The sequence below is a fragment of the Cavia porcellus genome, unplaced genomic scaffold (assembly GCF_034190915.1).
Source record: "Cavia porcellus strain 051 isolate PalLab524CR breed Dunkin Hartley unplaced genomic scaffold, mCavPor4.1 scaffold_8, whole genome shotgun sequence".
Taxonomy (NCBI): Eukaryota; Metazoa; Chordata; class Mammalia; order Rodentia; family Caviidae; genus Cavia; species Cavia porcellus.
This window is the reverse complement of record NW_026947491.1, coordinates 68,106,668-68,250,846: the sequence shown is the minus strand read 5'-3', so window position 1 is coordinate 68,250,846 and position 144,179 is coordinate 68,106,668. Positions and strand designations below refer to the sequence as shown.

General features: G+C 39.4%; 2 protein-coding genes, 1 non-coding gene and 3 pseudogenes across 6 annotated transcripts; 3 read left to right on the top strand and 3 right to left on the bottom strand.

The window, feature by feature from the left end:
* Positions 1–10,769: 10,769 nt before the first annotated feature.
* Positions 10,770–11,056, bottom strand: LOC100716945 (small ubiquitin-related modifier 2-like; annotated as a pseudogene).
* Positions 11,057–60,962: 49,906 nt separating this feature from the next.
* LOC111758601 (chromodomain Y-like protein) lies at positions 60,963–62,949 on the bottom strand (annotated as a pseudogene).
* Positions 61,460–62,465, bottom strand: LOC100715539 (large ribosomal subunit protein eL6-like; annotated as a pseudogene).
* Positions 62,950–75,420: 12,471 nt separating the features above from the next.
* On the top strand, positions 75,421–113,882 carry Nap1l1 (nucleosome assembly protein 1 like 1). 4 transcript variants are annotated; one of them, XM_063255172.1, is made up of 16 exons: positions 75,422–75,586; positions 92,482–92,522; positions 96,008–96,093; positions 97,411–97,513; positions 103,783–103,924; positions 104,158–104,238; positions 105,444–105,572; positions 106,601–106,672; positions 107,924–108,063; positions 108,412–108,557; positions 108,660–108,679; positions 110,664–110,786; positions 111,513–111,542; positions 112,045–112,095; positions 113,086–113,157; positions 113,764–113,882. In XM_063255172.1, exons 2-15 carry the CDS (start codon positions 92,506–92,508, stop codon positions 113,119–113,121), a joined length of 1,176 nt encoding a protein of 391 aa, XP_063111242.1. In that variant the 5' UTR covers positions 75,422–75,586; positions 92,482–92,505; the 3' UTR covers positions 113,122–113,157; positions 113,764–113,882. The 4 variants fall into 4 exon arrangements, with proteins under 4 accessions (XP_063111243.1, XP_063111242.1, XP_063111239.1 ...); XM_063255169.1 differs by lacking the exon at positions 75,422–75,586 and adding an exon at positions 90,399–90,542; XM_063255173.1 differs by lacking the exons at positions 96,008–96,093; positions 97,411–97,513 and having other exon boundaries at positions 75,421–75,586.
* Positions 113,883–127,357: 13,475 nt separating this feature from the next.
* Phlda1 (pleckstrin homology like domain family A member 1) lies at positions 127,358–133,189 on the top strand. The gene is made up of 2 exons (XM_005006361.3): positions 127,358–128,719; positions 129,063–133,189. Exon 1 carries the CDS (start codon positions 127,494–127,496, stop codon positions 128,691–128,693), a length of 1,200 nt encoding a protein of 399 aa, XP_005006418.1. The 5' UTR covers positions 127,358–127,493; the 3' UTR covers positions 128,694–128,719; positions 129,063–133,189.
* A 9,456-nt stretch (positions 133,190–142,645) lies between these two features.
* On the top strand, positions 142,646–142,782 carry LOC111753321 (small nucleolar RNA SNORA2/SNORA34 family). Its single transcript, XR_002788139.1, has one exon. It is a non-coding gene; the product is annotated as a small nucleolar RNA SNORA2/SNORA34 family (small nucleolar RNA).
* The last annotated feature ends 1,397 nt before the right edge of the window (positions 142,783–144,179 follow it).

The window sequence follows — 144,179 nt, the reverse complement described above, 5'->3', positions numbered from 1 at the left end:
CTTCTTAGCATAATTAAATACTCGCTTTATAGCAAGTTTTGAAGAGGGACGCTAGTTTCAGGTTTTGTGATTCACCAAGCATTTCTCTTGTTGATGATTAAAATTTGCCCAAATAAAGTTGGAATATAAGTCAGACTACTTGATCTACCCATCAAGAAATCAACATGTCTCTTCTCTTCAAAGTTCTGTGGCATGACAATGAATTATTATAGCATTCATTGTCACATCACGAATGGTGGATCAAGGCATGAAGGGTGGCGTAGGTGGGGAAACAGGCCCATTATGGCTGGGAATAAAGTTCAATTAATAGAAAGAAAGATGAGGAGACAAAAATATAAAAAGGACTACTTAAAAAAAAAAAAAAGAAAGAAATGAACCTGGGCAAGCTGGCACATACCTGTAGTCCCAGCACTGAGCAGGATCATGACAAGTTTGAGGCCTGCCTCAAACTGAGGCTACATACTGAGTTCAAGGCCAGACTGAACCACACAGCTAGACTGTCTCAAAAAAAAGAAGGAGGAGGAGGAGAAGGAAGAGAAGGAAAAGAAAGAGGAGGCGGAAGGGGAGGAAAAGAATAAAGAAATGAGAAAATTGATACAAGGAATTTTTTAAAAAGAGGTCAAAAATAATGCATCTAGTGGTATAAAATTTTTAGAAATGTATTATTTATTCCAAACCTACTTGCAAATTTAACTTATGCAATAGGCAAAAATAGCTTCTACATGTAACTGCTATGTGACTGTGCCTATGTATGCATATATGTATGAATGCGTTCATATGTGAGTGAGTGTGTGTGTGTGTGTGTGTGTGTGTGTGTGTGTGTGTGTCTATATGTGTGTGTTCTTTAAAACATCCTGGTACCTAGACAGGAACCCAGACCAACAAATCAATCTCTCAAAGGTAGAACACGGCAATTTTAAAATGCTCCAAGTGATTCCGAATATACCACAGAGGTTGAGATCTATATTTCCTGATCAAAACTCACCTTCATCATCACTTCTGTCAGGATCATCCCCTCCCTTGCACTGAAAGAAAAGCACACAGCAAATTTATCACTGCAATTTATGTCTGCGTTTCACTGTTTTGAACCCTGAGTTCCGACAGCTGCTCCATAATGACTCAGTGTATTGTATGGTCACATATAGTTCTGACCACAGCTACGGAGACGGGCTCTCTCTGTTTTAAAGCCAGCAAATTCATACAGCACACACATGCACACGCACACAGCCACAAGATGATGTGGCTCATTTAATTGCCTTACACAGCTCTGAGTCACCTGGCACTTTGCCAGTCAAAAAGTTCCAGAACCTGCTGTTTTCAGAGCCTCATCCAACAGACATTTTTATCCTGGGAGCCGGCAGCTGACAGAATTAGCACGGGGCTTCTCTTAGGGAAGTCGCTCCTGCTCGATGCTTATGTAACCATATGTTGTACAAGCATGACCCTCAGAATGGGAGCCAAACATTATTTTCATCTCTTTCCATCACTTTAAATTCTGTTCAGTGGGGGAAACCTCCTGTCCATAAAGAAGGTCTAGGGCTGCTCTTAATCACTTGTAGCTGTAAAACTGTTTGATTTTAGAAATAATACACAGCAGTTTGTCAGGTAATAATCAGAAACCCAAGCCTGCAATCAGAGCCCACCCTTCTCAAGCACTGGCCTGCTTCATAAGCCTCCATGGGAAGGAATCTGTGGACCTTCTCCTTGTTCTCTTCTCCTTAGCTCACCTGCTACCTGTGATTTCCCTCTGGCTGGGGTCACAGTAGGGAGAGGGAGAGAAAGGCAGAGGATGTGATGCTGTTACTTGGATGAATTTAGCAGTGGTTACAGAGTGAAAGCCTGACTGGGGCCCAGAGGTGATCATGGTCAATTATTTTTCCCTTGCAGGGCCTTGGGAGGGCGGGGAAAGGGGGGGGACCCTCAGCATTTTTTGCGCAATCCTTGCTCTTGCAGCTCCCTTGATTTGGGACACTTCAGTCTTCTTTGGAAAGATATGAAGAAGCAAAAATCCCTCCTTTTCCCCTTCTAGGTTTTGTGGCTGATCTAGGAATCAAATTGTTATAAGCCAGAACCATAGGATAAAAACAGTATATATTGTCTATGTACACAAAATATGAGGCTCCAGGAAGGAAACAGACGAAACTCATTCATCATCCTGAGTTTGGAGCTCTGACGTGGCTGCACACTACGGGAGGTGGAGGGGAGAAAATGTGTAGTTGATAAAGGTTGACTGTCTATGCAGGTAAGAGTCTCCTGGGTGATAACAACTATCCAAGAGTAGCTCTTTCTGGGGCAGATACTTTTATTTAAGAAAATTTTTTTCTTAATTTTGAGACAGGGTCTCATTAAATCATTAAGCTGCCTAAGCTGGGCTCAGACTTGCCTCAGCCTAGCAGGGCACGTTAGCACTCAAGCTCAAGCATGGAGTCCAAGTTATTTCTTCCTGTTAATTAGCCTGAGGTTTTCTGGCCAAGACTATATAGCAAAAGGCATGCCTCTGGGGGGTCGGAGGGAAGGAGACAAAATTGTGGGGATGGAGGTGCCTGAGGGGCTCCTTTGGAGCATTAACAATATCTACTCACCTTTCCCACCTCTCACTAAAGATATTTTCATTTTCATTTCATCTTGGTCACTCAGAGCAGTTAAAGGATTGTAAACTACATTTTTTTTGAAAATGTATTTTTACTTTTTGTATATCAGAGATTGAACTCAGGGCCTTGTGCATGCTAGACAAGCAGTCTATTATGGAACTAAACCCTGAGCCAACCACATCCTCCTGGCATCTCCTTTCACGTGTACTGGCTGAGACGGGGGATATTTGTGTCACTCACTTTGGTATCCGATATCTATTATATCATGTACATTCCAGACATGTACAGTGGACCCCTGAAATTTGGAAGGGTAATGTTCCTAGAGCATCCCTGAATTTCAGGTATGGTCAGAAAAATGCCTATAAGTGTCTATTTCTATTGTTTAAACTCTAAATATACTATACTAAGTATACTCTCGCAGTTATTTAAGTTAATAAAATACTGTATTAATAAAGCCTTAGAAGATACAGGGCATTTGGGTGGAATCTTAGGGCTTTCAGAAGAACAAAACCTGAGAACATTAGAGATAGCTACAGGCAACACAGCAACCTGTTAGGATGCAGGAATGCTGGTGCATTTGCCCAGGGCCGAAGCCAATCAGCAGTAAGAAGAGCTGAATAATGCTCTCTGATTGGCTCCTTGCAAATCTCCCACCCCCACCAAAAAATGTGAAAGATACATGCAGTTTCTGTGAAATTGCAAGGGTTGCCACAAATAAGTATTTGGTTCTAAGGAAAAATCCACTGACGGAGCCCGCAAACTGTGAACTTTGACTTGGGGTACACTGTATACACAGTCCAGAATGGTGAGTGAATGCAAAACCATGTTAGCGGCTGCTTTGGCAGCCATAATAAATTTTTCCTGTTCCTTCTTTTTCGGCAGATAGTACTGGAGAGCTAGCTGATGAGAGAAACGTGCATATTCTGCACATGAACAAGAACATGGTCAACTGCCAGTAGAAAAGAAATAGGTTGTGCAGAGTGAGTGTGGACCAATTAATTAAAGACAGGAAAAGAAGTATACTTTGCAGAGAGGGAGTGGGTCATGAGGAAGCTTGCCATGGCCTGGAGAATAATGGTGGCCGTCTTTTATATCCCACACTTTTCAGGCTGCTATGAGATCTAGGACATCCTGTCCAAAACATGTTGAGTTCTCTTGAGAAGAACCAAAGATAGTACTTTCTGATTGGTCCCTGGTGCTTCTATACATATCTTGGATCTCTGTGACTGACAGGTCACAATCACTTTGTCCATCAGCTGGTTATGCCCTAATCTACTGTCTGAGAAGCTGACAGAATCTGCTGGCTTCCCATATCCCTTTTCTACTCTTTTTTCCTCCCATGTTAAAAAAAATCCTACTTCATACTTTAAGATAGTGAATTCTGCACAAACCAAGCTTGTGCCATCACCATGTCAAAGAATGAAGTTATTAACCAAAAAGAGGAGGTTAGGAGAGCTCTTCCTGGAAATCTAAAAGAAAAAAGCTCCTGTTTTCTCCAGAAGAGAGTCAGAAAAGTGGAATTTTCTACATGGCCCCTCAGTCCAAAACTTTTTATGGATGAACAGAGCAAGGGACTTGCTCAATTGTTTAGTGGCCACCTATCACAGATGGTTCTATGGATTTAAAATTACCAATAAGAACTCAGGATCTCTAACCCAGTTACTCAGGGTGTAGGGCTTAAAGGACACTGGGATTTTAGAGAAAGACTAGTTGTTTTGCATTTCAAGCCTAGAATTCAGAAACTTAGTAGGAAGGAGCTGAAATGCCCTTTAGTAGGGACAAGGCTGCATTCCATGTTGCCTAAGGAAGTCACTTCTTTTTTTTTGGTCTTTTTTTTTTTTTTTTTTTTTATCGGTACCAGGGATCGAACTCACGACTGCCTGCTTGCAAGGCAGGCGTTTATGCCACTGAGCTAAATCCCCAGCCCCAGGAAGTCACTTCTTGGGCCAAAGTCCTAGTTCATTGCCTTTTATTATTTTAATTCTTACCAATATGGCAGATCAGCTAGCTCGGCAGTGGGCCCCTTCCCCAGCTAGCTGCCTTATTCATAAGCTACCTAAATAAGCTACTTTTTAGAATAGGAAATGGTCCATGATTCATTCCTCCCCAAACTCTCTCTTCACTGAATAATAAGGATGCTGCAGTGGGAAGGAGCCCCAGGCTTTATGTAGAAAAGCATCCTCCTTTCACAGATGATGAATTGTGGCACAGAATTTTAGTGAAACAGTTGCAGACTGGCAACTCACGGCCAAACCTTTAGTGTGAAGATTTGACTGGTGTCTTAGCTTTCTGTTACTATAACACCGAAAATGATTCACTTATAAAGGGAAAAGGTTTCTTTTGGCTCACAGCTGTAGAGAGTTCAGCCATTATCAGTTGGCCCCATTGTTTTACGTGTATGACAGAGAAGAAGCACTCACCTCATGGCCAGGAAGCAAAAGAGAGAAAGAGGCAGGAGGTGATTTACACAGCAAAGTAACAATGTGGGTACAATGTGGGTCAAACCATAATCAATCAATAAGATTACAAGCATAGCTGCTTAGCTGATATTGATCCAATAGGGAAACGGGGCACACAGCAAGGATACAAGGCTGACATTATTAACTGTGGCTTACCTGTGATTTCTAGAACTGGAACATTTTGGGAAAGGGTGGGTCCAAGCCGGGCGTGGCGGCTCACGCCTGTAATCCCAGCACTGGAGAGGTTGAGGCAGGAGGATCGTTGCGAGTTCAAGACCTGCCTGGGCTACAAAGTGAGCTCAAGGCCAGCCTGAACTGCGCAACAAGATCCTGTCTCAAAAAGACAAAAAAAGAAAAGAAAAAAAGAAAAAGAAAGAAAGAAAGGAAGGAAGAATGGGTTTAGACATTCTCTGTACTTAATGGGCTGGGTGGTACCAATTACAGTATAATCTCAAGTTTCTCTTCTTCCTTAGGGAAGCATCAAGTCTGGCCATTGAGATTTTATTTTGAGGTCTTGTCCCCTTTAGATGAGCGTCTCACCACAGTTTTGTACTGTAGTCTCATCTTTTGCCCTGGACTTCCTCAAAAGCCTGTCTCTGTCTGACTGCCCATTAATTTCTACCTAATTTAGCTGCCTACAGTGGCATGACAGTAACCATCTAGGGCTGCATGATTATAAAAATCCAGTTTCCTATGTGTCCTCTATCCAGCTAGTTTGACAGACTTATCTCGCCTGCCTGATCTCTACAGGTAATTTGGTTTGTAGCGTATCAGTCATGGTAGTTGTCCAGAGTCACATAGCTAGTGATAGACTTGAGTAAAGGACCGTGTCAAAAACTGAAATTTGGTAGGCACTGACAAGAAAACTTTAAAGGGGTCAGGAGCTACATGTACTTCTGGTCTAAAATTCAGAATAGATGCAGGAAGTAGTCGACTTATGGCAGTCACCTGGGGTCTGGAGGTTCTTTCCTGCCAAGGTCCTGAGAGTTTGGGGCGAGGCCTGAGGGATCAGATACCCCAGAGCTTAGTTACAGACAGAGCGAGCTGTGTCTCAGCCAGTGAAGATGTTCTTTGCCAGGTGTGCTACCCGCTTTTTCTTTTACCTGTGAACTCAGCCCTCATGCAATTTAAAAAATCGACTTTTCAGTCTTCACTGTGTCTATGCTCACATTTATAAATACCAAAGCTGGAACAGAACAAAGGGAGAATTCTGATCATCCTTTAGCTTGGCAGCAGGTGAAAAGCTGAGCCCACAATGCTGTCAAGCACTGTGTGAAACAATAATGGCGCTTGTCACCCGCTACTTTTAGTGGGCACTAAGTTTGATGCAACAGCCCAATTGTACAAAAAGTGGGGAGGACAGAGTGACAGCTCTGGAAACAGCTCTGGTAAGAGACTTGTGTCTGCCACCTACAGATAACAAAGTTTCATTGAAATATCTTTCAAGGTGACCTTCTTAGGTAACTGCCTCATTGTGAAGTGTTAGTTTCTACGGCATGTTCCTTTTTGTTCAATTGTGAGAGGGATAAATCAGTTAATCTGGGGGGAAAATAAACACCAAAAACTTCAGCTAGGCTAAATGTATAATAATTATGAACATTTTCTGGACCCCTGCTAAGGACCAGGTGCCATGCTCGCTGCTTATGTCTCATTTAATTCTCGTGACAACCCTAAAAGCTAAGTACTATTATTATGTTTATTTGCTTTTGAGGGAACTGAGGCTTTGCAAGTGAGATAATTTACAGGAGCACATAGCACTGGTAAGAAGCAACCTGACTTAAAGAAGCTCTGGCTATTCCAGAGGCAAAAAAATGCCCTCACCAGGGCATCATTCCTAATGTGGTGCTATTCCTAGCGCAAGGTCCGATCCCCATCTTCTCTGTCCCCCTGAGCCAGAGAATCCCAAGTGTGTTCAGGGTAGCAATATTAAAGACTTCCAAGTGGTCAGTGTGTTGCTACACTGCAGTAAGTCCCTATTCAGTGAGTGCCCCTTGCCTATGCCCACTATGTTTGCCAAGTGTAGTGTCAATCAACACTTACTTTGCATTAGGTATATTCTAAACCCTTTGCATGGATTCTGATTATCCAGTTGTTTCAGATGTTTACTTAAAAACTGATTTTATAGCCAGGGATTTATCTCAGTGACATAAGCGTCTGTTGGCAAGTACAAGGTCATGAGTTCGATCCTTGATAGCAAAATATATACAGATGTTGGTTTTATAGACTTGTTTTTCCAAATTATTGTAGCCCAATGTGGGAAGCCCTGTAATTGGCTGCCACCTTATATCTGGAGGCCGTACTACCTTAACCCGCTCTAGGAGTTAAGTTTGGTAGTTAAGCAGCTCCTTGCCTAGCCTGTTTGGCTCATTAAGGAATTATGCTAATCAGCCTGCCTTGAAAATTTGAATTAACCTATAACCCTTAGTCTTGCCACTGTTGCTAAGTTACCTGCTGACGTCTCAGAACCCAACTCCCTCCTCCCTCAATATCCTATATATTTGTTACTCATTCCTTGAATAAACGAGACTTCTGTCTTGTCTCCATTCTTTGAGTCTCTTGTCCCCTTTAATCCCCACTCCCCCTCTAAGGCCTTCGTGGATTTACCTGCAGGCCAGGACAGCCCAAAATCGAGTTCAGTCACCCAAGTATTGTAATCCTCTTTCTAGTTTTCCTCACAATCCAAAAGGTTATATTTATAATCCCACTGAGACGTCATTGGAATCCTAGCAAGTTAATTCCAATCTACTGCCACCAATGCAACCCACAAGGAGAATAAAAACACCAAGACATATTCCATGTTAAGGGCAGTCACGGGGTCCTAAGTACAATCCTTGTGAGGATGTGCAAACAAAGGCCTCGATCCTAGTCTTCTCCCAGCATTTATTATCTTGTAAAGAAAGAGGGGTGGCTCAGGGATGAGTGATAGGGAGGATGGCAGGATTACTGAGTAACTTGAGCTGGCTGGCCAGGTGCAAAAAAGGCATCTCTGTAATTTGCAGAGATAAAGATATGTAGAAGGATCAATTTACATAACCCAATTAAGGTAGCAGTGGAAATGTTTTGGGGGTCTATTGCTTCTGTTTCTGATATGCAAACTCTTGTGCCCTGGGGAGTCATAGCCTCTTATCTTGAGGCTCCCTTGCACCCAGTTGACATTCCTGGAGCTATTTGCTCTAATGTCTCGCCAGCTCAATCCTGTACTGTGGAGAGTACCATGTGAGGAAACAGGACTGTCTGATGGCTATAGACCTTGCACATTAGCACCTCGGCTAGCCTTGTTTGCAATGCTCAGAACCAATTGAAGAGAGAAGGAAATACTCTAGCCAGCTTTTTATATAAGGAAATGAGTCTCCAAGTAATCAAAGTCACAGCAATTATTTTGATTCAAAGGGAGTCCCTGGAGTTGCCTACACAAGTAAAGTGAAATACATATATAATACATAAATATATGTAAATCTCAATTATGTATAAAAAAGAGTAAATGGTTAAAGTTTTAAATATTTATTATAGTAAGGGTGAGGGATATAGCTCAGTGGCACGGCATTTGTCTAGCAAGCACAAGGTTCTGAGTTTGAATCCTGTATCTCCCCAAAAAGCATTGCCATTAATCTCCCTTAAAATACTCCTCCTCACTTGCAACACACTCCATTGTTCTTTTTCTCTTATATTTTTATTGTAATATTGTATTTTGATTATATATTTTAATTCATTTGTGCTATCTTTTTTTTTCTGTGACAGGTTTTCACTACCTTTCCAGGCTAATCTCAGACTCAAGGAATCCTCCTACCTGAGCCTGCCAAGTAGCTTGGACCACAGACATAAGCACCTGGCAGAGTGCAGTCAGTTTTAATGGGTGTGCATTATTTCAGGAACACTATTTTAAATCAATACCAATTTGAAAGGTGTTCTGGAAACTATATATGATAGCATAAGTTTGTAAACTTGCTACTCAGAGGCTGAGACAAGGGATAAAAATTTCAAGGCTAGCCTGGGCAATTTAGGAAGAAATTATTTCAAAATGTGAAAGAAGGATTGCCAGGCATGGCGGTGCATGCTTGTATAATTCTAGCACTTGGCAGACTGAGGCAGGAGGAACACTACAAGTCTGAGGCCAGCCTGGACTGCATGGAGAGACCCTGTCTCAATACCATCACCCCACACACACCAAAAAGAAAAGAGCTGGCCAGAGCATTGCCTACCATGGGCATAGGCAGGGGAGTGGGTTCAATCATCTGTTTAGCAAAAAACCAAACTACAACCAAAAGGATGCAGGCAGGCTGGCACCAAGGGAAATCTTGGTGTTGAGGATGAAATTCAATGGCAGGGTGCTTACCAAGCACGTAGGGAGGCTCTAGGTTTGATCTCCAGCACCACAAGAGAAGAAAGACAAGAAGGAAACAGAAGGGAAGGGTTGATTCCGCTAATGTTGAAAAACACTAGCAATAAGGGAGGAAGAGAAAGTGGTTTCAAAAGCTAAGGGAAGTTACTGACAATTTTAAGTATATATAAAAGTTACTGGACTTGGCAACTAAGTAATAATCAATGACTTCACTAAACAGTTTTTTTTTTCTTTTTCTTTTTTTTTTTTTTTTTTTTTGTCTTTTTATCGGTACCAGGGATCGAACTCACGACTGCCTGCTTACAAGGCAGGTGCTTATGCCGCTGAGCTAAATCCCCAGCCCCTTTATTTCATTTTAAATAAGTAGTTTATTTAAACAAGACACTTGACTCAGTGAGTAATTGATTCCTAAAGACAGATTGCTCTACATGTAACAGCTATGTACAAACAAGTTATAACATTGACTTTGGTTTTTACAATAATAAATGAAAAATAATAAAATTATCTAATCAAACAAAGTATGGCCAGGTATTTAGCTCATGGCCTAAGTGCCTGCCTTGCTTGCAAGTGCATGGTCATGAATTCGATCCCCACTACCAAAAAAAAAAAAAAGCCAAACAAAGTATGCAAGGATTTTTATGTTGTCCTTTCTGTTAAAAGAGAGCAAAATAACTTACTAGAAGATAAAGGTAACAGCTGATGAGCATGATACTAATGGAAAAAGCGAATTATTTTCACAGAACCCATCTCCATTTGATGTCAATCAAAACATATTGTTGGTCATTTAGTAAAAGAAAATGCAATATGCTTGTGCACATACACTAGATTCTTTATATACAATAAAGAAATGAGAAAGGTGTAAATGAAAGAATAGAGATGTTTTGATTATTTTCTTGTTGCTGAGACAAAATACCTGACACCCAAAATGAAGAAAGGAAAGGTTTACTTAGCTCACAGTTTGCAGAGGTTTCAGTCCATAATCAGCTGGCTCCAAGGGAGGGTGGCGTGGAACCGGGGCAACGCTTCAAGGTGACAGAAGACAGCAAAGGAACAAGAGCAAAAGAAGGGGAGAGCAAGCCTCTTTTCCTCCCTTGTATTCAGTGCGGGCCACCACCACCCTCCTCCCCGGGGCAGGTGGAGCACTCACAAAATCTCCCTGCCCTCCTCTTGCACAGGATGAGGATATTTACAAAGAAAAGACACTGGCCTCCTGCTGAGTCACTTAAACTTCTCAAGTTGACACAGTGCATCAACCATAACAAGAGAAAATTATACTATGATAGTCAGGATATGGTGGAAGCAAACTGCAATTTTCTGATTGAGAATATATTCTCGGTCTGGAAGAACAGCTCTGGAATAGGGTTGTTGCAGGTTCCCTTTTTAGTAGACACCTCCTGTCTACTGCTGGAACACCTCAACTCTATCTTCATTCTCCATTTCCAAATGTGCAGGTGTGTCGGTTTCATTGATTGGCTGTCCACCCAACTGGAGTCTCAGCTGCCTCATTGATGAACTCTGTTGTTCACAATAGGCTTTCTTTAGTTTACTAAGTGATGCGTGCCTTTTAATCTTAAATGCATCGCAGAACCATCCTACCTCGCCGCCTTCGAGTTAATATGATCGTCGCTGTCAATCTTGACTCTTTCCTTGGGATTTTCATCAGCCATGGCAAGCACAGCTTCTTCTCAGCTGCCACTTCACAAAAGAGGCACCAGTTCTGCACCAAAGGAGACGCAAGCAGCTCCAGGAGTGGCAGAAGGAGGCAGCAGTGGTGGCCCAGGGAGCCACTAAACCATTCCATGACTGATCTTTCAAAGCTTTTGTTTTTGTTTTTTAAGACAGGGTCTCGCCCTGTAGTTCAGGCCAGACCTGAACTCACCGTGTGGTCCCACCTGGCCCTCTCCCATTGTTCTCACCCTTTTTTGAAGAAGTCCTGAGTCCTCTTTTTTGAGAGTCTTTAGTTGCATTGTCTTGCCTGCCTTGATGTTCTGAATTAATTCAAAATCTTTACCTTTCACCGTCACTGTGACTTTCAGGAAGAGCCGGAAGTCACATATTGCCAGATCTGGTGAATGAAGTGTTCAGGACATGCCGTAATGTGTCTGTGAGCCTGCCTTTCCACTGGGCGGCACTTGCAGCAGCACGCAATGTGTGTTTGTTTTCTTAAATGCATCTGTGAAGACACTGACAGGAACCTTCCAGGGGTATATCAGAAAGCAGCAAGCGGGATGCGCTGAGTGTGCTCCAAGCAAGGCTGAGTATTTTGAGGGATATCAATGGCAATGAATCTTTTACTGTTACAATTTTGTAATTTATAAGCAATGTGTATTTTGATACATAGTCATGTGTCACTTAAAGACAGGGCCACAGGGCTAAGCACATGCCTGTATACCCAGCACTCAGGAGGCAGAGACAGAAGGATTGCTGCTAGGTCAAGGCCAACCTGGGCTACATAATTTCAAGGCCAGCCTGGGCTATATAGTGAGACCCTGTCTCAAAAAACAAAACAAAATAAATCAGGTAGGGCCACATTCTGAAATTTGTGTTGGTAGGTGAATCTTCATTGTGTGAGTACTGTAGAGTGCGCCTACATAAACTAAGGTGGCCGATGACGTCTCTAGGCTGTATAACCTCATGGGGCCACCATCACACATGCAATCCATCACTAAACAAAACCATCATCCTGCAATGCATGACTGTCTGCTGAAGTTCACAGGAAAGCACATTTAGTCCATGAGGAGTCTGAGGCCTTGTGAGTAGAGAGTTATCTGATAAAGCAAGAATGAGACAGAGAGCACTTTTACTCTGGGAGACCTTGAAATAAGTGAATTGGGTTTCTGACAGCCTCTTGTCCGCCTTTGTGGTCTAGTCTTCCCCCAAGCAGTCCTCAGTACTCAAATCCTTCCTTGTGACACCCCATAGGTTTTGTTCTGCTCCTCTCATGCTACTAACGAGTCAAACCCCAATTTCAAACAAAACCCGCTGGGCTTTTTGTAGACATTTCAGATGGTTGTTCTAAGGAAGGCGACCTGTAATTAGGAATTTGCCAAGAGCCTCAGAAGAGGCCAGGCAGCTGGGGATGAGGGGCGTGGGTGAGCCAGAGATAGCACAGCTCCTGCAGGCTCCCTGGGTCCCTCCTGCTGACCACAGATCCTCCCAGACAACTTCCAAATTCAGAAACTCTAAATGTAGTCATTTAGAAACCAAAAACAAAGCACAGCTCCTAGGGTGGCTTTAGTGGAAACTTTTAAGATAGGAAGTAGTGATTATTCTTCAGTTTAAAAAGTCAGTCTGACATGTGATAAAAGCCTGAAGAGTTTTTTTAAATGTGCACACTTTGACCCAGCATTTACCACTCAGGGGTTCATTATTAAGAAATAAGTGAATAAGTCTGTAAGAATGTTTGTCAAAGTGCTTTTTAAAATAAGGGTCATTGGAGATTTTCCATTACTTCTCAAAGGGTGTCATTTTTGAAAAACAATTTCTGGAAATCATTCATAGAGTATAGAAGGGTTGTTGGGGGAACCCCTATAACATTTTTGAATGGACTTTATTGTTGATGTGTTTATAATCTTTGGGAATAAAGGATGCCAAAGGTCAGTCGTTAAACAATCCTCCTTAGGTTCAAGCAGTAAAAGAACACATTTCCTCTAAGAGAATTTCTTTTTTTTTTTTTTTTTTTTTTTTTTTGAGATAGATCTCAGTATGCTGTTCAAGGTTCAGGGTGGCCTTGACCTCACTTTGTAGCCTAGGCTGGTGTCCTCCTGACTCAGGCTCTTGAGTGCTGAGATTACAGGTGTGCGTCATGACACCTGGCTTTAACAGGATTTCATGAGAAAAACAATTTGATGAATGAATTCAGAATACTGGTTTGAGTTTTGATTTTGCCAGCAATTCCAGTGTGAGTGATAAAATGCTTTCCCCTCAAAAACATTTTGTGAGTTTAAATTTGTGATAATTGTTGCAGTTGCTATGGAGTTTAGATAAATTATGTCAATTTAAAATCAGTCTCTTTTATCTTTTAACAAACAATGTATTTTACCTGGAGGTTAATTTGAAGAACTCAGTGCACAGTTACACAGGCTACCACTCTCCCTTCTGCGTCCTTTCCATCTGTCCCCTCTTACCCCTGCAGATGTAGCTACAAAAGTCTTGAGAGAACATCTTTCTAAAGGTTCCAAACCACTTGAGTTCACTTCAGGTGTAGTCTGAGTCTCCAACCACTGGGGTTTTACATATTTCTTCATGTAAACAAATAGCTTTGGAAGAAACAATCATGGCATATTGTCTAAAAACAATGAAACCACATTTGACATACTTCAAGTCTAACAATCTCTGGGACTGGTCTAATTTTTTTAAATTTGTATTTCAATTTAAGACAATGATAACAAATGGGAAATGCAAAATGTGGTATTTTTGTTTGGTAAGTGCAAATTTTAGTAATGCATCACATAGCTTACTACATTTAACATAACATCTTTTAAACTGATTTTTTTCCTCATTTTGCATTATTAATTTTAAAACCAAGACAAGCTTAAGAGAAGAATTAAAATTTCTAATTACTGCATGACTATTACTAAGTATAACTGTCTTACACAACATTAAAGTATTAAAAACTGATACGCTTCAGCAGTCAAATACACTGCATGTGGCATTGCTTGAAGAGAAAACTTCATAAGCCAGGTATCTTAGATACTTTTCTCTTGTTGCTGAGACAAAATACCTGATGTCCCAAATTAAGAGAGGAAAAATTTATTTAGCTCATAGTTTGTGGAGGTTCAGTCTCTAACCTACTGGGTCCAAGGCAGGGAGGCAACATGGCAGTTCATGGTGGCGGAAGACAGCAAAAGCAACAAGAGTAAAAAGAAGCAAAAAGAGAGGAGCAAACCTCTCTCCCTCCCTTATAATGTGCGCAGGCCACCTGTCCCAGGGCAGCTATAGCAGCTGCCAGTTCCAGCACTAGACAACAAACCAGTCATAAACTCTGGATTCAGCTGCCTGCAGAAAGCCCACCCTGATGACTGCATGAGGCTTTGGGGGGACATCCAGACACAAACTGCAACACCAAGTGTTACAAAGATTTTTCTGGGACTTATGTGTTAGTTCTTCAAGAAAAGAATGCTAGGGCACATAAATATACACCCATAAACCTCTGTTCCACCTAAATAATTTGTCATTAATAACCAGAAGTGACATTCAGCTATTATCATGGCAGGCAATTTTCAAAATTTCCACATGTAACCAGTGCTTTAGAAGCTGTGTTGTTTTGTAAAGGATTGTAAAAGTCAGAGAGAGACATCTAACGTCTACCATTTTCATGAGCAGCTTGGACTCAAAGCTAACTATTGATGAAATCATTTGGCACCCTAGGAAAAGCACAAGTTGTGCTTGGACATGGATCATAATCATTCCAAAATTACTTGCTATTAATTCAGTTTAAATGTTCACTGATTCTCCATTGTGTTGATACTAGAAATATAATGATATTCAAGACAGATACAGTCCTTGCCCCAAAGGAACCACCCGCTCCCTAAAAAGTGATCAGGCAAGTAGATAAAACACTGTATTGTTGTTTTAAGTCCCACAAAGGGCTTTGTGTTGCCACAGCAAATGCCTGGGACTTCATGGGTGAAGAGGTTTAATCTGCCTCCTGGATTTTGTGGTTAGAAGTCCAAACACATAGCATTGAGCAGGGGCCTCCTTGCCTACATCACAAAGCATGGCAGCTCAGTCACCTAAGAACTCACTTCTGCAGTTCACTCCTGTGAGACCCAATTTACTCCTCCAAATTAGAATTCATCCATTCACAGTCCTCCGTGGCCGAATTACCTTCTTCTGGGCTCCTAAAGATTTCGTCACCTCACTGGGGTTCTAGCACATGAACCTTTGGGGGACAAAAACTATCCAAACCACCTTCTCCCACCACATCTTATGCTTCTGCATTGCCAGTGCTATCTGCTCCAGCCACAGTCTTTTCTAGTTCCTCTATTGCCAAAGCCTTCCTGTTTCAGGACCTTGGGTGCCTCCATTTTAACTTTCCTCAGCTGATTTCTAACATGCTCTTCCATTCTCAGTAAAAATATGTTCACAGAGGCTGCCCTAACACTCACCTACCTGCATATCCGCCTGGCAGACCAACGTATATGCAATCAATGACTAGGTTAGCGATGACTGTTGCACACGAGGGTTTTTCTTCTTCATAACTCTCACCACTGTTTGATTAAAGATTTAACTGTGAAATCATTTGTTTAATGTCTGTTTTCTTCCTCTGTTACTCGACCTAAGCTTCCACAGGCAGAGTCCTCTTTTTGACTGAAATCACTGAATTGTCAGGTCTTGTCAAAAGAAATATTTGTAGAGTGAATGAATGGAGTCATGCATAAACAAACACATAACATAACCAACTAAGAAACCCACCACAGGGGTGTGTGTCAGGAGGACTTCTGAATGAAAAAAGCCTGGCTCTTCAAAGAACTTCCTTCCTCGTTCCCAGTTTTGTTTGCTTGGCTTGGCTAGTCAGACTGTTGCTGTTAGGTTGGATTTTTGTTTTTACAATTCTCTCTCACCCCACTTTTTAAAACTTTCTCTACCTCTAAAGTACATTTACCTTAATTTTTATTACTTGAGTTTAGCTTAATTGTCTAGTTTTCATTCCAACACTTTGTCTTTTATTTCACTAGTCTTTGTTTTTCCCTATTATTTTACTCAGTCTTTTTAAAAAATAATAAATATTTTATGCTGCCTTTACCAGCTGCTAACCTTAATTAGAACTATTTAGTTCTAGTCAATTCTTTTTGTCAGGTCGAGGACAAGCACACTGGCCCAGCAGCAGCCTGGCAAGCATGAGGTCCTGAATTCAACTCCTGCTACCAAAGGAAGAAGGATAATAAATCTTCTGTCTTGCTGACTTCAGTCTTTCTATATCCCTTTTCAGATCTAATTACTTTTTTGAGACAGGGTTTCACTGTCTAGTTCAAGCTGAGCTTGAACTCACTAGGTAGCCCAGGCTGGCCTCAAACTCACACTGATCCTCCTGTCTCGGCCTCCCAAATGCTGGGATTATAGGAGAGTGCCACCATGCTTCCAATTTTTAAGTAGGCACCATTTATCTAACTTTATTTTTATTAGGTTGACTTATCTTTAGTAATAGATTCAAGCACTTTGGAGCTATTAAACTATCTTTTATTTTCAGTTTTGCTGTATGTTTCTGATTTCCCTCTCTCACTCTTTCCCTCCCGGCCTCTCCCCTCTTCTTTCCTAACCACATTTGCAGTGACCGAGGATGCGGCAGGATTATAAACCAGGGAGAGAGTATGTTTATGAACACAGAAGGACAAAACTGGTCTTTCCATACCAGTCCTCCCTGCATCACCTTTCATGAGATTATTTCTGACTTATTAAGGTGGTTCTCCAGAGCCCTCATTGGGGATTTGTTGAACTCTATTCCTTCCAGGGAAACAAGCCCCATTTTGCAGCTGGAATAATATTTGATTTGCGGAAACAGTGTTGCCTACGATTAGCTCTTACCATCTAGTCCTTATATGTGTAAATTGGGAGACACTATGTTGATTGCACGGCCAGGAAAAGTCAAATCAAATAGGCTTCTCCAAGTAAATAATCTGCAAGCCTGATCCTGGCGAGGTGCTGGTCAGCCTCTCAAGAGATACTTACAGGATGTTCCAGAATAGAGAGTCTTCAGCCAGTGTGTTAGCTTTTATCCTTTTAATTACAAAAAGCTTTTTGTGGATTGAACCCAGGGCCTCACGCATATGAGGTGAGCATTCTATCACCGAGCTGCACCCTCAGTCCTACTGGGGCCCTTGACACCCGTGTGCCTTCGTCATCCTCCCAAGGGTGCCCTCCTTCCCATCACTACAGGCTGAAAGCAGAGAGCTCCTGGCCATGGCTGTCCTGAGGGCCGGTAGACACTAAAGGGTGCAAAGTAAGGACAATCTCACTGCTGTTTTGTTTTGCCTTGCTTTGCTTGTTTTGTTTGTGGCTCTAGGAACTTACCAAATCATAAAAAGAGAATCATTCTTATAGGGTAAGACCTGCTTAAAGGAGCAGATTTCTGGGAGTTAATAAAGAACTCTTTTGCTATCTGTTTACAGGACATGAGTCTCTTTAGCATGCCAAGGAAAGTCCTGCCTATAAGTTTTGGTTGAGCTGAGTCCTTACCCCAGAGAGGAGCTGAATGCCACTACAAGCAGTGAGGCTACCTACAGGATACTCTATCAGTCAGACTCTGTCTTTTCTCCTCTACTCTAGCATTTGGTTCCTTTACAGGATCCTACTGACATAGATCTGATCTACTCTAAATTACAAAGTCGGATTAAATCCCTTCTCACCGACTTTCAGGGAGAAAACCTCTCACATGGACTGGCCCCTTGACTTCCTGCTCTATGTCTGGTGAGACTTACAAGCCTTTCTTTTTGAACTCTGCTTTGGCCAGTTCACCAGATGGCTGCTGTCCGGTTCTGTGCAGTATGCTCCCCGTCTGTAGATTATCCTTTTCTTCTTCAACTGTGAAATAGCGTTAAGAGTGACCTTTTTGGAGACTCCCAAGGACTGCATGCTACATTTATAAAAAGCACTCAGTGTAAACATATCAGTGTATGGTGCATATGGGGAGCAGGTAATAGAAGTCACCTCTTTTTTTACTTGATTAATCTTCATGATTCTTTTTTTTTTTTTTTTATCAGTACCAGGGATCGAACTCACAAGGCAGGCGCTTATGCCACTGAGCTAAGTCCCCAGCCCCTATCTTCATGATTCTTTTCCAAAGTAGATCTGATTCATAAGATCCATAGACCTGTGTAATTCTTTTTTGTCTTTTTCGTTTTTTATCGGTACCAGGGGTCGAACTCACAACCACCTGCTTGCAAGGCAGGTGCTTATGCCGCTGAGCTAAAAATCCCCAGCCCCGACCTGTGTAATTCTTAGCACAGGAAAATGTATTTAACTCACCCAGATCTGGATTCTCACCAGAAGGCTGTGCCTTCTCTCATGGTTAAAGTAATACAATTGAGTTAGTCCTGTTTTTTGTTTGTTTGATTGTTTTGTTTTGTTTTTATAGGGTCTTGCTATGTAGTGCAGGCTGGCTCTCTTTGTCTCCCCCATGTCTTTTATTTAACCCCCGTTCCCCCTCCAGGAGTTCTCCATAGATTGATCTGCAGGCCGGATCATACCTCAGCAACGTAGATTAATCTCATAAACTTAACCACTGAGCAAATGAAGCACATCACATAAAAGAGCACATACTGAATGATTTCATTTGCTCAGTGTTGCAAAACAAGCAAAAATACACTCTAGTGATAGAAGTATACATAATGATTACCTTCAGGGGTGAGGTAATATCTGGGGTAGTACTCAAGTGTTGCTTCTAGGACACCAGAAAATACTTTTTGTTTTTAAATCTAGTGACCAGTTACGTAGATATGCTCCTTTTGTAAAAACTCACCAAACTGTAACTAAGCATGTGTGTGTGAACTTTTCTCTAGGTACGCTGTACTTAAGTCAACACTCTACTAAAAATAGACAAGAACCAAAGAGCTCTGGCAAGGAGCATCACTGTCCTGCGACCTTGGGAAGGAGAGAACCAGAGTATATAAACACATACATTGAAACAAAAATAAAGCAAAGATATTCACTAAGCATCAGTAGAGTTTGTCACTACAAAATTGAATCAAATTTTTTTCTCCTTTCTAACTTGTTCCAAATACTCTTCAGGAAATCTGGTACGAGTCTTGCCATCTGGCCATTGGAGGAAAACAGAATCCTGGAGGATTCTGTTTTATCCCCAAAGCACCGTATCAAATTGTTTATACTCAATTCTTCCTTCCATATGGCAAGGACGAATTTCATCAACGGCCCTACATGCCTTCTAGGGTTATCAGGTAATTTATGGTTCACTTTATTTGTAAAATTGTGAGACATAAATACTAAGTTCCAAGGAAGCAATGTGGGAAAATCAGGAAAGAGTTTCTGAGAGAGATAACAACTGATCTGGGGGTCAAGGGACAACCAGACATGTGAAGTGGAATAGGTGGAGGAGGGACAGAGGGCAGGAGGACCCCTTGCAGACCAAGGAGCTCACACATGCAAGACATGAAACAGAATGGTGAGTTCCTTGGCCAGAAGCGAGTGTGGCATCAGTGGGGAATTTGGAGACTAGAAAGGTGGCAAAGCCCCAGCCTTTGTGACTTCATAGCTGTCCTGGCCACCGTGTTCCTAACACTGTGTTCCTAACGGTGTCATTGTCTCATCAGTCCACAAAAATGTGTTAAGTCTTGAAATTTTTAAACAGTCCCTTAAAAACCTTGTATACATGGAGTTCAATTTAAAATATCATAGCATGTACATTAGCATACTAGAAGCCCTGAAGTACTCATCTTGAAATAAAATCATAGAATATTCTCAAACTTTAAATTATTTTCTTGTAAGTGGATCAAAGCCTAAGCATGAAAATAACACTTGCTGTTCTTCTTGTAGAATAACTATGTACTGACCTGAGCATCCTCACATAAATTTTCGAAGAGGTAAAATTACTTTCAGGTTTACCAATATTATGAGGACGCCCATCATTCTGATGAGGAGAAGCAGACACAGTGTCTGTCGGATGTCATAAAACAGCTTTCTGGTTTGCCAGAGAACCACTTACAATGCCTAAAAGCACTCTTGGTGCTAATGGAACCAATCTCCTTCGCAGTTTCATAGGAGAAGGCAAAAGGCACACATCCGAGGGAGAGCAGCTCTAGCGCCACACCCCATGACTCCTGCCCCGAGATTCCCAGGAAGGGCTGCTTGCTCTCCGGGGAGAGAAGACTCAGCACATCATCCACTCTTCTCACTTCTAAGTCACACTGTGGAAAGTGGAGGAAATGAAGCATGTCCTCAAATAAACAAACTAGCAATTGGCTCGGGGTTGAATTTAGCAGGAGAGACAATGGCTGTGTCCAGTGGGTTACCGCACTCCCCCAAGTGACCACGAGCAGGTTTAAATGTTGAGTCAACCCAAGACACTGTTGTTGAATAGGCAGCTGCTGATTTTAGATTCAGTTCCTGCCAAGGAAGTGGCAGGATGAATCACCTTGGGGCGGATTTGGGATTGCACCAGAGCTATAAATTGAACGATATAGCACTCTGCTGCTTTCACAGGCTCTGACATTAGCAGAAAGAGCTGAGTAGTCAGACAAAAGGCAGTGGAAGAGGAAAAACGAAGGGAACTGATGTTGAACATTTGCTCTGTTCCAGGCATAGGCTAAAAGTGCTCCTGTGTGTTAGGGAGGCCGGGTGCTGCTCTGCATCTGCAGTACGGATTCTGCATCTGCAACTTGGACAAGCTCCTGAGCCTCTGGCAACCTCAGTCTCTTCCTGTCTCCCTCCTAAAGTTTATGGAAAGGAAATGAAAATCGATGTTCACATGGCACACAGCACATGCTCTGAAAAAGTAGGTATTGTTAGTTGTTGTCACTACTATCTGGGCCATCTAATCTTGCAAGGAGCATCCCTACTTGTATCAGCCAGTGCTTACTAGAAAAAACAGATTCAATACAAGATATGTCAGAATTTACAAGATTGGCTCAGGAGGCTGCCCACAGAGTTGGATGGAAGGGTGCAAAGGGGCTGTCTGTGCACTGGGGATCTGAAGGGTCCAGTCCAAGGCCTGGAGCTCGCTGCAGTGTTCCATGCAAGTCTGCAGCAGGAGTCTCTCAGGTCTGCGCCAGAAGACTGAAGGATGGTGCTGGAAGCCAGGAGGTGATGCCCAAGGCGAAGGAAGGGGAGAAAGAAAGCTTTTCTTCTCCATTTCCCTTTACACTGCTCTGGTGACAGTCCTCCCTGGAGTGGGTCCTCCACACCCAGAACAATGCCGAGCCAATTCATTTGAGTATTTCTCAAGTTGACACAATCAGTCAATCACCACACAATCCATTTTACAGAAATGGATACTAAGACTCAGAAAGGTAAACATTTGGCTAAGGAACACAAGAACAATCTGGATAAGATTGTTTAGGGTGCTGTGCTTGTGAGTCTAGAAGTGACCTGGAAGAGAATTCCCCACTTCTTTGGGTAAATTCTGATCTTTTTCTTGCAACGGACTGGGTGAGGTCTACTGATATTATGAAGGGGTACTCTGCTTTGCTCAGAGATTACTGATTTAAATGTAGCATTTTTTTTTTTTAAAGCACAATAGCAGTAGCTGGGAGCGGTATTTAATCAAATTCCTGGGAACTCATGATTCAAATTAACATTGTTATGTGGGAGTAGAAATCGGTAGCAAATATGAAACAGAAATTTTGAAGTAAAGCACTATCTTTCATGGACTCCAATTATCAAACTGTTTAGATTGCGATTTTGTCATGGTTTCTGTTTGCTGGTTTGTTTGAGATAGGGTCTCATTACATATTCCAGGCTGGCCTCAGACCTATAGCAATCCTCCTGCCTCAGCCTCCTGAGTGCTGTGATTTCAGGCATGCGCCTCCATGTTTGGTTTTGTTTTTAAAAATTCAAGTACCTTTAAGTAGTTTTGACCACTCAGATGAAAAAAGTTTTTTTTTTAATCAAAACAACAAAAAATATAGCCTTCCTGAGTCCTTTTACGTAGTCCAATTTCCAGGATTAGCTATTGTTTCATTCTATTTATTTATTTATTGGCACTAGGAATCAACTCAGGACCTTGTGCTTGCCAGGCTGTCATTGTGCTGCTGAGCTATACCCCAGCCTTTTTTTTTTTTTTTTTTTTTTTTTTTTTAGCTATTCTTTTAAAAATAAAGAAAAAACTCTGCTGGTCTCCCTTTTGTTCCCTGCTGTTAAGCTGTGCAGTCTTGTGCTTGCTGCAGCAGCACATATGTTAAAATAATCTCTGCAACTTATGCACTGTAAAACAAAGACATTAAAAATGTGTTGGGTAATTTTTCTTGAAATATAATCATTAGTTTATTGCCTAGGCAAAACTGAAAAATGACTTCATTGCAGAAGTTCCAAATCCGTTTCTCTTCAGTGGCATCTGGGGTAGAATGAACGTGCTGGGGTCACCTGTGATGATGGCCTCAGGCAGCCTCTGCCACCACCCCCATGCTCCTCTCCTGACTTCTAGCTGCTGGGAAGCAGAGGGACTTGTTTTGATCCACTTAACCTCACTCACCGCTGCTCATCCGGGGGCAGGGACTGCACAGCTGGAGAAGCAGCCTTCAACCCAGAAATCCAGCCAAGACGACTGACAGTGACAGAGCCTGTGGGCTGGCCACCTGCCGTCTGGCTCTCTTCATCAGTGTGCCTATAAAGTACATTCCCTAGGCAAGGGAGGGCCACTCTCTTTCTTCTTGTTACTGGGATACAGGTGTAAAGACTGGCATCCTAGCAGTCATGTCTATGAGGAGGAGTCCGTGAGTTTAGGAGCCAAATGCGAGGGAGCGTCTTCGGAGAGTTTCTCTAGAGAACCACAGGACTATTTTCCTACTTTCGTAATTCTTTTATGTCCAACAAGCAATGCTTATGCGTTCAAACCATAACTGTCAGATCTGTTTCTTGCAGCACATTTTAGTCCTAAGTTGCCAGCCCTGGTAGCAATCAAAGCACTGAGCCTTCTTGATGTATTTTATCTTAGGGTAGTAGACCCCTGACTCAATTTTACATTCTGCTGGTATATGGGAGACATGAGGCAATCCAAATAACCCAATTAACAAGGAAAGTTTTTCATTCTTACTACTTCAAGCCACAAAATAGCAAGCTGTTAGAACTGGAAAAGTACTTTAGAAATTCTTTCACTTTCTGCCCCACCATCCATTTCACAGATTAGAAAACAGAGGCTCAACCTGCGCCATGCAGGACCTGGAGCGCTGGGAAACCAAGCGACCCTTCCACCCCTGGTGAGGGGCTGTGAGCATGGCAAGCTCTGGCCACCTAGGACGGGAACCACCAGGTTTACTGAGACCTGCACCATGCTGAGACCTGGAGCGCTGGGAAACCAAGCAACCCCTCCCCGCCCACTGTTTTGTTTTGTTGAACTTCAATATACATGAAAGTATGGACAGCTATTTTGAAGAGAACGAGAGACTCAACGGCAGCCATTTGTGACTTCCCTATTGTCTGGTTCTGAAGACCTAAATTGCCTTCCTCATTCTGTTCAGATCAGCTTTATACTATGTTGTTTTGTATGAATTTTTTGTATGCAAAGACATAGACAACTATTTGCAGGAAAACAAGACACAATATGATAGACAGTGAAGATCTCAGGTCGTCTAGCTTTGAAATTTATATCTCTTTCTTTGCTTTCTTATATCCTATTTTGTTCTGTTTTGCTGTGTTTAATTTTACCCCCTTTAAAATAAAAAAAAGAAAACAGAGGCTCAGTGTTTAATTCAAAAAAGATAGTAACTGAGCCAGGGATCTGAACTCAAATCCCTAGGAATCAGTCCTTTATGCATGATTATTTTTTCTTTCTGGTCTACAAATGGAGACATCATCTGGGTGTTACACATAATCATCAAAGAAACTAACACCTGTGGCACACACTCGAGAGCCTTTATCTGACCCTAATGGCCCACGTGGTAACACAGAACCATCCAACTTTCAGTTGCCCCATTTATACCTAGAATAATCTGAGCTCACACCACTGTGTCCACTCCACCCTTGAGCATTGTACAAATAGTTCTCACCCAAAGTCCAAAGCCCCTCATTGTCTCACTTTTGGCTGTCAGTGCCAGTTTTTATTAACTGGAGGCTAATTACCTGCAAGCCTAGTACAGAAAGGGGTCCCTTTGGCAACTCTTCATCTTGTCAGATTTGGAGCTGTTCTGTGAAGGCCTTCTAATTAAGTGCTGGGGGAGGCTGCCACCATTAGAAGCAGCTCCTAAATGGGAAGCAGGACATTTCAAACTGAAGTTCTCAGTGTTTGTGTTTCTTTACCATTTAAAAGACTGCAGTGAATTCTCTAGTACCTCATTAGTGCTGCAGGCTTTGTAACATTAAAAATGGCCCAACGATTTCTTAAGACTCATTTCTTTGTTTGTATCGCACCTCCGAGTTCATGGTTTGCAGACAGAACACAGGTCCTTTGATGACTGTCTACTTAACTCAAGCTATGTCGCATACAAATGGTTACTGTTTTGATTATTACTTTAATTTTTTCAAAGTTGTTAAGAGACAACTCATCAGTGAAGGGCTTTAAATTCATGAATATTGAGAAAAATCAGTGTCTCCCAAGAATTGCTGGGACTTGGGGAACCAATCAAGAAATCAACTCGCCAGCTTTTCTGGTAAGCCGCACAAGCTGGCCAGATTCTAGGGAGAGAGAAATCAGTGAGTCCTGTGAGCCTACCGGTGTGCTGGCTGAGAATGTGTGTTTCCCTCCACCCCTCAGCTCCAGTCCCCAACTGGACTGTAACCCAACTGTATGGTTCAGAGGACAGGCTGAGTTGATAGCAACTTAGGAACATAAAGCAACTAAATGCTTGTATTGTTTGGCTGATTATACAGGCCTGGGGCCAGCCGTCTGAGCATCTCTTGGGATGATGACTCTATGCAGTATAGCAAATATGGGGGATTCATTTCTACCTTGTCTTTGAAGTCAAATATGGTTTTCACTGTTTTGCTCTGTTCTGATTGTTTTTGCTTTATTCAACATTCTGTTTGGATTGGCCTTATTGTGTTTTGGTTTTGCTTTGATTTTGCTATACCTGATGGAATGGACAACTATTGTGAAGATAACAAGATACACTATAATGAAAAAATAATAAATAAATTTATGAATATTAAATGGTTTCTTATGCAAAGTATTAAATAAACAATCAGTGTGATTTTCTACATTTGCTATCTGTTTGCTTATAAAAAAAGTAGTAGCTCGGGGCTGGGGATTTAGCTCAGCGGCATAAGCTCCTGCCTTGCAAGCAAGCAGTCGTGAGTTCGATCCCTGGTACGGATAAAAAGGAAAAAGGCAAAAAAAAAAAAACCCAAAAAACAAAAAAGTAGTAGCTCAGTTATGCTTCTTCTTCTTTTTTCCTATTTGATAGTGAAGAAATGGTAACAGAAAGAAGACCATCATCCAGCTTGTGAAACACAGTGGAAACTGCAAGGCAGAACCCAGATCACGTTGTAGCAGTTGTTCATGAGAAATAACAGCTTTTATCTTCTGTTCTAATTTGTGTCACACATTTTGGCAATTATTTACAGTTTCTTGTGAGTGAACATCTATTGAAAAGAAGTTGCCCAGCATAGAAACTGGGAAGTAGAAGATGGCTTGCCAAAGAATATTGGATTAGAAATTGAGACCTGAATTTTGTTCTCAGCTCCACAACTGACCGCTACCCTGACCTTGAGCTACTCACTCATCTCTGGGCCTCTAGTTCCACATCTACAGAATGATATATCAGCACTAGAAATCTTGCATCAAAAGAAACATTCTTTTTGTGGCGGGGGAGTGGTGGTACGGGGGATTGAACTCACGACCTTGCGCTTGCCAGGCAGTCACTTTGCCACTGAGCTATATTCCTGCCCCCCCCCCAATTCTTTGAACACTGAGTGTATAAATCTCATAAGACAGGGTTCTGTCTTGCAGAAGGGCTGAGGGACCAAGTGCCTAACCTCTGGGTCTTACTGCTCTCCTGCAGAACACTGCAGCTCAGAGCCGCTGTGTAAGCCCTGATCCTTGTACGCTGCCCTCTAAAGTTGTATTGTGTCGTTTTCCTTTCTCTTGAGAATTTTCAAAGTGAAAGAAGAACTGAAGTATATGGGAAATTCCTGTTAATTGCCATCATTCAAATCTCGCTTTGGCTGGGAAGACTCCATGCAAAGAGGCAGTGTATTTATTGCTTCTCAAAAAGGAGAGTATTTCTTCAGTGTCTTTCTAGAAGACTTTACCAACGGTGATTGACAGCTGACAGCTTATGTCTATTTTTACTTTATTAACTTTTAGCATAAGAAAACTCATGAGCAGACTATTTGAGGAAGCAGGGGGTATTATCTAAGTACCACAATCCATGGAACCTACGCAAGAATAAGGAAGATAGAGTGAGGTAAAGAAAGAAAAGGAAAAAAAAATCACAACTCATTATAAGCAAAAAAGTAAAATATAGTCATATTGTATTGATGTCCAAGCTTATTGGAATTCCTGCCTTCCTCAGAATGATTTTCAGACATTATTACCTAATTTTAAAAACTTCAAAGGAAACAAAAACAAATTGTAACCCAAGTTTTCATTCACCTGCTGTTCTGATCTGCACCATGGCTCTGTTCATTTCATGCAGGGCCTCATTCAAAAAACACTGATGCCCTGCAACATGAGAGTATCAACAAATTCTTGTTTAGAGAGAATCCAGGCTCCTTGGAGGAGGCAGGGACATTATTGCTTACACAGAAACAGCATTAAGGCTTGATATGAGGCAGGAGCAAAGCTGTTTGGGGCCAGGTATATGCTAGAGTTAGCTGCAGGAGGCTTCAGAAAGTAACAGAGCACACAAGTGTGTGCATTTCAGGAATTTCCTTATTTTTAATGTTGGCTAAGCAGTATCTTCAACTCCAAGAGTATACCTTTTTAGGATTTGGTCAAGATGAAAGCATAGATATAGCACTTATATGCAAAATCAGCAATTTCCTAAAGATTAAATTTTTCCAGCAACCTGGGTGCTATATAATTTATAGCAGGGCAAACTTAGTTTTGCTGAGATTAAAATATATTAGTCATTTAAAATATTTCACCAGGTGTGATGGCTCACACCTGTAATCCTAGCATTTAGGAGGCTGAGACAGGAGGATCGCTGTGAGTTTGTGGCCAGCCTGGGCTACACAGCAAATTTAAGGCCAGATTGAACTATATATGAGATCCTGTCTCGGAAAAAAAAAAATCTGGCATGTGCGAGGTCCTGAGTTTGATTTCTGTGGGAGACATCTCCAGTGACTCCCTTTGAATCCAAAACAATTGCTATGATTTTGATTACTTGGAGACTCTTTCCTTATGCTGAGGTGTAAGAGGCTGGCTAGGGTATTTATTTCTCTCTTCAACTGGCTCTAAGCATTGCGAATAAGGCTAGCCGAGGTGCTAATGTGCAAAGTCTAGCCATCAGACAGTCCTGTTTCCTCTCATGGTGCTCTCCACAGTATAGGATTGAGCTCTTGAGATGTTAGAGCAAATAGCTCCGGGAATGTCAACTGGGTATGAGCGCTATGACTCCCCAGGGCACAAGAGTTTGTATATCAGAAACCCAAGTGATAGACCCCCAAAACAATTCCACTGCTACCATAATTGGGTTATGTAAATTGATCCTTCTGCATATTTTTATCTCTGCAAATTACAGAGATGCCATTCTTGCATCTGGCCAGCCAGCTCAAGTTACTCAGTAATTCATGACATCCTCACTATCACTCATCCCTGAGCCATCCCCCTTTCTTCACAAGAGAATAAATGCTGGGAGAGGCCGAGGATCAAGGCCTTTGTCTGCATGTCCTCACGGGGATTGGACTTAGGACCCCTTGGCTGCCCTTAATTTGGAACACGTCTTGGTGTCTTTACTCTCGCTGTGGGTTGGATTGGTGATGGTAGACTGGAATTAACCTGTTGGGATTCCAATAACATCTCAATGGAATTATGCATATAACTTTTTGGATTGTGAGAAAAACTAGAAAGAAGATTACAATACTTGGATGACTGAACTCGATATTTGGATTTACAATAATTTCCAGTACAAAAAAAAAAAACCCAAAGGTAATAAAATCTTATGAAATAAACCAATATTTTTATTCATCTTGATAACTATAATTTTTTAAAAAATATTTCCGTGGCTGTGGTGGTGCACATCTGTAAGTAACCCCTATATCAGTTAAGCTTTACTTTAAAAGCAGATATAATACAATATATACAAATATATAAGAATTTACAGGGCCAGGGATTTAGCTCAGCAGCACAAGTGCGTGCCTAGCAAGTGCAAGCTCGTAAGTTTCATCCCCAGCACCAAAAACAAAGCGGGGGGGCAAAAAATTAAAAGGCATAAGACATATAAATCAATGGAAAGGACTTTGCCTAGTATGGGTTCAATCCCAAGTACTGTAAGAAGAACAAATTGTCCTCCCTTCCATCAGATTTGAGTGTTAAATGTTCCTCTACACAGTCTGTACTTGTGAGTCCAAAACTCTTTAATCATCAGTTTTTAAGGCATTTTTCTAAAATATGAAGAAATTGGCCTTACTCATGGATATTCTTTTTTTTTTTTAATTTTTTTTTTTGTCTTTTTCGTTTTTATCGGTACCAGGGATCGAACTCACAACTGCCTGCTTGCAAGGCAGGCGCTTATGCCGCTGAGCTAAATCCCCAGCCCCACTCATGGATATTCTATCACCAGTGGAAAGTAGGAATCAGTATTTTTAAAAAAGTGAGATCATTATTTTCATTATTTCTATTTTAAAGATAAGTGTCTTACTTATGGGGCAACTGTACAGTTCTTACCCAACATCATTTGAGCCATGAGGGTAACCTTGAGTCCTGCACGTGGTTCTGTCGGTTTTAAGTAGTGTATTTGAATTAACTGCTGCAAAAATAGTTACCAGAATGTCAGTCCATCCAGCCCTTCTCCATGTAGAAAAGACAAGTGTCAGAGTTGCCCGGCCCACTTGAGTCCGCCTTCTATGACAAATATAGCTTTTGACCTCACTGAGGGTGGCAGAGGGTGCTGGACCTCCCAAACACAATATGGGTCAAATGAAGGGATGAAACCACAAGTACAATTAGCATGTAGAACCTGGTAATTTAGATCAAGAATCTACCTGAGACTTTTCATTCCTTGGCCAGGTTATGATATCAACTGTTCCCATTGTTCTGTGGACTATTTTGTACATCTGTGTGTGTAAACTCTTATAGGACAAAGTACAGGGCAGAAGTAGTTCACACAGAGGAGGATATGTGTTGGTAAACATGTTTTAATTCAACAGGACAAAGTTATTTATTCTGAACTTTCCTTTCATTATACTATTTCTATTGACTGATTACTAATAATAATAAAATTTAAATAAAAGCAAAAAATAAAATATATATAAATGACTTCAGAAAGCTGTAGATGGACTTCAGTTAACAATATTGCAAAAGGCCAAATTGCCCTTCCCATGAGCTGGCACAAGCGATAGGGGACCCAGGAGGAGAAACAAGGCAATACACCTTTGCCATGAGTTGGTGGAACCATGCTGGGCCAGGGAAGAGTAACCACAAGAGCAAGAAGCCAATTCACCCTTCCCATGAGTCGGCAGAAATCATGCTGGGTCTGAGAGGAGTAACAAGAAGCTGATTTTCCCTTCTCATAAGTCAACAAATGCATAGGCTGTGAGACAGGAATACTGCATCACACCCCCCCCCACACACACACACACACAAGCAACTGGCTGGTCCAGAGGACAGTGAGTTGATAGCATCTGAGGTACCAAGACAATTTAATGGTTGTATTGTTTGATTGACTTTGCAGGCCTAAGGCCCGTAGTCTCAGCATCTATCAAAAGGATAAAAATATGCAATATAGCAAATATGGGGGATTTTCTTCTCTCTTGTTTTTGAAATCTAATATTGTTCTCACTGTTTTGTTTTGTTGTTTTATTCAATATTCTCTTTTGATTGGTTTCATTCTGTTCTGTTTTGTTTGATTTTATTAGGTCTGATGGTATGGGCAGCAATTTTGAAGAGGCCTTATGGTATCCATCATTGATTTCCTATTATCCTGTTTGAAGTCTTGTATCACTTTAACTGTTTTATTTTGATTGGCTTTATTGTGGTTTATTTTGTTTGGTTTGGTTTTATTCTCTTTAAAATACATTTTCATTGTTCTGTTTTGATTGGTTTTATTTTATTTAGTTTTGTTTGATTTTATTATGTGTGATGGTATGGACAGGTATTTTGAAGAAAACCAGAGACATTATGGTAGCCATTGTGAATTTTCAATTATCTTGTCTTGTAGCATTTTCATTGTTCTGTTCTGATTAGCTTTATTGTTTTGTTTTGTTTGATTTTATTCTCTCTAAAATAAAAACATAACAATATTGCAAAGGCAAGCAGAAACTCTAAAATGACACCCAGGATTTTGAGGCAGATTTATTTATATCAATGGGTACTGATTGGAATCATTCCCAGAATATCAGGCCCTGATCTCTGGTAGTCTAGGGCTTTTATATAATGCACAAGCAGGAGGTACAAAGGCAAGACAGAACAGCCCAGCAGTTCTGATTCACTAGCAGAGTGAGCTCATCGGTTACAAGGGTAGTTAACAATCATCAGTTTATGAAGCTTGACACAATGGTACAATCAGGCATCCTGTGTGTTCAGTTACACTCTGGTGGTTATGTTGCAGAATCACTACTGAACCAAATGGAAGATGCTCTGCACCAAGGAGTTGGAAAGCAACTGCATATTATGCCTGCAGGCTGATGAGAATCAGTTGCAAATCACTAGCCTACAGGCAGCTTTTTGGCTTAGTTTATATAGAGTTGCAAGAAGGAAATACAAAAGTTTGAGAGCATGGTCAACTTTCATTGGGTTAGGTTAGTCATCGTCTGTTGCTGGGCAGGAAGTCCTTGAAATATGTTAGAAAAAGCAAAACCTATCTTTAGATGGAAAAACAAAGACATTGTAGCGCTGGGCACAGTCAGGGTCAGGCTATCTATGAAAAGCAGCTGAGTGACTGACTACATTTAGCGGTCTAGCTATGTGATGGGCAGAATGAGCATATCTTATCCCAATATGGTGTTAGTTAATTTTAAAACTTCAAAATTTCTGTTACAGTTACAGGGGTCATGACAGTAACTATAAAGCCATGAAGCAGTTACAGAGCTAGGCAATTTCAAAAGAACAAAGTTTTAAAAAGAATAATTTCTCTTGAATAGTTTTTCTCTTTCATTATTCCAATATTAATGAAATAACTGCAACAAATATGTAATATCAATGTTAAGTTATAGTAATAGAGGAAACCATATGTAGAATATAATGGATGCTATCAGTCCTATTTTTGCAATTTTTCCAAAAATTTAAAACTTCTCTCAAGTTTCCTTAAAAGATAAAATACATGTTTCTGAATTCATGGGGTTGATAAGTAAAAATAACAAAACTTGTACTTTGACTACATCTGCATTCACTCGCTTCTACACCTGGCAGAGAACAGGGGTAAGAAGCCTGTACAAGAAGACCTCAGTTGGAATCACTGCCAGTTACTTAAACTCGGAGCTTCAGCTTCCTCATCTGTGAAAAGACCACTGCCCAACGAGTAGGACGGTTAAATGAGTAACAATAATATCCACCATGATTATTAAAATAACAGCGCCCAGAATAATAACAGTGTCTGAACAGTGCTTGGCACAGCCTCAGTTCTGCTCTCCAGCACCATTTTGATTTAGGGCAAGAGTCAGCGGTGTAGTGCACCCCAGGTGATGGATGGTCTAGGACTGACTCCTTAGTGAAGTGCAGCCTCAGCCACCTCACCGCAGCTGTCAGAAGTAGGCTCACTGATGCCGATTTCAAAGCTCCAAAAAGACAAAAAAAAAAAAAGAAAAGAAAAACTTCGAACTCCCAGAGGTCCCTTCCCAATTCTTCGGCTGGCTCCTTATCTGACACTATTGCTTCCACAACAGAGGTAGGAGTTCAGGAAAAGAGCTCATGGGCTCAGGTCATTTCCTTACTCTCCTCTCTTTTTTTCTCTTTCATACGAATTTCTGAAGAATTCCAAAAAGAAAGGAAGCTTTTCACAGTGTGTGTATATATATATATATATATATAATTTTTAATATTATAACCTTAGAATGAGTAATTCCTTACAAAAGCATAGAGAATGATGCTATCACAGAGGAAAGTAACAGACATTCCAAACACGCCAATGTTATCGTATCTTAAATTCTACTGGCATCATGTGACTGTCTCCAAATCTAATATGCTTAAGAGTCTAACTTCATAGAGTCTTCAGCCATGACAATGATTATCTTTTCTCAGTAACTACTTTTTTTTTGGGGACAGAATATTCCTTTATTTTTACACATCGGACAGGTTTTCAGTAAATAATCCTCCCAGTGGAAAACAGCATGAGTATCAACCTCCAGCCATGGCAGCTGCCCTACTCAGGGCCTAGGCTCCCCTTGCCCAGGTGGTGAGGTGGAGGGGTGTACCTCCTTTCCTTCATCAGTTTACCCCACTGGTATTTGATGGTATTCATGTGTTTTATCTTCTGCAGAGGCAAACATTCCATCAAATCTTCACATTCTATTTTGTATTTTCTGCGGTCAAGGTATTCTTAACTCCATGTGCATATTCTAGCCTTGCTTTTTCAAAAGCATGGCTTTGAGAAGCAATTTTGTATGGCTCTTCTGCACTTTGATCATCATGTGATGATATAAACTAAAGCCCACTCTTATTTGCAAGTCAAAGAAAGGCATGACAATCCACAGAAGAGCCCTTGTCTCCTTCCCGGGCCACCCTTCATAACCACCCAGTTGTTGCTTTTTTTTTGGTACCAGGGATGGAACTCATGACCTCACACTTGCCAGGCAGGCACTTATGCTGCTGGGCTAAACCTCCAGCCCAGTAGTTGCTTTCTTACCACACACTGAGTATGAGTTTTGAAAAAGTAAGTGGAGATATAAGAGTGTAGGCTAGCAGAGGTAAGGTGATACGGGGCGGGGCGAGAGGGGAGGGAAATCTATACGTTAAACTGAGAAAATTCTTTTAGCTTCCTCTAAAAATATTTATCTTTCATCTCCCTGCTAGGATAACATCAGTAAAAACAAACACAAAAGTAAGAAAACAAGTGCTAAGAAACTTAGAAAAGTATTTACTAATGGTTGTATAAATTGGCCTTGTATTGCTGTTATATTAATATACCTTCTTTTTAAGACTGACTATAAAAGATATGTTGCTAGGAAATGCCACAATGAAGTGCCTTTTTCAACAAATATTTGGTACATTTCGAACCAAATCCTATTGTTTATGTGCTGTGACACATAATGTCTCGGAAATCAATGTCGTTCTTGTCCTCTAACACCAGTGCCACTCAAGGTTTTTGTAGATATTTGCATTTTGGCTTTCTCATCATCTATTCTCCATTTTTCTGGCAATATTGTTCTAATTTCTCTAAGGTACACTCTCCTTTCCACTCTCCTTCCGGACGTTATGGGTGAGTCACCTCATTTTAGCTCCAGCATTCCCGCATCATAACAGGCTGCTGTACGGCATGTAACTATCGTCAGTGTTCTCAGTTTTGTTCTTCTTAATAACATCCTTAACATGCCAGCCAAACACCCTGCACCTTCTAAGGCTTATTAATATAGTACTGTATTTAATTAAATTATATGACTGTGAGAGATGTAGCATAGAGTTTATACTTTAAAAAAAAGATTTGTGGTCATTTTTCTGACCATTCATAGTTTTTCACAATTTGCCCATGTTTTAGGAATATAATACCTGTAAATTTGGGGACCCACTATAGTGAATTTAAAGTCTCTTCTTTTGCCCATAGGTAAGGAAATTGAGGCTGGAGCCGGAATTTGAACTTAGATCTGCCTCAGTGCAGAAAACATGACTTCAATGACTTTTTTGGATCTACTGGGATCTGTACTGGAATCAAGTATTGTACCATAAAAAAAAAAAGAAATATATATGGTGTCAGTTTAACAGGAACCTTTTAAGAATTCAGGTCATTCATTCTATGCACAAGGAGAAGTATTTAAAAGAGTTCATGGCCTTACAGGAAAGGACTACTAACTGTACATTCAACAAATATTTAATGAGGTCATCCTGTGTGTTAGTCCTGAAAGAATACAGCCTAGAATAAAATATGAAAATATTTCTGTCCCCATGGTGGTTATATATATGGTTACCAGATCACTTCTACTAGGCCCAGCGTTCTGATCCTTAATATGTAAGTGTAAGCTAATGATCAGGCTTACTTATAAAATTAATTTATAGATGTTTCAAGACTGCTACATATGATTATTCATTCATTCTTACCTGATCCTGTGTTGATAATAATGTAAATAGAGTTTCCAATGCTGCTCTTCGAACGGACGATATAGTGTGATGTAAAAAAGGCCAGACACGCGGAACTAAAACTGTAAGTGACTGTTGAATACTAATAAAGGAGACACAAATTAATCTTAAAAAAAAGAAAAAAAAGAGTTCATGGCCTTGTAAATTGTTATGGCTTGTGTCTAGATGTCTCCCCAAAGCCTCATGAAGTCATGGGGGAGGGTTTTAAAGGTCGCTTATTACTTGTCACTTGTATACTGCTGCTGGTGGTGCTTTGGCTTTGTGAGGCCCCTCTGTTATGCCACTCTGCCTTGGAGCCAGCCAACTATGTACTGAAACCTCTACAAACTGTTATCTAAATAAATCTTTCCTCCTTTAACTTTGGGGGACAGGTATTTAGTCTCAGCAACAAGAAAAGTAACTAAAAAGAATTTGCTACCAGAGAAGTGCACACTGCCCTCTCAGGGGCCCATTCTCTGACCTCCCAGACCTTCTTCTGAAATCTCAGTAGAAGCCTTCCTCACTCAACTGTTGCATGCACCTAAACCAGCACCATGTGGCTGGTGCCAACCTCTGCTGCCAGCCGGAGAGGTTGCTTTGATTATACCTGATCATGTGGTTCAGGAGCCTTTGTAACTTGTTTGCGGGAAGAGTTGGAAAGATTCAGAAATGCTGACTGTAAGAGCAGCTCTGGAATTCCTGCAGTGGTATTTGATGGAAGATTCTTGTCAAAGTTTAGAAGACCAGAAGCTGATTGGAATGCTCAGGAGCTGGTAAAGACCAGGCTCAGGAGAATTCTTCTGGGAAGAATCACTGCACTGGCTGTTGAACTCCAGGCAATGTTGGTTATACCTTGATAGAAAATTTGTCTGCATTTTGCTCTTATCCAGAGGCTTTGCCTGAGACTGATACTAAGAACAGCAGACTAATTAATTTGGCAAAAGAAATTTCAAAGCAATCTAATGTTGATGTGGTGGCATGGCTACAATTAGGGACTTTTAGTCAGATTTATGTTGAGAATCAAGAGAAGAGAGCCCTGTAGAATGATTTAAAATGTTGTGAGTTTGTCCAGAAAGGAAGCATCAGTAAAGCTGTGTGATACAAAGATAGAGCAGAGATCCTGACTGCTGAGAAGGAACCAAGTATAAAAGATGGCCTGAGGATATCACAAAAACCAGCAAGACTCCATTCTTTATTTTTTTTTAATCGATACCGGGGATCGAACTCACAACCATGCACTTGCAAGGCAGGCGCTTATGCCACTGAACTAAATCCCCAGCCCCTAAGACTCCATTCTTTGCAACCTCAAAATTGCAAAGGTGAAAGGCTTTGCTTTGAGAAGACAGCCCCAGAGCACCATGTTGTAGAATACCCTGACCTAAGCAAGTCGTTCCTAGACGTTCGGTTCATAGGCACTGGACTCCTTCAGCCAAAAGAGAAAAAAGTTTAGCTATTGCTCCAGCTGGCAGCAGACCTCTGGATCATCCACATGGTGCTGGTTTAGGTGCATGCAACACTTGAGTTAGGAAGACTTCCACTCAGATTTCAGCACAAGGCCTTGGAAGTCAGGGAATGTGCCCCTAAGAGGGCATTGTACAAAGCTATGAATAGGAAGCCAAAAAAAGTACAGTTCAGGCCCCAGAGGTTTGGAGAAACCATGAATGTGGATTGTCTGCAGAAAACTGCAAGGAGGAGGCAGAGCTGGCCCAAAAAGAAGCTATAGGAGCTACAGCCACAGGCAGTGCCATAGGGGCAGATCCACCCAAGCCCTTAGGACTTGCCACAGATTTTCACAGATCACCTCTGATGGTGACCTGGCAACTACAGAACGTAATGTTTGCCCTGCTGGATTTTGGAATTGCTTTGATCCAATTCCTTTGTATCCCCATTTGTAAGTTTTGGAATGGAAATGTCTGTCATGTCATTGAATGCTGTGAAGTGTTCAGTTTTCTTTTCATTTGTACAAGGGGCTCGCAGCTAAGAGTTTGCCTTAAATCTCAGAGGAGATTTTGCAGTTGGACTTTTCAGCAATGCTGAAACTGTTAAGACTTTAGCAACTGTTAGAGATGGATGAATGCCATTTGCATAAAGGTTGTGTATGAGTCTTTGGAGGGGAGCAAGGGGAAAATGCTATGGCTTGAATCTAGATGTCCCCCCAAAGCTGAAGGGGGTGCTTTTCAGGGGTGGAATGTCACTTGTCACTTGTGTATTGCTACAGCTGCATGTCTTCTGCTTTGAGCTGCCCTTCTTCCACGCCACCCTGCCTTGGAGCCAGCCAACTATGAACTGAAACCTCTACAAACTGTGAGCTAAATAAACCTTTTCTCTAACTTTGGATGTCAGGTACTTTGTCTCAGAAATGACAAAAGTAACTAAGACATAAATATTAATGTTAAACAAGCTCCATACCCAAGCTTCTTCTCCTGTTTCTGTCTGTAGCTGCTGCCTTCCCATGACTGCCTCACCCAGGATGGATACAGTTCCCTCCATCAAGCATGATGTTCCATACACAGTCTGTTAAAGAGCAGGATATTACAGCATGTGGATTTTAGCTACCACAGTTTTTTAATTTCCTTAGGCATCCCTACTGCCTGAAAAGTTCCTGGGGAAAAACAGTACACACCAGCATTCTGGCACTTTCTTTCATCTCTTGACGTTCCTAGACAAGCCTCCTAACCCTCAAGCTATCTGAAAAAAATTAAAAATTCCCAAAATTTTAGTATGTAGTGCAGTTTAGTCTTCCTATTTTAGTCTTCCCTGTTGAGAGTAACTCAGGCTTTTAGAAGAGAAAAATTCATAACATCTTCTCAAACAAAATAATCCTTTTAGGGATTTCTATTCTTAAAAATACCAAAAAAAAAAGAAAGAAAGAAAGAAAAAAATCAGCCAGGCATGGTGACACATGCCTGTAATCCAAGCACATGTAAGGCTGAGGCAGGAGGATTATGAGAAATCAAGGTCAGCCTGAGCTTCAAAGTGAGTTCAAGGCCAACCTGAACTTCATAACAAAACCCCCTCTCAGACACACACACACACACACACACACACACACACACACACACATCAAGAAGAATCTTGAAATGTTTTTTTATCATCTTATTTTATAATTATAGTTATCAAAAAACAGTTAAAGTTTTGAGGATTTCCCTTCATTTTTAACAGTACCAATTAAGAATGTAATATTGTAAATGATTGTTAATGGGTTGTCTACCAAACAAGCATCTTTTTTTTTTTTTCTGATACTGTTATACACACCTAATGTCTTTGTCTTTCAAACAAATGTCTTTAGGGGTTGGGGATTTAGCTCAGTGACATAAGCGCCTGTCTTGCAAACATGCTGTGATGAGTTTGATCCCAGTACTGATTTAAAAAAAAGCAACTGTCTTTGTTTAGGTATGTGATTTAGAGATAACTGCTGAGCTCCAAGCTGTAGCATATTTAAAGTTCCAAGATCGAGGCTTGTGTCTCAAGAACACTGAGCACCTGAGGCAATCCAAACACGATAAACCACGCACACCAAAGAGCAAGCTCAATCCTGTCTCTCCAGACAGGTGTGGATCTTCGTTTCCATCACATCTGAACACAAAGTCAGATGATAGATAATGTTCAGGCATCCAAATTTGTCAGGTTTTTTCTGAAAATATCCTGATAATCACTGATTTTTTTCCTAGCTCCATCAGTGAATTTTTGAGTAGCATTTAGGTAACATTTAGACACTATTTTTTCAGATCGTAACAGAGAAAGTCATGTTCAAGTGCCTTTAATTCTTTAAATAAGAAATGCATCTGCTCTCTAGCTATTGAGACTGGGTAGTCTAAAGAGAACCAGAATTTGATTGCTTAGTGATTTGGCTTCCTGGGTGAAAAATATTTTTAGATATCATCATTAATAATTTATGAATGAGAAAATGTTACCAGAATAAAGAAATTTAGTATTCTTATAATTTATCTTTACACTGACTCAATGCCCTGAAAAGGTAGGCTCACCAAGGACTCCCTTTGGGCTATTATTGAAATGATTCATGAGATCTTAGTGCCCCCAAAACAAAGGTTGATGGCTACACCCGGGCCTCTCCAGAGCCTTACAATCAATACATCAGAGCCCTTTTAACAGACCATATCAAGAGATTGCTTGGGGTTGCATGCAATTACATTCAACATTTTTAAAAATTTATTTTTTCTGGTGATGAAGGAAAAATAAAAGAATTTGGCCTACATCTTCTCTGTGATGCTGATGGAAATTTAGGATGAGCAGAATGTTGTCTCTGTGTTGATACACAGGCACCCTTCCTCCACATCAGAAGGCAGAAGAGATGAAAGACTTCTCTTTCCCAGGAGGGTTTTCAAATTAGAAGTGACATTTTTTTCCTGGAGCGTGATGTGTCTGTAAATATGATTTTATTCTTTCTGAAAACTATGACTCCTTGACCCTGCGGTATATTAGGGGAAGGTCAGAATCATCGGGGGAAATTTTTCAATACACATGTACTCACACACTTCTTGTTCCCTTGGTAGGATGGCAAGTCACACTGCGCAGACATTCGCAGATGAAAAATGTTATCTGAGCTGATGAGATGCTGGGGGCAATCGCTGCTCTATTTTATAAAGGGCAGTGCTGCCCAAGAGGGGACAGGTGGCCCCACCGAGAACCAAATCTTTAGGAAGATGCTGTAGGACCAGGCTTCACTCAGCTTTGTCAGTGCCTCTGGGCTTTCACACAGAAACAACCTCGCTAGTTTATTGTCCAGTTTATTCAACCAGTAACAGAAGAGCTCTGTTTCATTCCTGGTCATGGAAAAGAAGGAAAGAGCAATTTAGAGATGGAGTATTTTATAGGGCCGATGATGACAATGACATCCTACAGCCAAGGATTTTCCTCATGGCTTTTTGTTATCGTTGGCTTTTTGAATCCTAAGTTAAACCATTTGGGCAAATAGCTTAATCACTATGTGTCCTGGTTTCCTTTTCTATAAATGGAGATGACACTGTAAGTGACATTATATTGATGATGCTGTAGAAAAAAAAATACTACAATAAAAACAAAATGGAGCTGGCTATGGTGGCACACACCTGTAATCTCAGCATTTGGGAGGCTGAGGCAAGAGGATTGCCATGAGGTCAAAATCAGCCTGTGCTACAGTGGGATCCTGTCTTAAAAAAGAAAAAAAAAAAAGTGGAAATTGCCAGATGAAATTTTCTGAGCAATTACTATGGACCAGGCATGGTTTTGAGCAACTGGCACCTGAGTTGATTTAACTCTAATAACATAAAATGAGTGCAAACACATAAGATGTGCAGAGCGGGGCAGGGCATATGGTAAGCGCTCTTCGGCGGTTAGCTAGGCTTCTGAGGAACTGCTGAGTGATAGTCTATAATTGACCCATTCTTCATTCTGAGGGGCAGCCATGTTGTTTCTCCATTTTCATGTAAAAAATTTCTTCAGTGGGAGAATGGGGTGAGGTCAGTGTCATGCATTTAGACTACTTCCTTCTTTCTTTAAAAAAAAATCAGTAGGATATATTCCTTTGCCTCTCTACAGAAGCTTTAAAAATAAATAAAAGGTTACTTTTCTTTCTTTAAATATTGATGTGTAGCCAGTATGTGGAGTGTAGTGTACTACATTTATCCTTCACCTCCAGGCAAAATGTGACAGCAAGAAACTAAAAGCCCTTCACATCTTAACTTGTCAGTAAGGAGTGTACGTGTGAGAAAAGGTGTATGATAAAATATTGGTCAAGTAGATAAAATTAATTTGAGGTGTTCATGAAAAGTGGTGATTTCCAGTTTTTGGTTTCCGTTTATTTTTGGTTTCTGTTTGTTCTTAAATTTTTATTGTTTTTCTCTGCTTGTTTCTGCAGATTGACATTAATTGCTGACCTTCTGACCAGATACTGTTTTTTGGCTTAAGATACTTCAGATTTTGTGACAGATCCTGATGAGCTATGCCAATTACTACCCCACCACTCTTGCTCTGTGTTCGAAGGACACAAGTTGGAGAATTAAGCAGGGCAGCTCCTGGCAACCCTGAACGTCAGTGAGACTTAAGCTTTAGGCCGTGTCTCTGATAGCCCAGGCCTCTATATTGTCTCTTTTTGTTTTAGAACTTGTTGTCCAAGGAGCCAGCACTGGTGATAACATGCTTCAGAAATTTCACTATTTTAATAATGACAACAGGACCAGTTATAGAAACCCCTCCCTAAACATTCAATGCCACCCAGGTGAATCAAAGTGTGGCCATTGTTTGGGGGAACCCTCCACCCCAGTGTAATTGGTATCAGAAATAAAGAATCCTATCAATTGTACTATGATTCCTTTAAAGAAAGCATGTAATTGTTTATTTTCTTTTGTGTTCCCATGCATTAGTGAAGTGGAAAATCTCTTTATATTGTTTGCTTGTTTTCCTCCTCTTTATTGAAAATTCCAGCCTTTTGCCATTTTTAAGACTGGGATGGATAGTTTGACATTGATTTCTAGGAACTTTCTGTGTACTATGGATGTTTGCTAAATATTTTTCAAATTACTTTTACCCTACTCTTTTACCTCTCTATTTACTGATAGTCTCTTTTAAATTTTATTTATTTATTGAAGTCCTGTAAGGTCTCCAGTGTAGGTTTTATTGGTCTTGTTCTGTACTGTTTTGATCAATTCTATTATACCTGATGATACAGGCAACTCAATTTAAAAATAGCAAGAGGCACAATGGTAACCACTTTTGATCACCTGGTATTCTATTTTCGCATCATATACTATGCCCACCCTTCTGTTCTGACTCTATTTTGCTTAGTCACATTTGGTTTTATTCTCTCCAAAAAAAAAAAAGTAATAAGAACTGTGGGAGTAATAAAACCCAAAAAGTGTAATTGTTATTGTAAAAAAGAGAGGAAAGGAAGGTGGACTAAGGGATATAACCACATGTATGTTTGAGTGTGTAGGATGGAAAACCGTATTAGTGAGCTTTTGTTGGATCATTGAATGGAACTGTCTCCAATTTCACTGTATGAATGTCCACTTTATATGCTTTAATTTTATAATTTGGACAACTGTTTCTAAGCAGACAATATGTATGTAACCTATTAATTAGTGATTTCTTACTGTATATTTTTTCTTGAAATTCTGTATTACTTGTACCCTTTTACTGCTTTGTTTTTTTATGTCCTTTCTTTTTTCTCTTTAAATAAAAAAAACTTATTTATTTATTAGCTAAAGGCTCACTGTACTGCCCAAGCTGATCTTGATCCTCTAATTTCATATGATCTTCCTGCTTCATGGTGGTAAGTAGCTGGTACTACAGATATGAGCCACACACCTGGCTAGGTTATTGAATTTTATCAAGCATCTATTGAATGTATTATTATGAAGTTTTTGTTAATATACTTATGTAATGAATTATAGTAATAAATGTTGTTAGTGATGAACAAATTCAGTTGAACTCTAATGACAATGTTTTATATTTTAACACATGGCTGAGTCAAACTTATAAATATTTTATTAGAATGCCTGGGTGTATAATCACAATTAAGACAGCCTAAATGTTGGATTGCTTGTCTCTGTATCTTTTTATCTTTCTTCTTATTTATTTGGATGCCATAATTGGTCTGCTTTTGATATTAAAGTTATGTTATTTCATAGGGACTATTACTATATTTCTTTGTTTATATCTTAGTATATTTAATTAGCATAAAAATAATTGATTTCTTAAACTTGGAAAAAGTTTATTAAGGCTCTATCAGGTCAGTTCCTTTTTTACAGGTAATCTCTATATTGTTTAGCTATTGCTGTGTAAGAAATTGTCCCCAAACTGAAATGAATAAAACAACAATGACTTGCCAGGTGTGGTGGTGCTCTCCTGCAACCTCAGCACTTGGGATGCTGAGGAAAGAGGATCACTGTGAGTTCAAGGCCATCCTAAACAGCATAGTGAGATCTTGTCTAAAAAAGAAAAAAGACAGGAAAAAAAAAAAAAACAGCCAATAATGATCATTCTCTCATGGTCTCTGAGGGTGAGGAATATGGGAGTAGGTTAACTAGGAAATTTTTCTTTGTAATGTCTCATGAGACTCAGGTCACATGTACTGAATGTTTTCATATAATCTGAGTGTACAATGTTATGGCTCAGTAAGTACATGTTTGGTCTCTGTCACCCTCATTTCCTGGCATGAAGCTCCTTTGTAGTCACTGACATGTCTTTTGTGCTAATGTCTGGTGCAGGGCGTACCTTGATAGCTTCAGGATAGTGGCTGGTTGCCTGTTGCAACCTGTGATAGGAAACAACCAATACCTCTGACATCCAGGGAGAAGGGAAGGATTAGAGACCTACTTAATCACCAATAGCCAACAATTCAGTCATCCATGTCTACCTAATGAGCATTTATACAATTTTTTTTTGGAAACAGGATTTCACTATGCAGTTCAGGCTGGTCTTGATATCACTTTATAACCCAGGCTCGCCTCAAATTTGCAGCAATCCTCCTGCCTTAGCCTCCCAAGTCCTGGGATTACAGGTGTGCACCACCACACCCCCCAAATGGTTCAGTGAGATTTTGGTTTGTGCTGGGAGGGTGGCATGGACACTCCACACTCCTTGAGCTATCCCTTAACCTATGTACATTTTCCATATAGCTGATCCTGAACTGTACCCTTTGTAATAAACTGGTAATCTAGTAAGTAAACTGGATTCTGTCTGTAAGCCATTCTAACAAGTTACTAATACTGGAAGAAAAGCTGTAGGAACTTCATGTCCATAGCTGGGTGGTCAGAGCACAGGTGAAAACCTGCACTTGTAAATCTGTGTCTGAAGTGGAGGCAGATAAGATTGAGCCCTTGATCTGTGAGGTCTAGGCTAACTCGAAGCAGATAGGGGCAGAAGTGAACCCAGTTTTAGGATATCTAATTAGTGCAAAAAACAATGTAATTGGTTGGTGTAAGAATATCCCCTAACACAGGCATCTAGTGTCAAAACTAAAGCAGAGTGAGTACTAAGAATCAAACACAGAAGTTTTCCTTTCAGACAGGAAAAAATACTACAGGGCATGGGAAACATGGTGTTCCAGAGTTCAGGGACTGCCCATACCTTTGCTGACACCTGTCAAGTTATCACAACGCTAATCTAGGAAGGCAGAGTGAATCAGGCTCTGCTAATGTGAATTTTAAGGTTAAGAATAAAACAGTATTATAACAAACAACCAATGGAAATTTCCTATGTTTCCAAGGAAAATGATGACAATTATTACTTTAACTAAAACTATTCTTGGCGACAGTTGGTAACCTGCCTACATGGCTTACTGTATTATAGAAGTTAAAACCAGCCACAGAAATTAGCATGAATCATAGACAAGACAAAGAAGGAGACAGGATTGCCTTCCCAAAGGCAAGAATTTGACTAAAAGCAAAAAATACCACCGTCCAATTAACTTCATTCTCACTCTGCTACTGTGGAATAACTACTTGATGATGCATGTTATTATTAATACAGTCATTCTTTTTAAAACCATCATTGAAAGTATGTTTGCTTTAGCAATTAAAAAGTTAAGAAAAGCATCTGCATTAGAGAAGGTAAGAAATGCATGTAAAGCCTGGCAAGTTATTTTAACATTGCTTAATCTTTCCTTTATATTTTTAGCCTAGGTAATAGATCATGATGCTAGAAGCACATGTTTAAAAACTTAACTGATTAATTTGTAGCTTAAAAAACTATCTTAAAATTAAGCATAATCATAATTTTTAAACTTGTAAGTTTTGGTGAAGCTGTATTATGATTACACGCTCCATAGAAAATATTGCTTCAGGATCCAATGAGTAAAATTTATGATATGCAACTAATTGTTTCATTTGAAATTTTAAATTATTGTGATTGCAGAAACCTAAGGAAACGTCATCTAGTAACATAAAAACTATATGTATTTTGAGGCAAACGTGGGTTCCATAGTGAGTTCAAATCTAGCCTGAACTACACAGTGAGATCCTGTCTAAAAAAAAACAAGACAAAAACAAACAAACAACAACAAAGACAACCTATATGACAATAATTTTAAGTACTATGTAAGAAACCTGACAAATCTATCTGAATTGGAGGAGTTAAGTGAATAGGTCAGAGGGGAAAAGGTATCACTATTAAATAACATCATCTACTAAATTCCAAAAATTGAAATTTTGATCAAGTTTTCACTGACTTCACTGCTTGTAAGAATTACACAATTAAGGTTCCGATCCTTACTGATCTGAATCCTTACTGATTGTTACTGAGATCTGTACTGATCTCTGAATCCCATCTAAGGAATGTCATATGTCAGTGACTGTAAGCCCAGGAACATTACAAGAGCACTAACTTTTGGGGCCTGGGGAATCAGCTCAGTGGTATAAAGGCCTCTCTGGCAAGCACAAGCTTATGAGTTTGATCCCTGGTGCAAAAAAAAAAAAAAACCAAAAAACTAATTTTTGCCACAGATCCACTAAATTAAAAATATTATATATGTGTATATTATTTCTATTCACAGATGAAATAAATGTGGCTCACAAATATAATCGCAATATACTTTACTTAAACTTCTTCTAGTAGTCTTTTATAGTTTAGCCCAACCCCACTCTATGCTTTTGATTTTCTCCTTTGTGCATTTTATTCAGTTTCTTTTATGCCATTATAACATGTTCATCATGCTTCAACAGTTATTTTTGTCCTGAATATTCTTTTTTTTTTTTCTTGGTACCAGGATCGAACTCACGACTGCCTGCTTGCAAGGCAGGCGCTTATGCCACTGAGCTAAATCCCAGCCCCTTGTCCTGAATATTCTGCCCTTCTCAATGTGATAAACTGTTTTTCCTCCTTCGAGGCATCATTTGGCTGTATGACATTTGAGTGCCTCTTTATATGACAAAGATTTCTCATCTCATAGCTCAAAATTTAATATATACAAGTAGCCTGCTTGACCCCCAATTAATCAACTCCCACTTTTTTCTTCCTATACTCAGCAATTAATTGTATGTCTTTCCCGTGAGATCATGAATCTTTCCCAGTAGACCATGAGTTCATGAAAGCAATAGCAACCTTTTATTCATCTTACATAGCTGCCTTTGTTACTGTTCCTTCATAGTACTGCCTATTACAATGTCTGGCATAATAAATCTTTAATGGATAAGTGAATGCTAAGTCAGTATGATCCCTAGGTATTTCAAAGGGCAATCTAAAGATGAAGGTATTAGGATGGCTAAGCACACACCCAAAAATCCCCTACATGATGTATACAAAAGATGACACACAATTTAAACCAAAATTTGATTTAGAGGGTAAAACTAGAAGCTAAGTCTTCATGGTAGATACAAAAGTCAAATGTAAATCACTGAAAATTTGCACAGAGAGCAACGTTTGCAGATGAATGGAACATCTGAATCTTGTTTTCATAGATACAGAGTCCTAAGGGCGTGAACTACTATGACCAAATAGCACATTTTGAAATGCACTGTGGCTTTTTTCTATGAATAGGTTTTTTTTTTTACGTATCAAGGGTTGTTTCAATGATTTTTTTTGTCATATACAATCATGACAATGTACTTGAACAAACAAAACAATGTTCATACCAATTGGGGTTGGTAAGGAATTATAATTTTTAAATTGTGACCAATATCACAAGTATCACAAAACCAAGACAAATAGCATCATATTACTTGACATGCTTCTGTAATTCTTTTTTGCCTGTGCTTTTGGATGTATGCTTATTTGAGTGCCTCTTAACGTGATGACAATTTTTAATATGTTAGTTACTGAATGAAAATTAAAAACATAACTCAGTCTTGCCTCCAGAATGTTTTTCCTGTTCTACCTACATCCTCTCAGTATGGGTCACTTAGAGACTCTTTAATGTTGCGAAAGATCTCTGACTTTGTGCCTCTGTTATGATGTCATTAGCATAATGAGCAGAGAATTTCCAAATATCATTCCTATAACCTACTGACATCAGTCCAGAAATGATGAGACTCACAGAAGCATCCCAAACAGCATATGACTCTACTCTCTTGATCCATCTCTGAAACGTCTATTTCCCAGATGTGAAGGCTAACAATTTAGAAGCAAAGCGAGACAGGGAGTGTGTAAGAAAGAACAGTGTTTTGTGCAAAATCATGACTTCTAGGACTTACAGATGCTGGAGGAAAAGATAATATATGAATTAGACAATGTTTATAAAAATATTTTCTCCTTAAAGATTTTCATGGGCCGGGGATATAGCTCAATAGCACCAGTGCATGCCTGGCAAGCAGGTGGTAGTGAGTTGATTCCTAGTACAAGAAAAAGAAAGATTTTTATGGCTTTAGTCTAGGAGTCACAAAGCAGCAACGTTTCAAAATAGGTTTATCTAATCTGTAAAGTGTCTTTAATTTTTAAAAAATGAACACAAACAAACATGACTTTGAAATACAGCGTTCTGGGTACGCTGATTATATTCTCTCTATGGCGACATTCAGCTGGGCCAGGTAGTAATTGCCCCTTTAGATATGGTACACAAGCCCTAGATTACTGTGGCCTTCAACACTTACACAATTATATAAAAGCATGCAATTAAGCCTACTTTTCAAAAATGTCTGGTTCTTGAATAGGTCTGACTATTGCCTTCAGGATTTTGTATTTGATCCATGTTTGTGAAGAGACCATGGAGGGACCAATTTTATCTGGAGAGGCCAAGTATATTGGAGATGCCATCACAAAATGTGCAGAGACTGCTACCCGAGGGAGACAGCAGTGGAGCACACTGATACACAGGTACTGAGCTGCCTCCAAGAACGTTATCTCAGACTGAGAGCACCAGAGCTGGGAAAACTGCAGTGGAAAAAGGTTGTGTGATGCTATTGGGAAGGGAATGTGTGTTGCCAATAACTGGGTTCAGAATGTGGGGCTTTTCTTTTAAAGGTAAAGGGAGATTCACACAGATGAGACTAGAAAAAGAGAGAGCTTTGGAGAAAAAGATGTGAATCTGAATTAAAAATATACAAATAAAAAAGCCTTAGGAGCAGTGAGGAATCCAAAGGAATCACCATGTGACCATTTTACACAATCAGATCATGTGGAAGGGATCCTGGCCATAACTGCTAGATGTGAGCAGCTGAGAGGTGAGTACTACCTTTAACAAAGCAAACACCCTGAGTATTAAGGGCAACGCAAGATTCTGTCAAGTTCACTGCAAGTATGCCACAGTGAAAGGCTTTTAAATCCCATTCCTAGTATAGTTATTGATAGGATTATTTCCAAAAGATGAAAAATATTTCCAAAAGATGAGAAGTATAAAACAAAAAGTGGCCTTTATTCTGAGAACACGGAGAGAGATGACCCGCAACCCCCACCGCTGGCGTTCAGCGATCTCTCCGGCGGACATGTGGCCTGGGGGTATGTAAGTAGCCTCGGTTTGGGGTGGAACCTAAGGAGGGCATTAGGGATGCACAGGTAGCCCATTGGTCCTAGGTTTGGCGCCATAGGTAAATTCCCAGGGGCGGGAAGATGGCGTCACAGGTAAATTCCCAGGGGCGGGGGAGATAGGAGCTTCCTGCTTCCGGTTGAGGCTTTCCTGGCTACAGTGTCCTGTCTGGGCCAAAACCCTTTCAGTTATCCTTGTCTCTCTTTTTTGGGGGAGGAGGGAGTACTGGGGATTGAACTCACAACCTCACACTTGCCAGGCAGGCTCTTATGCCGTTGAGCTACATCTCCCAGCCCTGTCTCTTCATTTTTGTTTTTTTCTTTCTTTTTTTGGTGGTACAGGGGATCAAATTCTGTGGAAGGGATAGGAAAAGTTACACTGAGACCTGATTGTGATGTTTTTTAAAGAGAAGAGAGAGTAGAGGGCTTGAGAAAAAACAGTACTTGAAATGTAACCAGCAGAGCAAAATGGAACTTTGCAAGTTAGAATTTTTCCTTTAGAAACAAGTCACTTCTCCAAACTTCCTCATGCCAAGGATGTAACTACCATCCCCTCCTTTCTTCAGGCGCTGATCTAGGAGGTCAGAGTCCAGTTCCCTGTCTACAAGGAAGAGGAGGGAAAGATGGCCTGGAGGGATGACGCAAGCTTGGCTTGTCTTTGGTTTCACAGCACTGGCCTCTGCTCTCCCTATTTTAAATCTCTTTTTTATTATAAAAGTCCCCTAGTACTACAAAATAAAATAAAATGAAAAATGCTCTTCTACACTGGGCCCTGGAAAGTGAGGATTTGTGGCCATATTATTACAGGCAACTGAGTTACACTGAAATAAGTAATCAGACGGGGCTGGGCCCTCGAAGGAGCCAGTCAAAAGACCAGATACCTTGCAGCCCTGGGAGAGACAGACACCTCTGCTGTGGGCCAGACCTCAAGACAAAAGATAAATCAGGCACACCCACATACTTCCTAAGGATAAGCAGCAGGAATTGATATTCTAAATAGTTCTCTATCACCCTGAGGAAGTCAGGAGTCACTTTCCCAACCACCTACAGGAAGAGTCACTACTCTTTAGGACTGCCCGCTTGCTAGGTGACTCACTGCCCCATTTGTTCCCATTTAATCAATTTTACCTGAGCAATGCAGGTAGGATTCATAAGGTTGAAGCCAACCTGGGCAACTTAGCAACCTTAGTGAGAAAAATAGAAAAAGGGCTGGGGGTACTGCTCAATGCAGAGGACCTGGGTTCAATCCCTAGTACAAAAATAAATAAATAAGGTATGGTTTATCAATGCATACTCTCAAAAAGAAATAAAATGATTGGTCAAGTCATTTGACTAAGTCCAGGCTAGGTATGGTTAAAATAATGTTCTTCTGAGTTGACATCTAGTATTAGTATGTACACGTTTGAGTAGAAGTAGTGATCCTCGGAACTAGGTATAGAAAAACAGCTTTTGGCAATATCATCTTATTTTTCCATAGAGTCATGATTGGAAAAAAATGTCTTTTAAAAAACGATTTGCTGATGGGTATAGTCATGATCATTGAAAACCGCCTTTCCCAAAAGCTGACTTGAAAACTGCAGTAGGATAGAGAAGTAGAAGGCAGAAAAATAATTTCATTGATTCAAGCAAGATTATATTTCTGAAATCAGTGAAAGAGAATGAGTCCAAGGTGACTTTTAGTGCATAGATTTTGCAGCCTCCACAAGAGATGCCCGAAGGGGCTGGCACTATGGCAATTAAAAAAAACTGGAGGTGGATAGGGAGATTTGGTGCTGAGTAGGAAGAAAGGCTGCTAATGAGACTGGCATTGCATCTGGGGGTTTAGGTTTCTTTGGTGGTAGTGAAATTGGGATGTTTGTTTTACAGAGGCGCCAGAAGACAAGGCTAGGAGATAGTATAACATCTGTCTTTATCTGAATTTGGAATTTGGGATTAGAAAGAATTTGGGATTACAAAAAAATTCTTCAAAATTAAAAACCATGTGAGAAAGACAAGCACTGATGGAAATGATTTCATGACACTCAATAATAAGATTCTGGGCAAGATCTGAGGTCCAGAAGTAATGGAATTAAGCCTGGGTGAGCACTGGGACTTTGGCCTAAAGAGCACCGCCTTGCTTCCTAGGAGTTAGAAAGAGGGTTACCCATATTGTCTTCCAGAAGGCAAGCAGCCCTTCTTGGAGGCCCGCATGACCAGGAGAAGGCTCATCCCTTGGCCTTCTCACCTCTTGATTTTCTGGACAAATGGAAAACATGCCAGACACTGACTGACACCTTGCAGTGTCCAGAGGCCCAGCGTGACCCATTTCAGGGATACTCAGTAGGACTTGTTTCCCGCGGGGCCAGGTGGGCGGGGATGCCAAGGGAGCACCATGGCTGGAGCAGATCTCTGGTGGCCACATTAGGGTACAGTAAGTGGGAACTGTTTTGTAATCAGACTGGAAAGGCTTGCTTGTAGATGGCCCTGACATCCATAGCCATGGTGCTTTTGGAGGATATTTAGCCCATGAAATGCTTTTCTTCCCTTTTATTTAAAACCGCTAACTTCTCATTTTAAATAATTGCACAGTACACTTTCATGTCCTATGGTTCTATCATATTTGAATTTAGTATCTTCCTTATTGTTAGATATTTGTGGTTTAGGCTGTTTTATAGTAAGCATAGTATTATGAATTATGATACCATCAACATCCTTCCTGATACGATTTTGAACATAGCTATTATTTTCTTAAAATACAACCACACACACACACACACACACACACACACACACACACACACACACAAAACAGTGCTGGGGATTTAGCTCAGTGCCAAAACTGCTTGCCTGGCAAGCACAACGTCATGAGTTCGATCCCCAGTACCGCAAAAAACAAAACAAACAAACAAAAAAAAACAAAACCCACAATCTCACAAGAGTTTTTTCAGGATCAAAGAATACATAGTTTTAGGGATTTCCTCCCCTCTGCTACTAGGGATTAAGCTCAGGGATATACTTACACTACATTCCCAGCCACTTTATTTTTTAATTTTGATCTAGGATTTTACTGAGTTCTTTCCCAGACTGGGTTCAAACTTGTTTTTCTTTCTTTCTTTCTTTCTTTTTTTTTTTTAATTTTATTTAAGGAGAAAAAGAAAAAAACAACAGAAAAGGGGTACAAGGTGTACAGAATTTCAAAAAATAAAAATAAATAGGAGATCACTAGTTAATAGATTACACATTGTCATCTTAGAAATAGTTACAAAATTAAAGCATATAAAGTGGACATTCAAACAGTGAGACTACAAAAACTCAGTAATATGGTTATCTATCTTATATGCTTAAATATACATGTAGTTATATCCTTTAGAGCACTTTCTTTTCCCTCTTTTTTACAATGACAGTTACACATTTTGGGTATTATTACTCCCACAGTTCCTGTTACTTTTTTTGAAGAGAATAAAACCAAATGTGACATAACAAAACAAAGTCAGTCAAATCAAAAGGATGGACATAGTACATAATGTAAAACCAGAATACAAGGTGATCAACAATGGTTACCAGAATGCCTTTTGCTATCTTAAAAAGAATTGTCTATATCATCAGTTATAATAAAATTGAACAAAACAGTAAAGAACAAAACCAATAAAATCAAAACATTGCAGACATTACAGGACTTCAAAAGAAGATAATAGTCAAACCAGAATGGGCATCATAGTGAATCTTATTGTCTTCACAGTTGTTGCCTATACTCTCAAACTTGGTACTGGAGGCTGGGGATTTAGCTCAGTGGCATAAGTGCCTGCCTTGCAAGCAGGCAGTTGTGAATTCAATCCCTGGTACCGATAAAAACGAAAAAGACCAAAAAAAAAAAACTTGGTACTATCAAGCAAAACCGAATAGAGGAAAATCAGTCAAAACAAGATGCTGAGGAGCTAGGGATTTAACTCTGCGGCATAAGCACCAGCCTTGCAAGCAGTCAGTTGTGTGTTCCATCCACGGTACCGATAAAAAGGAAAAAAAAAACAAAAAAAAAGAAGAAAAAGAAAAAAAAAAAAAAAACAAGATGCTGAGAGCAGTACAGGGTTTCAAATCAAGTTAATAGGAAATCAAAGTGGGTTACTATAATATATCCTGCTATTTTTTATTTTTTCCCTTAATTAAAAAGATAAAAATAAAAAGATAAATAATAAAAAAAAGGAGATTGAGATAAAAGAGGACAACAAAACAGCACAGGTCAAACATAATCATTTAAGCAAAATAGTGTTTTACCACAAGATATCCCGAAATAAAAGTAGTTACCATAGTGTCTCTTTCCTTGAAATCTTTGAGTATAACTTCATATACTGTACTATCAAACATATCAAGACAATGTAAAACCATTCAAGAGAATGATAGTATTACAGGGTATTTAGAACCAACTAACTAGGAGCTGGGGATTTAGCTCAGCGGTATAAGCACCTGCCTTGCAAGCTGGTGGTCATGAGTTCAATCCCCGGTACTGATAAAAAAAAAAAATAGAACCAACTAACTGAAAATGGACAATGGTTTCTGTATTATCTCCTTGTCTATAAAAGGTTTTGTTTATATTATCACATATAATAAAATCCAATAAGATATAACCTGTTAAGACTGAATGGAGACAGAATAACAAAAGCTTGATGGAACTTCAAAACAAGAGGATATTAAATCAGCACTAGCTATTATGATGTCTTGTTTTCTCCAAAATTGCTGTTCCTACCATCCAACCTTCTCTGCCTCATTTCTGTTGAGCTCTTTTTCCGTCATTAGTTGTTGGTTTGTCTTTTTCATTTCACTTTATGCTCCATTCACTGTGGCCTCTCTGCCACTGTTTCTGGAATCTTGTTATTTTTCTCTTTTAGAATATCCTGCAGTATTCTCTGTAGAGTTGAATTGGTGGTTGCAAATTCCCCTAGTTCCTCTTTATTCTGGAAGCACCTTGTTTCTCCATTAATTTCTAGGGACAGTTGTGCAAGATATATCAATCTTGGCTGGCGGTTATTGTCTTTCAAAGCTTGAATTATTTCGCCCCACACTCTTCGTGATTTGATGGTTTGTGCCGAGAAGTCTGCTGTAATTCTGATGGGTGTTCCCTTGTAAGTGATCTGTTTCTTGTCTCTGACGGCTTTTAATATTCTGTCTTATACTGGATTTCTGGAATTTTGATTATTATATGCCTGGGTGTAGTTCTGTTTGGGCTGTAGGTGGCTGGGGTCCTGTATGCCTCATAGATCTGAATATCTTTACCTTTTCCCATATTAGGGAAGTTCTTCATGATTATTTCTGTGAATAACCTTTGCAGTTCATTTGTTTGTATCCCTGCTTCTTCCTTTACATTCTTAATTCTTAAGTTATAGATCCTCTTATCATCTTCTAGCCTTTGTATTGTTCCACTGCTTGTTTCCTTGTTATTTTTAAGAAGTTTTTCATTTCATGCTCCCACATTACAAATCTGTCCTCCAGTTCAGATAATCTATCCTTAGTTTCTTTCAAGCTGTTATGCCAGCTTTCAACAGAGTTTTTAGTTTCCTGGTAATCTCTTTGAACCTGCTTCATGTATTCTATGTTTTCTCCATTTTCTCCATCAAGCAATTCTCCCCTTTTTTTCTGTTCTTCCATTCCACAAACTGTTTTTTTCTTGGAAGGTGCTTAGCATTTCTCTAAGTATTTTACTTATGTCTTGCTTTACTTGGTTAAATACTTCACTTTTGAACTCGTCTATGAGGTCCCGGAGATATCACTTTGTGTCTATTGGTGCCATGCCTGATATTGCATGTTTTCTGTCCTCATTCTCCTTTGCATTTACCTTTCCTGGATCAGTGTTCTCAGGATTGGGGACTGAGGACCCTTTCTTGTTGCTCCCTCTTCCCATACTTTTTGTTTCTTCCATACAAGCGTATATAGGAGGCCCAGTTTCTTTCTTTGTCAGTTACAATTTGTTTGAATCATGCTGGCTAGGTGTTCCCACCACTGCAGTGTACTAGGGAGACACAGACCTGGGTAGCCTATGGTGGGTCCGCCCCTCCATGTCAGTCAACTTGCTGAAGGCTTCACTGGGTTAGGGTGCACTGCCAGGTGCAGGGACCTGGTTTGGGCTAGCCTACTGGGTCTTAGTCCATGGCGTCACCCAGGTCAAGCGCTCCCCACCAATCCCACTTGAGAGGTGAATATGTGACTGAAGTCACTGCAGCCTCCTGTTCTGGCTAGTCTGCCTGGCCCCAGAATGTCCTCTGTTGGAGCCTCCTACTCTATGGAAGGGTCCCCATTCCTCTCACTTACTGCAGGTCAGTGCAGGGCTCCCTGCTAGCTCTGCTCTCAATTTGGTTTGCCAATTCCCACTCTCAGAGCTTTTGCATCTCTATCCCTGCTGTGCTGATTCAGATGCAGCAGTGGTGGCAGGAAATTTCCAGAGCCGTGGGTTCCAGCTTCAGCACTGAGACTTCAGCTATTCCAATCGTAGCACCGGGATTGCATTTTCGATTGTTTTCTCTCAGCTTAGTTCATCCCTGGGTCGACAAGGTATATCTCCTCCTGCTTAGGACTCCCCACACTGCACTATTCCTGGAATCTAAGCTGGCTATCTCAGAGAACCTCCGTAGCTGCTGTTATCTATCTGCCATGTTCTCCCAGAAGTCTGGGTTCAAACTTGTAATCCTCCAGCCTCAGCCTCCAGAGCAGCTAAGATTACAGGCATGTGCCACTGTGTCAAGCTTTAGGGTTTTTTTTTTACTTTTTTTTTTTTTTTTGGTCTTTTTCGTTTTTTTTATCGGTACCAGAGATCAAACTCACGACTGCCTACTTGCAAGGCAGGTGCTTATGCCGCTGAGCTAAATCCCAGCCCCAAGCTTTAGGTTTTTAACAGCACTTCAAAATGCCCTCCAGAAGCTGAGCATGGCTGAGGCAGGAAGATTGCCATGAGATCAAGGCCCATCTGGGCTACAAAATGAGTTCAAGTCCAGGCTGAACTATATACGAAGACCTTGTCCTAAAAAACCAAAACCAAAACCAAAAACAGAAACAAAACACTCTACAGAGGACTGAAACCACTTCTGCTCCCACTAAGAAGACATGGATGTTACCCACACTGTTAACAGTGGGCATTGTTATGTTAAACACTTTTTCTAGTGAGTAATGCTGTTTGGCTCTTCATCTACATTTGATTATTATTAGTGAAGTTAGACATGCTTTTTCTCTTCCCTTCACCTTAGATACTAAGGAACAAACCTAGGGCCTTTTGCATGCTAAGCAAGTACTGTACCACTGTCCTGCATCCCCAGCCCTAAAGATACTTTCTTTAATTTGTTGGCTACATTTTACTTTGTTGTTGTTTGTTGATGGTGGTTTTTTTTAGTTTTTTGAGACAAAGTCTTGCTCAGTCCAGCGTGGCCTTGAACTCACTATGTGACCCAGGCTGGTCTCCTCTACACTTAATTGACTAGAAGGACAAGAGGGCTCCACAAGGGAAGAATTTTGCTCCTTTTCTACACTGCTTTTTTACTAAGGGCAGGAAAGGGACCAGCTATTAACAGATTGCCCATCATTTATTCATCACAAGCACTCTTAGAGGTTAGTATTTCTCATCTGAACATTTTGTAGGTCAGGAGCCTCAGGAGAAGTAAGAGTAAATTGTCCATGGTTCCAGGGCAGGAGCAGAGTGGCCCAAGACCAAAATGGCTTCTCTGGGTCTGCAGTTCCTGAATGCCAACCATCCATATACTAGCTTTGAACACCTTGTTATATCTGACTACAGCATTAATGAGCATTTTACTGTACACTAACTCAGTTCACTTTTTAAATTTAAAATGTGTATTTAAAAAGAAAAGTTTGTGTTAGTGCCATAAACAGAAACCTAGTATCAATGGCTATAAGTAGAAAGTTAACTATAAATATACCATGTTCAAAATGCTCATCTTCTAACTCATCCTGAGGCAGTTTCTGCCCCACTGAGATCTTTAATACCCTAATCCTTTCTGTCTTTGGTGGTCTCAGCTCCCATTTCCCATGCTGTCTCTGTCCTTTTCTCTAAAAACTGCAAATTTCTTATCAAATAATTTTGAACACCGTATGTCTCTAATATCATCCTTTTATGTAGGCAAACATGTACACTTTGGGAAATTACAAAATAAAATGCTTCCTATCCTTCCCTTCTATGAAAAGTACTAAACCTAAGTTGTCTTGATGGATCAAAATACAAATAGTTCACTTCTAAGACATGTGAATTGTCCTAGTCACTCTGTAATGACTCTGGAAAAACACACAGGCTAATGTATCCTTTCTTAGCAGATAACATTCTCTTCGAAAGCTCTCCACAGTGACATTTATTTATTTTTAGAGTCTTGTGGCTGGCACATTGGACTGGGGTATGTTTGATCTGTTCATTCCCACTGCCTTTAATGTTGAAAGCAATTGTTACAGTTGAATTAACTGTGTCATAAACCAGACAGTGGCCACCAGTGTGAGTAGTTTAGTGGTGCCTTGAACTCATGTTTTGTGGACAGTCATCATTTCTCTTTGGCTCCATTCAGGATCTGTGAGAAACAATTCTTTGAAGTTGTGGTGAATTTTCATTGGAATACACACTGTTAAATGTTGACTCTGGTAGTTACAGCCAGCCCGCTGTGTTTGGATTTACAAACCACTAATCCTGTTACAAATGCAGGTATTCTTTGAAAGATTGGGTACATGGTATCCCATCAGGACCTACAACTCATGACAGCCAAGATTCAGTTTATTGTTCTTTGCCTGGCACCATTTATTTTTTCTCCCTGGTTCGTGCTAAATAAAATCATTCTTTTTTTTTTTTTTTTTTTGGTCTTTTTTGTTTTTATCGGAACCAGGGATCGAACTCACAACTGCCTGCTTGTAAGGCAGGCGCTTACGCCGCTGAGCTAAACCCCCAGCCCCATAAAATCATTCTTTGCAAATGAAAATAAAAGAAGGAAGTGAAGATCAACAAGACCATAATTCTGGAAAGAGAAGGCTTAAAGCGTTAGGCTAGGAATTCAGAGGGCATGCTTCAGGAGACTGGAAAACAGACACTAAACATTCATTACACTCAGTAAAATTTATCCTTACTGCCTGAGCAAAAGCCAACATATTGACCATTAGAAACAGAGTCTACCATTCATATTTAAGTTTCCTTGAATATTTTTTGACCAAAATTGTTGCTCTTTACAGAATTTAACATTTTCGAGATGATTTTTTTAACCAGGTTGGAAAGTAGGACCAGAAGCAGTTGTCCAGGAGTAAAGCAAAAATAGTTTATGATTGAGAAATGGGCCAAGACCAGATGTGGAAAAGTGCATTGGGAATGATGGGATAGACTCCCCACTTCAGAAACAGGAGAGAGACTGCTGGGAAGCTGTTCTGATGGACCATATTCAAACGGCAAACAACGTCTGGAAGGCGATGCCGTGTGTACATGTACTCATCAACTTTATATGAAGCAGCAACTAGTTCCGATTATGCTTTGAAAACAATGACTGAAAAGCTTTTAGCTTAGAGAACTCAGTCCTACTAATGGAAGAGTTTCAGCTGTCTCAAAAATAGATCTTTGCTTTAAGCAATTGGTTCCTTTACTAGCATCCCTGTAACACATCTCTCTCTTAGTATTAGATTACTCACTAGTAAACATTTCTAGGCAGCAAAAACTCCTCCGGTTTGCTTATTTGTTCTATAGTATTGAGGATCAAACTCAGGATCTCATGAATACTGAGTAAGTTCTCTGACACTGAACTTGGACCCTCTCCTCCAATTAATCAGTGATTATTTATTGAACTGTGTAAATGTCTCTTAGAAGATACTGCTCTGGTTTTATGTATTTGTGAGCCACCGCATTTACCATATTTCTGTGATCTTGATTCAGTGCCATAAGCAAGCCTGAAGCATGTTCTGTCTATAGGATTCTTAATTTGTGATTTTCAGTTATCAGTGTCCGTTTTCACCTGAAGTATCTATAATCACCGAAGGTCTAAGGCAGTGGTGGTGAACCTACAGCATGAATGCGGCAGCGAGCACACAGAGCCCTCTCCAACAGCATGTGAGCCAAGTTGCCCCAACAGCTGAACATCAGATAACAGTTGTTTCTTCTCAACTAAAGCTTCTGTATTCAAGTTTAATTGTAGTGTTGGCACTTTGCGATAAGTCAGTGAGTTTGGGTTACTGTTTAGCACTCAGTCTTTAAGAGGTTCATCATCACTAGTCTAAGGACATCACTTATTTTCTAACCCAAGATACGTGGATGATTAAAAAAATATGTTAGGGCTTTTTATAGTTTGGGCTTATAGTTTAGGATTTAGTTTTGGGATTTTTTTTTTTTTTTTTTTTTTTGGTCTTTGTGTCTTTTTGAGACAGGGTCTTGCTATGCAGTGCAGGCTGGTCTTGACCTCACACATTGTTGCCTAGGCTGGTCTTGAACTCAGCAACCCTCCTCCTGTCTCAGCTTCCTGAGTGTTGAGATTAGAGGAATGTGTGCCACTAGTAGCAGTTTAAAATCCAGTCTTGTGGAGCGTGGTGGCTCATGCCTGTAATCCCAGCACTCAGGAGGCTGAGGCAGGAGGATTGTTGCGAGTTCGAGACCAGCCTGGGCTACAAAGTGACTCAAGACCAGTCTGAACTGCATAGCAAGACCCTGTCTCAAAAAGACAAAAAACAAAAAAAGCAAAAACGAAACAAAACAAATCCAGTCACCGCTCAGCCTACTCATTCCTCTATTCAATCCCCTCCTTCTCTTCTCTGCTTCTTTAGGTGAAGAAACAATAAAACCTGTAGGTATTTTTTCATTTTCCTCTGTTGAGGAACTTATTTCATTCAAGTCTTCAAATCTCTGTTCCTTAATTCAGTTCCAGGACTTCAAAGTTGCTTATTAAGAGCCTGACTGGTTCAGTGTAGACAAGAGGTATCCTTCTTTAGCCTGTTCAAGGGTATGAGTGTTTAATTCTTTCAGTAGAGAAGATTTTTAATTCAGAAAAAAAGCACAAACTTTAACATGGCTTCTTGTTCAGTCTTGAAGGGTTAACCAAAAAAAATACCTTCACGACACAGGGATCCCTCAAACTACAGAAGGGATCCATTCCAAAGGACAAATTGGTTGTTTACGATGATATCATGACTTGTTTTTTTGTTTGTTCGTTTTTATTTAAACAATGAATTAAGAGCCTATTGTGTGTCAAACATTTTTTATCAAAAGATTTGGATGGATATTGTTTAGGTTTCAGGGCCAGTTTCATTAAAGTCTTTTTACTTAACATGAAATAAACTATACCACAAACTTGCAAGTCATGGCTCTGAGTGTTGGAAATAGCAGGCCAAGTGATAAGAAGACAGGGAGAAGAAGAAGAAAGAGCCCAGTTTTCTCTCTCTATCTGGCAGTGGAGTAACTCCTATGACCAATAATTTATAAATGCCTATTATTGGGAGCTAAGTGTTGTTCTAAATGCTTTCCATAAAGTAACTTGTTTATATGTAGGAAACATGTGTTTCTGGTTTGTATTCGCACGAATCTTCATCTGTGCCTTTCTCAGCTCTTCAACAATCTCTCTCCCCCTGTCCTGGCCAGGGCATACTTGTGGATCTATGCTCTCTGTTTTAGTTCTAGTTTTGGCCAATTTTACTCTGTAATTTTATTCTCTGAGGATGCAGCTCATTGAAATAAGCGCCTGCCTGTCAAGTACAAGGTTATGAGTTTGATCCCTGATACAAAAAAAAAAAAAATTCCTTATTCTCCAGCCTCTACCCATGAAAGCTCTCATCACTTATATGTAATTGATCATAGTGTTAAGAAAAAAATTTTCTAAAAATGCTTTTATTTTCAAGGAGGACAATTTATAAATCAAATGCACTTCTTGTGGTATTTCAGACAGACGGGCCTGGCAGTGAGAGGCTGGCAGGGAGTCCTTGATTCCCGGGTAGAAGGATCACCTTCTGCAGAGACAATCCTTTCATGCCACACCTCAGAGTTGCTTTGCTTTTTATGGTATCTTCTCTCTTCTGAACACAAAGATAAAAAGAAAGTCTTAAAATTCATTTCTAAAGATTTTAACTTGTAGAATACAAATATCCTGATGGTACAGTATTTTTATCTCAATTCTTAATGATATTAACAATGGACCAAAGCCCTCAAAGATAGGAGATACTGGATTTTCTTGGTCATCTTTTGGATATAACTTTCTGAGGTAAGAATTAACTATTTGAAAAAGGTCTGATCTTTACTTGTTAATCTTTTAACCAGAAGGCTAGGACCTGTTGGTCTTTGTCAGAGCCTTCAATGAATGATGCAGATGCCAAAAATAATTACATCATCTCAACTTAATTTCTACTTTTATTGTATTAAAATTGTTCTATGTATTTTCCAGAGGAATTTTAAAAGTTAAGGCTTTTATCCCCTAAACTTAGAGCTCCCCTAAAAGAGAGTAAATGTATATTAGTTTTCATCTAAGTCAGCCCAGATACGGATGCCCTGCACATTAACCACAGCAATAGGACCGGGTGGGTCACAGAGAAGATTCTATTCCACTATGGGATCCTGGCATCTCCAGCAGCAGGGCAGGAAAATAGAATCAAAACATCAAACTATGGCAAAGGAATCAAGTACTATTACACAGCTTCTTTAGTTATTACGTCAGCGAGGACTTAGGGATATTATTTAGAAAAAAAAAGTCTCTTCCTTACTACTTTCTTAGTTTCCTCCAAAAGTTCTGTTCTTTCTTTCTTTTAATGAAAATAATTTTATGTTCCAACCTGACTGAGCTGCAGAGGGAGACAATTGGCCCTGAAATATGGTGATGGAAAATATCTTGGTATAAATTTTGACAAGCTTTACCAGATACCACTGAACCCAGAGAAGAGCGGGAACAAGTCTCCCAAGAAGGTCTCGTGATGCAGCCCAGGGTGCACTTAAACTTGTCATTTGCCTGCCTCAGCCTCCTAGAGCTGGGTTTATAGATTTTCTTCCAGAGAGACAATCGTTTCCACGCATTAACTAGATAAGAACAGGACATATTATATAAAGGAGAACTCACTGATATTTCTGTAGGAAACTGAAGTGCTTGTTGAGACTCCATCAGAAATATTTTTCCTAAAAGTCCTGCTTCCAGGCATGAGCTAGAGTGAATGTGTTTCAGGCTGGGAGGGTGGGCTGTGGCAAGTGGGAGCCACTGCTGTCCCACTCGAGCCATTTCTAACGTCATTCACACATGGCCTGCCAATCAAAACTCACCCTTTTTCCTTTGCAAGTATTTTAACATGGAGTCAAGGCCCTGGGCTAAGTCCCAGATCTTCATCCTCCCTCTCGTTGGCCTGTTCCGGCTCCAGCTTTGTGTCACAGTGCCTGAGTGCCTGACACTCTGCTTGCATCACTGGATAAACTGAGGTGAGTTTCTCTGTGGGAACTATGATTTATTGGGTGCAGCCCTCACCCCTGGCCCAAACACCTGGGAAACCAAGCATCTTGCTGCACGCAACCCACATGGTCAGTTTCTACCCACGGAGCAACTTTCATTTGCAGATGCTCTGCCCATAATCTTGGGCAACATAAGTGGTAGATCAGCCATCAGGACACTGCCTGGAGGTAGTATAAGGTGTTTGAATCACCTTTTCATTAGCCCAAACCCCATCAGAAAGAGGCAATGTAGGCACTCCTAATCCAATGGTTGGTCCATTTAGTGCTATAATAATAAGCTTCTTTCTTTTTAAAAAAAATCAGTTATTTAATTTGGTTCTTAGTAAGAAATTTAGAACACCAATTTGTTTTTGTTGTTGTTGTTGTTTGGTAATGGAAATCGAACTCATGACCTCACACTCACCAGGCAGGTGCTGTGCTGCTGAGCTATATCCCCCACTAGAAAACCATCGTGAGGGTAAACTCCATTTGTCAGAGAGAAAAATGGATCACATGTAGCCTTGGAGCCGAGAAAAAGCTTTGATTTTTGGTAAAATCTGTGAGTTTGCTGCTTTCTGGTCCTTGGGTTGCTCTGAAATCTGGTATCTGTCTGTCTTGGTGTCAAAGATCTCACCCTCCAGGTGTCTGGGCTTCTGCAATTTCTTCTTGAAGTAAGTGTTGGTGAGGTGTTTGGGGATTTTCATGTTGCTGACATCAACTTTTGTGGAGGTGGCAATGACAAATCGCTGGTGTGTTCTATGCAGAGGAATGGGATTAAGGTTAAGAGGCTCACTCCCAAGTAGCAAGCTGCTGGGCAGCTGCTTCAGGGAAACCACTCTTTTGCCTCTGTGGTGCCCAGTGAAGATAATCAAGCTGGTCTTGGGAGCGATGCTGGCCCACAGTTTCCTCTCTCGTGCTGACTGAGGGTTTTTTGCTGTGGCTCAAAGGCTTTTGGGACACATCTTCAGTAGGGTGGAATCTAGGCATTTTGCAAAGCTTAGTTACCAGGGCACAATCATTCTTGTCACCACCAACTGGTTCTTATGACAGTAGCAAGAACATTTTACTTTTTCTTCTCAACCTTGGATTTAGCAGCTGAGTCCTTCCTCTTGTTCAAAGACTTTCTGGAATGCAAAGCAGGTGAGGAGTATCCTCCAATTTCCTCTCAGCAGGACAGGCAGGATTCTGCTGCAGTGGGGCTGCCCCTTCTTGGACTTTGTAGCCTTCTCATTATCCTTTTTAACCATGCCAGTGGCACAGCCTTCTTGGCTTTGGGTTTCTTCTCTGTAGTAGTATCTGACTTCTCAGCTTTTTCATCGATGACCTTGCACAATGGGAAAAAAATAACAGTCTTCTTAAACAGAATGATACTATTCACAAAGTTTCTGATAGCCTTGGCCATTTCAGTGTGTTCTCTTTTTTGGCCATCTGAGATGCCACATAAAATAAACAAAGTTGAAAAAGCAGCAGAAGACACTGCCAATTGCGCAGTCAGCAGCAGCAGCCAGCTTTAGAGCATGCGGGAGTTCTCTCATGACTTCTGGATTTAGGGAGTCATTTTCTGATGATTTTGTGGATAACAAGATGTAGGTGAATTCATCATGCTTCTTGATGATATCTATTTCCCTCACACTGAAAAACAACTCTTGTCAAAAGCCTGGTTGGAAAAAAAAAAAAAAAAAGCTTGGTCTTTTCTATCACCAATACATTTCTTTTTTGCAATTGTCTTTTTGTAACACGGTTGTTTCATTGGCTGTTAGTACATCCATCGATGGAGATGAACCTTTCCTGTTACCCATCAAGCCCCTGGCCATGGCTGTGTAGCAGCGGAAAATGCCCCCCAGGCTATTAGTTCCCCAGGTAATAGTTCCTGCTTAGCTCCTATTACTACTGTCTTCTAGAAAGGGCTCGTCACTGCAATGGCATATTGTAGAAACCAATCAAAGACAGCCAAGTACTGCACCTCTGTACCTCCCTTTTGCAATCCCATAAAAACCTCTCTCCCTGGGCCTTTGAGGCCTGATATTTTGAGAGACAGTTGACTTCATATCATTGCCGATCAGACATTAAGTAATTCCGTGCAGTCACAGCCCCCAGCACTTGGGAGACTAGTGAGTGAATTCAGGGCCTGCCCCCAGCCAGGATCCCTCCACACCAGGGCCCTCTGGATTTCCCTGCTGCCACTTCTCGTACCACTGTATTCTCGGGATCCTGTCTAGTTTCTCAGGGCTCTCTATCAGAAAGCCATCCACTTCGTGGGATTCTTAATAGGACTCTTAGGCCTGATTTTGTCCATGTTCTTCTAGTTGGACAAGGATAGGGCTGTGTTTTTCCTGAACTTCTGGCTAGGTTCAAGCAATGGACTGTTTTTGGACTCATGGTCTTTGCTGATCACTAATGCCTTAGGGGACACCTTGGAGAAGCTGCTGTTGATGGACCTGGAAACTTGCCTGTGGTATTGTTGGGAGAGGTCCTATTTGCTGGGGTTGGGGTACTCTCTTTCCACTGTTCAGCTGGGGTCTACTGAAGTCATGGATGTTCACCAGGTGCTGAGATGGCTCACTGTTGTCCTCACTGGCACGGCACATCAGAGGAGGAACCGCATAGGGACACAGTGGATCTGGTAGAGAGATTATCATCATCATTGTTGTCATCATCCTCTATTCCTGTTCCGATGGAGGTGACAGGAAACCAGTGTCAGAGGTGCTCCATGAGGATCAGCGAAGTGCTCCTCTGCTGTCCCAGAAGGGGAGGATTCTGGAAGCCTCTGAATGGGCTTCTTCTCTCCCTGGGTGGGAGGCAAAGGTCTCCAGCTATTCAGAGGCCTGGTTGCTTATCTCCTTCAAGGTAGAGATTTCTTCCCTTGTTCTCACTGGGATTTGTCCCCTAAAGTTAGTTTCCTGTGGAGTCACAGTACATTTTTTTGGTTCACATCAGGTCCATCCTCACTCTGAGTTCCTGCTGAAGCTTCTGGCTCTGCCTTTGAGGCTGTATGTTTGCTGACTGCCAAGATGTTTGTTGAATCTGGAGAATATGAATAGACTTTGTCAGGTCCTCTTTTGTTTTCTCTGCTTCTGAGAAATGCATATGAAGTTTGTTCCTTTTTTCTTTCAAGGTTTTAAAAGAAACATTTATCTTTAAAGCACCATAGATCAGTTCTTCATACCTTTTTTGGCCATTGATCTAAGTGAAGCTCATTTTCTGACAGACTATTTGCTTCCTGATGCAAGACACCACCACGTGTTATATCTTCTCCAAGCGCCAGAGTCCAGTTTTTTGTCTTGAGCAAGCACTCAGCCAGAGATTTGATGTGCTTTCTTTTTTCTCTCAGAAGTTGTTCTGCTCATACCTTGGAGTCTTGGAGTGTTCTTTTCAGTTAGATAAGTTTGCTCGCCTGTTCTTTCCTCCTTCTCCTTCCTCTCCTCCTCCTTCTCCTCCTCCTCCACCTTTTTTTGAGAGACAGAGTCTAGCTGTGTAATTCAGGCTGGCCTTGAAGTCTCCATGTAGCCCAGGGTGGCAATCCTCTGCCTCAGCCTCCTGAGTGCTGGGATTGCAGGCGTGCACCACCATACTCAGCCCATTCTTACCACCCTTAAACTTCATGTAAAAGCTGTTTCTGGGTTTCCTGGAGTTGGGAATTTTCATACAAAGCATCTGTTATTGCTTTCTTAGGATAGCTTTGGTTTGGGGTACTTGTGACATGAAGATTTTAATTCCTCTTCTAGGGACTGTATCCTTTTAGAAATATTGGTTATCCATGAGTCCTGATATTGGAATGTTCTCATTTTCTTCTGATACATCCATTCTTAGTTGAAAATAATTAATGCAAAAATTTGTTTAATAAACGTAACCCCAGCTGGGCATGGTGGCGCATGTTTGTAATCCCAGCACTTGGTAGGCTGAGGCACTGCGAGTTCAAGACAAGCCTGGGCTGCAAAGTGAGCTCAAGGCCAGCCTAAACTGCATAGCAAGACTCTGTCTCAAAAAGACAAAAGACAAACAAAAAATCAAAAATAGACCTAACCTACTGTTTCAGCTTAGTAAAAAAGCATGTTGTAGAGTATCATTACTTCCCCTAGAGACTGAGACTGAGGCTTGCTAATGCTGCACAGCACTGTGACCAGGTACTGTATTGTACACTGGCAATCCAGAAAAAAGGATTAAAATTTAACAGTTTTAAGTATGGTTTCTACTGAATGCATATTGCTTTCACACCACGGTAATGTTGAAAAATTGTAAATCAAAACATTGTAAGTCAAGGACTGTCTGTGTTACTGTCATTCCCTCTGAAAGGAAATTAGTCCTTAAAGACTCTATCACCTCAGACATTTATAGAGGAAGAGAAACACGTTAAAGTACTGCATAATTGGTTAAGTTTGTTTCATTCACTTTGGAATCAAGGCTTTATGGTAGTTTATAAATTCCTTCATCAATACAAATTCCTTCATCTTTTTAGCTCCCGTTCTCCAGATTCACCTGCTAAGGTTTGCCAAGAATCAGTCTCCTCACTGAGCCACATACTTGGGGTCACATTCTTGGCTCATGGAGACACATCTGGGAACCTGGAGGACCCAAATGAGTTCTGAGATTAGGGCAGCACTGTTGGGATGAGGTCAGACTGCTGCAACAGCAACTGAATACCAGAGCAGTTTAAACAGTATAGAGTTTGTTTCTCCATCATGTAACCTTTACAAAGAAGGTAGCTTAGGTCAGCCAATCAGCCTATTGCTCTCTGTAGTTATTTAGAAACCCTCCTATTATGTTGTTCATCACCCCCTGGGGCATATCCTCCTCTGCATTGTTGAAGACTATACAATATGGGCAGGCTATACAATGTAGCTACAAAAGCCTGAGAACATGGGAAAAGCATTTGTACTGTTTTAAAACCCAAGCCTACAAACAGCACACATTTTTTTTTTTTTTCTCTTCGAGATAAAAGTCTTGCTACACAGTTCAGGACACTCTTGAATTCACTGTGTTCAGGTAGGCCTTGCATTCCCAGCGATCCTCCTGCCTCAGCCTTCCAAGTGCTGGGATTACAAATGTGCATCGCCATGTGAAGTCTGGCACACATCATTTCTGCTTATACTCTTCTTGGCGGGAGCATATTCATCTCTGGGCAGAAGGAACACCATTTAGGAAGACAGTCATACACCCAGGAAGGAGAGGAGAATGAGTTTTCCTAGGCTCTGAATGGAGGTGGTGGTGGGTTTTGGTTTTGGTTTGTAGTGCTGAAACTTGAATCCAGGGCTCTTAAATGCTCTAAACATGGGCTCTACCACTAAGCTACATCCTAAAACCTGGGCTGTGGTTGTGTGGGAATCATTCTTTCACTTCCAATTTTATCAACTTATTTAATGATTTTAATAATTCTGTAGGCTAGAGATTACTATTTCCATTTTATTTATTTTTTATTTACTTTTTTATTTTTTATTTACTTTTTTTGTTGGTACTGGGGATCGAACTCATGACCTTGTGCTTGCCAGGCAGGCACTTATGCCATTTCCACTTTAACGAGAAAGAAGTTAACGATTTAGGGTATGTAAATTTCATAGAATATTATTCATTTTTTAGAGTATCTTCTTCTTTTTAATAGATTTACTTGGGATCTATCCTCAACTAGATTATACAATTGTATGTCTGATATTCAGAATTCAACATCTGAACATAACAATTACTCAACAAAATTTGGGCATGTGGGTGACCAAATTAATGATGATCATATATTTATATTCTCATACTAGGGAATATATATGTATGTTCTCCTATGAATAAAAGCAGGCTTTTGCTACATTTAGGTAAATTATTCTAATAAAAACTAACTTTAAAGTATAGCAAGACAACTTTGAGGAATATGAGAGATACAGTTCTTCCTCTTCTTACACTCAATATGCAACACTTCTGACACCAGGTGTGTAGGGTTTCCCCTGCGTATGAAGAAATTTTCCAGTAGACCCAAATTGGATATTTTATAATTCAATTTTATTTTGACACTCTACCTGAGTTTAGAGCCAGATCCCATAAGCTAAAGTCTCAGTCCTACAAGGCCACCCTAACTACAGGTGCCAATCATGAGCAGTAGTCTGCTACCTCTCCTCCAGTCAATCAGCTGGAAATCAGGTTTGCCTTTCTTCTTCCTCAGTTCCTAATTTTCTAGATGGTGCATAGAATGCAGGGAAATGTTAGCATACCTGTACTGGTATGTTAAATGCATGAATGATGGGGTAAAGGCTGTGATGAGGAACACAGATGAACTGTGAAATGATGCCTAGGGTAAGACTGGTGGACAGTTTCTCTGTCCAGGCAGCACCGTGCAGGTCCTTCCATGTGTTCTACAACCTGAAAGCTTTCCTCATCTGACAGTTCAGGGATTTTGTTTTTTGGGCGGCTACATCATGTCAGTGTGATTGATTACCAAATCTCCAAGAGCCTCTCCATTTCCCAGAGGATGAGAAGTAATGGAGCTAAAAGTTCAAAAGTCTAACCAAGGTTTGGTCTTTCTCATAACGAATTTCCATCTCGGAACCCACAAAGAGTAGCCTCATTAGCAAAAAGAGCAGAAAATTTCCTATTACCAAGGAAGTGCCCAGGGATTAGGAACTCTTTCAGGATCAAAGATAAAATATCAGAACAAAAGATCCTCCCAGCATGCCAGTTGCTCAAGAAATTACAAGAGTGTTAGGAGTTCTGTGTCAGGAAGTGGGGAATAAAACTGAAAACTTGATGTAATATTTTTGTTATAAATCACAATATCGTAAGGGGTATAAAAATGGATGCTATTTTCTTCAATAGTGCTGAGACATGAGATCATTTTTGCTAAACTATAGAGCAATTCATGATTTACAACCAGCTGGGCATGGTGGTGCATACTTGTAGTCCTGGCACTCGGTAGGCTGAGGCAGGAGGATTACGGAAAGACAACCTCTATGTGGTGAGTGCAAGGCCGCCTGAACTTCACAACTAGACTCTATCACAAACAAACAAACAACAATAAATAAAAAAAATCAAAAAAGCTAACTTTTTAATGGGCCAGTAAAATCATCTGCAGACAGAGTTGGTCCTTAATGGAAGGATCTTGGCACAGACAGGACACTGTAGCCAGGAAAGCCTCAACCGGAAGCAGGAAGCCCCATCTCCCCTGCCCCTAGGAAGTTACCTGTGACACCATCTTCCCGCCCCTGGGAATTTACATATGGCGCCAAACCTAGGACCAATGGGCTACCTGTGCATCCCCAATGCCCGTCTTATGTTCTACCCCAAACCGAGACTATTTACATACCCCCACGCCATGTGTTCATCAGAGAGATCGCAGTCATCTCTCTCCATGTTCTCAGAATAAGGGCCACTTTTTATTTTATACTTCTCATCTTTTGGAAATATTTTTCATCTTTTGGAAATAATCCTAGCACTTAGACTGGTACAAGAAAAGGAAGAAAACTAACAGTGTGTACACTGTGCAATCAGGACTGTATATAATCCTCCCCAAATACTACTGGGTTAATAGCATAGAGTCATTCCAGAAGGAGATTCAGAAAGACCAAATTACTAACCCAGGCCTACTCAGGTACAGAATGCAGGGATGGGATTTCAGTCCATCTCCGCTGGCCTCCAAAACATCTTCATTAAAAACAGAAACATTTGGAAAGAGTCTGACTTTTCTATTTCATTTAAGTTTTTGAAACAATAGTTTCCTCCCAAACAATTCCTGTACCACTTAATGTAGCATGATGACCGTTTGAGGTTTGGTAATTTTTTTTTTTAAATGAAATATCTCATTTGACCCCGTAAGCAGTAGAAAAACAAGACTTAACTAGTTTTACACAATAAGAACTTAAGGAATGTAGTGAACTGACTATGACTAAGCAATGGGTTGGTGACACTGCCACAGCCCTGTCACAGCCCTGTCCCAGGGCTCCTCAATCTCAGTGTCCTTTTATGGCTTTTTCCATCTGGCCTGTACACTGACTTTCTGATAAACCAAAATGGGAGTATCTCATTTAACCACACACCTCCAGGGCACAGCCTCCCAGATAACATGAAAGTCACTGTTCTAAGATCATAAGGTGGTCTTAGAGTCCAGGTTTAGTCCCCGAGGAGCCTCGGGAGTGTTCAGAGGCTGAAGTGGGGGATCACAGGAAGTGCCTCAAAGAGGGTGAGCCATGAGCTGAGCAGAGGTAAAAGCAGGGAGTAGAGCAGGACCTCCTCCACTGGTAAAACCTGCCTTTGCTCTTAGCTTCCCTGTTGTTTATCCCCAGGGCAGGAGGGGCAAGGCTGCTGAATAGGAAGTCTGGGGCAAAGAACTGGGCAAGTAAAGCCCAATTTCTTCTTGGCTTCTCTCTTAAAGAAAAAAAAAAAAAAAAAAAAAAAAAAACAGGGAGCTGGGGATTTAGCTCAGTGGCATAAGCGCCTGTCTTGAAACTTGAAAGCAGGGAGTCGTGGGTTCGATCCCCAGTACCGATAAAAAGGAAAAAGACAAAAAAAAAAAAAAAAACCTGCATCTGACCTTCCTGTAGCATACTAAAGGGCCTGAGCCAGCAAGCAGGAGCTGGAGTTAGTGAAAGGGGAACTATTGAGAAATCCAGACCATTGCATATTTTAAAAACCTCATTTTCCCCCTAACTGCCTTATCTGTAAGAAAGGTGATATTTTGATAGCTGCTTGCCTGCCTTCTTAATCTCTCAGTTGGTTCCAACTCAGGAAAGGAAAACCAGTTTTATTTACTGACTCCTTGGAATCCAACTAGATAAGGTTTTGTTGTTTCTATTTTTCCTGCTCATAGAAGTGTCCTAAATTCCCTGTAAAACTGTTTCTGAGCAATGTTCTAACCAAGTGTTAACCAAGTTTTTCACTCATGAATGTGGTGAATTTTTTTAATGCAATTATAAACCTAAATAGCTATTAATTTTCCAGAGAAAAATTCCGTGTTTGTTATTGGTGGTTTTGATGAAATTTGGTATTTCAGAGGCTTCAAAATTCACCAAGAGCAAATCTAATATAAAAGAAAAAAAGAACACCTGAATAAATGGAATAATAATTATTAGCAAATCTCATATAAAAGAAAAAAGAAAGAACACTTGAATACATGGGATAATAGTTACTATGCTAATACGATGTCATTAACATTAGAAAAATGGAACTACAATAGTTCTTTTCAAAGTCATCAAAGTGATTAGCGGTAGGGAAGCACTAGGGTCCTCCTCTGATAGGAGAAAGTCATAAAAATTATTCTTTCAGCTTGTAACACCTCTTTACTGACAAACCAGAAACTGGTCCTTCTTCCTTTGGCAGTGTAGGCACTGCTCTCCTCCAGGTCTCCTCGTCCAGGCCTTTCTGCCAGGCTCTTATTTAAGTGTCCTCTTTAAATGCTGGACTCTGTCCTCTATTTTTGTCCAACACAGGCAGCCTTATTGACTTTGCTTGGTACGTACATCCTGAAGATATCTAGATCTCTACTTGCCGCTTAAATTATTTTCCTGAATCACACATTCAATATTCTAGTAGAGGCCACTATAAATGAAATGAGTCCAGAATTGAAATCATTTTATGTACTCTTTTTTCCAACCTGAAAAGTTTCACATAAAGATCTGTGTTTCCAGCTTTCTAAAAATTGGAATACTTACGAACACTAACCCTGTGACCACAACTGATCAGATGTGAAGAGTAGCTTCAGATAGGAGCCTTGTCTAAAAGCAGCTGCTGTCTCCCGTTGTTTGGAATACCTTCGACTCCCTTCCACCGTCCTGTGCTCCTGGTTGACTTGGCAGTGTGCTTCTGACCTAGCCTATATGGGTGTTTGAGTTTGTGATTACCAATCTAGGCCACACTAGATCATCTGCTGAATTAAAAATGAATTAAAATCAAATAGCATCACTCTTCTATTCAGACTGGAATCCCTGGATTTTATTGAATCCTGAGCCTACCAATTATAGATCACAATTTTGTGTAAGTTACTCAGCCTCTCTGTACTTCAAGTTATCCATACAATATCGATGTTGATGGTAGCCACTTGACAGAGTTGTTGTGAGAGCTAAAATGTATACACAATTTAGCCCACACAGGGTAAACTAGAGAGTTTGTGGCCTCAGCCTCTACTGTTTTAGTTACTGTCTTCTGGGTTTTTGTAACATATTTTCCAAAATTGTTTCTAACATAAATTATTTCATAGGATTTGAGAAAATAGATTTAGTCTGGTTCCTGATCTATTAAGATTATCATCTTATCCCTAAGTTTATGAAACAATGTAAAAGTATGTGTTCATTGCTAAGAAATAATATTTTTAATCCTTTACATTTTGACACTTGTAACCAGAATGAATCAGCCCAAACTGAATTGACAAATACGCAGTGCTTATCTGCAGTATCTCATGATGGCTTGGTTTGACTTTTTCTGTAGTGAAATCCACATCCAGGCAAAGCTGGAGACTGTCATTTGAGTTCTGAACTCTCACTTTGTATAACGAAGCCAAACTTTTATCCTATGGTTGTTTGCTTGCCAGGAATGTCTGTTCTATAGTCACAAAGCATATTCCTATTTCCCATTCAAGGTTTGTTTGTAGTGTCACTCTGCAATTTTCTCAGATGCCCTTTTATATTAAGCCTATGTTGAGTTATTAGCACTTGTTTACACACCATCTTTCTTTCTTTTTTTTTTTTTTTACACCATCTTTCTTGAAACGAATTCCTTAGATCCTAGGACTACACCTTATTTATATAACTGGAGAAGACATGGTTATATGTCTAGCGCAGACTTTGATGCTAGACTGCTTATATAAAGCCTGGCTCTGCTATTGGGCTGTGCAGCCTGGACATAGATTCCAGATCAATTTGAACTACAGTTTCTCCCTCTACAATATAGAGTGTACCATAGGACTGTCATTAAGATTAAATGAGTTAGTATTTGTAAAACACATAAGAGGCATTTAATAAATGTTAGTAGCCAGGCATGATGGTGTGGGCTTGTAATCGCAGATGGAGGCAGAGCCCAGAGGGCTGGAAGTTCAAACCCAGCCTGGACAATTTAGCAAGACCTTATGGCAAAATAAAAAATAAAAGGGGGTGAGTATAGCTCAGTGCAAAGCTCCTAAATTCAAACCCTAGTACTACTGACAAAAAAGTAATTATTATTGTTGTTATTTAGCTTTATTTATGCTCTGTATCTTTAGTTTCCTCTAATTGTTCAAATTCACTCAGCATTATAACTAGAGACAAACCTAATTTTAAGGCTCTTTGCTTTTTCCAGCTTTAAGAACTAACCTTTCAAATTACAAGAATCATAGTTTGATGTTTCAGAGTTAGAATACTGCAAACTTTATTGAATGTTTAGTATTGGCAATAGATGCATAGCCACATTCTATTTTTTTTTTTTAATATATGCTACAAGTTCTCCTTACATGGTGAAAAAAACCCTCTAGTCAATTTATTAATTCATTTTAATTAAACCCCTGGCCTATACACCTATATCATATATATGTCATCCATCTATTTGTTCTTCATATATCTAAAAACATGAATTTGTACTGATACTTCTGATCCTAATATAGCACCAAGGGTTCATTGTAGCCTTCTCTGCTTGTTTATTATTATTTATTTATTTATTTAGATCTTTTTCGTTTTTTTATCGGTACCAGGGATCGAACTCACGACTGCCTGCTTGCAAGGCAGGCGCTTATGCCGCTGAGCTAAATCCCCAGCCCCTCTCTGCTTGTTTATTCTTGACATTTTCACTGATCATTACCTACAATTATTTACTTAGCTGCTCTAGTCTAATATTTTGGGTTGATCTATGTCACTGTGAATTTTATATGTTAATTTCCTAAACCCCAGTATCTTGTAATGTGACTTTATTTGGTGATCAGGTCTTTGCAGAGATAGCCAAATTAAAACGATGTCATTGTGCTGGGCCCTAGTCTGATGTCCTTATTAAAATAGGAAATTTGGATGCTGACACACAGATAGAGGGAGAAGGTGATCTTCTACCACAGAGAAAGGCCTAAAGAAAGTCTCATGTCCCCCAACCAACTCTGCCAGCAACTTGATTCTAGATTTTAATCTTCAGAATTATGAAAAACAAAAACAAATTGACTTTTTTTTTGGCTTTTTTTCGTTTTTATTGGTACCAGGGATCGAACTCACGACTGCCTGTTTTCAAGGCAAGTGCTTATGCCGCTGAGCTAAATCCCCAGCCCCACAAATTGACTTTTTGTCTCATTTGTTTCCAAATAGCTGTCTCATTTACCAGCATTGGAAATTATCTTGTTACTAATGATTTGCCCTACCTCACCAGAATGTAAGTTCAATAGAATAAAGAATCTTGTCTTTCTTGTACGATGTTGTATTTCTAGTGTCTCAAGTGAGCCCAACACATAAAGATTTGTTGAATGATTATATAAATGATCGGTCTTCTTTGGTTTTAATGGCAGATTCTAACTTACAAACTGTGGATCAAAAGATTACATTAAAAAGGCATGGATTATTAGCAGTTTTTCACTGTTTAGTTGCTAGGATACACTGAAAAAGATGGAGAAATGTAAGAAGGTACATATAAACTAGTAATGATCAGCCTTTAATTATGGAGGTGTGGGGGTGGTGAAACCCAAGAAATTAATAGCCTTAGAGCCATGAAGTGGCAGAAACTGATGAGGCTTCCTGGAGTGAGATATAAACCATGTCTCAGAAATTCTATCATCATGAAGTTTATGAAAGTTTATTTAAATAGGCTAATTACTTTATATTGTGCAGACCTTTGATTAGAAGACAACACACCTGAGGTTTCCATTGAAATCAGACCGGGTCAAACTTATATATATGAAGAAAAAAGGCTAAGAAAAACAAAATCACGTTACAAGAACCAAATTGAATGCGTACACTAAGGCATTTGTAGAATGTGAAAAAGTACTAATTTCGGCAAGACTGGGAAGTGTCAAGGAAAAAACTGCATCCTTAAAAATATAAGAGAGGTTCGGGTTTAGCTCAGAAGCTAAAGCACCAGCACCAGCCTGCAAGTGCGAGGGAGGTCGAGTTGGATCCCTGGTGCCCGTGCTCACCCCCACCCCTGCCAAAAAAGGGAAGAAATGGGTACTAAATGTGAGGATTCTAGTAGATTTGTCTAGGCATCACTCTCGTAGGGTCTAGAACAGATCTGAAAGCTATCAATTGAATACGCTTGCAAACACTGAAAACTATCTACTCTTACCTTGATATACTCAGTCTTAAAAGATGAGATAGACTAACATAGTTAGGGCCGACAAACCACTTTAGATCTAACCAACAGTGCTTATCATGTCTATCTGCAGAACTCAGCAGGGATGATCAGGGTGATCACAGATTTTTTAAGCTAATAAGAGAGACTTGGAAGGCAGAGATACCAAATTTTATCCTGTCTTTTGAGGTACCCATTTGGTATTTGCAGGCTCCATTCCTCAATCTTTTTTTTTTTTTTTTTTTTTGTATTTTTACCGGTACCAGGGGTAGAACTCACAACCATACGCTTGCAAGGCAGGTCTTATGCCGCTGAGCTAAATCCCCAGCCCCTCATTCCTCAATCTTGAGGGAACTAGTGTGCTGGCCAATCTAAATTTTCTGTCAAGATAATAAATTAGCTTAAGAGTTTCTGACATGCCTGCTCCTAAGCTAGGATGCATAAGCAAACCTTGGGAGTACAGATATAGATAACCTTGGATAACTTGGATTGTGTCCCGAAATTGCAGTTTTCTTAGAACTACATTTTTAAAATAACAATTTTCCTTGACTATTTTTAGTTCTTTAATCCTATCTCAAGGGTTAAGAACACCACATAGAAGGCGCGGAAACTCCCTGACTTAAGCAAAATCGGTGGAAGATGCTGCCGAGATGGTCATGAGCAAAAAACTGTTGTTTTTGAGTGGGGAGGAAAAGTTGCTGTTGGATCTGAGTCGTTGCCACAGTTCGGCTGGATGAGGGATAGGGCATCAAGGCAACTTCAAAGGCCAGAATGCTCCCCCTACCCCTAAGGTCCAAAAACAACAAGGGACGAGGTGGGCTGGGAAGGAGGGCTGCCTCATAACGCAAGAAGTTGATACTTCTTTTTCAGTGAGCTCGGAGGAAAAGATGGCGCGGTGCATAATAGAGGAAGATAGACCCTGGCGGGAATCCGAAAAGCCCAAGCCTTGCGCTAGGGAAAGAGACGGCCACCTGGGTATGGAGGTCTTCTGGAAAGAAGGACGGCTCTGTTACCAGGCAACGCAGCTCGGGCCCGCCTCCTGACCGCGTTGCTAGGTGACCGCGAGGCTGGGGGAGGGCGCGGAGCGGGCCCTACGTGCTGACGCTAATTGTATATGAGCGCGAGCGGCGGGCTCGCGGGTCTTTTTTAGCGCCATCTGCTCGCGGCGCCGCCTCCTGCTCCTCCCGCCGCCGCGGCCGCCCTGAGTCACTCCTTGCGCAGCTCCGGCCGCCTGACTGCCCGCACTAGCCGCTGGTAACGACTGGGGGGCTGGAGAAGAAGGGGGAACGTGGAGTTGGCGGGGAGGCCTGCGCGGAAGGGAGGGACCGGAGGAAGGCAGCGGGCGCGGGGCCTCCCGGTCGCGCCGGGCCCGGAGCCGCCGCAGTCTCAGCCCGCAGCCCCCGGGGCCCCGTCCGGCGCTCTTCCTGGGAAGGCTGCGGCGACGCGGGGTTGGTGCGGCCTGGCGCGGCCTGAGCCTCCCCGAGCCCCACCGGCTTCTCCGCGCGGCCCGGAGCGAGGCCGCAGCGCCGCCTGGACGCCCCGAGAAGTCGGCGGCCACGGCGCGAGGCCCCAGAAGGCGTCCGGGGTGCGGGGCCCGCTACCGCCTCGACTCACCCCCTGCTCCCCTCAAAAATAACACCCGGACGGAGGCCGCGGGAGGATGGAAAGAACCGCGGAGGCTGCGAATTCCGACGGGAGGGAGGAGCCGTGCGGGCCGGGCCCGGGCGGGGCGGGGCGGCCGAGGCAGCGGCGGGCGGGGAACCCCGCGGCTTCCCCGGCACGTGGTGAGGGCTGCGTTCGCGTCCCGGGCCCTGCCGGGGCCGCTGCCTGCCTAGATCAGGCTCTCTTTACTGAAAGTTGTGGAGATGGCACGTGGCAAAAATTACATGTGAGCCAATGGGCCCGATCCCTCGGATTTTAACTCCTGGCTTTGGTCTTTCTGGGTACCAAACGGAAAGGTTACCGGATGGGGGTTGGAGGAGACGTCTCCCATGGCTGAGATCTTTAAGAGTTAACGCATGTAAAGCGCTGGTGTTAGCTCTTGTTAACGAAAGAGTGTATCACATATTCCAAGTGTAGTTATAATTAAGATGTGTTCCTTGGCAAAGGTTTTTTTGTTTCGAGAGGTTTGAGCTAGTCGATCTAACTCACCAAAGGGTTCTGAGATGAAAATAAAAGATGTGGCTTGTGAAAGTGGTTTTTAAGTTTCCTGGGCATTTAAACAAATTAATTCCCTTCTTGAAGTACTCATATAACAAGATACCTAGCTATTTTCTTTTTAAATTCAGTGGGATATGCGAAGTGGCATGACAGATTAATATAAACTGACAGAGGCAAGCCTATCCTGCTGCCTTGTTAATGCGCCAGTCTCAGGATTGGCCAGTGAAGAGCAGAGGTACTAAGGTGTGATTTCCCCTTCCCCATAAGCTGTCCGAGCCAAACGAAGCGAGGGCTGTCTGCAAGGAGTCCGTATTTTAGACCCTCACTGCTGTGATGAGTTGTGAAAAGACACTTTAATCTCTAATTCACTCTGCTTCCTGGTTTTACGAAGAGCTATAAGACAAAATCGCTGTTTTTGAAAATACAGTCAAAACATTCTTTTGAAATTAGTGTCTGTCCTATTTTCTTGCCAGTTTAAATAGTTCTTACCGTGGGAAAGTGGTAGTCATTGTTTGACTGGATAAGAGAAGACCCTAATAACATAGATTAAATTTATGCAAAATTGGAGGCAAATGAGGTTGTTAGTTATCTTTAGGGATACTTGTATGTCAAGTTTATTTGGAGTTGCTCAAGTTAAAATACATGGTCAAATCAATACTCTTACAAAATACTAAAGTGAAAATGCCTATACAACATGAAGAAAGTAAAGCTGTACTGTATATAAAACGTGAATGCTGAGAAAAAAGAGAAAAAAAGGAGATAGTAATATATAATTATGCAAAAAATTTTTAGGAACTGGTATTAAGTCTCTAGTTTGACCAGAGTAAGTAGAGTTTAGAAGATGGGAGCTGCTATTTCACCTTTGTAAGTGCCTTTGTACATTGACTGAAGACTATCGGAGCATATTGAAATGTAGGTTTCTCAAAGTGATCTCTTGTACTTTTGCTTTCCAGTGTTTCCTTTTACTATTAACTATTTGGATACATTTTTTATTTCTTAGGTACATAGTGATTTCCCCCTACCCCGGGAAAGGATGCAGGTGTCATTGTATTTTCTAAAGTAAGAGTGAAAGAGCAGGAAACAGTTACTTAGTGATTAAACATTATCCGAAATTTTTGTACACGTATTAACTCATTTAAAACTCTTAGAGGTAGGCAGGTAGCATTAACATTCTAACAGTGAATCTTAGGAACAAACAACACGGTTAAATTATCCAAGGTTACAGAACTGAACAATGGTAACAAGCATGAGGCGATTTTTGTACTGGTTTTAAAGGATGGTCCCTTGACTTGATCTGAATTGAAAGGCTTATCTTGGGTTCCACTGTGCTCTGATAGAAAGCAGCGGTACTATAATCATGAGGTTTGATTCTAACAAGGAGTTTGTTTATGCATAGTTGATTAATGACTTCTTAGCCTAATGTATACTAGGAATACATAAGTTTTATGCTACAGATACATGTAGCTTGGGAAGTCACATGTGGATAAGTTGTTAATTTGGGTGAATTTTTGCCAAACATCACCCCAACTTGAGTTGCTTCTCTGCTGTTGGACTATATAATAACCTGATTGAGAGTCTCAAATAGTCCATTTTGCTTCGTAGTTAAAACTGTTGGGTCTAAATTGACTGTTAAGTGACTAAATAATGCTGCTTAAACTGTGAGATTGTATTGGAGCCAAATAGTACTTACTGAGGCCCTGCACCACTGGAAATGTTTTGTTAAGGAAGGTGCTTAGTATTTTATGTGCAGTGCTGGGCATGGTGGCGCATGCCTGTAATTCCAGCATTTGCCAGGCTGAGGCTGATGCAGGAGGGCGTTGTGAGTTCCAGACCAGCCTGTACTACAGAGTTCAAGGACAGGCTGAACTGCATAGTAAGACCCTGTCTCAAAAAAAAAAAATTATCTGCAATTAAGAGTAAAGTCTGTAATACTCCCTTACAAAATGAGCTCCATTAATGAGAGCATTCTTGTTGATGGTATAAGGGAATCTGTTCAGAGTAAGATTTACCAGAATAATAGTGAGTTAATTGATAGGTATATGGATATCTTGGTATTACAAGACCACAAAATCAGTCCTCTCCTATCTTTTCTCTAATGGAAGATTTTCTTCATTTTTAATATTCTGTTGTGAGTGAGCAAATGCCAGCAATGTATACCAGATATGTTTATATCTTTCCCAATGTCAGAATTTATGGAATAACAGTAAAGTCATGAATTACAATTTTTCTTTTTCTTTTTTTTTTTTGAGATGGGGTCTCGCTATGCAGTTCAGGGTGGCCTTGAGCTCACTTTGTAGCCCAGGCTGGTATCGAACTCTAAATACATCCTCCCACCTCAGCCCTTCCGAGTGCTGGGATTACAGGCATGAGCCACCATGCCCGGCCATGAATTACAATTTTCTAGGCTTTTTTTGGTGGCATCGTCAAGGTTCACTTCAGTAGCAAGTGAGCTGGGCAATCAATTACAGGTTCTTTTTTTCTCAGTTTTAGTTAACAGTGTTTCTAATGCTCCAGTCACACATCACTTTCACACAGTACTCTATATTGTTAGAATGATTTAGAAAGGGTTAACAGAGATGTGAAAAGTTTCAGGTGGTTAGTGAGATGATCTGTAAAACCAGTTTGGGGCTTGTTGAGAGCCACACACAACATGGTTCCGGGTCTTGAGTCTGAGCTACAGGTGAGAGTTCAAGTAGTACTCCTTAGGTAGGAAGACCCAGCTGAGCCAGTGCTGATTGGGCGGGGGAGGTGAGAGCCAGAATTTATGGTTTGACATTCGCGTTACGTTTACCAGATGAGCCCATGAGATGATAGGTTGATGTGGTGCTGCACCCCAATGTTGGGTGTCCCTCCTTTTATATGGTCGAGGTGAAGAGATCGTATCATTGTTGGTTTGGTGTATATGCAATGATCACACAGGCATTTTTTTTTATACAGTTTAGATTTGTCATGTGACCATGTGCCCTTGATTAAATAGATAAGTTTTAGATGTTTTTTATTAGCATGATTATCAGTTTATGCCTCAGTGTGCTGTGCATCTGGGAGATGTTCTTGAAGTGTGGTGTGTCTAGGATCTGGTGATTCCCTGTTTATGTAGACAAGTTATTCTGCCTGGGCATCTGGAAATGAAACAAAATGGAACAAAGTGTTGTTTTATAAAACACAGTCATTCAAAACCAAGCACAGCCTGAGTGCTACTATTTTATACAACATGGAGTAACTCACAGTAGGACACAGCCTGCTACGCAATTCAGTTTTGCCTTCAGGAATCAGGTTGTCATTAGATTTTATTAAAGCCAGAGGAGCCTTCAGCTTTTTGATGTAAGTACTACGAAGTTTAGATTTAATTATACTTGTGCTTTCTACTTGTCTACCTATTTTTCTTTTAGGGTTTTGAAAGTGTGTATTTTTATTTTATTTTGGAAGTTACATATTCTGCCCCTAATGTTATGATAGATTATTCTAGAAATTTACCACATTGTGTACTTAAGGACATTAGAATAGTTTAAACCATTTCTTTCCTTCTGTTAAGACACTACATAGTGGTGGTATTATTTTTTAAAAATCTTGTTTAGCTGGACATGGTGGCATGCATATATCTCAGTGCTGGGGAGGCTGAGGCACAAGCATCACTTGAGCCCAGGAGATCCAGAACAGCCTGGTTCTGTCTCAAAACAAAAATCTGTACATATATATTCTTCCTCATTTCAGTCCATGTGGAATCACTTTCCTTCTGTGTGAAGGGTATACCTAACAGTATTTTAAGCAAGAATGCTTGGAGTTTTTCCTTTTTGAATGGTGTTGGGAATTTGAACCTAGGACCTGGATTAAACTAGGCAAGTGCTGTACCACTAAACTACATCCCCAGCCAGAGATGTCTGTATCTTAATATATTGGCTTTGCCTTCAAAAGAGTATGTGATGGCATGGAGTATTCTATCATTGCCTTTAACTTACTGAGGATTGTATGGTCTCTTATTTATTTACTTAGAGATAAAGTTTTGCGTGTAGTTCAAGCTGGTCTCGAATTCACTTGTGTAACCCAGGCTGGCCTTGAACTCAAATGGATCTTACCTTAGCCTCCCAAGTGCCGGGATGACAGGTGTGTACCACCACGTCCAATTTGTAGTATCTTTGAAGTTAGGTTTTTTCTGTATTTTTGACATGATACTTTGTCTTTGACATTTTGCCTTTTTACTCATACAACTAATTGTATGTTTCTTTTTTATGTATCTTGAGAATTTTTAGGGCTCCTTGATTCTCAGAGTTGGCATTTTTTATCAACTTTGCAAAATTCTTAGCTATATTCTATCCTGTATTCTACTCCTATAATTTGTTTGAAGTCTTAGTATTACAAAAGACTAAAAGATGAAAAATCAAGAAATAATGAATGAAAGATATTCATGATTTTTCACTCTTTAGTGTTTTGTCATATTTTGGTATTAAGCTGCCTTCCTGTTAACCTAATTCACTCAGCCAACTCATTTAGTTTGATGTCACCTATTTTTAATCTATGAAAGTTGTGTTCACACTTTTCTAAATTTGCTATGTTACCATTTTCAAATGGCTTTTTTTTTTTTTTTTAAACAGATACCGTGCTTCCTTTTTCATTCCCTTTTTTTGACAGTAAGTATTGGCTTCTTGAACACTGGTTACGCAACACCTTTTTGGCCCACCTGCCAGTCACCTTAATTGGCCCAGGCTGGACAGCCCTGTATCTGAGTCTTTCCTCTCTTTCCCTCTGATGGATTTCATGGCCTACTCCATGCTTGGTAAGCCTTTTGCAGCTGAGTTAAACCTATAGGCCTTTCACTTTTTGCAGTCTATATGCTGAATGATATTTAATCATTGTGTTGTTGGAATAGCTTCTTTTTTTTTTTTTTTTAACCAGGGATCGAACTTGTGACCTCACACTTGCCACCTCGCACTTGCCAGGCAGGCGCTTGTGCTGTTGAGCTAAATCCTTGGCCCTGCTGCTCTTGAAAATCACTTGAATGGATTATTTGAGGTCTAGGATAAAGTTACCTTTCTCTTACCTTTTGTTATGCAGATACTGGTGAACACCCTTGGAGGGGATTTTAAGGGCATGACTTAGGATTTTGGGAGGCAGTGAAAATGAGATGAATGTGGGCTATTTATGATTATTTTCTCTGAAAACACAGTTCATTGGGTTTCTTGCTTAATTTGGGAGGGTTTGCTGTAAAGATTCTGAATTTTTGGGTGGGAATGGATTTGTATTTTACCATAAAGTGTTTAAAATATTTGCTGATAATGGCTCTTGACTTCAGGGCAAAAATGGCTTCCTGTTTTGTCTTCAGTTTTAGACTACCTTATTAGTGTTTTATTCAGTGCTTTTGAGATTTTAACAAATTTTCTATACTTTGCATTTCATTGATAGGGATGATCTTGTAACTGTCAAGGTTGTAACTAAATCAAGAATGGAAGTTTTGAGCCAGGTGTGGGATTCACCAATAATTCCAGCACTTGGGAGGTTGAGGTAAGAGGATCACTATGAGTTTGAGGCCAGCCTGGGCTATATAAGCATGTTCAAAAGGAGCCTGACCTACCTAGTAGTGAGCCTCTGCCTCAAACAAAACAGAGAATGCAAGTTTCGGAATGCAGTTTCATGTTTGACAGACTTCTCATTGATTTTATTTAATGTCAGTTATATGTAAAAATGCAGGTGTTAAACATGTGCATTAGTATGATCTGTTTATCTGGAAAACATCTGCCTCCGAAACAGGGGTCTCTTACTGGAATCTCCATTGGGCATGTTGATTCGGAATTGGTCCTGGGGTCTAAGAATCTTTTTAATTTTTAAAATTAGATTATAGAAAAGTTGTTACAGTTGTTTCACAAAGTTCCTTTATGCCTTTTAGTTTTTCCTAAATTAAATATTAGACCCATAATACAAATTGTCAAAGCTAAAAGTCTGCTTTAACTATTACCTGAGTTAACTTGCAAAGCCATTGTTCATATGCTAAGGATAATTTAAAATGGACCAGATGAAAACATCTTGTTTATTGAGTATTTACTAGATACCAAACATTGGCATCTTTTATGTGGATTTACTCTTTCAGCCTTTAATAGGGTTTTGTTTTTATTTTTATTTGGCAAAGGTTGAGAACAGGCTGGCCTTGAACTCAAAATGATCCTCCTACTTCGGCCTCCCTAGTGCTGGTATTATAGGCATATACCATCACACCCAGCTAGTGGGGTTTTTTAAAAAGTTTTTAAAATGATACTTAAAAACATAGTAGTTGTACACTTTAAAAAAGTTTTAAGGTTTTTTTTTTTTTTTTTTTCTTTTTGTAAGTTCTCATTTCTCTTCCGTTCTTTTTATGGTTAACTGCTGCTAGGTTTCTGGCATACTTTTTTTTTTTTTTTTTTGAGACAGGGTCTTAGCATGTGACTCAGGCTGGCTTCAAACTCACATCAGTTCTCCTGCCTCAGCCTCCCCCATGTTGGGATTGCAGGCATGCATTGCCATTCCTGGCTCTGGTATACTTTCTAGAAAGGTTTTGTTTAGGGAGCTGAGGGTATATCTTAATGGTGGGTTATGTACTTCAGTGTGCTTTGGTGGTGTTTCTATATCAATTTCTAAGCTATTTGACTTTTGATTAAAACACATTCCATTATATGTGCGTTGTAGGGTAAAAGCAAGTTTATTACATATAAGTTATATGTGTACTATCCTGAAAAAAATAACAGTGTAGTGATTAGCAAAAGCCTGTGGAATGCCTCTAATTGTGAGTCTTATGGTCTGGTCAGTTGGGAGAGACAGACACTTAAAGTCAGTGTTAGCTTTTAATTGTATATTTGAGATATCAGGATGGAAAGAAATGGAACTTTATAGGAGTTTGTATGACCAAGAAATATTTTTTAAAGAAATATTTAACTTGATGTTCAAGTTGGAAAAAAAATTTGAGTAACTTTTTTGCATTTATTAATAAGCATTGAATCTAGGACATTTATACATACTAAGTGATGTTCTCAGTTTCATCTCTAGGCCTATATTTAAATTTTAATATTTTATTTTTTGAGGCAGTTTTACTAAGTTATTCAGGCTGGCCTTGAACTTGTAGTTCTCAGCCTTGGCCTCTTGAGTTATGTAGCTGGGGTTACAGATGAGTGCCACTGTGTTAGTCTAAGAAGTAAAATAATTATGCTGCTGTGATAAGGAGTAAAATTTTGAGCCAGTGCCAAAGCATGTATAGGACTTGTTCACTGGGGCTTTTTTTTTTTAAAGAAAAAAAAATTTCAAAACGATAATTAGGGGGGGACAGTGGTATATACATTGCATATTGTTACCTTTAAATCAGTTATTGAGGTAGCATCTCAGTGTTTTAATTTGTACCTCTTGAATGACCAGTGATGTTAAACCTTTTTTCATATATTTATTTGCTGTTCGTATTTCTTTATCTGAGAAGTGTATTCATTTCAGATGCCCATTTCTGGATTGGGTTTTTTTAAGTTTGCGGTGGGGACTGATTTTTTTTTTAAAGAGTTTATATGTTGTTGATAGTAATCCTTTGAGAAACAGCTGGCGGACATTTTCTCCCACAGTGTGGGTTCTTTTCACTCTGTTGGTGGTTTTTCTTGCTTTCTAAAACCTTTTTAATAAGATGAGATCCCAGTTGTTGATTCATTTTGACAGTTCCTGTGCAGTCGGAGTTTTGTTCATAGTCTTTGCCTACACAATAGTCTTTGCCTACACAGATGTCAAGAGTTTCACCTACTTTGTCTTCCAGCAGATTTATTGTTTCTGTTTTAATATTTAGATCTTTAATCAATTCCAAATTTAGTTTAGTGCATAATGATGAGTATAACTTTAGTCTTCAGCATGTGCAAAGCCAGTTTTTCCAGCCCCATTATTAAAGAGGCTATCTTTCTTCCAGTGAATGTGTTTAGCACTTTTGTCAAAGATATGGTGGCTTATTGTGTTTGGAGTTATTTCTGCATTTTCAAATCCTAATTCTGAGATGTTACTGGAATTTTGATTGGGTTTGCATTGGATCTGTATGACAGTTTTGGAAGTATGGCCGTTTTCAATCTTATTTCAGAGTATTGTAGTTTTCAATGAAGAGGTCTTTTGCATCCTTCATTAAATTGATTCCTAAGTATTTCAATTTTGAGTGTTGACTTTGTGTCCAGCTATGCTACTAAGTTTTATTTAAATCTACCAGTTTTTCAGTGGATTTTTGGGTCTTGTATGTAGAATATCATGTTATCTTCAAATAAGAATAGTTTTAGCTTTTTCCTTTCCCATCTTTATACCTTTTATTTCTCTTGTCTAATTGCTCTGGCAGAAATTTTCAGGACCGTGTTGAGTAAGAGTGGACACAGTGGGTGTTCCTGATATGAGAGTGAAAGCTTTCAGTTTTTTGTCCATTTAGTATGATGGTGGCTGTTGGTTTGTCTTAGGTAGCTTTTATGAGATTGATATAAAGACCCTCTATTCCAATTTTCTGTAGGGTTTTTATTATGAATGGGAAGCTGGACTTTCTCAACAGGTTTTCTGCATCTATTGAGATAACCATATGATTTTTTGTTTTTTGGGGTTTTTTTTTAGGTTTTTTTTTGTCTCTTTCCTTTTTATCGGTACCAGGGATCGAACTCACTACTGCCTGCTTGCAAGGCAGGCGCTTATGCCGCTGAGCTAAATCCCCATCCCCAACCATATGATTTTTGACCTTAGCTCTGCTAATATGATGTGTTGCATTTATTGATTTATATATTTTGAACCCATCCCTGCATCCCTGGGATGAATCTCACTTGATCATGATGTATAATCTTCTGATGATTTGCTGTATTTTGTTTGCCAAGTATTTATTGAGAATGTTTGCACCTGTGTTCATTAGGGAAATTGGCCTGTAATTCTCTTTCTTAGTTGGGTTCTTTACTGCTTTTGGTATTGATAATGCTTGCTTCCATAAATGAATTAGGGAAGTCAGCGTCTCCCAAGATCCAGCAAAGTTGGAACTTGGGGGACTGAGCAAGAAAGCAACATGCCTTCCTTCCTGGAAGCGGTGGCAATGGCTGTACCACCGCCTTGAGTGAGCCACAGGTCTCTCCCATCAGCCTACACAGCATGCAGAATAAGAATCAAATTGCCCATCCCCTCTCCCCTAGCAACTGGATGGTGTTGAGGACAGCTGGAGTTGATAGCAACTAAGGCACATAAAATAACTAATTGCTTGTACTGTTGGATTGATTATGCTGACCTGAGGCCAGAGGTTTGAGCCTCTTTTGGGGGTATGCAGTATAGCAAATATGGGGGGGGGGTTCCTTCTATCTTCTCTTTGAAGACAAATACTGTTTTCACTGTTGCTTTGTTCAGATTGTTTTGCTCTATTCAATGTTGTTTTGATAGATTTTATAATGTTCTATTTTTGGTTTGACTTTGCTAGACCTTGATTGAATGGACAAATATTGTGAAGATATAACAAGATATGCTGTGGTACCTATTGCTATTATCCTGCTGTGAAGTTCTGTACCAATTTCACTGCATTGTCTTGATTGGCTTTGTTCTGTCTTGTCTTGTGGATTTTATTACCTTAAAAAAAATGAATTTGGGTGGGAGTATTGCTTCTCTTTCAAGTTCATTAAAGAGTTTGAGAAGTAATGGTGTTAGGTCTTCAAGTTTCTTGTAGAATTCAGCAGTGAATCCATCAGGGCCTAAGCTTTTCTTTGTGGATAGGTCCCCCGCGCTGGTACTGGAGATTGAACTCATGACCTTGTGCTTGCCAAGGAAAACCCATAATAAGGAAAACAGAGGAAGCACAAAACTTAATGGTAAACTTCAAACTTAAGAGCAGGCTAAAGCTTGTACGAGGGAGGAAATTATAAAGATCAGAGCAGAAATTAATGCATTAGTAACTAACAAAAATACAATCAATGAATCAAAGAGGTTGCCAAGGTTTTCCTTATTATTAATTTATGCAGCTGAGCAAAACTCTTGCACCCATTTTATTTATTTATTGGTACTGGGAATCGAACACAACCTTGCTCTTGCCAGGCGGGCGCTTTGTCACTGAGCTAAATCCTTGGTCCTATTGATAGCTTTTGGGTTACATCTTTGATTTCACTGATTGATACTGGTTTATTTAGGATTTTTGTGTCTTCATTCAGCTTTGATAATTCATATGTATCTAGGAATCTGTCCATTTCTTTTATATTTTCCATCTTGTTATAGAACAAGTTTTTGAAGTTGTTGTAGGTCTTCTGAATTTCTGCAGGGTCTGTTGTGATTTCACCCTTTTCCTAATTGCGTGGATTTGAGTCTTGTTGATAAGGTTGGCTAAGGGTTTGTTGATTTTGTTTAATCTTTCAAAGAACCATCTCCCACCTCTTTGATTCATTGATTGTATTTTTGTTAGTTACTAATGCATTAATTTCTGCTCTGATCTTTATAATTTCCTCCCTCGTACAAGCTTTAGCCTGCTCTTAAGTTTGAAGTTTACCATTAAGTTTTGTGCTTCCTCTGTTTTCCTTATTATGGGTATTTACTGCTATAAATTGATTGCTAAAGGCTGTTTTCTTTGTGTCCCATAAGTTATGATATGTTGTATTATCATTCAACTGTAAAAGCTGTCTTAATTTCTTTAATTTCATCTGTGATCTATTGGTTGTTTAGCAAAGTCCATTTGTTCAGAATTTTGGTCAGTTTTAATATTTATTTTGTCTAGTTGATCTTTTTGTGACAGTGGGGTATTGAGATCTCCCAGTTCAGTTTTTTATGCTTGTTAGTATTTGTTTTATATAGTTGGGACACTGGTATTGTTGCATATATACTTATGATTGTTAACCTCTTCTTCTTGGTTTGTTCCCTTTAGGAGGATAGAGTGACCTTTATCTCTTAATCAGTCTTGGCTTGAAATTTACTTTGTCTATAAATAGAATAGCTATTCTTGCTTTTTTTTTTTTTTTTTTTGAGATAGAGTCTCTCTATGCAGTTCTGGCTGGCCTTGAGCTCACTTTGTAGCCCAGGCTGGTCTCGAACTCGCATGAGCCTCCTGAGTGCTGGGATGATAACAGGTGTGAACCATCACACCTGGTTTGCTATCCTGCTTTTTTCTGGGTTGCATTTTGTTTTGACTTTCAGTCTATGACTTTCTTTTTGAATTAAATGTGTTTCATGAATGCAGCATGTTTGTTAGATCTTGCTTCTTGACCCATTCTATGTCTTTTGACTGGTGCATTGAGACCATTAATGTTAATGGTTATAATTGATATGTATTGACTTAACCTTCTTTTTTTTTTGAGACAAGGTCTCACTATGCAGTTCAGGCTGGCCTTGGGCTCACTTTGTAGCCAAGACTGGTCTCAAATTTGCAATAATCCTCCTGCCTCAGCCTCCTGAGTACTGAGATTATAGGAGTGCGACACCACACCCACCGTATTGACTTTTCCTTGTCATGACTTCTCCTGTTGGCGCCTTCCCCCTTTTTTTCCCTTTCCTCTAATTGTTTGCCTTGGTTGGTCGATTCCTTGTGTTGGAGCTCATGAGGCTGTATAGTCCTTATTATCTCTTTCTAGGATGTCCTTTAGAACATTTTAGAGTGTTGGTTTGGTGTTTTTGTATTTCCTCAGCTTTTCTTTGTCCTGGAAGTATCTTATTTCTTCATCAGTTTTGGAAGATTGTTTTCTGGATACATCGATCAGGGTTGAAAGTTGTTTTTCCTTTAGAGTTTGGATTACTTTATTCCAAACTCTCCTTCCTTAGACTTCAGAGTTTGTGCTGAGCGGTGAGCTGTGATTCTTTCCGATGACCTTTCCTTTATAGGATGGGCTTTCCTTTATATAGGTGCTATGTTTCTTTTCCCTGACAGTTTTTAAGATTTGAGTGTGGGGATACCAGAGATCGAACTTGCAACCTTGTGTTTCCTCTGGAGGCGCTTAATTTATGCCACTGAGTTAAATCCCCGGCCCTAAGATTCTATCCTTGTGTTGAATTTCTGGCATTTTTACTATGATACACCTGGCTGTAGATAGATTTTTTTTTTTTTTTTTGGTCACGGCTAATTGGAGTTATATGCCACCCTTATCTGTCTGTCAAGTTCAAGATCTTTTCTCTACCAAGGAAATTTTCCGCTATGTGGTCTGTGACATTTTCTTAATATCATTTGTGATATCTCCTGCTTGTTCATAGACTCCAATCAATTTTGTTATTCTTTGTCTCATCTAGCAGCTGCTGGATTGCTTTCTCATGGTCCCTTGTTATTTTTAAGAAATCTTTTTTCCTGGTCACTTACTGCAAACATACCTTCAGTATCTCAGATTCTATCCTCACATTGGCCTAATCTGCTTGAATCTGCTTTATGAATTCCGTTTCTTTCCTAGGCTGAGCTTTCATAATTTTCTTAAGCTCATTTTTTTTGTGTGTGTGTGTGTGGGTTTATCTGCTCTAACATGATTAAGCATAGTCTTTACTTTGGACATCATCTCTGCAGTTATCTGAGAGATATTTCTGGTTTCATTTTGTTCAGAGCCTCATTCAATGGCTTTGTTTTTACCACTTCAGAGAGACCTGGTGGAAGGCTTTCTGATTGTCTTACCTCATTCCTCTTTGGATTTGCCTTTGATGAACTGGATGTCTAAGGTTGCATTTTGTCTAAGTGTCTTAATTTCTTTTGTTTCTTTGTTTAGTAGTTTAATTCCTGGAGTGATGCTTGTAAATTGCCTATGGTGGGTTGCTTTATTGCTAGTATTTAAGACCCTTAGGTGCTGACTACCTCTCAGAGGTATCTTCCAAGTGTAGCTGGCTTTTGGGTTTTGAGTCGTTGAAAGATCTTACCCCTTCAGTTTGTTCTAGGTGGGAAGTTGTTTGGCCCAGTCCCTGATTCTTTGGCAGTGTGCCACAGAATTTTCTGTGACCCTTGGGCAATCTCAATCATGGAATACCAGGACCAACAACTGTTTAGAACAATTACGTCAATTTTTGGTATAGTAGTACCAATAGCATCAAACACAGCCTAGAAAATGACAACCTGAACTAATCCTTAATTTGCCACTTTTAAAATAATATGCATTATATAATGTCAATTTTGCCCTCAGGGGTTAAAATTTAGAAAATAGAATTGGAAGAGGGGGAGATAAGAAATAAGGTTGGAGGACCAAGAGGGAATCATTCGAACTTTGGGTAACTAGTGTAGAAGACTGGAGGGAAAGAGTGAAGGAAGAGTTGAGAACAGAACAGAGTCACAGGGAGGCTGAAAGCACGTTCACACTTATAAGAACAAGGTCAAACAATGAAGGAGAAACAAAGAAAACCAAAAATTGAAACAGATGTGAGAAGGGAGGGAGAAGAGAGAAAGGAGGGAGAAGACACGCCCCCGCCCCCCCCCCCCCCAAAGCACCTGCCTGATGAGCACAAGTGACTTCAATTCCCGGTTTAAAAAAAAAAAGCTAGGTGAGGTGGCTCATGCCTGTAATCCCAGCACTGGGAGGCTGAGGTAGGAAGACCATTGTGAGTTCTAGGCCAGTCTGGGCTACGAAGTGAGTTTGAGACCAGTCTGAACTGCAAAATAAGACCCTGTCTCAAAAAGACCAAAAAAAAAAAAAAAGTCCACTAATTGGTTTGTCTCTGCCTTCGCTGGCAGACAAGATGCAGAGACAGAGTCCCACCAAGCCAGCAGTAGTTTTTATGGCAGAGTAGTGGGTAATCTCAGCCTGCACTTTGTGTGGGAGGCCCGTCAGTCGCGTTCGGCTCCCGGCCTTCCCGCGCCTTCTGAGGTGTTAACCCCGCTGGAGCCACCAGGGGGAGCCACCAGGGGGAGCCACTAGCGGGAGCCACTAGGCGGAGCAGCCGCAGTTCTGGGTTCCCGCCTCAGGCTGCGCGTCTCGTCTCCAAGATGGCTGCAGGCCCGTGGTTCCCTCCCGAGGAAAGAGCGAGACTCTGGCAGACCCCGCGAGTGAGCATCGCGCTTCACATCCGCTGCTCGCTGCCATCGCCAGGCCTCCCCCCGGAGGCCCCTGGAGTCGCCGGCCGCCGCCGGGAGCCTGCGCGGCGGGACCCTGCGTTTGCAGGGCCGAACCCCACCTCAGGAGCGGTGAGTCCCGGGGAGGAGGTGCCGCCTTGGACGCAGTGTCTCGCTTTACTTCTCAGTGGGCTTCCCCTTGGCTCAGAGCACCCTGGCCCAGGGCTCCCTCTGGCCTTCCTCTCGGGCTGATTCCGGCCTCCGGAGGGGAATCCCGGAGCCGCTTTGTCCTCCGCCTCGTGCGCCGCCATCTTGGCGCGTGAGGCTTTTCGGTCCGCAGAATGTTGAAGCCTCGTATTGTGGGTCTGGGGCCCGCCTGGGCCCGGGAGCCGGACCCGGGAGCGCTCTGACCTGAGCAGGTGTGCGAGTGAGACGAGGCCCTGCCGCCTCGGCCCGCCCGCCCGCCCGCCCTCGGGGTTTGCAGAAGGCCTCTTGGGGAACGTGTGTGTGGTGGTCAAAAATAGTGAATGTTAGAAAGGGCGTAACAGTAAAGCATATGGCGAAGGCTGGTGGGGTGTGTGTTAACTGTAATACAAGTGTGTGGGGGCTTTCTGAGACAGGCCCCGCCTGCCGGCCGCCCATCCCCCGCCTCGGCTCGCTCTGCTCTGCAGCCGGCCTGCCTCGGCCTCCCGGCTTTGTGGTAAGAAGTTTGAAAACTTATGTACGGCGGGGTTTTTGAGGCAGGGTCTTGCTTTGTGTGGAGCCCAGGCTGGCCGTGAACGCCCGGGACCCCCGCAGGCCCCAGTGTTGGCCTAGAGGTGGCCGCCCTCCGCCGACAGGTTGAGGCCGTCCGCCTTGGGCACCTGTGTGCGTGTCTCTGTGGAGGCCTCTCACGTCTCTGGCCGGTTACTCCGCAGAAAAGCACAGCGCTGGGCGCTGCATTGACAGGGGCCCGGCGAGTGCGTGGCCACAGAGGCTTCGCTGGGTCTCGGAGCCCGCCTCGCGCTTTTCGCCTTCGCTTTCTCTTTCCCTTTCGGTTTCATTTTTCTTTCCCTTTCATTTTCGCTTTTCCTTCCCGTTCATTTTCGTTTCTTTCGCTTTCCCTTTCGCTTTCTCTCGCCTTCCCTTTCGCTTTCGCTTTCTTTCTCTTTTTTTTCTTCCCCCCCTTTTGGTTTGGACAGGATCTTATATAGCTCAAACCAGCCTTAAACTCAGTCTATATCATCCTCCTGCCACAACTTCCCAGGTTCTGGGGTTCATGTATGTGCTGCCACACCTGGTGTAAAGTCTTTTGTTTTTGTCAAGTAGTACGTATGTTAGTACATGAGTAATACTTTTTGTAAGATTGTGTGGGTTCAGTTCCAAAGATTAAAAACTTGATTTAATATGGTGTATTATATTTTAGCTTGGGTTAGAATTTTTTTTTTTTGTCTGTTATTGAAGCGTTCAACAATTTTTCTACTTGATTATACCACGTTTACCTTAGGTTTTGTTTTCTTAAAAGCAGTAAGTTTTAGTCTTTTGATGGGAAGGAATTTAGTGGAGAGGCTCTGATCTCCTAAGGTGTTTTCACAATGTACCAACATCCTAGAGGAGGCCTAGCAGTGGCAGTGGTGGTCGTTTATCAGTGATGTGTGACATAAGGTACACTTGAAGAGAAGATAAGGAAGGCATACTTAGCTGACATAGGTTGAGACTCAGAACTTAATAAATATAGTGAAGTATAAGGGACTGACATGATGAAAGAATTACTATGCCCAGGGACATAATAAAGTCTAGTAGGTCATAGATTTTAAGTTTTGATAAATTAATATGTTTAAAACGAAGTGAATTTGTTCTGAGATGCTAAGAAACCTAAAAAAATTTTGAAAGACTACTTAGTGTTGCTTTTGCACAATCAAGGGAATTTTTGATTCTTACGATTTTATAAGTCTTCATTTGCTATGTTAAAAAAGCCTCGTGTAACTAGCTTGCTTTAAGCAGCTTTTCTGAAATTCTTTTTGGTAGATAGTGAGGTCTTTTGTATGTTGCATGATTTTTTTTTTTTAAATGTTGATGTTTCTCTCCGTAGGTATCTGGAGTTCGTCAGCACATCATGGCAGACATTGATAAGTAAGTAACAGATTGATTTGTCATTTCTTTTTCAGAAATTCGACATAACTTTGTGCTGTGGTGTAATTAATAGCAGTACAAATTATGTTATGAAAATGTGTGGTATGATGACTACTGCTTGGTTCCTGTTACCGATGAAGTTAGGTAAAGTGTCCCAAACCTGTAATGTGTATATTATCAGCAATATAGATAGGTAAATCATTTGTCAATGTTTTCCCTTAGGAATGTGGTGATTGTATTAAACAGATCATAAATATTTATGTTTCTTAAATTTTCTGTTTGAATTGTAATGAGTTATACATGCAAGATGCATATAAAATCTGAGTAGAGTTTGAACATAACAAAAGTACTTATGTACAAGTTAATTAGAACATTACTGTTAGAAGCTCTTTGTGCTCCTTCTTGATTGCATTCTCCATCTTTTAGCTTTTCATCTGCAGAGGTATATGCACTAACTTTTTGTCTAAATTTATTTTTCTGCTTTTCTCATCAGTTCTTAATGTTCTTTTGATGATCTGATAGCACAAACTTAGCTGTGTAAATCTCTATTACTACTCTTTGTCAAAGGTTTGAAGATAGGACAATGAAAGACAAAAGAAATTACCTGGATCATAATCTGTCAAGGGCCCGAACTAGAAGTGTTAATTGGGCACCGTGTGATGTAACTTTTTAATGTATTGAGAACATTCATTCTGGTAAACACAGGTTTAATTAAGTTGTGTAGTCGGTTGCCAATGTAGATGGATGTCTTGGAGAAATGTGATTGAAGAGAATGGGATGAGCTGCATCCTGTTTAGTTTCACAGTAGTCCGCCACCTCAATAGGTTAAGGCAGAGTACTTGGAATTGAGGAGGATGATAGGACTGATTATTCATAGCTGTTGAGGGATCAAGGTCTGGAGGTGGGGGCTCAGAAAAGTTTGTCGAAAGTAATTTTATTCAGTATATCCAAGTATAGATGAGAATTTGGGCCAGTAGTCTCATGCATGCATGCAGTCTTTGGCAAAAAATAGGAGATAACTTGACAGTTTAGTGATAACCAGTTTCAAAGTAGGTCATATTACTCTAATCTGGATTGCTTAATCTTGATATAAAGTTGTCTTTGTTGAACTACTTTACTGTCTGCCTGGGGTTTCCTTTTTGTTTCTCCTGAGTTTGATGTGCTCTGTATTCTTTCTTCTTCCTGCCTTCTTAGAGTACAAAGGCAGTAAATTATTTGTGTGTGATACGATTGAAAATGACTACTGTTTTATGCTTGATAATTTGGAAATAAAGTTCTAAGGCAGAAAGTATTTTTCTTCAGAGTTTTGAAGGCACTTTCCTTTGTCACTTTACTTCCACTGTTGCTTTTAAGTTCAAAGTCGTAATTCTTAATTTATATGTAACCTTACCTTTTTCATATTTTTATTGCTTTACTCTTTCTATTCAGAGCTGAGGAAACCTCCATTTTTAGGTTGTTTTAAAATAATGTGTAGTTTTACTTTTGAGAATTTTTTTGTTCTTCCTGTTTTTACAGCATCCTGTTCTAGTTTCATGATGGCAATAGCTTTTTTTCTAGATATTTCATCTTTATAGAATCTGTCTGCTCTTAAATTTTTCTTTCCACTATTTATTTTCATCTCAGTAGCTTTCCTTTCATGTGAGGTAATTTTTGGTCATTCTCACTAAGATTGAGGTTATGTTGAGTGGTTAGGGTAGGGACTGTTTAGAAATGTGATTGGAAAATTTGAGGGTTGGGTAGGTAAACCTATTACTTTGGGTCTTTGGGTAGGGTCATCAGAGTGTGCTTTTGTTGATGTTTTTCTGAAGTGATCACGTTCCTCAGTGAGTAGTGTTTGGGTATAGGACTAGCTTCTAGTGTTGAAGGAGGTGAAGAGAAGGGCAGGAAGGGAGGGTCTATACATTCTGCTGTGTACACAGCCTGTCATTATGTTAGGTACTTTGTAAATTGTGTCTAGTCCCTCAGTGATAGTCCTGAATCTTAACTATTTATAGAGAAGAAACTACTATTTTTGCTAGGGTTTGAGAGAGGCTCTGAGTATTAAACTGGGTAGCAGCTTTTCTCTGGTTCTCCCTATTTTCAGCTATCTTCAGCCCTAGTTACAGAAGTGTTGATGTCATCAGTTCTTGGCCCTGAAGATTGGTTGGGCTCATCCTCAGCTTTTTCCCACTGCTAGCTTATATTTCACTGCTATTTTCCAGCTTTCTAAGTTTTGCTGCACTTGTCTTTCTCTGTTTGTCTGTTTTAAAAGATTGTGGGAGGATTAAACACATTTGTGCAGCCCTTATTTTTGAAAACTTAGGAAACAGGTAAATTGGTTGTTACAGCTTGATTTTTCCCTCTTAATTTTGGATGCCTGTTAGCTGTAGGACAGTGAGAGAAAAGAGATGGTTAAACCAAGTCAGTAAACTTTTAAGTGTTTGAAAGTAAATATTTTAGGCATTTAAGGGTCTTGTAACTAACTGCACAACTCTGCAGATACAGGATGTGGGAAAGCAGCAGTAGGCTAAACATAAATGTATTTACTGTGTTCCAGTAAAAATTTTATTTACAAAAATAGAGGTGCGCTGAGTTGGCCATATGCATCATTTGTGGGTATCTACTGGCCTCAAACTTCTGATTTTCCTACAACAGCCTCTAGAGTGCTGGAACTAATTACAGGCATGTGGCATGACACCTGGTGTCCCTTTCTTGATGGCTAGACATAAATGTTCATGTACCAAACATAATTTTTGTGATTCTTTTAAGATATTAGTGAGAAGGATGCTATTTTATTTTCTACCTTTTTAATTGCACCATTTTCCTGGCTTTTCCAAGCAAGAAGTAGACTGCATTCTTTACCATCTCTTCTGTGAAATAAAGAAAAATCCAGAGATGGTGCAGCCTGGTCTTACTCATCAGAGATACAGATCCTTGTTTTCCTGACTCCTTCATCTGTGGTGTGGTAGCATACAGTCTCTAGAGTACTCCATCATATGGGCTGTTGGAGCTGCAGTCATCACATCCATATTCTAGATGGAGGAAGGGTGAGAGCACAAACAAAGAGGTTTTGTAAAATTATCTGCCGTTCTGCAAGAATTGTTCCTCAAAGTTCTACTTCTTAAAAAAAAAATCTGTCAAAAAAAGACACAATTACATTTGGCTACAAAGTGGGCTAGGAAAGTCAGACAGTTGGAGATACTAAGAAGGAACTAGCAGTTGCTAAGAGGGAAGACTGGAGTTAGTAGATCTTATATCAAAAGTGACATCACATTTCCCCAAAAACCTGTCAGTTCACATTTTTAAACCTTGATGTATAAACTTCATATTTGCCTAGATGCTTTTAAATGAAAATTTTAGTACTTGTTTACATATGAAGTTAGAAAATGAATTGCCTTTTGAATTTCTTGTCATCTTTGAAAGAAGCATTATTTTAAAAATTAAGTTTTTCTATATATTTTTTGGTAATTGGTACATTTGAATGGTGTGATGCTATGATATTGTAGCAAAGAACAGTCTGAACTTGATCAAGATTTGGATGATGTTGAAGAAATAGAAGAAGAAGAAACTGGTGAAGAAACAAAAATCAAAGGTATTATTTTAAATTACTTCAGGAGCCAGTGGTTGCTGGCATGTTTTCTAGATGAGAGTTAGAAGTACCATTTCTTCTGGATCTTTGTTCTTTATCTGCTTGCTCATATCTCCAGGTTAGTAACTGTGCGTGTGTGTGTGTGTGTGCGTGTGTGTGTGTGCGTGTGTGTGTGCGTGTGAGAGAGTGTGTGTTTAGTGTGAGAAAGAAGGGAGGAAGATGTGGATATGACTCATCAAAAGTCACTGAATCCTCATTTACTGGGGTGATAAGGCATAGCTGTATCTTAAACAGCTATTTTATCTTAATTTAGAAATGTTTCAGGTGGTGGGAATGGAGGGTTGAATGTTTAATGTATAGAAAATATGAGGTATGTATGTCTTTTAAAAATGCATTCTTTCAAAAAATTATGTACATAGGCAAAGGAATTCAAAATTCACTTCAACAGGTACTTTTGCAAGGGAGTAGTGATGGTGATGAGGAATTGTACTATGTTAGGTTACAGCTTATAGATCTGGGTAAAGAATATTGAAACACCAGATGACTTTTCATTGTTAAGTTGGATGGAAGTCATTTCTAAGACTTACAAATTTATAGCTTTAATCCTTAATTGTTAACATGAGACGAATGGCCAACGGGTGGCAATTATTGATGTTTCTGATGGCTCAGTAATAATTACAGGTGTCTGACATCTAGTAATTGAGAGAAGTAGTAAATTATCCTTCAAGAACATAATGTGGAAAATCAGTGTTAACTATGTAATAATCTATTGATAAAGATGATAGCAACATGATTGTTTTGCATGAACCTAGCTTATATTTGGGTAGAATTTAAAAACAGTATGTTTTGGCTTTAGTTACAGCCTTTGCGTCAATTATTACCTTTTTTGTTTACATACAAGTACACTACATAGACATCAAAACAAACATAAGTGTCTGCATCAGTCTCCATCTTTGTCCCAGCTTAAATTACTGCTCATTTGCAGTTTTCAGATACATGTTGTCTGCCTTCTAAGGATTATCAAGTATCATAGATAGGCATCTACATGAAGCTTTGAGCTTCCCCAAAGTGTAAGGTGGGTGAAACACAAGAGGAAGAATATTATTGTTCATTGTAATTGTGGAAGTAGTCTCCACAAATGTTGAGATCATTAGAAATTTGAACTTTTCCTGGACATGGGTTTTCCTAGAGTGTATTTTCTTTAGTCACTGCCTGTTTCTGCTCTTTATGCAGGCATTTTATGGGCCAGCTAGGAAAACTTTATGAAAAACATTTTCATAAAAGCCTTTCGATGCCCTTTTATTTATTTTTTTTTTAAAGCGCGTCAGCTGACTGTTCAGATGATGCAAAATCCTCAGATTCTTGCAGCCCTTCAAGAAAGACTTGATGGTCTGGTAGACACACCAACAGGATACATTGAAAGGTACATGTCTTCTTTTCCATCCTTCTAATTTATCTTGCGGTAATCAACATTGCAGGTATATCTGTTTTTAAAATACATCTAAGATTTTTGTGTGTAATAGTGGAAAGTTAATGTCTGTTGGTATAGGCTTACTGGCTTTGGAAGTTTCCTTGACTGCTACGCTGTATCTAGAGTTGGTGTTTTAAAAGTTTGATTCAGGTTCTCAAGTGCACCAATCTTAACCATTTCTCCAATGTTTGTAGTTTATTAGAAATGCACAGAATTAGAAGAAATACGGATTCATTTCATTTGTGACAAATAGTTGAGAGCCTGAATATCTTGTTCAGCCTACAACTCTGCTCTCTGATTTTTAAGATCCATTCGCATTAGATTCGGATTTAGGTATCTACTACTGTCTATGTGTATCTCTATTTACTAGCTTCTTAATGTTACCTGGTTCTCTGGTATGTGTTCTATTACTTGCTTTTCCTTTGATGGGCTCCATCAGCACATACTGTATTGTGGGAATTCTTGTGTATCCTCTTGTACATTTTAGTGGGATCATTGCTAGTTATGTAGGGTAATCTAGTAAGGGTGGGCACATTTATATCTTCTGATTTCTGCTGAATTTTGGGTTTCTTTCCATAAAGTTTGTGAGACTTGGGTATCCCATTTGTACCTTTTGTCCATTATCTAATTAAGATTGCTGCGTCTTTCATAATAGTTTGTAGAAATTTTTAGGTATTCTGGTTACCATTCCGTTATCATCAGGTTTAGATTTGTAAGTGATATTTTGTTCCATTTCTGCTAACTTCATCCATGGACTCCCACATCCCATCCATTAAACAGAAATCCTTATCTTTTATGTTAGCACAATTTTTTGCTTGTGACTTGTGCTTTGAAATTATTAGGAAGTCTTTCCTAGTTCTAGTTCTGCATTGCCTGCTTAGTTTAATAGTAATTTTACCATTCACAGTTAGGACTTTGATCTCTGTAGAGTCTACCTTTGTATTTGGTGTAAACATCCAGTTTCTCCTCCCACTTCACTTTTTAGTGAACTAGTTTTTTAAACAGTGTTAATCCATTTCCCTACTTATTTCTGTACTGACTTTATTGCATATTAAACACTTGCATTTGTCTCATACCATTTTTCTGTTTCATTTGTCTTTTTGCTTTTGTCATTGTCATTTAGTTACTATGACTTTGTGTGCTGTGTCTTAGTACCTGGCAAAACAAGTTGCTTGCTTCCATGTTTCCCCACTCTCGGCCACAGTGTTTGTGTTTCACTCATCTTTTATCCATTCTTTTGTCACTGTCACACAATTCTAAGGCTTAAGTGTGCTTTATGATCCAGCAGGAAAAGTTGGCTTCATTCCTCCCTTTCTCCTCCACAAATTAATTTGAAGGTTGATCTAACCAGACCCGTGTCCCACATACATTTAAATTTATCAGCGTTCTCAAATATTTTTAAAGCTGTAAAATTTGGTAGGAATTAAACTGCTTCTGTAAATTGACAGATAAATATATATTGTTAATATTGTCTCACCCATGTACTTTATATCATGTCTTTTATAATTTCACTGTTTTCATAATGTATTGGTTACATTCATTTGCATATAATTGAAATGTGTTGCTGTTGCGAATAGTAATTTTTAGTTATGTTTTAAGGTCAGCTATTTGTGATATACAGTGAAAGTGCTGTAGTTTTTTTTTTTTTTTGTGAGTTCATCTTGATTCCAGTAACTTTGATAAAGTTTATTGTAATTTGTTTTGTCTATACCCTAAAGAGTGTATATACTAAAAAGTATGTATTTTTAATATTATCTCATGCATATATTTTATATTTTGTCTTTTATAATGTCACTGCTTTCATAATGCATTGGTTACATTCATTTTTATATAATTGAGATGTGTTACTGTTGTGAGTAGTAATTTTTAATTGTGTTTTTTGGTTAGCTATTTGTGGATACACAGTGGAGTGCCGTTGATTTTTTTTTTTTTTTTTAATAAGTTGATATTGATTCCAGTAACTTTGATGAATTCATTGTAGTTATTTGTTTTGTCTACACCCTGAAGAGCTTATTTGCAAATAATATACTTGTTTCAGTTCTAATCCTCCGTATTGTTTTAGGCTACGTTTTTCTGTCCTTAAAGCATTGGCCAGGACTTTCAGCACTGTGCTGAACATTAGCAATAAAGATAGATAACTTTGTTTTATTTCCAGTCATTGGAAATGGCAATAAACTCACCTATTAAATTCAGTGACTCTTGTTTTTCATATTTTGGTGCTGGATATACCCAGGATCTTGGCACAGCTGCCTTCCCATCCCCACCCGGGGTGGTTTTACCAAAGGGATTGAACCAAGGGACTGTCAAGCTACATCCCAGCTCTTGTTTTAAAAGGGGTCTTCCTAAATTGCCCAGGCTGACATCCAACTTTCAACACCCTGAATAGCTGGGATTGTGGGCGTGAGCTACCATAAGTAACCATTTTTTATATTACTCTAAATACTTCGGAATTTTATCATAGTAATCTTTCAAGGGATAAACTAGTCTTGCCTTTTTTGGAGTAAATTTAATTATGTGTTGTTACATTGTTGAGTGCTTAGTTTGAGTCCTCAGTCATTAGTGACAAACGTGTGCATGTGTGTATATGTGTGTGCATAAACTTTGAGGGAGTGTACTAATGAAGTCAAAATTTCAACTGCACAGTGAAACAGATGTACTATTCTCCCCCACACCCATTTTTCTGCAGCAACTTGGATGAGATAGAAATGAGAATTCCAGAAAATGTACTTGGGCTTTTGGAGTTTAGGGATTAGAGCTTCTGGAGGGGTTGTGGGCATCTATCTATCTATCTTTGGTCTTTTTGAAATGAGGTTTCCCTATGTGGTTATTTAAGTTCTGTCAGCCTTGGAGTGTTGTTTCTTTTTGTTTTGGGGTTTGGGTTTTGTATATATTTTGTCTGGGTTTTGATGTATTTACTGCTAAAGTATGTACTTTATCTGGGCTCTAAATATACTTCCTGAGTTTTAGAAAAATGAATTATTTTCCCTTTCATAATTTGTATTCTGCATTTCAGTCTTGGTAGTTGCCTTGATCTTACTGTTTCTTGGAACCCTCATTCTGCTTTTAATTGCCTTTTTTGTATTTTTGTTAATGCTACTCATTGATTTCTGACTTTATTGTTGTGTAGCTCAGTGGTAGGATGCTTGCCTAGTACGCACCAGGCCCTGAACCTTACTTATTTAGGTTTGCTTTGTTCCTCTTCCTTTTACTTGGTTCATTAATAACTTTTTGTTTAATCTGGGTCCTTTGTAGCCTTAGTACTCAGTTTTTGTGTCCTATAAATGTTGGGTATGATGATACATAAACATATAGATTAATAGCTCTAAGTTCATTATATTTTTCAGGTTCTCTCATATTTATTCTGATATAAATACTGAGATTAATTATTCAAGTTTATTATATTTTTCAGCTTCTCTTCTGCTAATTGTTTTATCTAAGTTTCTGCCAAGGATAGTATCTCCAATTAGTCTGTTTCTCCCTGTAATCTTCTCAGTGAGATTATACATTTTAAAGCGGTATTATTCAGTCTGCTCTGTTACACTGACATGTCCTTCTTAGTATTTTTGGCTCTTGTCCCCTACACTTTTTTTTAATACTAAGATAGCCACCTGAGTTCTCTTTTCTTTATTAAAAACCTAGTATATATTTTTGACCCTGTGTCTTTTAATAGGATTATTTGCTTCTTTATTAGTTAAAATTTACCCTTCTTGAAAGTTGTACTTTATCTTTCCTTCATTTTTAATTTATTGTCCTTTATCTCCCTCCTTCTTTTCTTCTGTTTCCCATTGTGTAGACAGTCTCCTGCTGCTTTCAAAGTTAATGCAGTTTTTAGTTAACATAGTAACCTAATCCTAAATGAATTCAATCCTATTGACTTATTATATTTATCAGCATCTGAACTGGTTTATTTTTTCTGGTTATTTTTTTCTCTTCAACATAATAATGAAATATTTACTAACCTATTTGACCACATATACTGTATCTTATATTTATACAAAGTTTCCTGTATTTTTATATGAAATTGTTTTTAATGAATGTAATATCTGTGGCCACTGCCTGTGAAGCCTGATCATATTTTTATCTCACTTTCACATCTGAATAATAATTCTGCCTATAAAATTTGTAGATTGAGTTCTTAAAAATCTTAATGTTTTTCTCCTGTGCAGTTTCTTTTTCTCTGTTTCCTTTTCCTTTGTAAAGTTATTTGCATTCTTCCACTGAACATCTAACATTTGTCTTGGATATTAATTAATATCATTACTAAAAATTTTTCCTGAGAGAAATTATTCTCATTTCTTAGGCTGTTTATTCTGTTATTCAGCTGTTGCCACTTTTGTCATTCATGTCAGAGCTTTTCTGTTTTCTTTCAGCCTGACTTGGGAGAACTTTTAAACCTCAAACTTTTACTTCAACTAAATTTTTGTTTTTTTTTTAAATCGGTACCGGGGATTGAACTCATGACTGCGTGCTTGCAAGGCAGGTGCTTACTCCACTGAGCTAAATCCCAACCCAACGCCCTTTTAACTAAATTTTATAATTTGGTTATTTTCGTAATGGTATTTTCATGTTGCATACCCACTTTATTTTAGATTTCTTGTAATGTCTTTTTCATCTTTGTAGTATTGTTTTAATGATGTGATGTTAACAATTCAGATTGTTTATAGAAATTGTATTAGTCAAGTGTCTAGTTTAAGAAGCGGGATAAGATGAGCCTAACTAAATAGGACACCAGTCTCCTGAGACTCAAAAGCTGACAATTCAAGGCAGTTATTGTGGTTTTCTTTGTTGCCAGTTAGAGTGGGATTCTTTTTTGATTGTCTAATCCATTATACCTAACTTGGATGGGATGGGAGAAGGATAACTTTCATGAATTCTGCATGAACTCAGGGATTGGGCTCTTGGGAAGGGGGACAAGAACAGTTGTTTTCTCAACAAGACCAGAATTTTAAAAGTTTTTTTTATAAAAATTGTTCTCCTGGACCTGTTTTTACTGTCACCTACTGTAGCTATCCTGTCCCCTGGTTTTATTCAAATGCTGCTTTGTGTGTGTGTGTGTGTGTGTGTGTGTGTGTGTGTGTGTGTGTAGGGGGAGTGGACGAGACAGTTGTTTTCTTCTTGGTTTTGAAGTTGTTAGGGTTAATTTTGGGATGGGAGAGAAAATGGTTTTTAACTTTAAGAGACAGTTGAAAAAATTGAAGTGTTTTTGTATTTGTAGTAATCTTACTGAAGTGCTAAGAAAGAGGATTGCTTGACTTGCAGAAGTCTGTAGCAGGAGATTTTAGTGTATGTTCTGGGTATACTACATAGATTCCCTGACATTATATTAGGTGAATTATTTTAGAGTGAGCATTTTTTCAGGGTGGTAGAGGGGTTCATCATTTTCAAGCGATTTCTTCATAACCTAAATGTGCCTTTTTTTTTCCTGGTGATTTTTGAGACAAGGGTTTTACTGTGCAGTTCAGGCTGGCCTCAAACTTGCAGTGGTCCTTCCAAGTGTTGGGATTACAGGCATGTGGTACCATACCCTGCCCTTTAAGTGTGTAATATTAAAAAAAATGCCCCATTGTATATCATATGACATTTGTACTTCTATAAAAGGTCTATGTGATTTTTTTTTTTTTTTGCTACCAGGGATTGAACTTGACCTCATGCTTGCCAGGCAAGCACATGTGCTGCTGAGCTAAAATCCTTGTCCCAATTTATATGACTTTTAAGTAACATTTATTGAGATAACAAATTTGTGTCCCCTCTTCATAATATATTTTTATTTTATGTAATTTCAAATACCAGGTTAGACTAAGATAGAAAGTAATGATATATTGTTCTTTTTTCTCCAAAATACATATGCTTCTGTCTAGTACAGGTGAGATATAAGTTTTAAAAAATTGAAACAATCACAATCTCAGTTAAAATAGTCATGATACACTAGGTTGCATGTTAGAGTTGAAGTGTTATCAATAATAAGTTCAGCACTGAACTTGATTACATGTAGAGGTTAGGGTTGACTAAAATTTGTTTTATGGATTTACTTGATTAAATTTCTGCTTCTGATCTATTTTACAAAATCAAATTTCTATCAATCTTGAATCACTTTAAATGTACCTTTTCCTTCAAGTAGGAAGCTTATTCACTCACATTGATGCTTCCATTTCAGTATGAGTAAAGAAGTGTGACTGGTGTTTATTACTGTGAGGCTATATAACTGGTTTCTAACCTTTCAGCTTGCCTAGGGTAGTTAAAAGAAGAGTGAATGCTCTCAAAAACCTTCAAGTTAAATGTGCACAGATAGAAGCTAAATTCTATGAGGAAGTTCATGATCTTGAAAGGAAGTATGCGGTTCTCTATCAGCCTCTATTCGATAAGGTAATACTCTTTACTATTTTATCTAAAGTTCTAGGAGACAATCTTGGAAGTACAAACTTACAGCTGGTTTAATACTACTAAAGTGGGTATTAGAAGTACGTAGGGAAACTGCCAAGAATAACAGTCATTGTTTTGGTATCCATTAATTAAATCTGTCAGAGTTCTTAATGAGAAATTCCTGATGTTAAGGTTGGATTCTAGTGTTTTTATGCAGACTTTTATTATTATTTTAGCGATTTGAGATCATTAATGCAATTTATGAACCCACGGAAGAAGAATGTGAATGGAAACCAGATGAGGAAGATGAAATTTCGGTTAGTATCAAGTTTATCTTTGTGTATTTTTAGATGACAGTGTCTTAAATTGTTTGAAATGTTAGCATTTGTTGATGATGAGGTACAGTATTTTATAATCAGTGATGTTTTTATAGCTAGAAAATGGTCTCTTTGTTTTAATGCTGCTGTTTGTACCTGATCATTTTTTTAAGTTTTTATAATATTTCAAATTCATACATGCAGATTTTTCTTTTAAAATAACAGGCAAAGTATTGTTGCCATTTTTCAAGTGAATGGAGACTTTCCACCAGTGAATGTCAGCTGTGACACATATCCGGTGCTGTTAAATAACTTTTTTCCTAGCATTTCTATTCTAATACTTGAAGAATGTAATATTTTGATGGAGTACATTTCAGGGTGACACATTAGATCAGTGATGGCAAAACTATGGCATGTGTGCCACATTGGGCGGCTTGTAGCATTGAAAGCTCTGACAGGTTCACCATCCCCACACTGGACAACATTTTACTTTTCCTGGTTGCTATGTTTTAAAGTGCTCTTTTTTATGCTTTTCTTTATAAAATGTTTTTCTTTCTTTTTTTTTTTTTTTTTTTTTGGTACGTTTTGAGGCAGGGTCTTACTGTGCAGTCCAGGCTGACCTTGAGCTCAACTTTATAACTCAGGCTGGTCTCAAACTTGCAGCGATTCTCCTTCCTCAGCCTCCCAAGTGCTGGGATTGTGCGTCACCATGCCCAGTTTTAAAATGTGTTTTCTATATTCTTCTTGATCCCAGTAGTCTTTTTGGGAGGGATATAGTAGCAGGAAGCTTTTGTTGTTTTGTTTTTTTGGGGGGGGTGGTACTAGGGATTGAATTTAGAGGAATTACTATTTTACCACCTCAATCCCTCAACCCCCCGCCCCCTTTGGAGGAGGCTCTAAATTGCTTAGGCTGGGCTCAAACTTCCTTCCTGCCTCAGCTCCCCATAATACTGGCATTAGGGGATGTGCCACCATGCCTGGCCTCGCAGCGATTTTAACGGAATAAAAGTTTGGAATGGATAATAGTAGTCTTTACACAAACCAAAACTTCTTTCTATAACTAGAAAATTATAATTGGTGCTTGTAGGTGTATTTATTTTTTTATGCTTACGGCACTGTTTGTAAGTTAAGGAGACATTTTTTTAAAAAAGTTTGTCAGGGGATTTAGTATAGATATTCTGTAATATATCCTGTTGTTTATCAAGGAGGAGATGAAAGAAAAGGCCAAAATTGAAGATGAGAAAAAAGATGAAGAAAAAGAAGATCCTAAAGGAATTCCTGAATTTTGGTTGACTGTTTTTAAGAATGTTGATTTGCTCAGTGACATGGTTCAGGTAATTTTATTAATAAAAACACCAATTGACCCGAAAGGAAAGCCTTTGAAATTTAAATGTGTGTGACTGTTTCAGTGTTGATCTTTTTAAAATTATTGTTATTTTTTGACATAGCATAATGTGTAGAAAGGAAGCACTGCTTGCTTTTTTGTTTTCTTTCTTTCTTTTTTTTTTTGAGACAGCATCTCACTGTGTAGTTGAGGTAGGCCTCGAACTCATGGTGATCATCCTGGTGGGAGTATAGGCATGTGCTGTTATGCCTGGCAGCTTTTTTGCTCTTTGTTTACAATCCAATCAACTACAGTTCATTTTTTAAAATTAGATGATGAAATAGTTTCATTGGTAGTTGATTGATGGTTTCTCATAAGCAAGTGCATTGTGTTTGGATTGCTTAATATGGAGGTGGGATGGGGAGAGAGAGTCTTTTTAGCTGGCTGAAATTTGCATTTTAAAAAGGGTACTGTGAAGATATGTAACAATTACATTGCTCTCTTGCCTCTTCAGCGTTTCTTGAACCGCTACCATTTTTGTACTTGTTGCCCTGTCTTGTGATTGCTGGAAAAGAAATAATCTCAATGTAGTGACTGCTTATTACCTTTCTACCTTAGCAAAGTAGAAAAGGGAAAAGGCAATAGTTGTTGTCAAGAAATATTAAAGCAGTCATGTCCTGTATTTTGTTTTTTGGTCTTTGAGACAGGGTCTCACTATGCAGTTCAGGCTGGCCTTAAGCTCACTTTGTAGCCCAGGCTGATGTTGAACTTGAAACAAGTCCCTCCTGCTTTTCAGCCTCCCGAGTTCTGGGGTTACAGGCGTAAGTCACCATGCCTGGCTGTTCTTTTATTTTTTTAGACCTTCAGTTTGTATAAGGATATAGTTATCTGTTTAGCCTATTTTTATGTAGCAGTAGCATTAAAAACTAGTATCAATGTGAGCTGTAATATGGACAGTAAATTTTAAGGTTAATTAGTTTGTAAAAGATACTGTGTCTAGTATTTGTTTAGTAACAACATTATTTATTAATCTTTAAGGAACATGATGAACCTATTCTGAAGCATTTGAAGGACATTAAAGTGAAATTCTCAGATGCTGGCCAGCCTATGGTAAAAACAACAAACAACTTTGAAATATTTATAATTTCATAGTAAATAAATGACATGAAAGTGTTTTTGTTTGTTTTTGGTTGTTGTCTTTTTTTTTTTTTTTTTTTAAAGACAGGGTTTCATTGTGTAGTTCAGGCTGGTTTTGAACTATGTAGCCCAGATTGGCTGAAAACTCACAGCTATCTTCCTGCCTCACAGCCTCCTGAGGGCTGGGATTACACAAGTGTGCGCCCCCACACCCATTGATTCTGGATTGAAGTAGATTTTAAAATGGCAACACGCCATGCATGGTGGTATACTGTATAATCCCAGCACTTAAGAGGTTGAGCTGGGAGGATTGCCAGGCCAGCCTGAACTACATAGTGAGACTTGGTCTCAAACAAAACAGATAAAACAAAAAGACAACACAACATGAATAACTAGCTACATAGCCTGTATTAGAAGGCATATATCTGACAGTTACATAAGAAATTATGGTAGAGATCTCACTCTACCAGGAGAAAAAATCAGCTAACAACCTCCTAAAAACTAACTATTTATGGTAACCATGAGCAAACTACTACAGAAATAGGCTATAGATTTCTATGGTTGAACTTCTCTGTATCAAGTTCATATTCTGGTTTCATATTTAAAAATCTTGACCTTTCTGTTCTCTTAAGTGAAATAAATCTCCCACAGATGTGTAAATACCACATTATTTCTCTGATATGAGAAGTTAAAAGTATAAGGACCAAAATGTATAATAGATACTATGAAATAGTAAGATGTTTAAATGGGGAGAGGAACAAAGAAGGGGAGGGGAAAATGAAGTAAGGGAAGAGTTAAAAACAAAGGGAAAAATGGCAGCAAAGCTTTTGTAAATGGGAGGGGGGTTTGAGGGAGGGTTGGGGTGGAAGAATGGGGAAACAAGTTATATCATGTACACAGCTTTAAAATGTGATTTTTTTTTTTTAAAGGCATATCAAACATGTACCAATAAAATCTGATTGGAAACCCTCCCTGCCCCCAAGCCTCCTTTGTGGGGGAGATGGGAAAGAAGAGGGACTTGGTCAGTTTAGGTGTATTCAGTCTAAATGATAGTTGTAAATTGAATCTAAATTCAGTTTAATTTGTGCCTCATTTTGCTATTTTTAACATGACAATGATTTTTCTTACATTAGGAATTCTTTATGTTGTAAAAGTCACAGGTTAAACTATGAATGCATTGCAATTTATGATGTAATATACTAATTTTTACACTTTTTCAAAAAGAGTTTTATCTTAGAATTTCACTTTGAACCCAATGAGTATTTCACAAATGAAGTGTTGACAAAGACGTATAGGATGAGGTCTGAACCAGATGATTCTGATCCCTTTTCGTTTGATGGACCTGAAATCATGGGCTGTGCAGGGTGAGTTGATTTTAGTACTTTAACAAAACACATGTCTTTTTTGTTATAGTACTTCTGTTTCATGATACTTGTGTTTCATTGCGTGTTGTTGCTGCATTATAGTTTACTGTCAAGCATTTCGGTAAAAATGTGCCTTTTGCCTTCAATTTTAATGTGCATTATATTTCTGTAAAAGAGCACATTAACTTTAAAAAGTTTGGTTTAAAAATACAGTTTTTCCAATTGTACTGTGACAAAATGTTTGAGCCAATTCTTCTCAAAAAACTTGGAAGTTGAAATTACACCACTACTAAAAGTGTAGTAATTGAAAGTGGTAATTGTGATAAAATTTTTTTTCTGTTTTGCAAGGTGCCAGATAGATTGGAAAAAAGGAAAGAATGTCACTTTGAAAACTATTAAAAAGAAGCAGAAACATAAGGGACGTGGGACAGTTCGTACTGTGACTAAAACAGTTTCCAATGATTCATTCTTTAATTTTTTTGCTCCTCCTGAAGGTAAGCTGTTTTAGTTTGGTCATTGTTGGTTGTTTTACTATGAAACTTCATTGAATTTCTTCCTCATTTGAATTTATTTTTTTTTTTTTTTCAATTTTACAGTTCCCGAGAGTGGAGATCTGGTAAGTAGTTTACAGAGTTGTTTGCTGTGTGTGAAATTGAAACAGTGCTCAAAAGTAGAGTGGGATGGTTTCTGCTAGCATTGTTTAGAAAGGTTTTGTTGATACTATGCTATCGATTGAATTTGGGGCCTTTTGTGTACTATGTGAGGATTCTCCATCCTGCTTCTAGCATATGTTCTGAGGCCTGCAATGCATGGGGTAGATCTTTATAGGTCTGAAAAAAGTGTTCATTCTAGGTGATGATGATGTCTCTACTGAGAAGCACTGATACGAAAATATTAAATATTTTCTAGTCAAACAGTGTATCACATTATTTATACTAGTTAATGACCTCTGAGCCCCAGGGTTAGAACTCTGCTGTCTTTGTTCAGTGAAGATAGGGTACCATACTGTGGCCATATTTGTTCCTCTATGTGGCATATAGACAACTGTGAAATGTTTCTGTTCTTGCCATACATTCTGGAGTGAGGAAAAATTTCAAAGAAGTCTACAACAGACAAGCCTGGCATGTTTTGAATTTGTTTTCTTGTCGGCCATAGTTTTTCATGAACTGTGTTCAGTTTTACAAGTATATGAAATTAGATAATGTGTTACTTTGAGTACTTTTAAATTGGAATAAAGTTGGCTAAAGCTTACACTAGATTTCCAAAAAGACTAGTAGTGTCTGGAAAGAGTATTAACTGGGCTAATTCAGAATGTCTTCTTATTAAACAAACTATGGAAATACACAGCAGTGTGTAGATTTCAGGTTGCAGACTACTAAGGAGGACTAAGATGGAGCATCACACAATTTTCATATCAGTAGATTTGCTGAAGTTTGTATTCAGGGGCATTTTTGAAATTTATTATTAGCAGGGCGTGGTGGCACATGCGTGTAATCCCAACAATCAGGAGGCTGAGACAAATGACCAAGACTGTATAATGAATTTAAGGCCAGCCTGGACTTGTGAGACCCTGTCTCAAAAAGACAGAACAAAAAATTTACTACTAAAAATTGATTGTGGCAGAAAATCTTGTAAGTTATACATAGAAAGCCTTCATTTGTGATTAGAATTCCTTAATAATCTTAAACATACACACCCATTTTAATAAGTTCTGTTTAGTCATGTAGGTTATATTGATGACTAATTTTATATAATTCATGAATCTGTATTCACTCGTCAGTAGCAGAATTTAAATGGGATTTTGGGATGGAGGATTGTAGCACAGGCTGGCCTCAAACTCAGTGATCCTTCTGTATCAGCCTCTCAAGTGCTGGGAATACAGGTGTACACTCAGCTACTTAAACGGAATTTAAAACTTCCTTTGAATAATACAGAATTCCATGCTGTGCTTCACCATTAAATAGAAATCCTAGACTGGCTTAGTCAATTAATTGTATTTATCGCTAGAACTTCTTTGGCATTAAATGGATTTACAACTATACCTAACTATTTGCCTCCTGCCTACTGTGGTCTCTTATGTTCTATTGACTGCATTCTTAATGTTACTTACAAAAGCCTGAGGTTTTTTGTTAGTTTGTTTTTGTATTCCGTTTTCAGAGGAAATTGTCATTATGTAATCAAGTTACATTCAGATTTTACTACTTCAGCCTCTCCAAAAAACTAAGCAATAGTCTTAATTATTTAGGCGGTCAAAGGGGTTAGTTCCAGTGCCTCCATGCATTCTGTGCAAAGACTGTACCATTAGCTACGTATTTGGCCCTTATTTTACTTACTGCTGCTAACTTCATATAAAGCTAACAGATTTAGATGACTATTTGATGTACATGAGTATATGGTAATTTTAAATTGACATTGAGGTTTCATTTTTGTAGTGCTGGGGATGGGACCCAGGGGTATAGAGATACTGGGCAGGTGCCATGCACTGAACTGCATCCCTGGCCCGAGTTTCTTCACCATAACATAAACATAGATGCCTTACATATTTCAGATCACAGTTATTTTCAAATTGTGTGCTTGTACTTTTCCTTTAAAAAAAATAGGATGATGATGCTGAAGCTATCCTTGCTGCAGACTTTGAAATTGGTCACTTTTTACGTGAGCGTATAATCCCAAGATCAGTATTATATTTTACTGGAGAAGCTATCGAAGATGATGATGATGATGTGAGTAAATCTGAATCCTGCAATAAAACAGTTTGGTGAGGGTTTGATATTTTCAAAAGGAAATAGGTTGATAGCCAGGATTAATAAACAGATTGAATTTTTAAACAGTAATAGAACTAGAAAACTGTAAAATCAGGCCAGTTAGTGATACTCTTAGGTATCTTCTCTGATCTCTTCAGTATCTTTGGATTTATCCATTTTTTCCCCCCCTGCGAGTAGGAAGATTATTTTGAGTTAGTGGACCTTATAGGTGTAGTTACTGTTACTAGAGCCCTATATTGGATTTGGCCACATAAAATACAAGTAGGACTTTTTTGCTACTTAATATTTATTAAGTGGCATAGAATTTTCATCAAAGGTTATATTACATGATTGAGGTAAAATGAGGCTGCTCTTAGAAGCTTCAGATGTGTACAAGCTTTCTGTGTTTTCACAGAAGTACAAGTCATTAATACACTAATAGTTGCCTGATCATACTTTATCCACATAATTAATTTTATGAGGTTATAGATAATAGTACTGAGTTACTTCCTACAGCTACTATGTGCTGTGTACCTTATAATCAGTCACTTGAGTTTCCCCCTTTTGATTTGTTTTCACTTTTTAGATTTAAATGTTTAGTTTACATACTGCTGTGCAGTGAGAACTAAGTGTTTAAAAGGATGAGTTTTATTCATGCTGTTCTCAGTGTTGTATTCATTCACATTTGTCTTGTTTTCTCTTCAGTATGATGAAGAAGGTGAAGAAGCAGATGAGGTAATGTTTACCAAATGAGCAAATAATTGTGTTTAACACTTTTGAGAAGCAAATTGAATGGCTTGTGTATTCTTTTGCTATAATCATTGTGATTTGGGATAAATTTTGGAAATTAAGACTAGAATTCTACAGCCAAACAATGTATGTATAAGGTTTCAATAAATAAATTGTAAAACTCAGCAACATTTTTTTTTTTTATTTCAAATAATTTTGTTCTGCTGCAGGGTTATCAGCTCTTTGAAGAAGTCAAAAGCTGCAGTAAACTTTTTCAACATTGGCTGCAGTAAAGATTTTCAATAAAAACTATCTGGATGTCTCAAGTTGTGTTGGGAAATTTTTCATATTAGAAACTTGCAAATTAAGTTGTATTATCACCAAGCTCTGTAATTATGGGAAATTTGTTGATCTATAGAGTAAATTGTATTGAATTTTCCCTACATTATGAGCCATGTTTTTCCTGCTGTATACCTACTTCATGGTTGCATTTTGAACTTTAATATAGGAAGGGGAAGAAGAAGGAGATGAGGAAAATGATCCAGACTATGACCCGAAGGTGAGCAAAATTAGCGCTGTTTTTTGTTAAATTCAAGGCAGGCTATAGTAAAAATACAGTTTTGTTTTTCCTCCATTACAGTTAAAACCTCCCCACTTTTCTAGTTATTTCTTGCATTTTGAACAATATGCAAATTTTAGCGCACTTACCTTGAGAAACTTTTTTTTTTTTTAAATGATACTGTGGATTGAACTCACAACCTTGCACTTGTCAGGTAGGCGCTTATGCCGCTGAGCTAAATCCCCGGACTGAAACATTGGTTTTTGACTTTGTATTTGTCATCGTTTTTGACCAATTGAACCCTTCTTTTGTAGCATATTATTTTGGGCTTTTTATCCCACTGCAGTTTTTCAGTGTTAAAAATTTATTAGTGATGGTAATAATCAGGGTTGGTAAAGGTATTTACTTCCCACAAAATACATAATAAATGACCAATGTATTGTATAAGACTCACTTTGTGAAACTAATTGCATCTTGTTTGTAAGTTGGCGGCTTACCTTACTCAGTGCTGTAAAATTTCTAAAAGATAGAACCTAAGTGACATTATATAACAGAATGACAAGTCAAATAGTATGATAGTTGTGAATTAATCCTAACAATTATAAAAATGATGTATATTAGGATCTTTGAAGATATTCAGGCAACAAAATTGAATTGAATGAAATTAGTTCAATAAATTAAATGAAATTGGTGTCTGAAGACAAAAAGGCAGCATAATTATAATTTATAAAATGATTACCAAGTTATTTTGTTTTAAGATTATTATATGGTGGAGATAGTTGTGCAATGTGAAATTTAGGCTTTATTATAGCATTTTATTGACTTTGTAAAACTCGAGTAAATGATTTGCCATCATCTTTCTATGTTATTTCTTTAATTAGGTACAAATTTTGACAGAAGTGAGATATTGTGGTAATTAAAGATAGTTACTATTGAGAAGTACATCAAAGCAGGTAGCAGTTAGATTGACTTCTTGTTTTCCTTTAACAGAAGGATCAAAACCCAGCAGAGTGCAAGCAGCAGTGAAGCAGGATGTTTGTGGCCTTGAGGATAACCTGCACTGTAATAGCCTAAACACAACTATCATTTACTTACAGCCTTATGTTTTTGTATTTTCTTGGTAGACTCAGTAATTTTTTTTAAAGGAATTGATACTTTGAAGACCAATTTGTTCTAACTAGCATTTTAACTATAGTTTTACTGTCAGATATATTGAATGCACAGATTCTCTAAAGCATGTTCATTCATTGCTGCAATTTGGTTCTTTGCATCATATAATTATTGGAATATAACTGTGAAAATTTATTTTTTTTTCCTGAAGAACCAAAATAGTTTTCCTGCAAGTAGTAGAGTGGGTTTAAGTCGCTTGCATAATTATGCTCTTCATTTTTTATTACAGAAATGCAGTGACTTAATACTAAGACAATTCATCATTAAAGAAAAAAAAATAAACCCTTGGTTAAGAATTTCCAGTAAGACCAAATCTGTTAGGTTATTAATGGAGTTCTATATTTTAGGTGACAGTTAATTATAAGGAAAGCCTACCTTAAATGGTTAGTTATCACAGGGAGGTGAATACAACCTAGAATTTTTAAAAGTTAACTGATAATCTTTTAGTGTACCTCTAAATTCAGCATCTATTAACTAAGCATCTTTTCTTTGTGGTAGGATCTACCTTCTGCTTTCCTGGGAAGGATGACATTACATCATTTGATGAGCCTTTTTCATGTTTTTTTGGTTGTTTGTTTGCTTGTTTTTGCAGTCTAAAATAAAAATATTAAATACAATTTTAGTTCTCACAAGATAATGTCTTAATTTTGTACTAATTCAGGTTAGAAGAAGTTAAACTTCGATCAGTGATAGTCGTACCCAGTTTAACATATTTAAGGAAAAGGAGCCAACTTGGGAGATATGATCAGCAAGTGAGAAACAAAAAGTAAAAATCCTCTAAATGATAACACATTTTTTAAAATAAGGAAAGTTCAGTTTCATTTTTTTGGATTAGAACTAGAGAGAGCCCTAAGCCCCTATGGTCTGTTCTGATCCTTATTGCTTACATATGTCATTTACCCATGTTTCTGTTTACTATGTATTAAAATTGGTAGTACTGTTTACTTAACTACCTCAGAGATGTGTTAAGGTATAATACATTAAATTTCACGAACTGTTTCTCAGTCTCATTTAAAATTTCAGAAATTTGGACCTGTTTGTACCACAGTGTGATATTCAGAATTTTATTTCACATCAAGCTTTGATAATTAAACTGGAAATTGAAGTTTAAACACCCCTTTTGTGGATCTGGCGAAATAACACTCAGATTTCATGTGGCTGCTATTGTAGTGAAAATGAATGGGATGGACTTTTTTTAAGTCCAAGGATTTTTTTCTTCAGATATTCCAGATGACCATATTATAGTAAATACCATAGAGATTATGGGCCTAAAGTGGTAATGTGACCATTTTGGGGAGGGGAACGCCATTAAGTTTGAGACTTCATAGCCACATTTAAAATACCTCAGGCTAATTACTGTTAATTTGGGGGATGAACTTATTTTTGATAGTGAGAATGGAGTAATTCAAGAGGAAGGTCTATAGAGTTTCTGCTGTTCATAAAATTACATTGAGTTGATATGTTTTTACAGGTAATAGTTTTCTTTTTGAAAATTTATTATTAAACACTTAAAATGTGAACCATATGTGTTTGAACTATACTTCTTGAGAGTTTTTAACTAACTACTGGAAATCCTTAACTAATCACAGTAGTTTTTTTCTTTTTCTCCAGAATGATTTTGGTTAGACATTCTGTGTTATTATTTTTGGGTAACCATATTTCATCTAAACACAGCCTTTTCTGATCTTTAAAATTTTAATCTAAAGATAGAATCCCATTTTTAATTAAAGAAGTAACAAAGTCATTTTTTTTATTCTTTTAGGAAATAGCTATTGCCAAAGTAAAGAGGTAGATACAATATTTCATCTTGTTACATAATGGGGATGTGATTTGCAAATTGTTTTCTTGATAAAATTTTGAGTTTCAAGGGATAACAGTGTTCATTTATGCCATTTCTTCATTCCAAGACGGTTCTATTCCATTTTAGAATTTTGAAATATGTAATTGAAATCCTTAAATAAAATTTGGATTTAATTTTATAAAATACACTGGTGATATTTTTATTTTTTTTTTAAGATTCAAGTGTATACCACTGTTTTTGAGATTGAAGAGTGGAGGTATCTAAAAACAGGCTATTTGGTGCTTGGGCCACTATGACCTGTAAATCTGTATAATTAAGAGAACAGCCACCTCATCCCTCATAAGTAGAGTTCTTTGAAAGGAATGCTGAAGGTTTTTCTTAGTTATCTACATTTTTGAAACATGTCAGTTTCTTTACATTGTCCAGTTTTAGCTTCCACTGACCTTATTCCCTGACTTATCAAAAAGATCTCATTTTTCTTTTTAGAAATGATGAAAGTCCCATATAGTTCATGCTTAACAAAAGTAATTTAAGACTTTATATGGTAAGAGCACAGAACAGTTCCATGTATTGTCTAGTTCTTCAAAAAATTTTTTTCTAGTTGTTTAAAGTACAGTTAAATCTGTAATTTCTTAAAATTCTTTTATATAATTCACTGAATTAGTACTGTTACTGTTTTACATGTGAAAATAATTACGTGGAATTGGTGAGTTGATACTTAAAGAAAAATGGGATTCTACCTGTTTACTTTTGAGCTCTTCTAATGTTAAACAAACATGAAAAGGGTACTTGCTTTGATAGAAATATTTTCATTATTCTGTAACTACTAGGTCAGTGGTAGTCGTTGGTGTATATTAGCAGCCCTAAGGTAACTGAATTAATGCTACTGCTGCTTGTAAGACAGTATGAAGTTGTGAGTTTACTGTAGTTACAGGCTGTTGCCATTATCAAAGACAAAAACTTTTGAGTTAACTGTTTGTGAAAATCTTTACTATACCATATAGACCTATGAAGTTAATATTCAAATGCTTTTTGAGTGCTGTGATTTCAGGGCTCAGTTTAAAATCTGAGTGTATTTGTATAGGCTAGAAGAAAATAGTCTTAGAAGAAATTTTAGCCTTTATATTTTTGACTATTTAAATCAGGCCAAATGTTACTTTAAATGTACAAGACAATTCACAGGCATATATTCTTTGTAGGAAGTTATTTTATTAGCTGGGAATCCAACTCAATGACCTCGTGCTTGGCAGGGAGGCACTTATGCTGCTGAGCTAAATCCCTGGCTATAGGAACTTTACAAAAGAGAAGTGTGTGTGTGTGTCACACATACATGCATATACACATACACACTAATTCAGTTTTTAAGACATTCTGCCACTATTTATACTTGGTAATAATGAGCTCAGTTTTGTTTTGAAAATGTGTTTATAATTTAGGTAACTGCCATTTAAAATACATTAATGTCTAATATCTGAAAAGTAAATGTAAACAGTAATAGTAAGTTACTAACAGAAGTTAACTGAATGACTGGTGTTTTTTGTATACTGGTCTAAAAATACAGATAATAAATTTCAACCTCGATAAAAGACAAATTTTTGAATTAAGATACACTTAACATTTACTGTGACTTTGGAGAAATGGAAACATTCTTGTTGCATGAAATCATTTTTCTTAGGGTAAAGTGGTCATCCATACTAATGTGTGATAAAATTTGGATTGCGAGCTCAATTGTTCCGGAAAGATGTAAATTCAGATGATTCCTTCCCCAACCCAAAAATACTGATACAAAAATGATCACAGTACTATCAATAATATGAAAAATAAAATACACAATATAAAGAAAGATGAATTAACGTGCACTTACATTTGAGAACTTGCAGCTGGTCTGAAGGAGCTGAGAGGGAGGGTTAATTGTGTAGGAGGACTGTTACTGATGGAATCACTGGAGTCTTTTGGCTCATTGGAATCTTTCTGTAACTTTAATTAAATCTACCCAGTGACGCTTGCTTTTAACCTCCTTTTGAGGTTCTTGTGGAAGTGGACATTGCATTTCATTAAACAGATTACATTGCTCACACTCCTGCCGTCTGAGGTGGTGCTTTCCTGCACAGTTTTCGCTAGTTTCCCCCATTTTACGTATCTCTCTAGTATCATCTGAAGTAGAGGGATTTTTCACTGAAGTCCTGTCTCCATAATCCTTGGTAGAATGGAGTGGAGAGAAAACTATGGCTCAGTGTGACACTGTAACCATGTCACATACTAGTATTGAAAAACATCACTCTTACAAGTTAAAATTTGTTAGAAATGTTTGCTTACCTTGTGGAACTCTAGCAGAACAAGTTACAGTCCAAGGTTTTATTTTGATTTATCTTCACTGCCAGCATATTCGGTAGCTTGTTTCATCTATTTGACACCTACTGCATTTCTAAGTATATCAGATCAGTTAAAATGTACTGACTATATAATTCTTAAGTATGATAGAAATGGGGCATTAAAGTGCCAGAAGCTGATAGATTTACAAGTATTACTCGTGATAAAGTCAGGAAGTTGTGATTCTAATAATTTCATGAGATTGTGCTAGAACACTCAAACGTGCTTGAAGCCTTTGTTAGCAAAGATTTCAAAGGTGTGTAGGAATTTTTAAACTGCAATTTAGGTAGAAGAAGAACCAAAGTAAGACATAGCACTCATAGAGGCAGCTATCAGAAGGTAATAACATTTGAAGTAGACCTTGGTTAATTGGAGGCTAATAAAAAAATATCGGAGGCTAATAGAAGTCCTGTGATTGTGAAAAACCGAAATGTCAGAAAAGTGCTAAGATTAAGGCATGGGGTTTGGAAGTAGTGAACAAGATGGTAGAGTGTTAACCTGTCAGAGCTGTTCATTTTCCTTAACCTTGAATAAAGACGTAATGGATTCAAGTTTTTCTGTAGTGAATCGCTTAGTAAAATTGCAGATTGGTTTTTTTGGTTATTGGTTGCTGTGTAATTTTCCCCTGTAACTAAAATTTTAAGTTGTGATTTTTATGTATTATTTACTCAGATTAATGCTTGATACTTTAACGTCTGTTTCGTATTGTCATCTGCTTAGACACTTTTCTTAAAACTATTGGACAGAAAATGACAGGTGTGACGTGCCATTTACATCACCTGTGTCCCCTTAGCTGAGTTAATCCAAATCAGAAAATCTTCAAATACATTTTTTCAAAAGATGGTTACATTGCCCATATTTGCCCAAGTGGTATATTACATGTTTTATATATATCCTTGTCATTTTTTTGAGTAAAGCTATGGCCAGAACAATTTTCTAAGTTCATCTGATCCTTTTTGTCCCAGGCCTAAAGTAAGCCATTTCTCCAGCTATCCCTTGTTTCCTTACATTGGGGAATGTTATTTAGAAACAGATATGCTTACTTATGGGTTGTCTTTTAGGTAAAAGACCTAAGCTAGTGGTGTTAAACCTATAGCATACATTATGAAAGCTCTGAAAGGTCTGCCTTCGCTGGCTTATGAAATGCATACACTCAGGTTAAAAATGAACAGTGCACTGAATAATACTTTGAAATTCAGTTAAATACTATTGGACTTCTCCTGATCTGTTCATGTCCATAGTTCTTACTGCCTTCAAAAGTGGAATTTATTAGTCATGAGTTCAATCCCTGGTACCGATAAAAAGGAAAAAGACAAAAAAAAACCCAAAAAGTGGAATTCATTGATCCAGTTGGGATTTGTAGGTGAAGTTCCTGCATAGCAATAAGGGACCATAAATAGATTTTAAAAAAATTTTTTTTTTTTTTTTGGTCTTTTTCCTTTTTATTGGTACCGGGGATTGAACTCACGACTGCCTGCTTTCAAGGCAGGCGCTTACGCCACTGAGCTAAACCCCCAGCCCCTAGATCAAAATTTTAATAGACCAAAAATTTACTCTGCAAAGAAATACTAGCATTTTTTTTTTTTTTTCTCTTTAAGACGCGATCTTACAGCTGGGTACTCCAGTGACTGAGTGAGGCAGGAAGATCATTGCAATTTGAGACCAGCCTGGGCTATGAAGTGAGTTCAAGGCCAATCTAAAGACAGAAAATGTAGCTCAGGCTAGTATTTTAAATAAATGTGGTCACATTCATCATAGAGAATTTGAACCTGCACGTGACGTAACTGGCATCTGCTTGTCACCCATTCTCCACCTTCCCTCTTCCGCTCTGCATTTACAAAAGCTTTGGTCCTTTTCTGACTTTTTTTTTTTTTTAAGACTTTTCCCTTTCCCATGTTCCCCTCATTTGGACATTTTTGTCCTTTATTTAACAATACATTTATGCTTTCAGTTTCACACCAGAGAAAATGTGTTCACAGGTGTGGCTGGTTGTTTTCACTAAAGAATATGGTCTTGAGAGATGCATCTGTTTACCTAGGAATGTTAGGCTTGTTCTTCTTTATGGTGCTTTATGGTGTAATGATACTTCATTGTATAAAAAAACCTGCGTCTTTGTCCATCAACCAGTTGATAGGTATTTGAGTTGTTTCCAAGGCACAGCTATTACAAACTGCTGTATACATGGGCCATACTTTTTTTTAAAAGTCTTGAACTCTGTAGTCCTGGCTAGCCTCAAACTTGATCCTCCTAGCCTTGTGAATATTGGGATTACAGTGTGCAACACCATGCCCAGCAAAGAAATATCTAAATGCATAAGATGATTGTGAAACCCGATTTATGCATAAGAGAATTTAAGAATTTAATTGAAGTCACTGTAAATTGGCTTTAGAAGTTAATTTTAGAGCTAGTTTTGTGTTTGTTTTTGACTTATTTTTTTTTTTGGTCTTTTTTTTTACCGGTACCAGGATCGAACTCACGACTTCCTGCTTGCAAGGCAGGCGCTTATGCCGCTGAGCTAAATCCCCAGCCCCTGTTTTTTACTTTTAAACAGCAAAATGATCAGGTAGGCGCTTACGCTGCTAAGCTAAATCCCCGGCCTACAAACAGCAAAATCTTAATGAGAACAGATTTCAATATGTACAACACTGAGACTAATTGGATATGTAATATCCAATATTAATGACTTTATTTCAGAAAGTTCATAAGTTGCTATAGAGAAATAAATTTGAAGGAAAGAATTCACTTAATCCAAAGTAAGCCAAATTTAGGAAATTCACTCCTTTTTGAAAATGATTTTTAAGTGTTGATTTTTTTTCTTTGATCATATCCAGATATGATTAAAAGTAGAGCTATTTAAATTAAATCTGACCAGATTTTTCATGCCCCAGCTTTTCATTACACTGTCCGTCTGTGCTCTAATGTTTACGTGGATTCATGGATGTGAGGAATATTTTAGTTGAAGTCTGTCTTGAGATCAGATGTGCTGTTATACTTGGATTAGGTCAGTCATACAAGTTTTTCTGTTGCATGACCATACAACCTTCAGAGCAAGTTGGAGATTGGCAACCCAGCCAGTGTTAGCATTTGTTTTTTCTTGTCTGCCCCTTGCTTCCTTTCAGTAGGTTTTTGTGCGTGTGTTACTACTTGAGCATACAATTTTTTTCATTACCTATGTTGTGTTCTTCTAAACAGGCTCTACCGGTTTAGGACACCCTAGGGATTGCTCATTTGTGGATTTCCCAGCCTCAAAGCACTGGGGTTGGAATTTGGAAGGTACATGTGGTGGTCTAGCATTGTGTTAATGTTTGTTTAGGTGGGCCATATGGTAAGTTAAATGATTCTTGTTAGTTAAATCAGTAGTTAACTAGGATACATTTGAGAGAAAAGTTTATCCATGAAGCTCTGGCTGGCCTTGAACTTGCAGCAATTCTACTCTGGACTCCCAAGTGCTGGGATTGCAGGTGTGTGCTGTTACACATGGTTTCAAGATACTCTAAAGCAGTAATGGCAAATCTTTTAGAGCTTTCAATGATAACAAAACAGCTGGTTGTGGCACAGGTGCCATATGTTCACCACCATTTAGATCAGTTGTTTGCTTTTAGGGTTAGGTATAGACCTAGATGGAGAACTGATACACCAGGTTCTCGGTTCTCAGAGGATTCCACCCTGTGCTTGCTGCCCTTGGCAAGTTGCTTTATTCAAAATACTTGAGCTTTACACTTCATGTGTATGGTCTGGGCAACTAGAAACTTAAGGATATTAACATTCAACATCCTTCAAAGGGAAGCTAGTAGATTCATACCCTCTATACAGAATCTGCTGGTTTAGAAGTTGAGAAAATGGAAGAGACAGTGACAGTCATATCTGTCACAAGCAAGTATTTGCATTTCAGAAATAACAGGCCCAAGAAAGGAAATTTGGAATGAAGTCCCAGAAGTTAAGCTATAACTGGGAACCTCAATTTATTTCATCAAGGTATTTTAACCTTGTTTTGCAAGATAACCTTTCATAGAGCATACCTACCGGTATATGAGGTTGAGATGGAAAAATACATACTCAGTAAAAAACCCTACATTTTGTAGGTTAAAGAATACTGTTAATTCACTTAAAGATTGTGAAATTTAAGAACTTCTCCTTGAATGGGATTTGTCTTTTCTAGCATATGTAGCAGGATGTAGAAGCTTGATGTAGAAAAATTTTCTGAGTTGTATTTTGGTGAAAAGTTAATCTACATTTCTGGATTTGGTTACCCCATTGGATTATTTCATAGCCCTTTCATTCTTGAGTCCCTCTGTAATCTTGTCATCTGTGCTCTGCAGATACCTTGGGTTTTTCAGGAGTAATCTTATCACAACACCCAAGCATCTTTTTTTCCATTATCAGGTTCTACTTGATCTGTATTGCCTAAAAACTTACTCATTTATTGTTTCATTTAGAGATCAATAACTCAAGGTGAATACTGTCCTTAGACAACATGCTGTGGTGTAATGGAAAGATGGCAATAGATAGGATGACACACACACTGAGAGGTCTAAGGTTGAAGAAGACACGAGAGGAAGTCATCCTTAAACTGTAGTCCCTCATGTGGAAGTATTCACCCAGATACTTGAGTTGCCACCAAGACATTTGCCTGGTTCAAATAGAAGGTGACTTAGGGAAGTTTTAACTGTTATTGGTCTCTTAATAAAGGACAGAATGGTACTCGGCCAGGGCAGTGCTCGAAACAGTAATATTCACAAATGTATCTAGTATCAGTCATTGCCACCCTGAGCCAGACCTGAGTTCTGAACTTAAGTGGTAGCAGTTTTTCACAACATACTGGTTGTTTTTAAACCTTCATTAATAGCCTTCCTTCGTGCCCTTTGAATGTCCCTATGCTAGTATTATGTGTCCTTAACAAGTTGCCAGCCTTTGATTGTTACCATCAAAATGTCTTTAGTCTTTTTGCTCTACTTTGAATATTTCCAGTAAAAAACATTTCAGTGAATTCAGCGTTAAGTTTTAGTGTAAGTAGAAGCAGGACTGGAGCACACTTAAGACTTGAGAGGGAGGAATAAAAACTGGCAGTGGGACTTGTTCTGTAAAGGACTTTAAATAGCTGAAAAGCAAGCAGCCTTACGTTGATATTCAGTTGTGCTACAAAAGTTGGTCACTAGGAGGAGTCAGTTCATCAGCTAGTAAGGTAGAAAGGGCAGGCAGATAAAAGAAACTGGGGGGGGGGGCGCGCAAAACTAAGAGCTGGGGATATAGCTCACTGGCACAAGCACCTGCCTGCCCAGTGCAGGATCCCAAGTTCATTTGCCGGTGCAAAACCGAAGTATAGATTTGTGTTGAAGTTAATATTTAACCTTTTCACTCAGAATATGGAACTGTTTGTTGTGCTTTTTTATAAACTGATAGAGATGACGTTTTTATAAATGGTTTTTCACTTGCCCAAAAGACTTCGCTGTATTCAGATCTGTGAGTTCCATTAAGTCCCTGTTAACAAGTGTTTGGCTGTTGAGATGCCAAATAAAAACTTAGTTTCATTACTGTTCACTCCTACTAGACGGAAAGATGATAGCTTATATAAATATTTATTACATTACTTGGGAAAAGGTATGCAGGATTTAATTTAAATAGCATCTATGAAATAGTTAAAAACTTACAGAGGGCTGGCATATGTAGTATTCATTTAAAAATAGACAATATATGTTGGTGTTGAAAGTTTTGGGAGTTTTCATGAAGTCCTGTTTCAAAAATTTTAATAGTGGGGCTGGGGGTTTAGCTCAGCGGCATAAGCGCCTGCCTTGAAAGCAGGCAGTCGTGAGTTCGATCCCCAGTTCCGATAAAAAGGAAAGACAAAAAAAAATTTTTTTTAAAGTAAGGTGGATATTGAGGATGTCACAAACATTTTAAGGAATTTATTTTTAAGGCAAGTAGTTTTCTGATTGAATTTCAAATTTCTACATACAAAACAATGATCCTTACCCTGGAAGACCTTATTCTAGTTAAGGGGATCAACAACAAGGGGAATAATAGGCTAATACATCAAAAGAATATATACTGTAGGACAAATTAATGGGAATTGGATGGTTGCCGTGTAATCTGGATAGGCTACACTGAGCAAAGTCTTAAACGTGATTGGAATGACTTAAAAAAACAGAAGGTAAATATTTAGATAAGTTAGGCTATTACTGTAAGGTAGAGTGAAGACGAAAGTGGCTGATCAGGTAAATGATGAAGGTAGTAGCATATACTTGAAGGTATAACCAATGTGAATTTCTGATTAATGTACAGATTTAAGTATTGGGAGAAAAGTTACATCAAGGCAGACATGGTTCTAGCACAAGGGCAATCTTGGGCACAAGTACAGTGGGAGATACTGTTTGTTTGAAGTTGTTAAAAAAATGTCTGATGCTCCTGTCTGACAAATGCAACCTTTTAGAAGAGCCTGGACTTGTCAGGCTTAAAACTATGCCAGAAGGTAACTTGTGAGCAGAGCTGCACCTCAGCCCGTGCGTGTCCCACTTTGCATTGCTTTTTACTTCTAGCTTTGACCTGAGAGCCTCTGCACATTTGTATGGACACTAGCCTACACAAACTAGCTAGCCCCTGTACACATCACAGTACACATCCACGCAGTGGTGGCACTGACACTGGAGCCCACTGGGAATCCAGGTCATCTGAACTACAGTCTAGAGTAAGGGTTCTTCCAGATGAGTGTGCCGTTTTCACTCTGGTGCACTGTCCTAAAGATCAGGGCTCTAGATGAGGGAGCTGCATACCATCAACACAGGTTGAATCCATATAGGTCAGGGTGAGAGCAGTTTTTGAGAAGGTTTTTTTTGGACTTTGAAACAGTACTGTGGAGATGTTTGATCCTACAGTAGCACTGGCTAGGAATGTATCAGCTGAAGTTATGTATTAGACTACAGCCATGCTGACTAGCTAAGGAATTTTAACATGCATAAATCTGTGGATTTCTGTTTTATCTAGAATTTTTTTCTTTTTAAACAAAAGCTCTATGAACTCGCCTTTAAGTCCTCAGACTTTACTCTCCAGTGAACTTTTAAGTGAAAGTCCCCACACTTCTTTTCTTGCCCAGCATGTTAACTTCTTTAGCTTTAGCCGTCTTTTATTTTGTAGCAAGAAGCAGTTGAATATAAGTTGAGGATAGAAATTAGGGAGTCTGTCATGTAGTGAGACTGGATAAGATCAACAGAATTAAATGTAAAAAGAACTTTTAAGACTGGGAGAAAAGATGAACTTCTGGAGGACAGGTTGAAGTAGAAAACCAAGTGTAATATCCTTGATGTCAGGTGATGACATCTATCCAAGAGCAGAAAATAACTTGATAATTTCTTCACCATCCATAAAATGCGATTTGGGTTAGCCATTTCATATTTGTTTACCAAACCAATAATTTTTTGTCAGCTAGCTTTCTAAACTTCAATCTGGGAGTGACGTTTATGTGTTTTCATTATATAAACAGCCTGTAACATTTTTTTGGTGAGTTGTCTTAACAGGCTTAAGGCTATTTCATTGAGTTGATGGTAACTTGAAACAAGGGCAGAGTTGGAACCAATAAACTAGATTCTTAACACTTTAGATTTCTAATAATTGATGCATTGTGGGCAGTGAGAATATGGACTTTTAAGCTGATTGTAGAATTACTAGGTCATTGTGAAATACCCAATAGAAAGTTAAGTGGATGCTTTTGAAAATTGTGCTGCTGTTCAGACATTTCTTAAATCATACCACACTTGAATTCTAAGAATAAGATTGCCTACTAGTTTACATTTTTTTTTTTACCCCGTTAAACTTTTGCCTTTCCATATGAAATGACTGTCAACTCACCTGTCCTCAGACTGAATTACAGAGTTCAAGGAAGTATCTTCCAAATGAGCTAAAGAATGTCATTGTTGAAAGAGGAACAGCTGGTAATGTAGAAATTCTCTGGAATGCTCAGTTGTTCTAAAGACAAAGAAACAAAATGAGATGTTCTAGTGTTAGTGGTTGACGTAGAATTGCAAATCTTTTCATAATTCTTTATTAAAAATGGTACAAAATTCCAAAAAAATAGGAAATTAACACTAGTTAATGTATTGCATATCATTATCTTAGAAGTATCTCAGATTTAGTCATGAAAATGACCAATGAAAGCACAAACTTTTTGATGAACTTAAAAGATTAGCTGTCTTTATATATATATATACATATATATATATATATATATACAAACGCATACACATATGTATATCTGTACACGTTTTCCCTTTTTTTCCTTTTTCCCATCCCAGTAGTTGTTTTGAGTACTTTGTCTTTCATTTTCACAATATCTAATGTACATTTTGGATCTTACTACTATTCCAATTTTTTTGTTTTTACATTAGTGAGATAATACGATATTTACATTTGTGAGTTTGACTTATTTCACTTATTAGTATGGTCTCAAATTACATCCATTTGCCTATAAAAGCCTCATCCACTCCACCGTATGAAGTTACCACATCTTTTTTATCCATTCCGTATTTGATGGGCATTTGGGTTATTTTTAGACTAAAACTCTACAAACTTATAACTGCTTTTCTCGTAAAGGACATTTAACTACTTGAAGGGCCTGGGATCTGACCAGGTGCAATTTATTTGTACTCAGGATTGTGCCAAAATTGTCCCATTTGATCAGACTTCCTAGACTTCCTAGACTAGGTGAGGCAGGATGGTAAATTTAAACCTGGACAGTTCAGCAGTTGAGTGAGACCTTGTCTCAACAAAAAGCTTCTGATCCTTGGAATTAGGTTTGAAAATTTGAATGTACAGGTTTTGGTTTTTTTGCGGTTAGGTCTTGAGCTCACTGTATAGCCCAAGCTGGCCTAGAACTCAGTGATCCTCCTACCTTAGCCTCCCAAATGCTTGGAATACAGGGATGTATTGCTAGCCTGTCTAAAAGTTGGAAATTTTAAGCATGATACACCGAATTTAACTTGCTTAACTCTAAACACATCTATCTCACTTTGTTGTCACTTGAATTCTTTTTTCTTAGCAGAAAAGCTAAACGCCCCTGCCCTCCACTTTGGGCCAGCAACAGCCTTTCCTCCTGCTCTGCCTAGTTTACTGCTATTTTCCGTGTCTTCAGGGTTAGTACATACTTTTGGGGCTCCTTGTTTATTTAATGAATGACCTAGTTTAACAGGAGGCTAGACCTTGGTGTATACATCTTTTCTGCTGTGTGGGTGTGGGTGTTGTGTGTGGGGTGGAATAGGGCTCTACTTTATCCAGGTCACAAAATTACCAGACAGATTTGTTCAGTTAGAGGCTTGTAAAAAGGGACTCCCAAGGCTGACCAAGCATCTCGAGGGCAAAGCTGTGCTTTGAAATGCGGGATCTCGGCACTGCATCTCCCAGGCTTGCAGTTCCAGAAGACTGCAGGCTAGTCTTGAAGGAAACACAGGCGCTTGTGGTCGAGGATGGAGAACCCTAGCATGAGCTCCAGGGTCACTCCGGAAGTGGGTCCATCTTACCGCCCTTCCCAAACGCTGTAGTCGTTTTTGGTTTAGTTCAACACATCTCCAGGACCAACTCAGTGAGCAAAAGTGTGAGATGTTGTCTCAGCTTGCAGCCTTGGTAAAGTTAAAGATGTATGTGTATGTCCGAGTCTGAGGGACACACCTACAACAGACCCTAGTGCTTCCTGAACCTCAAGTCTCCCTGCTCTCCTAGAACAGAGTACTTACTAGCCATGCAGGATCTTAGCTCTGCAAATCCGAGGTTAGAAGACAGTTTTGTATTCGAGTGCTGCTGCTTTTACCTGCCTTCCCAGCGCTGACCTCACTTAGGCTGTCGCAAGGAGGGGTACCCGGGGCAGGGAGAGGCGGGATAGTAGAGATGACCTTTTAGCACCCTCTGGGCATCGGCATTGGTGGCGCCCTAAGTTATCACGGAGGAGAAAAGGAGTTTCCGGGGCTGGGTTCCTGCCCCCTTGTGGACAAAAAAGTGCGGAAGTGAGTGGGTGGCGAGGGGCGGAGCAAGGCTGCTGGAGGCGTGCTCGTGCGGCTTTGGGAAGGCCCTAAAGTTAATGAGGCGTGCGCCGGCAGCCGAGCGCCTTGCCGGGCTGGGCTTTTCCCGGCGGTGCCGGCGCCAGGAGCCGCCTTTTCCGCTGGGTGTCACTCGGGGGTGGGGAGGATGGCCCATTCAAAAGCACTGCGAGGGAGCCCGGCCAGTGCCCTTCAGTGAGCGCTCGCAAGACAACGGCAGAGGCCCGGCAGCTCGTACCTCCGGGACCTGGTGGCGCATCAGGACGCGGCTGCCTCTGTGCCGGGACCCTGAGCCGCCGCCACTCTGCCTCCTGCGAGTCAGTCTCTGCGCGCTCCGGACCGGCGGCCACTGGAGCCGCTGTGGTGAGGACGGCGCGCGGCTGCTGCTACTGCCCCCGCCCCGCTCGGCTGGAAACGGAGAGGCAGAGACGATCGGCGGTCCCCCTTATGCCAGGAGGATGCTGGAGAGCAGCAGCTGCAAGGCACTAAAGGAGGGCGTGCTGGAGAAGCGCAGCGACGGGCTGCTGCAGCTCTGGAAGAAAAAGTGCTGCATCCTCACTGAAGAGGGGCTGCTGCTCATTCCGCCCAAGCAGCTTCAGCACCAGCAGCAACAGCCCGGGCAGGGGACAGCCGAGCCGTCCCAGCCCAGCTGCCCGGCTGTCTCTGGCCTTGAGCCACCGGTCAAGCTGAAGGAATTGCACTTTTCCAACATGAAGACTGTAGACTGTGTGGAGCGCAAGGGCAAGTATATGTACTTCACTGTGGTGATGGCAGAGGGCAAGGAGATCGACTTTCGGTGTCCGCAGGACCAGGGCTGGAACGCTGAAATCACTCTGCAGATGGTGCAGTACAAGAACCGTCAGGCCATCCTGGCGGTCAAGTCCACGCGACAGAAGCAGCAGCACCTGGTCCAGCAGCAGCCCCCACCGCCGCAAATCCCGCCCCAGCCTCAGCCTCAACCCCAGCTCCAACCCCAACCCCAGCCCCAGCTCCAACCCCAACCCCAGCCCCAGCTCCAACCCCAAATCCAGCCCCAGCCCCAGCCACAGGCTCAGCCCCAGCTCAAGCCTCAGCCTCAGCCTCAGCCACTACACTCATACTCTCATCCTCACTCGCACCCTCACCCTCACCCACACCCACACTCGCACCCACTACCGCATCCGCACCAACCACCGCACTCGCAGCAGCTCCTCCAGACGCACGGCCACCGGCTTCTGCGCAGCACCTCTAACTCTGCCTGAAGGGGGCAGCGCTCGGGCAAGACGAGGTAAGGGCCTGGCCTCTCTTGGCCCGGGTCGAGCGGAGGTCGGGAGGGGTAGGAAGCTGCCTCACTGGTCGGCTCTTGGGTGAACAAGTGAGAAATCATTCTAAGTTTATGGGGAGGTGGAAAGGAGACCCGCCGGAGCCAGGAGCCTCAGCAGAGAGGAGACTACCCTCTCCCCGCCTTTCCCTTGTTCGGCGGAGCTCGCCTCGGCGCCTCCTAACAGTGTCTGCACCAATTCGGTGCGATCTGATGTCTTTCTGTACTCTGTCCCGCTGCCTGAGCCAAACAGAACTGGGTCTTGGAGGATTCTGAGCCACTTGCTTCATTCAGTGTCATTTCTTTCCAGGTTTTGAGGACTTGAGGAAGTGGGACGAACACAGTGTCTTCACTTGGATCAAAAAACAAAAGTCTCCCCGCCCCGCACCAGATCAAGTAGTTTGGATATCACCTGACTGATAACTTGCAATTCCTCCTAGTTTTCTGCATTATTCATCATCACCGTGCAGGAAGCGATTCTAAGTCGAGAAGACTTTACTTATGAACCTTTGAAAGGATCTTATAATGTAGTGGACCTTCTAGAAGCAATGATGTACTGTAATTTTATTTTAATGTATTTTGGTTTATGATTATTTATTAGTTTTTTTAATGCTTGTTCTAAGACATTTCTGAATGTAGGCCATTTTTCAAAAAAGAAACTTTATTTTTAAAAATCTACTCTGTAGTAAGTTCTAATCTTGGGAAAGAAGAAAAGGGTGATGGAGGGGAAAACATTAAACATCATTCAGTATTCCTAAGGCATTTTCAGAAGGTCTGACACTTTCATTGTTATGCCAGGTGGTTCAAATTAAACTCTGATGCTATCTTTTTCTCTGAGATTTCTTCCTTAAATATACTTTGTATAAAAGCTTTTTAAGACTAAAAGCTCAAAATTATATAATTATGAATATAATGCTCAAGATAATGCTTTTCTAAAAGAAAATCAGTAGTAATGATACCTGCTTTCAAAATAACTTAATCCACTAACCCAACTGAGAGCAAAATGATCCTGTCTTGATTATGTAGTAGGAGTGGGTCTATTTAGGAGCTCCTGTCATCAGTTTGTGAAGGTTTAGGGAGAGGTTTTTTGGAGCTGGGTGTATAGTTTAACCTTGAGAGTGCCAGGCTCTGAGTTTAACGCCTAACAACAAGTAAAAAATAAAAGGAAAGAAAAAAGTCATTTTGATTGTAACTTATGAATATATTAGATGCTTCAGTTCAAAATAGTGGGGGTGGTGTAAATAACGCAACTTGTTTGAGAGTATTTGTTCCCCTTTCCAGACTATAATATCCTCCAGCAAGAGATTTGCACACTTGACTTAAACCATATTTTCTGATCTGTTTAGTTTGTTCTATAAGAATACTGAAGAATCTTATGGTTTAAAATGCAGTTTGTAAGCATATTAATGGACTAGGAGTCATAATTTTTAGATTTCCACACAGAAGAAAATAATAATATTAATGTTTGAAACTGGCTGTTTTTCTCTATTCTGTGAGAAATTTTAGGGTTGTGTTTCCTTCGGTTAGTTAGACTCAGACACTGAAAGAGGAAGGACTGGATAAACAATGGATTTTCAGTAAGCAAACAACCGGAGTCTTGTTTTAGCAGTCACTTGTTCAGGAGTTTTAAGGGATAGTGGGGAGAAGAGGATGTGCTTTTAAAGGTAGAACAAACCCTCTTCTGTGTTACTTCAAAAGGATGTAAAAATCCTCAAGGCAGATGTACTTAAGTTTAAAAGAGCCATAGAAGATACCAAATTCTCATGGGGCTGAAAATCACTTCCTATCTGCACGGCTTTACTAATGGCTCAGTTCCTCATTGCCTTTCGCAGAGTCTCGATCAGTAGTTTTCCAGCATTAAATTGGAAAGATTAAGTCAGGTGTGGTGATGCATGCCTGTAATCCTAGCTCCCTAAGAGGCTGAGGCAGGAGGATAGCAAATTTGAATTTAGCCTGGGCAGTTTCGTGAGACCCTGTCTCAAAAAGTTTTAAAAAAGACCCGCAAAATATAGCTCAGTGTGAAGGCTCTGTGTTCAGTCCCCAGGACAGGATATAACAGTGGGGTATGATGGGGTGGGCAAGACTGGTCAGTATTAAGCTACTGCTGAGATGCACAGTTAAACTAGGGAAAAATTTCAATGAAATTTTGAAATCATAATTCTTATGCAAAAAGTTGCAGGGAAAATTAAAATTTAAGCAAATGGCAAACAAAACTAGAGTCCCATTTCCAGGGGGTTGCTTAGGCTACAGTTGTGAAAATATGCCAACACAATTTAAAAATAGAGTATGTATACATGACAGCTCAGCGAGCCAAAGTGAAAGATTCTTAAATCCAGTTTGATTTGGCCTGCTGAGAACTACTGCTGTTTTTTAAGGGATGCCTCATAGTATGATAGTTTTTAATATATGCACATCATAATTCAAAATTAATCCATAGTTCTTTCTAATTAGTGAATCTTCTGAACTCTTGTTAAAATATAAAAGCCATACCAAATATGTTGAAAATTAAGATTAATGTAGGTTTGTAAAGATGTATGTTATCTGATGTATAGCACAAGATAATCTCATTGTTGGAAAAATATGTCCATCTGTCGACTGAAGTTTTTTTTTTTTTTAGCCCAAGTAGTCATGGCTATTAACAGACTGCTGGAATCATGGTTTCTCGTTCCTTGGTCTGCTTACCACTTATGCTGAATGGACCCTCTTTATGGCTCTCTGGTTTGATCCTGTCTTAACATTTATCTGTGAAATTTTAGAAGTTAGAAAAAGTAGGATGGCTTTTTTAATTGTTTCAGTAACCCTGAAAGTATTGAGATTTAGCAATTTTTTCCTAGAGCAGAAAAAACCGAGCATGCTCAGCAAAACTAAACAAAATTAAATACAAATGCACATCATGTTAGTATCTCAAAGTGTTTATTCTCTCTAAGAAAATCATGCAAACCTTAAGGTGCTATGAGGCCTGACAGGTCAGCTTTATAGAAAAAGAGTAAATACTTTCAATCAAAGAAGAGTATAACAGTACAAGTGTAATAGACAGCCCACCCCTTAAACAAACATAAAAATGTAAAAGTTAAAAAATTAAATGTCCCATCTAGAAACTGAACTTGTCCTTGAACTTGTATTGAAATCTACAAGCGTGTAGCTAAGGGCTCAGTGGCTGTTGGGAGAAATGAATGAAAGAAGGAAAAAATGTGTGCTTTTCAGCAGCTAGGAGGTTGTTTCTGTTGCCTCTCTGAGCACTTCCTTTACTCGTCTTCCTGAGAACAGTAAGTCCTGCGACAGGCTGAGCATCATGAAGCTCTTTAAATGCATAGCAGAAATCCACTCTGACCTGCTGGGAGTGGTGAAGTCACAGAATAAATGTCTGTGAGGAGCCTTTTCAGAACGAATGTTTTCCTCATTGAGCAAACTGAGATTCTCTATTCATGCCAAATTTATCATTTCACTCCACGTAGTTTTTTCAATAATAGTTTAAAAAAGAGAAAAAGCCCCGCTCTATATATTGCTTAAAAGAATTGCCCTTACACACTGTAGGAAATCTGGTTTCAGTTAAAAGGGCTGTTTGAACTCTTCTTGCTTTCATGGACCAAGCATTCTGTACTTCTCTTTAAAAACCTTGATTTAAAATCTGATACTGAACAAGTATATATTTTCAAACATATCACTTGCTTTCTGTTCCTGGGATAGTGATGTGATCTAGTTAGGGTGCAGAGTGCATGCCTCATAGGTTTAGAAGGGCCTAAGACCTCAGTGAATAGGGAGAAATCCCATGGGATTCGCCTATGAGCATTTGCTTTTCTTTAATAAATACAAACCTTGGTAAGTTTTAGGAACTAAATTCTTGATATGGTTTTGAAGAGGGACCTTTTGATCTGCAGTGTTGAGTAGCCAGTCCAGATTTATAAAATCTGGGTCACAAAGTCATTTGTCAAATAGAGTACAGAACCCAACGAAGTACTCTTAGGAAGGTCATTCTTGCAGTCAGGGGAGAGCTCAGTAGTACAGCACTGCCTAGCGTGAGCCAGGTGGGGGGTTTGAGCCCCACTACTGCAAAAACATACAAAAGGACATTTTTGCCCAGCGATAAAAAGATTTCTGGGACGTGAGAAGTATCCGTGTAAAAACCGTCCAGGGCTAGCGTCCATTGTTGCTCTGAAGCTAGACATTGACTAGTCAAGGAAAGCAAGTTTTTAAAGAAGGAGAAAACAATTCTGTTACATTCCAAGGTCAGCACTGTACTTCAAGTTTCAGAATATGCAAGTACCAGCTTCTTGAGAGCGAGAGCCACTGTTTACCAAATGTTTTATCAGCCATTACGTTTGTGAACTTCGTCAGAATTTGTGTACATATGTCTCATAAACGATTTTGCAAAGATGTGATTTATTTTTCATATTTTCACAATGCATTCCATTTCAAATAAAGTACTGAGACAGCTGACGGGTGCACGTTTGGAAGGCCTCATTCACGGGACACGTAATACTGTATTCCTCAGGACCCCAGGATCTAGTGGGCTTGGCTGTTGCAAGGACCATGGCCATTCTGGGAAGCAAAAGATGATTTGGGGGCTAAAATTAATTGGAAATTTTGAAGATAGAAATTCACTCATCTTTTGGTGAAATAATTAGCTTTCAGAATATTAATGAACTTGAGTTGAATTTTCCATAGGGCCCAAAGAGGAGATCGCTTGAGGCTGATTTTTCTCTTGAGTTTTACATCTCAGGAGCATAAAGCTTTGACACTAAGAGAACCATTCTTCAAACAGGTATCTATAAAGCTTTGTTTTATGCTGAAAACAGAAGATGGGCTTGATTCTCTAAAAAAAAAGAAGAAGAATCACTTTATTTTTACAAACTACTGGTGTCTAAATGACGACTTTAAGAATTTTGATGGCATTTAAAAAAATCTTTTTATTCTGCTTCCTCTTTTTTTTAAAGGAACTAAAATCAGACATCAGGGTACAAGGGTTAATATGTGAAACAAGTGTATGGAAGGTGGTCAAACGGGGTCCCTGAGAGCCAGGACAGAAGAGTTCTAGTACATGGGTTCAAGTCCCAGTCCCCCCACTAATTGCTGTATAGATCTTTATTATTATTATTTGGCACTGGAGATCAAACTCACAGCCTCGCACTTGCCAGGCAAGCGCTTGTGCCACTGAGCTAAACCCCCAGCCCAGATCTTGAATTATTTAACCTCTTGGAAATTTAATTTTCTGTATGAGATGGAGTTAATAAAAGTATTCACCTCAGAGTTATTGAGGCAATTTAATAAGTTAATACACTTAAGTTTTCCTAGAACAGTGCCTGGCATTGCTACAAAAGGAAGCTCCCCTATGACAGATCTGAGAACCGTAATAACATGAATGTATAATACATGGTATTTTGAAGCTATGAGTTAAATTTTCTGAAGTTTCAGCACTTATTTTTTTCCCAGCACTTGTTTTTAAATGACTAGAATAGTATGGTTAGTAGGGTAATATCCTACTAATCATTTGTTTTAAAAAAAGAAGCAAAATAGAATTGCCATTTTAATGACTTAATTTGTTACTTTTCAATCTTGGTCCATGTATTCATGTATTTTAAATTACTTACAGTTATACAATTGAAATACTCATATGTAGCTATGGTGCTTCACTCGAATCACCACTTAGAGGGGATCAGTTTTGGAGTGTTAGTGGGAATGCTTTCTCCTGAATGGCTCTTATGGAGCCCTCTCTTGCTCTGGAAACTACCCCACCTGGGAGGAAACACCCATCCAGTGAGTGGGCTATGAGGAGTGAATAAAAACCAGGACCAGTGGTCTCCAGACAGCACAACTGTAGAAAAGTTACCCCAGTTTCAGAGCTCACTGTGGAACTGGCTCAGTCCCCTTACAATGAGTTGGCATCCTAGCTCTGAGTTGGCATCCTAGCTTCGTCACTGCTGAAGTTCTCAGGGACACTACCCTTGTTCCATCCCTCCCCAACCTCTTGCAGTCAAATCTCAGACTCTCAGGTGTGTTCCTCAGGGAATCTTGTCTCTGACCATGTCCTCCTCTGTCACCATCAGATTTCTGCATGAAGCCTGCTGGGGTCGGAAGGGGAGTATATAGCATAATGGTTAAACCTAAGCATTGTAGTAGGCTTTGTAGTGTTGCCCGGAGCAATTTTGTTCCTCTGGAGACATGTAGCAATATTTGGAGACATTTTTGGTTTTTACAACTGTTGGGTAGAATGGAAGCTGCTAAATATCCTACAATGCCCAGGAGAGCCCTCCACAACAAAGAATTATCTGCCCTCAAATGATAATCATGTCAAGGTTGAAAAACTCCGCTTTGGAGCCAGATCGTCTTGTTCTTATTAGCTGTGTTCCTTTGGGCAAGTAATTTACTTTATTTTGGTCTTGGTTTTCATGTGTAAAATGTGGACAATGATAGTATCTGTCTCATGGGATTGTGAAACCAAAATTAGGCAGTTTGCATGAAGGGCTGTCACAAAGTAAGCATTCAGTAAACAGTAGCTATGATCCTCACTATGATATTTCAAAGACTTAATTTTAATGACAGCATAATATCCCGTTGAGTTGATATACTGTTTCAGTAATTTGCCTATTGCTCTCTAAGCAGTTTCTGTTCTTAGTACTGCAGAAACGAACATGTTAAGTAAATCTTGTTGGAAAGAGCATAGACTGGGATCCTGGTTCCAGCTCTCTGTAGTCCTGTGGTATCAGGCAGCCACTTAATCTCTCTGAGCCTCCCTCATCTGTCTGTGTGTAGGTGGGAATGACAGCCCTGCCTATGAGGAGCGATCATGACGAACACTCCAGGAAGTAGCAGTGGACCTTACGTGTAGTCAAGTCCCAGAGCTACCCTTGATGACTTCCTGTACATTAAAGCAATATCAAAATGAAAATGCTATTATTATCAAGATTTGATGTTTTAAAAATTAGGTGTTAGATATTTCTATCCACATATGTATTCTGTAAGAGTATCTCCACCCTGACCCCTACTTCCCATGTTAGGGTTTGAACCCAGGGCCTTCACATGCCAGGCAGGTGCTCTACCTCAGAGCCACATTCACAGCCCTTGTGTGTATTCTGATCCGAACAATTTGATTCTAAGAAAGAGGATGTTATTGTGACTAAAAAGAAGCACCAAATAATTCGCATTTCTTACAGAACTTGAGCCAAACATACATTTATGTTAAAGTGGACAGAATCATATGAATACAACATTGCAGCTGTCCAGAATGATAGACACAGAGCCTGAGTAATGGACTCTTTGGCCATATCAATCTATTCGGCAAAGTATCTTTTGGCTTTGTTGCTTTCTCCTAGGCCCCAGCACATACCCTTACTGATCACATAGAAAGGTCAGTATCAAGTAAGTCTCCTAGCACAAGAGTCCTGCAGTTCTAGCCTTACTACTACAAAGTGAGCCTGGTAGCGGGCACAGTGACACACACTTGTAATGCCGGAACTCTGGGGGACTGAACAGGCGGAGGGAGAGTTTGCACTGGGGATGGATATTGCTGGGAGTAGATCTCATTGGCTGGAGAGTTATCCAGGCCTGATTTGGTCTTGAATGTTAGGACCTGACACAAAACATTCCATTTTGTTCCCCCATGATACAGTGTCAAGATTTAACTGCTTCCGAGATATAGTATGTGTGATAATGCTTTTCTCCCTGCTTGGGCGTTTACCTGTAGCATCTCACAGTTGGTCAGGCTCTGAAAACAGGGGCTTGGAAAAACAGTCTATGTGACTGTGTCGCACACTTTCAATCCCCTCAAAGTCATTTCAGAGAGTGCACAAACACAGACTGATGTCTTGTAAGACTAGACATCTTGTGTTTCCAAAGCAACAGATAAATGAGTATTCAACGGCTGTATAGAAAGAAAAAGGAAATGACTCCAGGGGAGTCTCATAGCTTTAATTATGTCACTGTCCTCTATTGGTTTCTCTTGAAGCTTGTAGTTGAAGCAGTCCATCGCTATGCAAGCTGACAGCTGAGTTATTTTGCAAGGGTTTTGAACTTTGTCACAGTAGATTCTAAGCAGTAGTGTGTGTGCGTTACCTCGGCGGGGCTGACTCATTGCCTCAAAGGCACAGATCAGCGTTGTGACTCATCACAGTCAAAGAAGCCAAACTTGTAACAGCGTAAGGCATCTTCTCCATTTTTTTTAAGCTGGTAAAAAAATGTTCATTTCTACGAAGTTGGCTGTAGTTGCTGTTAATAGTCCAAGTAGCTCCATACATACCTCTTAAATGTGTATTACCCCCCAACACACACAGGCACACACATGTACACACACCCAATTCTTGCTACCGTAGTAACTTTCATGGTCCATGAAAGCAGGGTGGTCAGTTTTTTTGTGTGGAACCCGGTATCTAGTGGCTGACAGATGCCAGGGCAGCTGTCCTAGAGCTCTGAGCACCCTGCTTTCAGGGTTAGTCCTCCTCAGCCTGAACACCTATGACAAGGCAGTAGTCTGTGGGGTAACCAGGTCCCTTCATCACTTCCTGTTGCAAGGTTTCAGCATCATTACTAGAGGGGATGACTCCAGCTCAGTGGGAGGACCACTCAGTGATTTCCTCTCTGTTTCTGATGGCAAAAGAAATGTGAAGGATGGGTATTAGAATATGCATTGAATTTGCAGCCATTAGAATGAATTTGATACTTGCCACAGCACATTGGCTCTGTGTGTAGTAATTGTAATTATTGCTGGAGGTTTAAATGCAGCTATTGATTCCTCTAAAAAGTGCCAGGGGACCACAGGGAGACTTAAGGTGTGTGACTATCTTGGCAGCTGGTGGAGCCAGATTTATATAAGACTTCAGACAATAGTACTTTCCTCTACCTGCATAAATGTTGAGCTTGAAATCCGAGCTGATAATGGTATTGTGGGAATGCTGAAACACCTTCCACGTCAATCCATTTTACAGCAAGGAAAATGAAGACAGGTGATACCAGTTAACCTAACCAACATCGCACTGGTATTTAAAATCAAAGTTTGGATTGGAACCTGAATCTGGCTCTCCTGATTCTTAATTAACATTCTTCCCACTGGGTCACTAATACATTTGTAAGGCTTGGGGGACAATTTATAAAATTCAAAGTGATTATTTTTGCAAATAATTATTTGCAAAATGCTTTTAGACACCATTCATAGAATCTTTTAACATCAGAATAAAAGAGTCATCATTTCTTTTTATACTAAGGTGTAAATTTTCATCTCAATTATATAAAAATCTTCTTAAAGGCTCTATAGAATTGGGAAAACCTATTTATGTTTTTTTTTTTTAAGTGAAAAAACCACAGAAGAAACAAAAAACAAAAGAGACAAACAACAACAACAACACCAACAACAAAGACACCCCGAAAAAATGGCGATACAAGATTTCAAGACATGATAGGAATTTAACAATAGTTGTATTATTTAATTCTACAGTTTTAAAAATGAAAACTATGTTTTAGTCCTTTCCAATACAATCCGAGGTTTAGATTAACAAAAACCTCGATCTAGTAGTGGAATTACAAAAGGAACCAGAAATATATTTTGAAAAGGACATATTTTTTAAATGTAGCTGTTAAAATATATATATTTTAAGCAAATCATTGAAAATCATTTAGAAAGCAAGTTAAAAAGCCACTGGTGTTTATCTCATGGCTCTGAAAATATGCATGGAATGTTTTCTGTGTCCCTAGTTAGTCATTCCTGAGATCTTGAAATTATCTGTGGAGCTGAAAAACGCAGAAGTGATTTGGAAGTTTGTACCCTCACTTGAGGTAGCTGATGGCTTTCCCAGCCCTTTTGTTTAGGTATCAAAGGAAATGTTTCCTGAAAGTGTGTGGAGCGTAACAGACCTGTAGATATCCGTGGGATCCTGCTAGGTGGTGTGGTAAACTTGTCGCTGCCCTTGCCAGGAATTGGGTGAATGCCATGCACAAGCCCCAGATAAAATGATGCGAAGCAAGATTATTTATTTATTTTGTTTGCCAAGAACCCAAATGTGTCTTCTCATTTTCATCTTTGATTTAAAGTCTTCAGCTGGAGGAGGTTAGAACCCTCAGGAGAGAAGAAAGGGGATGGATCTCTATGTACGGGACAATCCAGTAATCTGTTTTCAAATTCAAAATTATGTATGTGCTCAGGCGATGCCAGTGCCAATGTTCTCCTAACAGAGAACGACCTTCTCTGGAGTTTCATTCATAGCACTTGGCGCCCTCCCGAGTCATGGCGCTTGTCACAAGGCAGCGGGCGGCCGGCTTGTTCTGATGCTAGTGATGACTGGGAGGGTTGATAGGGGGTGACGCTGACAGCCTCTCTCTCTGACAGCGGATTGTCAGCATTCTTGACCCGGGCACTCCAAGAGCCTGGGAAAACACTGTGACTTCCATGGCTATAAAATTCAAGAGTCAGTTGAATCGAATGACTGTGTGAAATAGGTCTGCAGGACAGCTTTTGTGGATTAGCTGGATCTTTGTGCCCTAAACTAATTCATGACTATGTCAATGTCATAATCAGGGCAGCTTTTTATCCCCTTGGATTTAATTCGCATATAAAGTCGATATCTTTATTTCAGATTTACAGCACCCAAATTAACACATGGAACTGAGATGTGAGACAAAGCATGTTTGTGAATGAAAGATAGGGATTAAGGCTGGAGATTTAGCTCAGTGGCACAGTGCCTGCCTGGCAAGTGTGAGGTTGTGAGTTTGATTCCTGAGAGCCACCTCCCATAAATAAATAAAGATATGGAATTAATCAAATATAAAAAGGAAAGGAACAGAGAGAGCCTCCCCTTCCAGACACACAAGGAAAGGCAAGGGCCTCCCGGTGGCCCTGGAATAAGGAACAGATTTTGCAAGGAAAGAGGGGGGATGGCAGGAACTTTTCTGAAGCCTTCAGTTTTTTTGTTTTGTTTTTTTGAGACACTATGTAGTACAGGCGGGCCTTGACTGGCTTAGGTAGCCCAGGATGGCCTCAAACTCACGGAGATCTTCTGCCTCCAGCTTCCGAGTGCTGGGATTACAGGTGTGTGCCACCATGCCAGCAAGCCTTCAATTCTTGCTTTTCCCATGGACCAAAGAAATTTCTCTTCCATGAGAAGAAAAATGTTTTCTCAGCTTTCCATGGACCTTTAAGATCTTGGTTTGTTTCTAACAAGTGATTAAACTATTATTATTTTTTTTTTGTACTGGTGATTGAATTCACAACCTTATGCTTGCCACGCAGGCGCATATGCCACTGAGCTAAAACCCTGGCAATATGATTATTTTTTAGAAAGAAAGATTGTTTCAGAGGAAAAGGAAGTGAAGAATTAAGCTTTCTTTTCAAAATCATCAGACTGTATAATTACACGTGTATAGATGTTTGTATATTAATTATACTTCAGTGAGACTCTTAGTCAGCAAATTGGTTTTTTCTCACTTTTGGAGACTTTGTTTTCCCTTAGATGAGTCTCTGAAAAGGAAAGAAACAATATCCAGGGAAAATTCCATGAGATTTATAAGACTAGAACCCTTAAGAAATATTTTCTGTAATTTGGTTTGAAAGGCTGACATTCATTGGACTCTTACAGATCCCAACCCTATAATAAGAGATGGAGGAAATCAAACCTCTCTCGTAAGATTGATCTTTGGGATTAATTCAGACAAAACACAAAAAATGTTCAGCCCAGCATTGAGCTCATAAAGAAGTATTCAGTATGAGATATCTAACATAATAACAAAGCTACTAAAGATGTATCATTGGATGTGATGGATTTTTGATCCTGGTGGCCATATTTTTCATGATTTTGTGCACATTAATCTTTCTGCAAAAATAATTAAAAACAAAACAGGTTGCTAACTGACATATAAATAAAAGGGTACAAAATATAAGAATTAGAGAATACGGAACTCTGTAAAAACTGAAATCTTTCTCTAGGTTTTGTTATAAATAATCGATAAATTGGGGCTGGAGATTTAGCTCAGCGGCATAAGCACCTGCCTTGTAAAGCAGGCAGTCGTGAGTTCGATCCCTGGTACCGATAAAAAGGAAAAAGACAAAAAAAAAATTGATAAATCTTGACCCTTATCAGTAGATTTAACTAAAAAATTAACTGAAGAAGATGATTTTGTTTTAAAACTGTGCAGGGTACAGTGGCAAACATAGAGAGGGTAGTAAGATAGAAGGTTCACTCTCAAGGAACTTACATCTGAGGCAGGAGGAAGATAAGACATCACAGTGGAGTATTGGAGTATTAGTAATAGCAGTAACAGCAACATTTGTTGGGTACTTACTAAATGCTAGTCAGTAGACCATCTTTTTATATGGATTATCATATTTGCTTCTAATAATGAAGTTCCTATTAATAAAAGTTCTTCCATCAGCATTGGGTTTGACTATTATTTCAGGTAAATCTGAATAAGAATTCTAAGATACACATCTACTTTTCCTTTCTGTAAAAGAAATCCTGAAGTCTAGTAGTAAGGTGACTTGTGGTCAGCATGGATCCAGTCTCCTCTTATCTTTCTGTTCTCTAGGACTTTCTGTCTCATGATCCAAAACAGCTGCTGGGATTCCAGGCATCTTATCTGAGGACTAGTCAGGAGGAAACAAATTGGGGATAAAAACAAAAGAAATCTTTTTAAAGAAATTTTGGAACTCTTTCATGGTGACTTCCACTTACAACTTGTTTGGCATCCAGAGTTGCAAAGGAGGGCCAGAGATACAGCCCTTCAGGTGGCCACATTGCACCCCAAATACAATGAAGGAACCATTAGAAAAGAAGAGATGGTTAGTGGAAAGAAAACAATCCAGCATTGTTCTTATTACCCTGATGTATTTATTATACTTATTATACTCAATAGACAAGAAATTAAAGATTAAGGTATCAAAGGAACTTTTATCTTTTGAGACAGGGTCTCACTATGCAGTGCTGGCTGTCCTTGAGCTCACTTTGTATCCCAAGCTGCTTTCAAACTTGCAATGATCCTCCTGCTTCAGCCTCCCGAGTTCTGGGATTACAGGCATGCGATACCTGTGGAAGGGACTTAGTGAACGATGGGACAAGGATTGTTATCTAGTTGTCTCACTCTGTCACCTCTGTGCAACCTGTGCTGCTGTGCTAGCAACAGAACACAAGGCAGACCCCTTACGAGGATGCAGGAAAGCTCAGGGACAGTGACCTAGATTCTTTTGGGTATTGTCTTAGTTTTCACTGAAGTTCTATGTTTACTTTTTATTTTTTTGGTACCAGGGATTAGACTCACGACCTCATGCTCACCAAGCAGGTAGTTTTGCCGCTGAGCAAAATCCCTGGCCCTGTGCTTTCTTTTTAAACATATTTCTGTTGTAATGATTCCCTTTGGTTTCCTTCCCCACAACCACCACTGTTTTGAACATCTGGACAATTTAATCAGAACAGAACTAATTTTCAAAACATAAATATGTAACTGCTCTCCATGCTTCCTTGTCAGTCATATTTATATGGAGAGATACAAGGAAGCCACGAGGGTCTCAGAAGAAACTGTAGCACCAAAGATAGAGTCCTGTCCTGTTGCTTGGTGATTTGACAGCACCCAAGCTCTCTCCGAGACTTCATGTTCCTGACGCTTCCAGATTTTGCCACATGATACTACTTGGGAGACAGGAGAAGAAAGCACACTTGTCATTCATGCTCAACAAGAGGAACATCTCAGTTTTTCCTATATCCTGGTAACTTCTTAGACCTTGGGGATCCTTCAAAGGTCACCAAACAATTGTGGATTTAGTTAACAAGAGGAGAAAACGGAATCCTTTTACACTGTAAGGGGGAACATGGGCTGGTGCAGCCATCATGAAAAACAGTACAGAGTTTCCTAAAGAAATTAAAAATATAACTACTGTATGTCCCCAAAACCCATTCCAAAAGAAATGAAATGATTATGCCCCTGGCCCTGAATCAAGGCTGACAGCTCCCTGACGATGTTGGTTTCAAGCAGGAGCCTAAGGAGATGTCTTTATATGAGCTGTTGGCCATTTCAGAACTTGGGCAGTGAAATGGTTAATTCATTAGAAAGAAACAGATTGAAGACACCCCTGCCTCCCTGGTGAGTGGCTGTGAGTGTGGCAGGCTCTGGTGGCCCAGGACAGGAGCCTCTAGTGTTTACTGGGACCTGTGCCACGCTGGGACCTGGAGTGCTGGGAAACCAAGCAACCCATGCGCCCCTGCCTGTTTTGTTTTGTTGTTGAATTTCAATATAAATGAAAGTATGGACAGCTATTTTGAAGAGAACGAGAGACTCTGTGAAAGCCATTAGTGACTTCCCTATTGTCTGGTTCTGAAGACCTAACACACCTGCCTCATTCTGTTCAGTTTTATATTATGATCAGTTTTATATTATGTTGTTTTGTATAAATTCTCTGTGTTGGAAGACATGGGCAACTATTTGGAAGAAAACAAAGGACAATATGATAGACAGTGAAGATCTCAGGTCATCTAGCTTTGAAATTTATCTCTTACATTGCTTTCTTATGGCCTATTTTGTTCTGTTTTGTTGTGTTTAATTTTGCCCCCTTTAAAATAAAAAATTAATTAAAAAAAAGAAATGAAATGACTATTCATGGAGACACACACACTCCCATGTTCACTGCACCACTATTCATAATAGCCAAGATACAGTCCATCAATGAACCAGTGTAGAAACAGACTGGCAAATATTCAACTATAAAAAGGAGGAGATTCTGCTATTTGTTACAACATGGATAAACCTGGAAGGTATATTTTGAGATAAGGCAGATACGGAAAGAAAATCTAAAATCTTAGAGTAACTGTCCAGGTAATGGGCTATTGGCACTGAACTTACCCAGACAGGCTAACATCTTGGCAGGGGCAAGGGGAAACAAGAACCAGCCCATTCATCACATGGTCTTCATTTGCCTCTTGATTCTGGGGTGGAGGGCAAGAAGAGAGAAGAAAACTGGTTATCAGGATCAAGACTGGGGGAAGGAAATGGGGTGATGTAGATCAAAAGATACAAAATAGCATATATATGTATGTATATATATATACATATATATATACACACACACAGAGAGACACACACAGACACACGTATTGATGGATAAGTCAAAAGAGCTGATGCGCAACATAAGAATTTTTATTAATAATAGTATATTCAGGCTTTATTAATAATAGAATATTCGGGGCTGGAGATTTAGCTCAGCGGCATAAGCACCTGCCTTGCAAGCAGGCAATCGTGAGTTCGATCCCCGGTATCGATAAAAAGGAAAAAGACAAAAAAAAAAATAGTATATTCAGGCTGTTAAATGAGTAAATTATAGCTGCTTTTGATATGGGGGAAAATAATTATGTGAAATTATGAGTATGTTAATTTGTTTCACTATAGTAAGTAACCATTTGTATGCGTGTGTGTGTTTTATAACATCATGTTGTTTACCTTAACTATATACAATAAAATTTAT

What these genes read in the sequence shown, in the direction of transcription:
- Nap1l1 (XM_063255172.1), top strand. An exon ending in TGAAGAAACAAAAATCAAAG is followed by an intron (nt 96,094 to 97,410) that starts GTATTATTTTAA and finishes TTTTTTTTAAAG; the next exon opens with CGCGTCAGCTGACTGTTCAG. An exon ending in TTCCCGAGAGTGGAGATCTG is followed by an intron (nt 108,680 to 110,663) that starts GTAAGTAGTTTA and finishes TAAAAAAAATAG; the next exon opens with GATGATGATGCTGAAGCTAT.
- Phlda1 (XM_005006361.3), top strand. Translation starts at nt 127,494, where the DNA reads ATGAGGCGTGCGCCGGCAGCCGAGCGCCTTGCCGGGCTGGGCTTTTCC.